At 41.6% G+C, this 135,314-nt stretch overlaps 6 protein-coding genes across 15 annotated transcripts; 3 read left to right on the forward strand and 3 right to left on the reverse strand.

Moving 5' to 3' along the window:
- Positions 1-8,069: 8,069 nt before the first annotated feature.
- LOC114450324 (putative methyltransferase NSUN7) lies at positions 8,070-17,705 on the forward strand. The gene is made up of 13 exons (XM_028428393.1): positions 8,070-8,082; positions 8,164-8,298; positions 8,629-8,811; positions 9,702-9,754; positions 10,744-10,880; positions 10,980-11,132; positions 11,518-11,701; positions 11,929-12,142; positions 12,332-12,475; positions 13,257-13,358; positions 13,458-13,575; positions 15,050-15,170; positions 16,830-17,705. Exons 1-13 carry the CDS (start codon positions 8,070-8,072, stop codon positions 17,703-17,705), a joined length of 2,433 nt encoding a protein of 810 aa, XP_028284194.1.
- Positions 17,706-18,227: 522 nt separating this feature from the next.
- LOC114442914 (amyloid-beta A4 precursor protein-binding family B member 2-like) lies at positions 18,228-57,385 on the reverse strand. 7 transcript variants are annotated; one of them, XM_028417091.1, is made up of 19 exons: positions 57,253-57,385; positions 43,189-43,295; positions 42,257-42,310; positions 41,046-42,107; positions 34,363-34,607; positions 33,988-34,119; positions 33,391-33,462; positions 32,275-32,319; positions 31,297-31,382; positions 31,073-31,133; positions 29,728-29,874; positions 29,093-29,220; positions 26,717-26,722; positions 25,765-25,879; positions 24,431-24,518; positions 23,172-23,255; positions 22,955-23,070; positions 22,571-22,750; positions 18,228-21,226 (listed from the first exon to the last, which is right to left on the reverse strand). In XM_028417091.1, the coding sequence occupies exons 3-19, from the start codon at positions 42,273-42,275 to the stop codon at positions 21,056-21,058; spliced, it is 2,757 nt and encodes a 918-aa protein (XP_028272892.1). In that variant the 5' UTR covers positions 42,276-42,310; positions 43,189-43,295; positions 57,253-57,385; the 3' UTR covers positions 18,228-21,055. The 7 variants fall into 7 exon arrangements, with proteins under 7 accessions (XP_028272892.1, XP_028272756.1, XP_028272615.1 ...); XM_028416955.1 differs by having other exon boundaries at positions 23,172-23,252; positions 32,275-32,325; XM_028416814.1 differs by having other exon boundaries at positions 32,275-32,325.
- Positions 57,386-59,517: 2,132 nt separating this feature from the next.
- On the forward strand, positions 59,518-67,336 carry haspin (histone H3 associated protein kinase). Its single transcript, XM_028406899.1, has 16 exons — positions 59,518-59,949; positions 60,142-60,264; positions 60,397-60,540; positions 60,743-60,877; positions 61,309-63,178; positions 63,362-63,488; positions 63,581-63,720; positions 63,800-63,988; positions 64,157-64,242; positions 64,348-64,410; positions 64,496-64,587; positions 64,688-64,767; positions 65,438-65,526; positions 65,812-65,954; positions 66,040-66,142; positions 67,003-67,336. Exons 1-16 carry the CDS (start codon positions 59,792-59,794, stop codon positions 67,193-67,195), a joined length of 3,735 nt encoding a protein of 1,244 aa, XP_028262700.1. The 5' UTR covers positions 59,518-59,791; the 3' UTR covers positions 67,196-67,336.
- A 632-nt stretch (positions 67,337-67,968) lies between these two features.
- fam184b (family with sequence similarity 184 member B) lies at positions 67,969-86,099 on the reverse strand. Of its 2 annotated transcripts, none has more exons than XM_028416082.1 (18): positions 85,464-86,099; positions 80,908-81,096; positions 78,952-79,623; positions 78,236-78,371; positions 77,761-77,912; positions 77,137-77,682; positions 75,822-75,929; positions 75,451-75,749; positions 74,358-74,508; positions 73,538-73,657; positions 73,199-73,331; positions 72,769-72,899; positions 72,438-72,553; positions 71,596-71,952; positions 71,364-71,490; positions 70,075-70,182; positions 68,847-69,247; positions 67,969-68,586 (listed from the first exon to the last, which is right to left on the reverse strand). In XM_028416082.1, exons 1-18 carry the CDS (start codon positions 85,611-85,613, stop codon positions 68,514-68,516), a joined length of 3,969 nt encoding a protein of 1,322 aa, XP_028271883.1. In that variant the 5' UTR covers positions 85,614-86,099; the 3' UTR covers positions 67,969-68,513. The 2 variants fall into 2 exon arrangements, with proteins under 2 accessions (XP_028271883.1, XP_028271892.1); XM_028416091.1 differs by having other exon boundaries at positions 71,364-71,478; positions 85,464-85,613.
- Positions 86,100-87,453: 1,354 nt separating this feature from the next.
- ncapg (non-SMC condensin I complex, subunit G) lies at positions 87,454-95,828 on the forward strand. Its single transcript, XM_028405213.1, has 22 exons — positions 87,454-87,524; positions 87,820-87,931; positions 88,167-88,400; positions 88,736-88,964; positions 89,158-89,303; positions 89,375-89,459; positions 89,678-89,870; positions 89,947-90,096; positions 90,949-91,089; positions 91,193-91,316; positions 91,518-91,607; positions 92,347-92,535; positions 92,641-92,751; positions 93,080-93,199; positions 93,389-93,628; positions 93,709-93,890; positions 94,000-94,165; positions 94,448-94,615; positions 94,884-95,007; positions 95,220-95,267; positions 95,394-95,463; positions 95,568-95,828. The coding sequence occupies exons 2-22, from the start codon at positions 87,824-87,826 to the stop codon at positions 95,680-95,682; spliced, it is 3,033 nt and encodes a 1,010-aa protein (XP_028261014.1). The 5' UTR covers positions 87,454-87,524; positions 87,820-87,823; the 3' UTR covers positions 95,683-95,828.
- A 313-nt stretch (positions 95,829-96,141) lies between these two features.
- On the reverse strand, positions 96,142-113,139 carry lcorl (ligand dependent nuclear receptor corepressor-like). Of its 3 annotated transcripts, XM_028400218.1 has the most exons (8): positions 113,011-113,139; positions 112,070-112,135; positions 110,727-110,815; positions 110,475-110,610; positions 109,355-109,576; positions 109,168-109,243; positions 98,095-103,595; positions 96,142-98,000 (listed from the first exon to the last, which is right to left on the reverse strand). In XM_028400218.1, the coding sequence occupies exons 1-8, from the start codon at positions 113,102-113,104 to the stop codon at positions 97,993-97,995; spliced, it is 6,192 nt and encodes a 2,063-aa protein (XP_028256019.1). In that variant the 5' UTR covers positions 113,105-113,139; the 3' UTR covers positions 96,142-97,992. The 3 variants fall into 3 exon arrangements, with proteins under 3 accessions (XP_028256019.1, XP_028256034.1, XP_028256028.1); XM_028400233.1 differs by lacking the exons at positions 96,142-98,000; positions 98,095-103,595 and adding an exon at positions 104,336-108,358 and having other exon boundaries at positions 110,484-110,610; XM_028400227.1 differs by lacking the exons at positions 96,142-98,000; positions 98,095-103,595 and adding an exon at positions 104,336-108,358.
- Between the last annotated feature and the right edge of the window lie 22,175 nt (positions 113,140-135,314).

Here is a 135,314-nt window from a genome sequence, read left to right on the forward strand (position 1 = left end):
GGAATGTTGTACTTTTTCCTGTGATGCTTTTTCAAGAGATTATGATTTATTTGATCACAGTGCAAAACAAAAATGTCTGTCTGCCTTAAAATGTGGGCTGTATACCTACAGAACAACATTTACAGTTCCTCATTTTGGATTGACTGTTTTGCTCCATAAGTCCTGTTTTTTTTTTCTTTTAAAGCATCCACATGCAGGGACTCGCATTAGTTCAGAATTATATTAGTGCTGATACAGTGCAGCTTTTGAAGGGCTGTACTATCTACTAAATCATCACAGACAATATGATCGGTCTGACATTAGACTAATAGTAAGAGAAGAGTCATCATTGAAAGACAGATGCCAGTCGAGTAAAATATGCGGTTTGTAAACATTGTGCTTGATTGAATACAAAGCGCTGCATGTCACGTTTGTTCAATATGGGTATTTAGTTATATTTAGTCCCAAAAATAGATCAAATTGCACCAACATATGTTACAAAAGGAGAGGTTAGGAGAGCTCTTCAGCTTCTTTACTGATGTTCCAATGGACCAATGACACATCCAAAACACACCTACTGACTGTCATACAACTGATATACACCTGGATATGAGTATGTGGACACCCAGCCCAATAGGGGTTTACTGGCCTCCATTTATTTGATTCCCTGACCAGCCCATTAAGCGTTTTTGAAATCAGATGATCAGAAACTTGGAATATAATGTCTTTTTAGTTTTTTTTTTTTTGTGCCATGTTGAAGCAGGGAGCCGACAAATGCATCTTAAATGCTCAAAATGAATGAAAGTTTTGACCTTTTAGTCTGAAAACATTTTCAGGACATTCATAGCATTTACAAGTAAAAACATTTCTAATTACATTGGAAGTGTAGAAAAAAGAAGTTGTGGTTTAACAAGTAGCTATGTGTAAGATTATTTCTTGGTCTGCTGCTCTAACTTGCATCATTTTTCATTCACTGCAAGTGACAAAAGGACGAAAGTGCTACTGAACAGTTTCCCAACATGTTCAACTACTTCTTAAATAGTTTCATCATACATAGTTTAGCCTCTTTTGTCTTGTCAGATCAAGTGATGCACAACTGAAATGTCAAAGAGGAGCAGCACAGTCATAGTCTTCCGTATAGACCTGCTCCCTCTGACCGGCCCATCTGCAACCCTTTACCAGATGTGCCTGAATATGAATAAACGTGAGTCTCATTTTAAGATGAGGAACATCAGCATATTAAGTAGGCATGGGCTTATTTTAAGGTTGTGTTTACGAAGGTGAATGAATTTGGACTGTAATGATTATTTTGGTGACATTTTGATGTTTAATTAATTTAGAGAGATTTAATTTTGTATTACAAGTTGAAGAACAAGTTTAACAGTTTGTGGACTAGTGGAGATATATTTAAACTGGTTATATTTTTTTATAGTTTGTATTTCCTTTTGTTCTCATGCTTTGTCGCACATGGATAATCCTTTCAATTAAACTGGTTAACCTTAACAACTAGTGTCACGTCCTTACCACCCATCTAACCGTGGCTGCCTGCTCACTGCTACTGTCCATGTGAACCAGTGCCAAGGTTGGCCAAAACATTTAGCCATTGGTATATTGTTGCTTGCAATCTCCTGTGTTGGGGTGGTTATGGCCAACAGTAACTGTTTAAGTTCCAACAACAAAGAGACCGTCTTTTCACCATCCTCTTACTATGTCTGGCTTAACATACAATAAAACATAAAATTCAATCAAATTAACTGGACCTTCAAAGGGTCCAATATAACCAATATAATGGTAGGGGAAGCACCAAAATGTTTCAACTCATGACCAGTGACGAATTGAGCCATGCCTATTATTAGATTACCTAGCTGGTACATAGCAAGTCATATTTTAAGCTCTTTGAGTGATTGTGTGCGAGTGTGTGTGTGTGCTCGTTGTTGTTTATTCGCAACAGGAATTAAATGTACAGTACATAGTAAGGACACTCTATTTAAATGTTTAGTTTAGATGAATAATTCTCTTAGCTCCTCATGTCCTTCCCACGACGATGACAGGTTGTTGTTTGCTATACAGTTGCTGGATAATTAGCGTCTTCCTGAAAAATGTTGGCATGGCAACAGGTGATAGATGGCAAAGTAATATATTTAGCCAATGTATAATCAAATATAGTGTTTATGCATGTGTGGATCTGGCACCATTTTTTGTTAAGGGGGACGTAGTCAAGGTGCAGGGCGTTTGTTGTCAAGGCGGCCACCCTAACTATAAAGCGCTGCAGGACACCCTGGTATAGTATCGTGGCACATGTATCGATGTACATATTGTATGTATGTGTCCTTCACAATACCCACTCCTACCCAAAACCACTAACAACAACCAGTATTAAGATCCTTTTGACTTTTGGTTTACACACAAACACACACAGACACACTTGTGCATGCTTTTTTTCACACAAGGTGTGAACAAAGGCAAACATTCACCACAATAAGCAGCTCGGACCCTGCCCTCGTTAGCTGCACAATAGAAAGAGAGACCTGAGACACACAGAGCAGAGATTCCCAGGAAAAACACTGCACTGATAGGCTTATGACACCCAACAATGGCGCACAAAGAGATGAGGTAGTGTAGCTATTCAGCTGCAACAAGTGGTCTCAATCAAGGCATCACACACGCAGCACAGAAAACTGAGAAAGCAGGATAACTTGTATCGTATTACTATTGTGGTTGTTGTCAGAATCAAGTAATCAAGTCTGCGCTGAATAAAATGTTTACAGGCACAGAGCAACTGTGGCTGAAGTGTTTCCAGGAATTTAATGCAAGTGTGTGCGCTGATTTGTAATCAGTGTTTGTGGCCTTCATTGGGATGTTTTTGTCTTTAATATTCTCTCTCTCTCTGTGTGTTAAGTAAATAAAATCCCTTAGAAATTTGGCTGTGGTGTAGCAGCAGAGTTTCTTGTCAAGTTCTAACCTTGTACTTTACACAAGAGCATCATTCTCCTCCTTGCAAAGTTACAGCTCAGTCTGTGTGAGAGAAATAAGGGTCTATTACTCTAATTGGGTCTTGATGAGTGACAGAGATCAAACCTAGTCTGATGAGCTAAACCAAATCTCTCTCCCTCTCTCTCTCTTACACACTCTCACACACGCACACACCACCATAGTAGCCTATAGAAAAAGACTGACTTAAACAATCACACTTTTAATGCCCACTGTGTCAAACACATTTTGAAGCTCTTGTCTAGCAGCTGACTGGCTTTAGCAAAGCAGAGACTGGGCCAAAAGGCAAGTTCATTTCCAAAGACCTCAATGTTAATGTCATAAATGGGTTAGTTTTGATACGCAAGGTTAATGATTATGATACTAAATTATTTATAATTCCAGGCAGTATAATTATAGGTATAATTGGCAGGTGGGTGCCATCACACATTGATAGCTGTCTGCCTATAGGCTCACCTCAGCTCTCCACACTCAGTTTTGAAATAACTAAACTAAACTAAACCTATTGATGGTGTCATGGAAAGTTCATCCATGTTTACGTACAGTGTTTGGGTGCTCACTCAGTGTCAGACTATGTCCTGGCTAGAATCTGTGCTCGCCTGTAACATAGTGAAGGTTTATGTCAGATTTTCTGATCTGAGCTCTTTTTTGCTAAGCTAACATAGTCTCCCTGCATAATATAGCTAATGCAGACACAAAACAGCACCCTTCTTCTAATCTAAAGCAACATCCCAATGCATTCAAAATACAGCTATAATATAGACACCTGCTTGTGACACAACATTGTTGCAAATACAATTTGCACATGTCAATGCCCTTGAATACAAAGCCTAGCTCAGCCACTACCTCACAGATGAACTGTGGACTCTGTCAGGCCTTATCAGCTCATAAATTATTTTATATGGTGTTGAAAGTCTTTCCAGAGAGGTGGAGGTTGTTATAGAAGCCTATTAAGGCCCACTGTTCTGAATAACGTGTGGCTACAATGTTCAGATTGCTTCAGAGACGCATACAGTGTTTGTTTTTTGTCATATAACCACTACAAGGTCATTCAGTTTCACTTATACACAAAAAAGTGAGTGTGACTGAATAATGTTGAGAGTGAGAGAGGTTGAATGAGGTGAACATGAGGGTAAATTGATTAAGAAGGAATAAACAGAAAGAAACTCCTTCCAGCACTGTACAGCTTCCCGTAAAGATTAGACCTTTATTGAGAAAATTCCAGGTCGGCTTATGGCCGCACAACCCGCCGTCTCCAACCGGGCCGATTATTGAATTGAATACGCACACAAACACACACACACACACACACACACACACACACACACACACTATCAAACAGAAAACATACAGAGCAACTGGAGCCCTAGTGTGAGGCGACATTGATGACGCGTGTGGGATGGGATAATCTCTCCAGCTGTACTCTCACCCGCAGAGAAGTGAGGCTCATTTGGCCCCAAAAACCTCCCTCTAGTTTTTCCACACTTAAAAACCCCCTCCTGCTTTTTTTCTGGCAAGTTCTGCTGCTTACTATAAGCAGCAGTAAATGATATAAATCTGTTAAATGTTCATCTAAATCAATCCATTCCTCCTAGTTCAGACAGTGAGTGTATCTGCTTTTTTTAACTGCAGCAAGTCCACTTCATACATTCGTAATGACCAGATACCATAAAGTGGTTTTGAAATAGGTCATTTATACCTCTAACAAGTCTGCTGCACAATACGGTTTAACCTTTGAAATGTCTCCCTCTGTTGGCCTGATATAAACATTGCAGTCATGGAGCTGTTTTCCAAAAGCTAGAAAATGACTTGTCCTCTAACTGGGTTTAACAACATGTGTCTATGTGTGTATGTCTATACTGAATCCCTGACACCACTAAAAACGTATTGAGAAACAACAAAAGTTCTACTAATGTTTAAAGGGCATGAGTACATTAAAACGTCTGAAAAGAAGTTAAAACAAATTTACTTACCAAATAAAACTTCCAAACCGGATCTGTAGAACACAGCATAAAACCAGTGAACCATTTACATAAAGACTGGCCTTTACACTTAACAATGGTAAAAAATAACATTAATTATAACTACTTAACCAAAACAACAAGAATGTAGCTCAAGGTAGCGACTCACACCTTAATGACCGGTGAAGGATCCCCATGGAGGTAAGACGAAAACCTACTGTACAAACCGCAGCTAGCTAGTTAGCATTCTAACTTCAGTAGTTGACGGTGGCTGTATTAATACAGAGGAGAGAGGCACAATGTCATTGTTACTTCTTTATGTGCTGTGTGGAGTAATGTTACCACACATACAGTTAGCCTTTTTTTAAATTTAATTTTGTGTTGTCTTTTTTTTTTTTGTCAAACCTGCTTTTATTCTCTTTTTCGATGTCCTAAATTAGCATGTTAGTGTTGGTCTGTTTAACAGTTAGTGTAATTAACTATAACTATGTTTCATAAACGCAACTATGTGTGTATGTATATCTATCTATCTGCTCCAAAAAAGGGAACACAGTGTAACTCCAGGTCAGTCACTCTTCTGTGAAATCAGCCTGTCCAGTTAGGAAGCAACACCGATTCAGAATCAGTTTCAGCTGCTGTTGTGTAAATGAAACAGACAACAGGTGGAAATTAGAGGAAATTATCAAGACAGCCCCTATAAAGGAGAGGTTCTGCAGGTGCTGACCACAGACCATTTCTCTGTTCTCATCCTTTCTGCCTGATGTTTTGCTCACTTTTGCATTTTGTCAGTGCTCTCACCCCTAGGGGTAGCATGAGGTGGGGTCTACAACCCACACAAGGTGCTCAGGTAGTGCAGCTCATCCAGGATGGCACATCAATCAGAGCTGTGGCAAGAAGGTTTGCTGTGTCTGTCAGCACAGTATCCAGAGCATGGAGGAGATACCAGGAGACAGGCCAGTACACCAGGAGACGTGGAGGGGGCCGTAGGAGGGCAACAACCCAGCAGCAGGACTGCTACCTCCTGTGATCAGATGGATACCACCTGTGCAAGGAGGAGCAGGAGGAGCACTGCCAGAGCCCTGCAACATGACCTGCAGCAGGCCACTAATATGCTCAAACTGCCAGAAACAGACTCCATGAGGGTGGTATGAGGGCCCGACATCCACAAGTGGGGCTTGTGCTTACAGCCCAACACCATGCAGGGCGATTGGCAGATTCACTATTGGCGCCCTGTGGTCTTCACAGATGAGAGAAGGTTCACACTGAGCACTGAGTCTGGGGCCCCTGACTGCCATTGGGTACCGGGATGAGACCCTCAGACTCATTGTGAGACCATATGCTGGTGCAGTGAACCCTGGGTTCCTTCTGACGCATGACAATGGTAGGCCTCATATGGCTGAAGTGTGTCAGCATTTCCTGCATGATGAAGGCATTGATGCTATGGACTGGCCTGCCCGTTCCCCAGACCAATCTGACCTGAATCCAATCCAGCACATCTGGGACTTCATGTCTCGTTCCATCCACCAATGCCACGTTGCACCACAGACTGTCCAGGAATAGACTGATGCATTAAGTTGGATCAGCCTGTAATGTGATTTTCCACTTTTATTTTGAGTATGGTTCCAAATTCAGACCTTCATGGGTTATTAATTTAGATTTACATTGATCATTGTTATTTTAGTATTCCCTTTACTTTTTCCAGCAGTGTATATTTATGGTAGTAAAATGTATCTATAGTGTGTCTGTGGTGTGACCTGTACTACCTTACAGTTGTCAGTAGGGGGCAGTGTCCATCAGACACTGACAGCCTCCCTGCTGACACTGTGGAGGAGATGGTGTTTGCTGGCATGTATCCCATGTTATTTCTTTTCGTGTAAACACACACACACTGTGGACAGCCGTCTTTCTGTATGTGTTTCTCTTAAGTGACACATGATCAGCTGCTGAACCAGTCACAAGATGAAAATATGTTGTCTCACTCAGAGTATTGTTACTCTATGTCTGTCACACAGGGGTCATTATCATATTGTTGCCATGACATTTCAAACTCAGGACAACCTCCAGATCGAAGCCATGCCTGACAAAGAGGTGATGAGAGCTATGAAGCGTTCCTGTTGCCGGGGACGGCGTGCGACAGCTGAGGAGCAGAGGACCGCAGTTTATTGACAGGTTGCACCAGCTGCATTTCTTTGACACCGTTCTTCCTGTGAGGAAGGTTCTGAATGAAAATGGTAAGACCTGCTATGCAATTTTAAACAGCCCATCATCTTTTATGCAGATTACACTAAGCTGCTGTAGCCTTTTCTTCCAGGCCTGCTCTTCTTAAGTGGACTTTGAGTTTCCTTTTGCGGGCTAAAGGAAACTGCTTGACAGTCATTAAATCACTGCTGTTTGATATTCATTAATGTATTCCATTTGCTCTGACATGGCCTTTATTGGACACGCTGCACATTTCTGCTCAATTCCAACTTTGTGCTTAAACATTGATGAGTAGAGTAAAAGCCGATTACACGCTGTCTGTGTTTCTCTTTATTAATCCACTTTAATTAGAGGCTGGTAGTCCTTCCACTTTTGGGTCTTAAGCCTCAAGTCAAGTGATGTCATCGGACACACACATCAGTGATTAGTTTGTCCTGCAAACTTGTGTACTTCTTTCACTCTAGAGTATTGCCATCCTTAATGAAATCACTATGCTTTAAGATGAAGACTTGGTTTAGGGTTAGATACTTTAATGTTCCTTAGACTGATGGAAACCTTGTGGGTGTGTGTTTGAGCAAATGAGCTGCACAGGGATGAGTTAAGCAGGTCAGTTGGAGGTGGACCTTTGTCCAGGGTCGGACACTGCTCCATCATTTATTCATGCTGATGTATCTGAACAGCCATCTAATTGCACCAGGAGGAGCCCAATTACAGTATGCAGAGCACAGCGGCCTGCGGCAGCATTGTCTGGCATTCACAGAAAGTGGAAAGTGGATCACATGTCAGCCAAGACTGATGCTGTGCGTCTTATTTACATTTGCAGAGCTCGGGTTCAACCCTGTAAACACACGGTGTTAGTGCGTCATCGGATGAGCAGGTGAAGAAGAAGAAGAAGACTTACAGGCTGTAAGAAGAAGAAGAAGTTATTTTGCTCTGATGATGGCAGACAAAGGTAAGGGCTTTATGTTGCTTTTTTTTTTTTTTTTTACATATGTAACATGAACCCACACACTCCGTACCCCCTCTCCTACAGTGGGCTCCAGTAACCATGTGAACATGAGCGCCACCACAGAGCAGGTGATCATCTCTCAAGATCATCAGACCATCAAGGACCCAGCCTCCTCTCTACCTCCTCTTCCTCATTTTCAGGCACCTTCTTTATTCCAAGGTGAGATCCAGACTTCAGATATTCAGTCAGTGAAACATATTCTGGACTTTTACTGTGAAAAGAAACCCAAGGATCTCAAATGCACACGTGTTTGTGTGGCCTCAGGTGTCAGTGAGCAGAGCTATATGCAACAGAAACTTTATCCTGACCTTTGGACTTTTAAACCTCTGTGTTTAAGTATGCATCGTATTGTCATCTAAAGCAGTGAAACACTTCTATGGTCCTGGCAATATAGACAGACCAGCAACATCTAAACAGGTTTATCAAATGCAGCACAGCTCTTTCTTTCCAGGTTCCTTCAATGATTCACTTTTCATCTTCCTCCCTCAGTCTGCCCTCCATCTGATCAGGTCTTTCAGCAGGCGGCAGCTATTTTCCAGCAGCTACATGCAGAGAAGCCAGTCATACATCAGCTCTTGAATTATGGAAAAAAGACGGACATACCACCATCCAAGATGGGAGACAGAGCCACCCAGACGCAGGCCTACCAACTAGCCTTCAACACACTCAAATGTAAGACCACCCATGTGTGTGTGTGTGAAGAATTTAGGATGTTATTAGGCACCTTAAACCAGGTTTTTGTCACATATTGTAACTGGAGGGGAGCAGGGCTCATGGCTGAACATAAAGTCAGGGAGAAATTAATTTGATCCCGCCACCTCTGCAGACCTCGCCGCGCTGCCTTATCTCTATAATGAATAGCCGCGGAGCTGCAACACATGTCCCATCCAGCAGTCATGTTTTGAATAGTAGCTTCAACTGCAGTCTGCAGATTAAATATTATGAAGTCGTACTTTTACTTATCTCTATATGACCGCAAATTAGTTGAGCTGGTGGTGCAGCTGGTGTCTGCTCAGGAGGTGATAAGAGGGTGCATGCCATAAACACATTACATACATACCTACACACAGGGTTACATACGGTGTTTAATGTCATACGTAGGGGGCAGTGTTGTGTTGACCTTACATGCCTAAAGAAGGTATTGAAGTGAAGGTATTATTCTTTAATGTCCAAAACAACAAGAACAAGATGAACGAGAGAACAAGTGGTTTGATGATGCAACACCTGTCAGCTCAACAGAGCATTTTAGTGTCTTTCAGCTCACTGTTTCGGCTTCCTGGCCAGGTCTGGGTGACATCTTAACCCACTAACACACACACAAAATTCTGCCTTATGAACTAATCAAATAACACTATTCATGCAGGTTAGTGCAGTTAAAAAGGGCAGAGGACAGCAAGAATATTATTGATTATAATGAAAAAATATGGATAATGGCAACACCCAAAAGTGGTAACAACCATTTTTCTCAAAAACAACCTGTTCAATTTGCTTTTTGTGCAGAATTCAGCTGATGTTTTGTTCTTTTTTTATGTCACGAATTAAGTTGTGATTCTTCTTCCTAGATCAAGATTTACTGGAGAACGTCATCGCTGACAGCTGCTTCCACACTTATATTGTGAGTCCCTGCGGATTTAACATTAGTGTTCACAAACCCAAGTCTGAATTAACATACACACACACACTGGCCAACTTCAAATGAACTATTGGTGTTTACTCTCCGTATGACTGCATCAGAATATGGTGGAATGCTTGTTGAGGGGCACGGGGATGCGGTTAAAGGCCATTTGTATTCAGATCTGCATGTAGTCTGGCTGGTTATAGGTGGCGAGTGATGCATGCAGCACACACACACACTCCTACTTGGAGGCTGTAAATTACTCTATAAAACAGTGTGCAATGACACATACATAGAATAAAGGCACACTGAAGTTGTGTGCATGTATCAGTGTGTGTGTGTGTGTTTAAATGATGGCTTTATTGATTGATGGATGAAACAGAGAACAGACTGAGAGATCGTTAGTCTGCAAGTGTGACAATAAAAAACTGCCACAAGGCTCTTTATAATTCAAAACACACCTTTATTGCTACATACATTCTCTACCCGCTGCACACATACACACACACACAAAGAGAAGGACTGTGTGAACATGAAAAAAATCAGACAAACTTGATGTGTTTACATGTGATGCTCATTATCATGGTCACACGGTGCTGTTCAACACGTTCCCCTGTGTTGTTGTTGTAGCTGCGTCCTCAGCTCTGCTGAAGAAGAGCAGACCAGCATCTTTCATATGACCTGCTGCTGTTATCATTGTTCAGTTTCAGTAGTGCTCTCTTTCTATCTTGCTGTAATTACTGTACAATATGTAACTGTGATATTCTTTCCAATTTCCAACTCTGTGATTTTATGACCAGACGCTACACCTGTTGACCTGTTGACCTGCGCCACCAGTCTTCACCTGCCAGAGGACAGCATGTCATAATAATTTCTTATGTAATCACTGGCTTCAGGTTTAGCTCCAGGAGGAGGCATGTGTGTGTTTTTACTGGATTTTTTTAAGATCTCCTACCCTTCCTTTAATTATGATGAAACCTGTTTTGCAGTCCTGCGACTTGTTGCCATTGGCGATGGTGATGCTGTTTGACTTCCAGGACAGAAAGTTTCTGTTGTCTGAACGTCCAACAAAGGAAGATCAGGAAGTGATCCAGGAAGTCAGGGACCTGGAGAGTAGTATGAAGAGGTCTGTGTGAAGTGATAACATCAACTAAATGTAAAATCTATGTTAATGAAGTTTTGTAATGAAGTTGTCAGTGATGCGCGGTGTATGTGTTTATTACAGGTGTAAGACCAAACTGGCAGCGGCTCTGGCTCGCTTCAGAGTAAAACACTATCTGCGGAGTGTCTCCTGTTTTCTGTGTGACCCTGTCAGGGCTAAACAGCATAGAGCCAAATCTCTGCCACATTACACATGGATCAATACTCTGGGGACCAGGTGGGTTTAGCTTTAATTAAAACTCTCTTTGCTTTACCAAGTTTCAGCGACATAAATCAGGAGATAAAAAGAGAGGTGTAGAGAGGAGAATGGTGCCCAGAGAAGTAAGAGAGCACATTATGCCTTCACTGTGAGATGTTAAAGTTTAACAGAGTGGATGTTTGTAACCTGAGTGGCACCGCTGTGATGGGTCCTTCTTGGCTGGAGTTGCAGTTTAATGGTCAGTGAAGTTCACTGAGGTGTTAAAGAAACTGAAAGTTGCAGCTTGAGGGTAAAAAGTGTTTTTTTTTACATCGCACATTCTGAAACTCTGAGAACCATGATGTGTCTGTATCACACTGTTTATAATAAAAATGTGACTCAGTATCTTCTCCTTTCCTCGTAGTCTTGAGGAAGTGTGTGAAGCGTTACAAAGCGCTGGGCTGCGTGAAGCAAACAACATGGTTGACCTCCAGGAGTCGGTGTTCTGCAGAGACCCGCTCTGTCCAGATACGCTCATCTTCTCCCAAAATCTTTACGCTCAGCTCCAAGACAGCATCCTCTGCACCCAACACATACTAAACATACAGGTAGAAACGTGTAAGAACATGCTGCACCGCCATGTACCTGTTTTTATATTGATGTGGCGACCTTCATAGATTCCCCAAGTCTACGTTCAGACCACCAGGTTGTGGTTGTGTTGAATCAAATTGTATTCAATTGTATTCAGTTAGCAGCAAACTGTAATATCACCAATAGGTGGTGCTGATCCTCCCACACTAATTACTTTAAAATATATTTTCATCTCTGTTTGTAGGACAGGAGTGTGTGTGTGGCAGTCAGTGCAATACGCCCCCTGCTGTTTGAGAAAGGAGATGTCCTGGTGGTCGGCTCCTTCTCAGCTGTGACCGTGGCACATGTGGCCGTTGCCGCTGCCGAGCGCTCAGCCCGAGTGTTGGTGTGCGGCGCCGATCACACAGCCTCACAAATTGAAGAGATCCAGAAGTTACTCACACAAATGCACATCAAAAGTGAGTCACTGAAGTCCTGAGCTACTGAAGCCCCTTTGACACAGATGGTGCTGTAAAGCTGCTATTAGGACCCCTCTGCTGCCTCTTATTCATGCCTGATTATAACAGCTCTCTGTTTAAAGAGGAAGCAACATAGTGTGAATCACAGCAGCTGATTTTACCTCAGTGTGTGTTTATTACACGTCGTAGATGTTCGAGTCCTGTCTGAGCCATTCTACAGTCTGAACGAGTGGAATGCTGCCGTACAGAGGTTAAAGGTCATCGCGGTGCTTCCTCAGTGTTCATCCTCTGCCCTCAATGACCCCGTACCCACCATCCACAGCGAGCATGGAGGTAGGGAAGTGTCTTCTCTCAAAGTCCACCCTAAGTCAAATATCTGTCTGTGCTGAATTAAAGATGATGCAGTGTGGAAGCTACACATGCAGTCCTTCAGCAAGCCAGCAGCATGATGATGCCGTGCAAAGTTCAAATGCTAACAACAACAGCTGCATTGATGAGGAGGAAGACGTACAATAAAAAGAGAAACAGATGCACAAATAATGGCTATATATCATTATATAACACTTTGGTTGAGAGAAGCCCCTGTATTCAGTAGTTTTGCTAATTTGTGACAGATTGGACACAGATTTGTGTCTGCAAACCTCTGAGAAACACCAACGCAGTTCCACACCAGTGGATGCTAATAATGTTCAGAGAAACACAGAATCTAAATGAAAGCTGTGAGAAGAAGAAAGAATATGAGGACAATCAAGTCAAAACTGGTTATCAGATTTGTAGACAAGATAAAGTGGTACATTGACATCAGAGTTGTGAGTTAGTCCCTGTGGAACGTGCAGATTTCAGAGTGCTAAGATGGCAAAAGGCCACATGAGAAGCCTCAAGCCAATTTCACAGAGCCACAGCCCTGAGACCTCGCAGACTTAATGTGTGCTAAAAATCTGTGAGTTATTGAGGGCTGACACTGGAACTGAACGATTATAAAGGGGGTGGACGGAAGGAGGAGAAATGGGAGAGAAGAATAATTACAGCAAAATAAGAACTATAAATATCTGTGACAGATAATGACAAAGAGACTTTCTTTAAGAGAAATTTAAGACGTTCCACTCTGTCACAGATTGGGATCTTCTGCCGGAGCTGTCTCATGGTTCAGTTTCTAAGAGCAAAATACAGTCACTGAGCAGCCAGCAGGCACGACTGCTAGCCCACGCTCTCACCTGTGAGTAAACACTGAAACAGAGCATTTAATAAGCTGCTATAACATGTTGTAAGATACCTGCGCTGTACAAAATATTCTCTTCTTTCCGTCATGTGTCAGTCCCAAAGGTTCAGACTGTGGTTTACTGCACACGCTCAGAGTATCCCGAGGAAAACGAACAGCTGGTGAAAAGAGTGCTGGAAAAAACACACACTAACCCCAAACTGCTGCCCTTCAGGTACCGTAAACACACACCTGCTCTGTCGTTCTATAGGTCTATTAATATTTAATTACTCATCAGGCTTTATACTGCTTCTCCACGGTCATATAAATTAGTGGAATCACTACACACTTTATTTTAAATTGTATCAGAGTGGACAAAGAAAATAGACTGAACACAAAGTCCCATAAACAAACAGTACTTTGTTGTCTGTACTGTGTGTTGAAGAGTGTGTGTGTGTGTGTGTGTGTGCGTGTGTGTGTGTGTGTGTGTGTGTGTGTGTGTGTGTGTGTGCGTGTGTGTGTGTGTGTGTGTGTGTGTGTGTGTGTGTGTGTGTGTGTGTGTGTGTGTGTGTGTGTGTGTGCGTGTGCGCGCGCGTTAGAGAGTGACAGTGAACCTGCGTGTGTGTCAGAGTGATGACAGTATAAAGGATCAGCTGCGGTTGCTGTGGGGACTGGAGTTAATCCTACAGTCGGGGTGAACGGGGTGGAGAGGATTTCAGAGTCTGTTTCATGCCTGCTGCCTCACAAAAGTCATTTTCTACCATCTATCCTCTTAAAGAAAACCAAATGTTATTCTATTTGAGCCATGAGATGAAGACCAGCTGTTCTGCCTCTGTGTTTACAGTGTTTGTTCAGAAGAATCAGAGGTGACTGTTGTTTTTTTATGACGTTTTTTTATCACGTGTTTGTACTTTAGAGAGTGAAAGTAGTGGTGCAGCCACTTGTTCACTGGGATAATAGGTTTAACTCATTTGTTACTATCAACTCAATCTCAATCTGCTGCTCAATCTCAAGCAGCAGCAAGTGTTAACCATTGCAGTTCACCCTGCATCCTCTAGGGGCTGGCTCCAATCATTTTAGCCCTCTGTCTACCACATCACCTGTTATGTGCTCCTCTTAGTTAATACAGTAGCAAACATCATAATAAACTGGGAGCTTCTTCGGATGCTGCACGTTTCCAACTACAGTTCATCACCTTAAAATGCAACACAGAGTCAATAGAGAGCGATGGCTTTCCTCTCTAGTGTGGGCGGGGCTTACAGCAGTTGCACTCTGTCTCCGTGTGGACCCAGCAGTGACAGCTGGCAGCGCAGAGGCTCATAAACAAGGTTGCCCTGACACTCCGAACAGCACAATCTGTCTAGAAATTCTCTGAGATGTTCCTGGTGGAGCAGCATCCACCCACATCCACAGTGAACATTTGATTTTTTTGCATGTAAACTACAGCACTGAACTGTTACTGTTAATCTAGAAAACACCAACCACAAGAGGCAGATTCAAAAATACATTTACTGTAATTGGTTGTCAAAATAATTTATGAGACCTTGAATTTCTTGATTGTTGTGCAGCACTTCCACTCATACACAGTAATATTTCTCTGAATTAATGTGGCAGTGACGAATCGCTGTGGCAACGCAGTGCGTTTCAATGACTTCACTTTTGGTGGTTTTACTCACATGCTGCTGTGTCTGCTGCTGCTGCTCTCTCAGGGTCAACGGTCCCATCTTCCCTGAAGAGTCCCCATCAGAAGACACCTCAGACTCCAGGTTCTTCAGGCTCAAGCCCTCGCAGCTCACCAACGGCTGCTTCATCGCCAGACTGTCCCGACAGGTGAGAGTCGAGGGAGAAAGTGTGGAACTGGAAAAGTGAGAAAATGCAGAGGTGTGTGTGTGTGTGTGTGTGTGTGTGTGTGTGTGTGTGCGTGTGCGTGCGTGTGCGTGCGTGCGCGTGCGTTTGTGATTGCTTTGCAACAAGACCTTCAGTAGTGCTGAGGCTGCACTCTTTGACTGTCTGCTGGGAGGTCAGTCAGCTCAGCCTGTCTGCACAACACACACACACTGAAAACACTGCAGCATTATTCCAATATTCAATGAAAAAAACAGACATTTGAGAGATGAAATACGCTGAAACATTTCAGCACTTCAGTGCAAAGATGAATAGGTAATTCTGAGTCTGACCCTTCCTGTTGTTGCGTCACCTCGTTTCTTCTTCTTGCCCATTCCTCTTTCTTCGCTCTAAAAGAAAAAGACAACAGAAGGAAATGAGACGCTGCTCCTTTGATCCTCTGCTGCTCAAAAGAATGGTGGATCAAATCAAAAATGTTCAACTCTGCTTTACAGGGTTTCCCCCCCCATTTTTACTGGAGACATTTATATGATTTGAGTGACATAACTAATGAGTCTGCTGGTTATTTTAGTGTAAGCCGACCAAACCGGTAGAAAAACGACACTAAGCTTCCAGAAGCAACCATGAATTTCTTACAGATGTCAAATATAAGTTCCACCTTTAGTATGTAGATGCTGAAACATTTTCAAAGAGACGAGACGGTTTCATCACATCAAACAGCCGGCAGTTTTAGATGTGAAGAGATTGAGCTGGCAGCATCATATGTAGCTTTAAAAGCCAGACTAAACAAATAGAAAAAACTGAAGCTGCAAAAAGGTCCTCTCAAAGCTGACGTCATGAATCAAAATCCCTCTTGTAGTAATCTATTTGTCCTTAAGCTGCATTTTTGTTGCTGTTTATCATCTTGCTTCTGAACCATGAGACATCACAGTTTAGTAATTTATCTGACTTAAAAGTAAGGGAAAAGAGAAGGAGAGAAATGTTGACATGCTCGGATTCATCCAGTGTGTAGCCAGTCGGCCCAAACACACATAAAACACACTCATTACAGTCTTTGGCGTAGAATAAGAAGAGGAATGAAACGTATCTGCCCTGAAGAAACAGAGAAAATCCCATTAAATCTCCTGAGCCCTCCCTGTCTGCGTCCCTCTGCTCTGTCTGCCTGCATTTTCATATACTTCCTCTTCTCTTATGAAAGTTGAATGATGTTCTGTTCCCCTGCTTAAAATGCTGAAAATGCATTTTTTTTATTCTCTCTTGAGAGTTTAATCTGTCTTTACATTTTTTTGCAGCATTATGTGCTTTGAGTCGCTCAAAACCCTCAAAACTTTAATCATCACGCAGCCAAAAAGAGAGTTTAGCAGAAGACACAGAGACACAAATAATGACTCCAGCGACAGAAGCACCACTCATACAGTTATTTGCTATATGTCATGGCTTCAGTTTTTTGATGATTTTTTTTCTTACAGCGCCACCATGAGGGTGATGGTGTTTCTTTCCTCTTATATTTAAAGGCCGACCTGGAGTTTAGCATCCTTAAGATGATTTTTTTTTCTCTGCGTTTGGATTATTGGGACAAACAAAAAGTTTGACCTCAGTTTTTTAAAGTGTTTTTTAAATCTTAATCTGTTCTGGGTTTTTCAGGCAGACCCCACTAAGGTAGAAACGGTGCAGGATGTGCTGGCAAGAGCTGCAGCGAAGGGCCTCCTGGGTGGAATCATGCCCAGTCAAACAAAACCTGGTAAAAAGGGGAAGAGCAAGAAGAACCGGGCGGCTTCGGCTTCCAGCAAACATTCAACCTCCTCCAGCCCGGAAAGGCAGACAGAAAGGGAGCAAGATCCAGAGGCGCCCGAAGAGGAAGGAGGTGAGGAAGACTGCAAAGAGGGTGATGAAGAAGAGGAAAAGGTGCAAGTAGAAGGGCAAAAGGGAGGAAAGAAGAAGAGAGGGCACAAAGGCCGTAAGCGACATTCAAAAAAGAAGACTGCTGCAGACTCCAAACATAAACCTAAGAACAACAGGAAGAAGTCAACCAAGAGAAAAGTCAGCCAGTCACAGCACAAGAAGAACGTGACAAGAAGTAAACCGAGGCGAATACCCCGTCTCACGCTGACATTAATGTCCTCCGCTACATCCAGCCACTTGTCCCCGATCGCAGCTCTCGCACACAAGCTCAGCGGCAATCCACGGCACGCTGTCCTAGGCTCTGAACATCCGTCAGCTGCTCCACCACCTCCACCTGCTCCACACACACCCTCCAAGAGACCAACTGCTCAGCCCGAGAGAGCGCTGACAGACACAGCTAAACCAGCAAGAAAGGGCGTCAGAGCAGAACAAGAGGTGGCCCCACAGAAAGGGATGAAGGCTGCAGAGTTCGTCCTGCCACCAATCTCCGCTCCGTCCTCCAGCTGTGTGCGCAGCAAAAGTGGCAGTTCAGTCTCCCCGCGTCTGTCCAGCTCAGAGCTGGAAGCCGGGGACAACGTGTCTGCCTCTTCGTCCCCAGTGTCTCTGCCTGAATTATAATAACAGAGATTAGGATAAATTCTTACAGCATATGTAATTTAAAAAAATTTAAATTACCTTCAGAGGAACATATATTTTTATTTTTTAGTTATATTTATGTTTATTTGGGCTGAATGTGATCAAGAAGTGTAGGCCCATTTTTATTTATGTGTGTAAAATATTATAAGACTATTAAATAGTAGCACCCAATAGTTTATTGGGTGCAGGGTAATGCTGGGGAGCACTTTGAATTCTGTCCATTATTACCAAAGCAAGGCAGCTAACGAGTTTCACAAAATATTCACATAAACACAAGGTTTTATAATTTATGAATCAATAATAAATCAATAAATCTTTGGTCACATTGTGCCTGCAGTTGTGAGTCATTGGTTCATTTTAGGAGAAAGGCCCTCCAACATCAGTCTGCAAACATCATTGCTCTGGGGATTTTTTGGGTCACAGAGGCATAAAAAGTTGAATTGGTAATAACAATAATCAGTAATGCAGCACTACCACACACACACAAACACAGAGGCCAGGTGGTGTATTTTATAATGCTGTTTATTCTCACAACTGGTTACATTGATAAAGTGTACAAATCAGTGAGCAGCAAACGGAAGCTAACACATCCCTCTGTGGGGAATGGAGTGTGTGTGTGTGTGTGTGTTTATGTGTGAGTTTGACAGGGATGATGGGAGTCCACTGCCATTACCGTCCTCCTAACAAAACAGCAGTGGACTCCCAGCTCACAGGACACTGTACACGGTGAATATATATTCCTTTATCTGCTTGTTTCTGCGAAGCGGAGCGTGTTGGAGGGTTTTGAGTTAACCGGGGACTGAAACAATGACAAAGAGAGTTGAGAGACTCCAACTCATAAAATCAGTATATACCTTTATAAAATAGAATAAATAAAATAAAAAATATTTCTGTTCAATACATACAGTCTTTCTTTCAGCCATCCAAGGGCATGCAATGCTAGTCATGACGTTCCATTTCTCCAGATCAACAGAATGCATAGATAATTGCTCAGTTAAATTCATTATCATCAACTTAACAACTTGTGAAGACTTCCAATCTCGCCTCAACTGTTTTCATTATTTGCTCTCATATTTTTCTTATCTACAACAATGTATATCAGTATTTTACACTTTGGCCATATGGTGAGTTTTTTTAAAAAAAAAGGCATTTCATTACAAGAAAAAACAAAAACAAAACTAAAGACATTCAAAATGAAATGGTAGCTTATAACAATGATTAATGCCAATGTTACATTAAATGGGTATTTATACATGAAAATGCTTCTCATTCATATTTCAACATCCTGGTGACAATGGGTGAATTTTCTTAACAGAATCTGTTATAAAAACTAGTTCCTTTAATGATAAAGTGTATGTCAGTGTGAAGTTTAAACAAGGTGCCAGAAATAAAGAAGCACACTCACTGTAGACCTGTAACAACGTGACCGTTTGTTAAGACCCGACCTTATAAGTTACTGTTACTGCCGCCTAAAAGTCTACCTAACACCCAGCTAATCCAAAACAGGCAAAGATTCTTATGAAGCTGAATATCAACTTACTCAGTACATCCACAATATTATGCAAAGCTAAACTGAGCTGACATGTACTAGCAAAAGAAAGCCTAAGCTATACACTAGAAGCAACTTGTAGAAACAGGACAGACCTGCTAATGTGTGCAGATGATATGTTGTTTTTTTATGTCTACTACAAACAAACACATAGTGAGCATCAGTAAACTGTTCCACCTGTTCCAACATATTGAACAGTCACAGTCTGGTGAAGGGATTTAGCAAACGGTCAAGTTACAAAGGTTCAGACAGTATTTCATGGAGGGAAATGTGTTCGTACATTTAGGTGAAATGTAGGACTAACTTAGTTATTCCCATACATCCAGCTTTGCCAGATATTTGATAATAAGCAGCTAGCGTTGTGGAATTGAGATTTGAAAAAGCAAGTGATTTCATGGCACTGAAGAAAACAGACAAAATCGTAGGTAAAAAAACAGAAAAGGCGCATTCAAGTGAACAGAACCCTGGAGACAGAGAGATAGCAGCCCAGGATAGTCCTGTTAGTTCGAGTCCACACATCTCTCTGTTGGCTTTCCTCTTGACAACAGACGCAGCCAAGGATACATTTGCGTTCTCTGTTTCTTGCCTTATCACTAGAATCTCAACCACACCATGTATAAAAACACATTCCTCAAGTAATCTTCTCTTCCTCCGGGTTCCTTTTTTTTCTTAGTGGACATGAAGTCTCTTATGACTGATACTGAGGTGGGATTTAAAGGAATAATCAAAGTCAAACTTCCTCCAGCATGTGTGTCAAAGAGCAGCAGCAGTCTAGTACTGGTTCCCAGTGAGCAGGGAAGCAGAGGAGAGAGATTCAACACTGTCCAACCCCGAGTCTCCTCCATGTCTTTTCCTCCCTTATGGCTATCGTTTCTCATTTTCCGAGGGGATAACATAAGAATAAACAAGACGTAAACAGAAGTATATGAATGTCTCGGGTGAAAGGTCACCACTCGTTCTGACCCTCCACGGCTGATTCTTTTGCACAGGAAACAAAGACAGAATAAACAATCAATGTGGCTTCTTCTCGCCCCTTCAAAGCAGCAGCAGTGTATTGATATTGTATAGAATGGTTCACATTTAGATAAAAAGTTCATGCAGGATCAGTGGAACAGGTCAGAGGGTGCAGACTGACAAACATCTCTCCGGAGCAGCGTCCTTCTCAGACATGATGGCTTTCATGACTCTTTACTTTCATTTGTTTAATGTTACAGTCTGCTAATGAGAGGGTCAGAGGATTGGGGGGGGGGGGGTTGCACTACAGACTAACAGGACAACCAAGTGAGCAACAGTGTGTGGCCAGGTGTGGAAGGTCATGCTGGCAGCACAGGCACAGACACAAAATACACTAAGAGGATGGAGAGGTAAGCAGCAGTGAGCCTGCCCATCACACGTGCTGTGCTCGAAGAAGCACTTCCTACTTCTTTCATGTTTTGCTCTCTTCTCCTCACTACTTTGAGCTGACGGAGGATGAGAGTTACTTCTATGTACACTATCACCTTTACAACCATCACGTTTTTGTTTCTCATGGCTCTTCCTTCTTGATATGGGAGCAGAGTCTTGATTCATCTCAGTTACTTTGAGCAGATGAACTTGGATCGCTCATAAACCCAGAAAAAAATATGAAGGAAACGTGACAGGTTTCCCAAACCTTGTTTTTTTTTTTTTGCTGTGTTTCCATGGTTACTTGGGTCTGTGGTGGCGACAGGGGTTTTGGCAGCGATGTGACAAGTTACCATAGTGACTGGGGTCTGTGTAGGGAGCTGGTGGTACTTTGCCGTGGTTACTGTGGCAACTCCGTGACAGGTCGTTTCTGTTTGAGGGTGTCAATGAGAGACAGGACACCTCGCTTCACGCTGGTTGACACCCGGCGGGACACAGAGTCACCAGGTGGTGAAGAGCCACAGGCCTTCTGAGCTGGGGGTCGGGCCACCAAACACTTCTGATACCGCAGCTGAGACACAGAGAGGGAGGGAAATATACTGTGAATAACACAGAATTACAACTGCAGAGAGAGAGTGTGTGTGTGAGAAGGAAGCTGGAGTAGGCTGCTAGCTGTGATCAATAGTATATGACTGATGATTCTTGTCTCTATGAATCAGTTTTAGTGTGTGTGTGTGTGTGTGTGTGTGTGTGTGTGTGTGTGTGTGTCAATATATCCAAACTTCTGGTGTGTGATCAATAGCCCAGACAGCAGACAACTAATCCTGTGACTCACGCAACACAGAGAGGTGGAGGAAGTAACCTCCATGATGGGCTGCACAATAGCCAAAACACCTCACACCACAGCATGCAGGCATTTCAATGACTGTAAAGCTAGTAATTACACTGAAGCTGTAACACTGTGGTTATTTCAGTACACTTACACTTGTCTTTGAACGGCTTTCTGCAGAGCAGCAAACAACTGCATGCAGTCAAAACTGGCTTGAAACTGCAAATCTATCTGCAAGGACGTCCTCTTTCAGAAATAACTGAAGCTCAACACGAACTGTATTTCAATTTTAGGTGGATTCTTTTCAAAAGTGCTTTAAAAATGGCTCCTATTATAACCTGAGCAGTAAAATCCCCCATCTGTCAGGATGGAACAATCAAACCAAATCAAAACACAGGCTCTAAATATGCATGTGCGTGTGTGTGTGTGCATTTTGAAATTTACTATGATAAAGGTTCTAAACACTCAATATGTGTGCAGGCAAAGGCCTTGCCTGTCCATTTGATTCATTCTACAGTGTTCTATTGGCCTGCAGTTTTGCATGTTATATATGGTGTCATTACTAACTCCAACATTAGCTGATAATGGTGATTTGCAAATAGCAAGCCAGCCGATTTAGTGGCCAGAGCAGCCCCTAGTGACTGTATGAATTAGACACTCTTATCCATTTGCTAAATTAAATAGTGAGCAGTTTGTCTAGTGTGTTTGTGTCAGCAGACAAGCTAGCATCACAGAGGAAGCCCAAACAGGCATGAGCAAATACTTCAGATCAGAACAACTCCTTTCAACAAAAATCTATTCTAAAAGTTCTAGAAGCAACGTTTTAGTTGCCAAATACATTTCATAAAACTAATGTTAAGCATATAAAGTAATCTGAATGTTCTGCAGACCTAAGCAAGTGCTCAATTAAACATTTTTCAGCTGAAGTTTGTCTGGTGGCAAAGGCCCTTATCAAAGAATATATATGAGTAAAGTTTACCGTTTTATAGTGTCTTTTAATCATCCTAAATTAAACTACCCAGCTGGCTCAGCACCTTTGAGCAGTGTTGTGTTGCAGCAGTGTGCACCATGCTGCTGTGTACTTACCATACACGCTGCCTGTACTGCCTCGGACACATGTCCAGCATTGGGGTCACACCAGAAAACATGGCAGTCGAAACGATGGCCGCCAACATCCATGATGAAGGCAAACGTGTGCACGTCACGTCCGACGCCCATGAAAGACAGGAAACGAACACGACACTCCACCAGCACTTCCTCCTCGTCCTGCTCAGAAACAGAGTACAGTATTCAGAACAGAGGGAGAGTAGACTGATTTATGCCTGCATAGAGTTACATACATTTAAACTGCAGCTTCTCATTAAACTTTCAGTGCCATTTATGGTGTGGTAAAGAAACTGAAACCAACAGTTAGGTGTAAGTACTGGACAAAGGGGTCAACAGTTCAGCCAGGGCAGATGTGTGCCTGACCTTGTCTTTGCTGATAGTGACTGTAGCATCTGCTACATTGAGGGCCACTGGGGTCCAGTCTTCTCTGGTGGAAGAGCCAATTAGACTGTCTATAGCTCCGTTCAATATATCCATGCCTGGAGGAGAGCATGTTAAAAAAAACAAAACAAATTTAAATCAAAATGTAGATCAACTTTAACAATAAGCATGTATAAGTTGTGTGTGTGTCATAACCAACCTATTGGTCGGGCCACAGGCATCATCCCAAGGTAGAGCACCTGGAATTTCTGAACCAGCTCTGTCTTTGGTGTGGGGAACTCTGCTGAGGAGAATTTAATACACACTTAATAGAACACATGTATGACATGAAGAGAAAGTAAAGATGTTAAGATTCAGATTTCTGTCTTGGATTACATAAAACATTTTCATAAAATGTAATTGTTTTTCACAAGGTGCTGCTGTAGACTATACTTGTGTTTCCTATGTATTATTTTAGGCAGAAACAGTCACTGCTGATTGATTTGATGAGCTGTCAGTAGCAGGCTGGTGTGATGGCTGCTGGTGCATCTGGCGCACACACACACACACACACACACATTAATACGATATAGCGATGAAATAGTTTAGCACCTGCAGTGATTTTTCTCTCTGACAACCAGCAGCAGTGATGACAGTAGTGAGTGATGATAGGACTGGCTGGTTGTTATTACATTTATGACTAAATGAGACGAAAGAATGCATCATATTCTTTTTTTACAAAACAGTCATTTGTTTGAATCTATTCTACTTCAATGTTGCTGTCTTGAATTGTCTTCTAAAAGCACAAAAACTGTCATGCTGCAATCAACAGCTCTTGGCTGACTTCCCATCTGTTTAAATTAAAAAACTCCCTCAACAACATCGCTATAAATCTCACACCCTAAGAGGCGAGGCATTGATGCAGCAACACGAATGACAAAGGTACAGTGTTGAGTTTTTGACCATGAGTATCATGGAAAACCCAACAAGGAAGGGGCCTATGTTTTCCAAGCTTTTGTACAGTATTAGGTCTTTGATTGTGTCCTCCAGAGGTATCTCTGCATGTCACTGTCTGTAGATCTTTTACTGGAATCTGCTCACAACAAAGCATCCAGGTCTCATACATACGCAGAGGTCACATGGTCCCTTGTGGACATGGAAAGTAACTGACCTTAACAGCAAACATAAACATAGCTTTAGTTACTCCATGGGGGGCTTTTTAAAAGACACAAAATAATTTTAATTGCATTTACAAACTTACTAAACCCATTCATGCACCTGTTCCAGAATCATAATTCAGTAGCATTTGCACAGAATATCATGACAACGCAGCTATTTCTGTTTCTTTCCTCTCTTACAAAATGACTGCTTTGGATGCTTCCAGAGGAGAACAGGGGTGATAAGTGCCCTGCATTTACTGATGCGTTTCAATTGCCTCAGACACTAAGTGGGATAATATAGTAGAAGTATGAAGCCTACCTTGTAAGGGGAGATCTAGTCCTGCTTGCATCCTGTCCTGGAGAGACCCTCCTGCCATCGCTTTGGCATTCTTTCGCTCTGTCATTATCTGGATGAGAGGAGAGAAAAGAGAAAAGACAGAGAGAGAGAGACAGAGGGAGAAGGAGAGAGCAAAAGGAGATAAAAAAAGTATGAGGAAATGGGGTGTAAAAACAAATCAGAATTGCTACACTGCTGGCAGAGACGCAGGGGAGGAGAATAAAAAGACAAAAATACGTGAAAGTGTAAAAGGATGAGGAGGGGGTGGGGGTGAGGGGGAAGATAAAAGTGTCAACAGGAAAGAACTCAGGAAAACCTAGAGCAGCTTCACCCTTGATACTGTCAGGCTGTTTCATTTCACCTGGGGAGAACACACACACACACACACACAAATTAAGCAGGTCACACTCCTCCTTTCAAAGCAGGATAAAAGCTTTTCCTGCAGCGCAACTTGCAGGGAGGAACATACATGGAAACAGAACCAGGCTAAAAAACTATAAAAACTGTCAAACAGTCACTCATACATGCACAGGCATGCACATGTGAAAAACAATACAGGAATTAGAAATGTATTTAATCAGTCAAAACAAATAGATTCATCTCAGCATCCATTTTCCACCTTTCCGTATTTTTATCCTTTTTTTGTAAGACATGTCTGCAATAAACAGACGGTGTGTTTTATAATGTAGGTTGGCAGTTAGTGTTAGCGTGAAGGATGCAGACAAGGACACATGGCTTTCTTTTTTTGCTCTAAGAACATTCCAGGGGCAAACATTAGTCAGTTAAACCTCTGAAAACTCTTTTACTTCTTCTCAGGAAAGAAAAAATTGAATTCAACACCAACCATCCTTTCTAACACTATTAAAGCTCTAAAGCTGTAAATGTGCTTTATTGACCATTAATTCAGTGTTCAGAGCCGAGACAATAAAAGTCTGATTTGTTCTTCCAGTCTTGTTTTAAATCCACCGGCATACATCCATGACTGTTGAAAAAGCTCTCTGGTGACTGTATTTGGACAAAAACACTTTTTTACTGAGGCTATTTTGTGAAAATATTCAAAATATTCAATAAAGGCACCCTTCAGGCTGATTTGAAGTGTGTGTGTCTCAGACACCATGACTACAAAAGGAGAATATCTGAGTAAAATGTGTTGTTTTGATTTAAAAGTCCATCAGCACTTTATTTTCTTGTCTGCTTGAGCCAGTTGAGTGGGAGGAAAAACATTTGTCTCACAAGTTGTTGTTTCATCTGAATCTATTTGCCAAATCTTTCACTCGGCCTTGTGTCTGGAACGTCCTCAGGCCTCAACAACTCACCCGGGAGCAGATCTCATGCAGGCTGGTGGCGATGGCTTTGGCAGGCGTGTCACAGCGGAACACATGACATTTCAGGATCCTGGTGTTTTTGTCCCTCGCCACATATGCAAAATCCCTGAGAAGAGGAGAACACTTAGTCACAGTGAAGACAAACAGGAGGAGGGAAGAGTTTTTTTTAAGTATTAAAGATAACTAGTGAAGCTGTGATGTGTATTTGTGATTTGCATGTGCGCCCTGTTCTCACTCTGACAGGTCTTGAAAACAGATGAGAGATAAACTGACCTTTATCAGTGTGATGAATACAGGACACACAAACACACACAGACACACACACAGCAGTCGATGGACCCCAGAGATCAATAGAGCAGCGTGATGCAAGAGGGAGTTGAATAGAGTGACAGCAGGCAAGAACTTTCCCCTGGGCCCACTGGAGCTGAAAACAATTTAACTCCGCTGTATAGAAGGAATGACGAATGGAAAAAAGATGGAAAGGAGATGGATGGAGAAAGAAGTGAAGACATATATACACCTGTATCAAATTAAATCAGTGCGGCATACACACTTGTGATTTATGTCAGAAATGCATATAAACGAATCATAATAACTTCAAGCTGTGGACCTCATATTTCATGCAATAAAACACAGTCCTGAGGGGTTAACAAGATTTCTGAAGCCTAGATCCTCAGGGAAAGTCACCATAAAACACTCCTATCTGTATGTGTGTGTATACTTAAAAAATGCTTGTAGACAGACAAGGACAGGGGAGGTCACCTTCATTTCCTACAACTCTGAGTGTGTGTATGTGTGTGTGTGTACAGAGGTACAGTACATGAAAAGCTACTTTGAAGAGAACAGAAATGAGACGCAGAGGAAATTAAACAATAAGATGATGGGAAAAATGATAGAAAGATACTTGAGGAGGGTTGGAAATGAAAGTAAGGAATGTGTTTACCTCTCTCTGTGTCCAAGGAAGCAAGGGAGGAGAGGAAGACAGTTAGGAGAAGGAAATAAAACAGGCCAGTCCACTGCTGTGGGATGAGCTGCATTCAAACACCTACAACCTGAGCGACATATTCACTTCTCAGTCTGTCTCTTTTGCTCCAACGGAACTATTTTTCATGGAAAAGCAGACTTTCAGTAGAGTATTCTAAAATGTATGTGTGCTGGGATTAAATGTGTGGCACTGATCTGAGCAACACGACCAAGCATTTTTTTATGAATACTTAACCTTGAAATAAAAAACAAACATTTGGCAGAAATTGAATAAGTTATGGGGGAGGAGAGAGTAGGGACAGACACGCAGAGAATTCTAGTTGGATGAAATTAGCTTTAACAGGCTTGATGGTTTTTACTGCTTAAAAGACTTAAAGCAAACAGGCCAGGAGTTCCACATAAATGTAGCCACACAGACAAGAAGTTACAGACGGAGGCATAAGAAACATAAAAACACAAAGTAAAATACTGGGAAGGTAATTGGAAATGAACTGCAACAAAGATAAAGCTGAAAGCCTAAAGACGAGGGCTAAAATAACACCCTTAGACAAGGGAAAGAGATAAGAGTCGAGGAGAAACAGAGAAATAGAGTCATATCTCATTTATATATATTCTTCTCATGAAAATGTCAAGGTTGCTGTGGGAATCTGTAATCTCTGTGGCGATAATGAGTTTCGTGGCACATGAAGAGAGGCGGGGAGGCACTGAGGTACCATTCCTCTGCTGACACAACCACTCCATTCTTTCACCAGGGTATAAGTGTGTGTGACAAGGAGAAAGCACCCTGGTTACTCTATAAGCTATGAACAGTCCTACAACCGACTGAGCCAATTTTGCAGTAAACTGTCTAAACTGCAGAGCTGCACATAGAGCAACACAGTGAAGAGCTCATGAGCCCTGCAAACATTTTTTTTTCCAAATCATGAAAGATTTTTTCACTACAAAGCTACATAAAAACCAACAACCACCAACATCTGAGCATCAGTTAAACTGTGACAAGCATACCTATAAACAGCAGTAGGATCAAATTCATACCTCACTAGCCCCTTACAAACTTAGGCCTCTTATCTGTGCTTTCTCTTTTTTGCTACTTTATTTAAAAAAAAACAAATGAGCAGGAGTGATAGCTCCAAAAGTAAAAAAAGGTATATAAAAATAAATAAATACTCACAGAGCCTTGTTATCCTATCTTAGCAGGCAATCCTGCACTCATACCATCCATTCTTGGTGATACTGTTGGCATGCACGTTCTCCTCAACCTGTCCGCTCCACACCCAGTGTGCACTAACCATACCTCCCCCTCTGGCAGCTTCATTCCCCTCTCCCTCCCTCCTGCAAACACCCCACTCTCCTCCTCCTCCTCCTCCTCCTTCCTTTGCTGCAGCTAAGGTATTCCCACTGCTCAGACTCTCCTACTGTATGTAGATGTGAATGACAGAAATAAAGGTTAAGTACTCACATTCAGTTTCATCTGGCAAGGTGATGAGTTATTAATATACTGTAACATATATGATGATGTGTGTGTGTGTGAATGAGGAGACCCCTGAGGCATTTGCAGGAATATGCAGTTCTGCATATTCAAAAAGCTTTTAACCCAAATGCACCCATGTGTATGTGCATACATGTACAGCCACATGCCAGCTTGATTTATACAGCAGCTACCAACCATTAACAGTTCACAGCAATCAGCTGTGTCTGATAACCTACATTGTGTCACTCCTTCAGATGCAGCAACAGTGCACAGCAACCTCTACTGGCCACCCAGCCACACCACCACACTGTGTTTAGGATGTGTCTGAAAAACTGAAAGCAAATGACTGAAGCTCATTTGCTTTCAGTTTTTCAGACACATCCTTGTATCCAGAATTACCCAGAAGATGCTGAGCAAAGTGACAGTCTGCTTCCACTGTTGAATAAGTGAACGCTGCCCTGATGAGAGGTGAAAGCATGTGACAGATAGTCAGGTGGGGATGGGTGGCAAGGGAGAACAGAGGCCAGTCTCTCTCTCATCCTCTTGTACTGATGAATTAATCTTATATATGCATTCTTTCATCATCAATCATTAACTCCTCTGTTCTCCCTGTCACTATGCCACCTGCCTGCATGCCCTCATTTGTTACCATGACCTTTTACTGAGTATGTGCGTACATGCATGAGATTCACCATTGACTTTTTATCAATTTAATTAAAAAACATTTAAAGGAGGTAAAGGAGGTTAACCTCAATGAATCATAACCCAGATGGATTATTACCAGAACAGCAGCATAACATATTATACACAAGCAAAGTGGAGTAAAGTTTAGGAGAAATAAATGTGGTTGCCATGGCAACTAACCTGCCATTGTCCCGGCCAACGCCCCAGACCCGGATACTTGCAATTGGCTGAGAGTGAAGCACACTGCGGTCCATGGGGTCAACCAGGTTGAGCATATTATTCTCCAGCACCAGGTACATGTCTTTCCCCTAGGCGTGCACACACACAGACACACACAACAATCCTTCAGATCTCATCACAAAAACATGCAATACTTGGGGATATAGCAAAAAAGTAGTCCTTTAAAAGGTCAGCTGCTTCTTTAGTTACCTATGAAGTATCTTTGCTTAAGTGCATATGGTGTACGTGTGTGTGTTCTCTGGCTTTAAAGGGCTCTAAATAAATGATCAAATCCTAAAAAGAGTGGGTGGGAGTAGATGGAAGGTTGCTGAAAGAAGGATAAGGCTCCCTGCCTCTCTTCTGTCGCTTCACATTTAATGCAACTACAGCAGAGGGAGGGAAAGACTTCATAACATTGGCCCACTTTCTCTCTCTTACCACCCTTCCTCATCTCTTGACATACATTTTAGAAGGATTTTGCCCCTGTTAACTCATGTGACTGCACACATATCTTTTATTTCATATTGCCGCCCTTCACTTGAAACAAACCTGAAATATACACACATATAGCCATAATTCTAACATAACTTGCTCACCTCGCCCCAGATGCCGACTGTGTCCCGAATGTCATTCTTGCAGTAGGACAGCTGTCGGATGCAGTTGTTAACAGCAACACTGCTTTTCCCAGGAGCCAAGTCCTCTTCAGCCATCTCCACCCAACCCAGAGAACGCACTGCAAAACACTGGACACCCAGACAGCCATATGATTTTATATGCACCACTTATAGACATTTAGTATGATAACTGCACACCAGATCAATTTGTTTTAGGCTCTAACAGAAGTCAGTAATAGTGTTTTTTTTTAACATCACGAAAGAGAAAAGACATGAAGACAAATAAATGAATGGAGACCATCAACATGCCCTCGTCAAGCATTCATTCATATTCAGCTGTCCATTCAGAAAGTATAAATTGGTCACAGAGGAAGAGACAGACAGTAAAAATGATTCACTATCAAAATGACTAGTCACATATAATAGGCTAACTTGATATGGGCACATGGTTTGCTGTTGATTGTAATCATATTCATAGTCTGCCTGTTTCAATCTTGACACTGTACCTTTTATATGTGTCACAGAGTGTTACCACACAAGAAGCCATGACTGTAGGGCTGTGTTGCTGGTATTCATCACTGTCACTTTAGGTAAGGATCGTGAACGTACACACACCAGCCAAATCAGCACCGCATCATGAAGCCCAGTCTTGGGTTTTAAACTCTAGCCTGCACTGCTTTAGATCGATTCATGCATGCATTGCAAGGGGCCAGAATAATGCCAAAAATGTAACCTTCACCTTGAGCTGACATTTTGGAGATGAATGGTCATGGCATTTTACTGGATAACATTTTTACTCAGCCTGAGTCTTTGAGAGGTTAAATGTCTCATTTGAATCTAAGATCTGGATGTTTAAAATACCTGAGTAATTATTACTCCCATGTGCAACATGGATCTCTATTTCCCTGTTTAACCACTGGGGGGCAATGTTGTTTAGCTATCTCTCCCTTCAAGAGGAAAGACCAGAACGCCAGAGCAATCATAAACACCACCTGTAAGCATACCTCTTCTGGACAAGTCTAAATGAACCACATCATTTTAAGGCTGAAAGCCATGAATGCTGGGAATGCTGATTATATTCTACAGTGTTTAAAGGCAGGGTTGGACAGGACAAGTCTGTAAGCAAAGATAATTGAAGAGTCTGCAAAAGATAATAACATTCCATAAGTGTTAGGATTCCACACTAACCCACTGAATTTGAACTGTGTCCTTTACAGTTGACATAGAGAAATACAAATAAAGCTATGAATACATAAAGACACAAAGAATTCTGCTTTGTTCTGTAGAGGGTCATGGGTTTTTAAGTGAAAGCAAATTTTGCTCTTACTTTTGCTTCAGGATCACTGTTGACACTGCTTGACTCCTCTTCTTCCATGGCTGGACGGTGTCTGAACAAGTACACACAAAAAAAATGCGGCAATTTCTGAATTGTAGCTATTTTCTGAGCTCACTAAAACAACTCTAATTAAACAGATCAGACAACAATACCAGCAGAGACACAATTTCATTGGCTTCCAAAGGCTTCATGCAGAGAGGAAGCAGGTATTTTACCTTAGCTTGAGTGATGCGTAGCGAAGTGTAGCACCCTCAAACTCCTTCAGACTGGGGTCAGGATTCACTGTGGCTGCCTGCAGGTCCTGGAGCACACAGGTGAGGTTGACAGGGTGAAACATGACAACAAAACAAACCTCACATCTTTTGCCAGAGAGGGTCCACCTTAAAGCCCTTTTCACACATGTAACCTGTTTATTGTCCATAAAGACTGTCCTGTATTCAAGACAGATTCAGTTGGACCTTTGATTACTTCAGAAGGAAGAGCATTTGACATTTGAATCTCATGTCAATATTCATATAAAGCTTTTTAAGTTTTAATTTTGCAAAGGTTCCATTTCCAGATGTTGGAACATCCTGCTATTACATAAATTCTCCATCATCTCCACAGAACACATAAAATCCAGATTTTTTATGGAATGTGGTGGTTCTTTTCCATTCCGTAGCTGAGCCCAGAATGAACATTATCATAAACAAGAACCCCATTTTTCCCTTTTATACAATTCATTCAGGTTACAGGCCATGCGGAAGAAGGGCTGAAAGTAAATATTTTGATCATACATTTGTATTTATGCCAGCATGCATCCAAGTGCCCTTGCTGGATGAAGAAAAAGCATTGGTGTGTTATAATGGAACATGCTACTTTACTGAAAAACGGTTAACATGTAGTATGACAGTTGTGTTTGCAAACACATTCATACCTATGTCAGGAGGACAGAAAGATGATATTATTTTATCCATGAAGAGAAAAATGACCTGTGAAAAGTGTTGCTGCAGCCAAATAACAGACATGTTCTCACATATCAGGCACTGTAAAATGCTGTGGTTGGTGCAGTTGTCTTTATGTTGAAGCATCAGTCACACATGCTTTTTGCCCAGGCAGTGATTTTCAGCACAAAATGCATAAATACACACTGATATATTGAGCGAGGTTATACCAGTAACAAGACTTGCTGACACGGAGTGCATTATACTTGCCTTCCACACTTCACTATCAATTTTGCCGCCAAATTCACTCCACACCTGTTTCTATACACAATGTTAAAACACAACACATACAAAGTGATGGGTCAAGGATCGGGGTTCAAAGGTGGGACAGGAGCAGGGGAAGAAAGACAGAACAGAGATTGTTAGCTACCTAGCTTCCTCCACACTCAGTGCTTGTTGCAATAAGGAGCAAACCAGCAAAACATTTAGAAAATGAAAACTCAAAAGCCCAAGTACAGCCAATAATAACTTGAAATGTTTTCTGTGATTGTATTGCTCCTATTGAACAGTCACCTTGCTATTAAGAATCAACTGATTCCTTATTAGTAAAAAAATAATCAATACAGACAAAAAGTATTGAAGTATTAGTGGCTTTTCAGACAGTGATACTTTTTCTTTTGTTTCAAATTTTTACTACTGCATGTTTGAATCTGAAGTACAATTAAATTTGAGCTTTAGTAGCTAACAATGCTAAGTGAATTTGGGGTGAAATGTCCATGTGACTTTTTAGATGTGGGTGCATAACAAAACAGAGACAAGTGCTCAAGTTTGCATGACCAACAATGCTAGTTGCATCAATCAGAAAGGCTTTCTGGCAGAAAACCTTCAGAAATATGGTGTGAGAAAGGTCTCATCCTAACACTCTTCTTGTTAGTTAAACCTAAAAGTAATTCCAAATGCTCTTTGTCACTCAGTATACTACTTCACCTGACATACAAAAGACTTTCTGCTGGAAGAAGTAAGGGATGAGGGGGCCAGTCTATGTCTCTGTAAATAGCCAACAAACTCATAAGTAACTATTGTCACCTGCGTGCAAACACAAAATATCTGATATGTGGCTATCTTTATTATGAAGTCTTTTATGGTACTAAATTCCTGTGTGTAAAACAGTCACTCTCATTTTGAAACTAAGCCAAATCAACATCACTGTCTGAATACTAGCTCGTTGCACTGTATATGATAAAAGTACCGTAGGTATATACAGCAGTGCTCATAAACATACAGTTGTTGTGTCTATTTTCTTGCGCAAGGACACACACTCACACATTTATTCCAAAATAAAAATCAGCAGAAAGAATTGCGTGTATTCAAGTTTAATGACATTACCTTGTCCTCATCATCCTGATGTTGAGAGCGGGACTCTTGATCCGACATCCCCTGTAGAGATGTGGAACGTGGCTACAGAGAGACATAAAGGCATTCAAATGACTTTAATCTTTGTGGTGTGAATTCAGGCGACATGTTAGAGGGCCATGTTGGTTTGTTTGTGTCAGTGGTTTATTCTCAAGTAGTCTGGAGGTCAGTTACTGCAGAAAGACATGCTGGAATGAGATTCTGGCACATCCATCTGTCAACATCAGTCCATTCTTACTGGATCAATATTTTATCTGCACCATGCTGCTATCTATCAATCTCCTGTCCTCCCTCAATTTCCATCCATCATTCTACATGATTGACTGATTGATTGGCTCAGTGTTCTTGTATCCCTGTGTTCTGCTGCTGGACTGGAGTATTGACAGTTCTCTGTCTCTCTCTCTACATCTCTGCTGTCTTGATGTATACTTCTGCCAATCCTCCACTAATCTTAGTCAGAACTACACGAAAAAAGTCAAACAGAGATGTGCTGACTAAAATGAAGCAGTTTACAGTATTACGGATGGAGTTTGAAATACACAAGAGTTTGAATTTTTTTTAAATACTTACAAAGTAACAGCTGTTGACAAATCCACATGTGGGGAGGATGGGCTCGTGAAGTGAGAGAGGCTCAACTGAACTGTCAGAGGTGGTGCTGCCTGAACGAGTTGATGCCCTAAAGAAGACCTCCGCCTGGCATGACTACATACACAACAAGACCATTACTAAAACACTGTATTCAATACATTTTACTGATGTGCACTGTAATAAACACTATTTGTGATTTCAATGTTTTAAATTTATAAGCTCCAGACTAATAATTTTGTTTTTAAATATATTGTACTGTAGTCCAACTTCAATCTAAGACAATGACATTTAATTACATGTGTGAAAAACTTTTACTCAAGAGCTAAAAATGTCTCAGTTTGTAGTTCTGTCTCTCACCTCATGGTCAGGAGTGGGTGAGGGGCTGAGTGAACCAAGGGATTGTTTACGTGGTGCTGAGACTGTGTCGTCACCCAGGGCTGGGGACTCTGTCTGTCCAGAAGGAGCTGGGTGGGTGGCAGGCCTCTCCCACTGGGTGGTGCCTGTGGGAATGTGCCAATAGTAGATACCAGCCATATCGGTAATCTTCTTCCATCCTGGAGGCAGGTCAGGGTCAGTCTGGAATGACTGCTCACTCCAGATATCTGGTTAAAAAAACAGGTTTATAGTTTATGTACAGTGCAAATTCCTTAAAAGTACAGAGCTCAGTAGACCTTTGCTACTGCTTTTTTTCTCCACATTGCATGTTTGTCTCTTCTGTACTTATTCAAGAAAGACTACAATAAATACATGTACAAACACAGCCATGCAGCAACTCAAAATATTTACTTTTCTTTCATGAAATCAAAATGGCTTCTGCTAAATTAAAGTAAGCTCACACTGAAGAATATCAACAGCTGACCAGGATTACCAGCATCTGCTGCAGCTGTCCTTTTAACAAGCCATGTCTCCGTGCCCACAGACAACAACTGAGCAAAACCTGTTAAACTGTTGTTGCATATGTGCTACACACCCACATCGATTTTCAAATGAAAGACATTACACAGAAAAAACACAAAAGACACACACACACAAACACAAGCATCATTATTCTCAGATTTAGAACAGTTCTCCGATGCAGCCCCAATAAGCAAGCTCATAAAAAACTGGGATTTATTCAACATGACACAAATGAGAACTGATTATTCTTTTCTGGCCTTTGTAATTATATTAGGATTCATAGAAATCTGATTCAGACAAATCTGGTGTCCTATCACCCATAATCCATATATCCTGTATGCTAAATGCCAACCAATGTAGATAGTGATGTTAGATGTTCATTCACCGGAAAAGTTTTAAGCTAAATAACTGACAATCAACACAATTCTGCAATTATATACAAAGACCTCTGCACGGCCATGCTGCTGAATTATCAACATCAAGCTGTCATCCTCGCCCAAAAACAAACACATGAATAGTTTATACAGTGGGGAAAAAAAGTATTTAGTCAGCCACCAATTGTGCAAGTTCTCCCACTTAAAAAGATGAGAGGCCTGTAATTTTCATCATATGTATACCTGAACTATGAGAGACAAAATAAGAAAAGAAAATGTAGAAAATCACATTGTAGGATTTTTAATGAATTAATTGGTAAATTCCTCAGTAAAAGAAGTATTTGGTCACCTACAAACAAGCAAGATTTCTGGCTCTCACAGACCTGTAACTTTTTCTTTAAGAGGCTCCTCTGTCCTCCACTCGTTACCTGTATTAATGGCATCTGTTTGGAGTCGTTATCAGTATAAAAGACACCTGTCCACAACCTCAAACAGTCACACTCCAAACTCCACTATGGCCAAGACCAAAGAGCTGTCAAAGGACACCAGAAACAAAATTGTAGACCTGCACCAGGCTGGGAAGACTGAATCTGCAATAGGTAAGCAGCTTGGTGTGAAGAAATCAACTGTGGGAGCAATTATTAGAAAATGGAAGACATACAAGACCACTGATAATCTCCCTCGATCTGGGGCTCCACGCAAGATCTCACCCCGTGGGGTCAAAATGATCACCAGAACTGTGAGCAAAAATCCCAGAACCACACGGGGGGACCTAGTGAATGACCTCCGGAGAGCTGGGACCAAAGTAACAAAAGCTACCATCAGTAACACACTGCGCCGCCAGGGACTCAAATCCTGCAGTGCCAGACGTGTCCCCCTGCTTAAACCAGTACATATCCAGGCCCGTTTGAAGTTTGCTAGAGAGCATTTGGATGATCCAGAAGAGGATTGGGAGAATGTCATATGGTCAGATGAAACCAAAATAGAACTTTTTGGTAAAAACTTAACTTGTCGTGTTTGGAGGAGAAAGAATGCTGAGTTGCATCCGAAGAACACCATACCTACTGTGAAGCATGGGGGTGGAAACATCATGCTTTGGGGCTGTTTTTCTGCAAAGGGACCTGGACGACTGATCCGTGTAAATGAAAGAATGAATGGGGCCATGTATCGTGAGATTTTGAGTGAAAACCTCCTTCCATCAGCAAGGGCATTGAAGATGAAACGTGGCTGGGTCTTTCAACATGACAATGATCCCAAACACACCGCCCGGGCAACAAAGGAGTGGCTTCGTAAGAAGCATTTCAAGGTCCTGGAGTGGCCTAGCCAGTCTCCAGATCTCAACCCCATAGAAAATCTTTGGAGGGAGTTGAAAGTCCGTGTTACCCAGCGTCAGCCCCAAAACATTACTGCTCTAGAGGAGATCTGCATGGAGGAATGGGCCAAAATACCAGCAAAAGTGTGTGAAAACCTTGTGAAGACTTACAGAAAACGTTTGACCTCTGTCATTGCCAACAAAGGGTATATAACAAAGTATTGAGATGACATTTTGTTATTGACCAAATACTTATTTTCCACCATAATTTGCAAATAAATTCTTTAAAAATCCTACAATGTGATTTTCTGGATTTTTGTTTCTCATTTTGTCTCTCATAGTTGAGGTATACCTGTGATGAAAATTACAGGGCTCTCTCATCTTTTTAAATAGGAGAACTTGCACAATTGGTGGCTGACTAAATACTTTTTTTCCCCACTGTAGATTCATTTAGATGCACTGGTCCTGTATGTGTAATTTTCTGTAAAATGCAAACTTCCCTGCTGTAACACAACACAGCATCAGCGTATAGTGCAGATGGCTGTTACTGTAATTTATTTGACAGCAATACATTTAAAGGAACTGCAGCTGTTGCCTTGAACACAAACACAGAGCACTTGTATTAATAATCTTTCACTCAGTTGTATTGCAGCTTCCTGGCAGTCAAGCCACCTGAAGTACACAGTGTAATATTGATGGGATCTATGTGCATTGAACTGATTTCCTGGTAGTAAAGATGATCCCAAACTGCATCAGGGGTTGTAGCAACTCATAAAGGTGATATAAGCACTGTGTGTGACAGAGACGGGTCATCTGGTGCTGTGTGCTGACCAGGCTGATGAAACACAGCTCATGGGTCTGTTGCCACGACAGTCGGCCATATGTCATCATGACAACTGGGTAGAGGCAGACATGCACACACACACAGCGTGAGTTATTAAGTCTTCAGCTTGTGTGATAGAAAGGAAAGCAAAGAAAACAGTAAAATATGTGCATACATTCTTGGCACAAGCAGACACCTCTTTGGGCTTAAGCCTGTGCTTTAGAGCATGAAGCTGTGAAGCAATGCCTTCTGGGATTTGAAGTCTTTTCTGGGCAAAAAAATAGGTCATAGCAAAAACTACAACTAAGAGAAGAGTGTCTGTCTGCTGTGAGCAAGAGAAAAGATGGTGAGTCAGAATGAGTGCCAGAATGAAATGACAACTGGATTTGGATTAAAGCATGTACCTACACAATAAGAGAGACAGAGGGACACTGACAACGAAAGTGCAGAAAAAAGGTTTGGCTGGCATGGCATGAAGTTACCAGTGTCACTCTCCGCAAGCATGCTCGCACTGATACTGATGTCAAAGTGCACCCATAAAATGAATGAAAATATGCCACACTGGAGCTACGTAGCAGTTAGCAAGTGGTAGCCTCTGTTAGCATGCAGCTCAATGCCAGAGTATAGTTGAGCGAAGGGGGAGGGGAGTGCCGCTAAAGCAAAACACACACGCACATGTTGTGGTAAATAACACTACACACACACCAGCATGGTTACACCAATGCACACTCACACTCACAGCAAACATGCAAATATAGCATGCAAAGACCACAGATTCCTTCAGCAGAAAACATCACTGCATAAACTTCATTCCCATTATAAGAAACACACAGACACACTCAAACTCAGATCCCATAGTTTAGCTTCCATCCGACGTACGACAAATGCACCTACCCTCGTAATTGACAATTACAATGGCCAGCATGTAGTCTTTCCCCAGCATCATAGTTAGCTAGCTGCCTCTTATACAGCAAAACCCAGTGCTGTAACCAAAGAGAGAATCCCAGACAGAGATAGAAAGCGAGAGAGCTAGAGAGGAGGGGGCGACACTGCAAGAGAGGGGGTGAGGAGAAGCAGAAAGAGTGGAGGGGGGGCACGGACACACAGCGAGGCAGAGAAAACATAACGTGGAAAGAGAGGCAAAGGCAGGAGAAAGAGTGATTGAGAGGAGGCGTGCAAGCAAGAAGCCACATGGAAAGACAGACAAGGAGGAAAGGAGAGAGGTTATGTGTACCCTGCAGCTGAGCTATGTTTGCTGTTGCTGTTTCTCCTTTCTCTATCTGAAGCATCAACAGCATTAACAGCTCGAATGAGCCTGCCCTCCCTTTCCTAAACTAAAACAAACATACACCCGGGCACATGGAAAGAAACTGAAAGTCTGGCACAGTCATCGTTATCAGATGTGTATGTTTGTCACATTCTTCTGCTTTTCCACATACACTTGGTTGTCTTGGCAACCCCAAGATAATCTTTCATTCAGTATCATAGAAGAGGTGCAAGGAGGAGGAGCAGAGATGGAGATGTATGGCGGGGCTGACAGGAGAAGAAAAATGGCAAAGAGGAGGACAGCAATATACTAGGGGTGGAAAGATTTTTGAGTGAGTAACAAAAAATGAGAGAAAAAAAAGGCATTGGAGTGACCAAAAGATAGCACACATTGCTGCCCTGCACTTATCCACATTCAGTACATGTTACAGTGTAAGAATGCAACGTACTTCTTTAAATGGGCCTTAAATGAGCTTCTTCAGCTTTGTATGTGTGTTTGTGTGCTCATGTGTGTTTTGGCTTCCTTGTGTGAAAGCAGTGTCGTACTGGACCTCTAACCCGCAACATCAACAGAGGAATTTAACACACATTTGGGAAAACAACACAGCTTTGTGAGTGTGAAACAGGGAGGCAGAAAGAAGGGGCACTAAAGTATGGAAGACCGTGTGTTAAATATCCATAATTTCAACACAAACAATGTCAAACAATCATTGACTCCTCAGCAAACCCTGAGGAAAATATGACTTAACTCGAGGAGTCTCTCACGTCTTTTATGTCCCCTTCCTCAGCATACTCATACTGAACTACTCAAAACATAAGGCCATTAGATGTGAGAGGATTACTACTATTAAATGACACTATATACAAGTAAAAATAAGATTAGCAGAAAAATCAAAAACATCATCCAAACCTTCAGGAAAGCAAGCTGCTTGTAATCATACTTGTAGAGAAATTGCATACACAGATGTTCTGAAGCAGTGAGTCATTGGAGAGCTTGAATAGAAGAATTCTGGGAGGAAAAAAAACAGCACTGGGACCTTAACAACTCTCACAGGCTGAGAGAAACAGGATGGTTGACAGCTAAGATTATGTCAGAGGTCATGGCTGCTCTGCAGGAGCTGGATGCATTTCATATGTCCTACACCAAAGCACAATGCGGAGAGTTTAAACAGCTCCAATTAAACTCTAGACCCAGAATTTTACATAATGCTGACAAAGAAAGACAATGATCTGAATAGACGTTCTGCAGAGGTAGGCAACAAGCAAGTATAAGAAAACATGCAGGCCTGCAGAGAGGTGGTGACTCATAGGAATTCAACTTCACATCCAAAGATTCACCCCAGAAATGGCTTTCTGCTCTGTCTCTGTGTACTGGAACATCGCAACTACAGTAGGATCAGAACTATTCACACATGTTTACCCAGTGTTGTAATGAAAAACTGGAAATCCAGATGTTAAGATAAAGCAACAGATAATTAATTAATTACAGGCTCTAACGTAGAATCAATTCGCTTGTTGAAGGATTTCCTTTAAACAGAGCAACAACCGCCATCTTTTAGAAGAATGTTCTAATATTATCTAAAAGGTTCTTCATTCTTTAGCTATTTGGAGTTGGCTTCAATGAGTACACAGTTAAGTCTGATCTCAAACAGTGTCAAACAGTGAGAAGAAATATGGGAGGACACAAATCAGACCCCTTCTTCTTGAAACAACATGCCAGAAATTAATTTAAGCACTTGAATCAGAGCTACTGGACTGGTAGGGTCTACAAGTCTCGAATAAAAATGACCTGGCAGGTCAGAAATTTAATGGCTCAGATTGACATCCCTAACTGCATAATATGTGATAGCAAACCGTCTTTGTGCACTCAATACCTGCAGCCCTATTTTATCTTTACATTGTTTCTGTCTCAATTCCTCCTTTCTCCGGTAGCAGCTTAAGATGAAAAATTGAAATTAGTGAGACAGACACAGAGAGAGAATGTCAGCAACTGATTTTAAATTATTGAAAAAAAATTACCCTATGTATGTAAGGCTTGTTCACATCACACAGCTGATCTGGATTTCTAACCACCAATGAGGTTAAAAGGGCACTTCCTGTCCCAGAGGGATTGTGGGAGCTTTACTGGTGTTTGGAGCATTTGTTATTTTGTACCAGCAAGGCTTCAGTTCTGTATGCACACACGCACACACTTAGGTCACCCTAAATGGAAACATGTCATCAGCAGAGGATGGTGAAGCCACTGCAAAGCACGTAGGAGTAAAAAAGAACACACACTACACTCACATGAAATTATACCCAACAGAAGTAACTAACTGTTATAATAAAACTCATTCATGGTATGTATTTTAAGTGGGTTTGTGTGTACCTGTCTCTTCTGGGGAGTTGCTCTCCTGGGACAGAGTAGTCCAGCTCAACTCTTCGTCACTTGGATTCAGATTCTGGATGCGGTTCAAAGCACAGTCTGTCTTTGCGCCAGTTCTTCTGTCCTTCTTCGTCTCAGGAGAGGAGGAGGAAGAGGAGGGGCAGGACGCCACAGAAAGCAAAGGAGTATCCTCTGGGCTTGCTTGCCGTGGTGGGGAAGGAGGCGGAGGCACGGGAGTGTTCGTGCCTGATTTGAGAAGCTTAAGGTTAGAATGGAGGTCAGAGATGAGTTCCAGGCCTGGGGAAACTTTGTGGTTCTTCACAGGAGACTCGCTTTCTATCACCAGCAGAGGCTTCTTTTCCTCATCCTCATGCTCCTCCACCACTTCATCTTCCTCAATCTTCATCTTTGACATGATTTCCTTTTCAGACAGTATGCTGATGTCATCATTCTCCTCTGTCTCAATGTTCAAGTCAAAGTCCAGATCTGCTGTGTTGCTGTTCAGTTTGAGTTCCACAGGCGTGCCAACATTACAGTCTGTGTCAGATTCTTTTTTCTGATCAGCCTCTGCATCACTGTTAGTGCCTGGATGCAATTCAACATTGATCTTAAAGTCATCTTCCTCTCGGTCATTATTGGTGAGAGTGTGACTGTCATCCTCCTCTGCTGTGTTGACATTTAGATCATCTGCTAAAGTTTCTGAGCAACACTCCAGGTCCACTGGGTCAGGACCGGTTGTGTTTTTGTTATGGTCCTTACCAGCCTTACGTAGCTGGTTCACCCCATTCTTGGCTAGTTTGGGATTGTTGGGGGTTGAAGACTGTGATGGGGATGATGGTGATGATGAAGGTGGCATTGCTTCCCCGAGACCCATGGCGGCCTGAATACTGGTAAGCGCATACTTTTTACGACACTTGGGAGGCGTTGCGGAGCCCTGTTTGATGACGTCACTGCTGAGAAGCTGGTTATGAGAGGTGCGAAGGCTGAGGGAGGTGGGAGGCGTGGCAGCAGGGCCATTACGATTGGTCACATCTACTGACATCATTGTGGCAAAAGAGAGATCACCTGAAACAGAAAAATTACAGGTGAATGAATTTCAATTGAATTTTAAGGTGATAAATTAAAGTCCTAACATATATTATATTTTAGGGAGAGTGTACAAACAATAAGTGTACAGTGATGGTGGTTAAGTTTTGTGTTTGTGTAGTTTGTACCTGGCAGGAGGTCAGTCATGGAGTGGTCACGGGTTAGTAGACTCAGCTGAAGATCTGAAGGAGTAAAAAAAGAGCAACAACCAATCAGAAGAAGAATGCAAAACATTCTAAGCACTTCTCGGACTTTCCTCAGAGACCACATTCGCCCATGTGGAACCCAACAGCTGGTTTCTTGGAGACTGCAAAACATGGCTAGGAGCGTAATCCAAACACCATACAAATCAGAGTTATAAATCTGACATGAAACATGGTGGAAGAATCACTGGTCAATCATTTGGTGGGGGCCTAAAATAATTTAGTGCAAAATATTATGTAAATTGTCTTGTTGATGCACACTGGCTTCTAACTTACTACACACACAAAGCCAGCCAGCAAGCTGCCGGAGAACACAAGGAGCACTAGAGTCTCCAGTTTTAGTGATGCTTATCTGCTGTTATTGTAAACACGAATGCTGATGTAATTAGATGTAACACTTCACTGTAGTATCTGACAGGTGGCTCACAGTGAGGTGTTGTTTACCTGAAGTTTAAATTAATCCAAACCACACATACCTAAGCCTCAAATTTGGCAGAACTTGCCCATATTAGATTTGCAGGGAAAAAAGCTAATCACAACAAAGTGAAAAACATTTATAAAGGCTTTCACTGTGAAGCATACCAGATATAACAAAGTATTAGTCGATAACAGATTGACTAATACTCACATCCGAGCATACACAAAGTAAAAAGATGCACTACATACCACTGCTATCCTGTGTTTAAATAGCATCTCTGCTCATGAATACCACTAACAGAAAAGGCTTGTAAATATTGAAAGCACAACCAGTGCATTATTTTCAACAACTTCTAAAAGTTTAGAGGGTTTATAAGAATCAACTTTTATGTAAAAAAGCACACTCACTTGAAAGAAGCCTTTTTACTGTTGATACTTACCAGGCAACTAAGGATTGTGGAAAACTCCAGGATGGAGCAGGTCCATGCTGGTAGTCAGTGGTTCCTTCCTCATCCAGTCACATGGGCTTCACTAAAGTAGCAGCGTCCTGAGGGGGAGACAAACATGAAACAGGATTAATGAGAGAGAGGAGGGGTGGTTCACAGGGATAGAAAGAGGTCTGCAGGACACCAGAGGGACAAATAATAAAGCCATCAATTATTCACAACCTCAATCAAACATTAATACACAAGGTGAGTGTGTTTATATGCATGCATATGTGTGTGTGTGTGTGTGCGTGAACATAAGGCTTTTTTTCGATAGAGCTCATATTTCTTTCTTTGGTGCAGTCTCTCCAACCCTTCCCGGACTGAAACCATCATAAAGTTAATGCCACAGGAGACTTGTAAACTCCCCCTACTCTGCTTTTCAACAACAGACATACACACATTACTGCATAGTGCAGTCAAGGCTTGAGGACCGTTCTCACCAACACACTAGCTTATAAACCCTATTAGACTGGATCACAAAATCAAACTTATCCCTAGAATTGTTTTGAGGAATAATCTGTAAGAACTGTAAGAAACATTGTCATTACAAAAACATGCTGATCATCATTCTGACAAAGAGACATTCCAAAAAGGAAATTAATCCACCAAACTGAAGGTTTTGATCAATCACATTCTACACATAAGACTCTAAAATAAGCCCTAATCCTACCATTCATTAGAAAAAGCTTTAGGTGTATAAACATTCTGACATTTAAAGGATAATCAGTAGCAAACACTATCAGGGATTTAGCCTTTAAACCAAGCAAATCCTTAAATGACAGTAACAGCCCTAAGGGACTGTTGTTTTAAATGCAGCCAGTTATACATTTTCTTGTCAAAGTCACCCATTCTACTAATTTGTATGAATATTGACAGTAATCAAAAATTGCCTTGTGTTTATCTTTAGCTTCAGACAAATTATCTTCTTTTTCTTTTAGAGTAATAAACAGAAAAATTAATACAGACATAACATCTGCCATAGCAGATTTCCAGGTCCATCATGTTCTGAGACATCCTGGAAGACTAATTGTTCAGGCACATACCACATAACCTCAGCTCCCACAGTTTCACTCCTATCTGGGGGAACTTGGTGGTTGTATATCTTGTATATCTCTTTCTCCAATCACCCTTCCTGTCTGCAAGCATTTCTACTGCAGCTATCATAAAAGGCGACAACTGCAAAAAATCTCAAAGAACCATCTTTCTACCGGTGCACACATGTAGCAGCTGCCTTTCACAAGTGCATGTTTTTTCAAAGCATTGTGATAACATACATAAAAGCAATAGAGCTTGCAGCTGTTGACGATTTGGTTACGAAAGAAGAAGAAATATATTTTAGTGTTTCTTTCTGATTTCTTGAATGAGCTATTAATTTGTTGGTTTTCATTGGGAAGCAATGATGCTGCTATGTATTTATAGTAGCCCTCTAATTTTGAAATGGAAGGAAGACAACACATTCAACCCTCGACATAAATGGTTATATCAAGTTTCACATGTGACATTCAAAAAAAAAGCCAAGATATATTATCTTTCTACCTTGCTAAAATGTACATTACAGAATCAACAAATCCCCAGGTCTTATCTTCTTTACAAATATTAGACAAATCCATGAGTGCTGAATCACGACTGTTAAGGATACTAAACCTAAGGAGCATACTGAAGAACGCCAAAGCCGTTTTGAGCCAATAGTGCTTGCTGACATAAAAACAGACAAACATCTGGTTTGTCTGGCAACACAAGGTGCTACACCTACAGTGGTAAAAGGGTGAAACATCTGAAGAGCCGCTGTATAATTTTGACCAGCTGCACATACTGTAATGCTTTCTTTCTAATAGTTAGGGTTGGAAGGGTAAGATTAAGCTGGATCAGTGGCTGCATGAGCTATAACGTATCAGTTGTAATACTTAAAGACCATGGATTGCGGATGTGAAAAGGAACAGATGTCTTTACCTTGACCACATACTAATTTTTGATACACTTTGTTATAAATATATATTATAAAGTTCAATTATAAAAGACGGATTTATAAAACTGCATCTTAATATAGCTATAAAAATGCTGCATTCTTAAAATTACAAGGAACACATGGTTCCTACAATCCTGCTACAACAAGCCTGCATTCCAGAGAAATGTGTGTGTGAATGTATTTGTATGAAAAAACCTATCAATCATCCCTGATGAAATCTTGCTGTTGACTAGGGTTACAGGTCGGATGTGGTATCGCTATGTCGACCACCCAAAAACTGTGTCAAACCAATCCAGCATTAGCACAAGAGTCACTGTGATTTTATTAAAAAGAAAAAAAAAACTATTTAACACAAGTGGTGCAATGGAAGTTTGAAGAGGGGCCTCAAGTAGAGATTAAAAGCTACTTTCAGAGGTCATGTAGGAGTCTTTAACCCCAATCACCACATCTTTTGACATCATTAGTTATCAGGCTTCATTCATCTCCCTCTGGACCCACATGATATAAACTTTTATTTTTTTTCACATATGCAGCAGTACTTCCAAGGTCTGTAAACAAACTTTGATGTGTAAAATTGGTGGAGTTCCCCTTTTAGGTCACCACTTTAACCTCATGGTTATTTTGCAACGCAAGCCCAATGTGCTATAGCAACCAAGTGAACAAAAAACATGTCACTCTACTAACTACAGACTCCATTGAAGATGCCATATTATTATATGTCTTATGGACAGGCATAAAATAAAAAAGTTATGTTTCCACTTTTGGGTGGAGCTTCACAGTAAATGTATACAAAAACTGTAACTTTTAATACCAAGTGTCAGGACATGGCTTTAAATTGGATGTAATGAGAATGATTGTGCTGCCTCTTTTGGGCCTCACCACTCTTGAAGGGCTCCCTGCCGTCCTCTGCTGAGGATGAGGGGGTCTAGGCATAATTACAGGGCCCCTCTGTGGGCAGGGCAGCATTGGCACTGACACACAGACACACAGACACTCTTTCACAAACACACAGAATAGTAAACATGGGGGGTGAGGCTTCCACATGGACTGGCTCGTAAACTGTTAAATGCACTGGGAAAAACTGAGACAAACAGGCAGTTGGAAGACACACACTTTGAGTAACACATGTACAGACAGACACAAACCCACACACCAGGAGGGTTGGTAATAAGATCTAAGATGTGTCACAGTATGACAGTGACCTTTGACTTCTGACCCACTGGCCAGCCCACTGAGTGTCTGCTGTGTGTGTGTGTTTGTGCAATAAGTACGTTGGGGGTCTGACTGCAACAAGAATGAAGGAAGCAGCTGCATACACTCGACATCTCTTCTGTCTCTTTTTACGTGTGTGATGTGTAACCACCGTAATTTACCAGACTGAGTAAAGCAGAGACAGGTTGCTTTTAAATTCATATGCCAAGAGGATGTCTGCCAACAGTTTGATAGACCTCTCATCCCTCCCTCCTGCACTTCCCTCCCAAGGTTTCTAGTTCCTCTGCTAATCCTACTTGACTTGTACCTTTTTCCTCTACCCTGTTTTCTTGCCCCATTTCCTCTTGTCTCCCAGTCACCACTGCATCCATCATCTACACCGTATTCTCCCTTTCTCCTTCCTTTGTCTAGTAGAGAATTGCTGTCTTTTCTCATTAAAAGTGAAGAAGGTCTGTAAACTCTCATAAAACCAGCCGCTTGCCTCTACAACCCTGATTTACAACCTCTCTTCCCTTCCTTTTCTTTTTCCCCCTCGGCTTGTGAGAAACCCCATCTGTTACCAAAAAGACTGACAACAAAGCAAAACTGTCACAGTTAGAGGCCAGGCCAACAAAAAACAAAATGGATGGATTCAAGTCAACATGGCAAGCGACGCAGAATAAAAAAAAAAAGGGTGTTTTTCTAACTTCTGGATTCGGACGTGAAAGTGTAAGCCAGCTGCACAATAGCAGGCAATCTTCCCAGATCTTTCTTGGCTTTGTTTTCATTGGTTGCAGGGTAGCCTGCCCCTCTACATCTAGCTGCAAACTTCCTCTTGTGCAAGTTAGCAACTCAGCTAAACCAAAAGGCATACTGTGACACCCCAATACAAACAAACTCTGCTACTAGACTCCTGACCAAAGCTAAAACTGGAGAGCATATTCAGCTGAACTACACTAGCTTCTTGTATTAATGAGAATTGATTTCAAGCCCCTTTGATTGTACATAAAGCCCTAAATGGCTTGGGACCAGCCTGCACTGCAGAGTCCTTATTGTTTTATGAGCCTTTATATTCTTTCAGACCTACAGCTGCAAGTTTGTTAAGTGATCAGCGCCAAGATTAGAAAAAAATCCAATGCAGCATTTTAATGATGCTTCCAGATGGTGGAATAAAACCGTTTGAAAATGAGCAGGAGACAGGAGAAAAAAAATAAATCTCAGGGACTATTATACCTTTTTACAAACATGCATTTTTAACATATATCAAGTTGACTGAATGATTTTTAAATTTTTAATCTGTTCTCCTCTGTATCTACGGTACTCAAGAATCACTTTCCTATTATTTTCTTAGCAATCTATTGCAAAGAGTGTGCAGTCATCAATAAGAAAGTTTAATGAATAATCATTCAGCCCAACACAAGCTATTTGACAGCTGTCCCGTCTGGTGTCTGGTGCACTATCCAGACTCCACAGTGTGTGTGTTTGCGTGCGTGTGTGTGTGTGTGTGCGTGTGTCCACAAAAACAAGGAAGAAGCAGAGAGGAAAACAATAGCCATCAACAAAATCCGGTTCAAGAATAACAACGGAAGCTATGAGGCCCTGTGAATGAGTATGTGTGTATGTGTGTATCCTTGCATTGTCAAAAGCAGGAAATAACAGAGACAAAGTAACACCCTGAATGAGACTGCAGCCTAAACAAGCAATCTTGTGTACAGACAAACAAACATGCACATACACTTGCAAAGATGGCACTATGGTTTGAGTGTGTTCCCATGGCTGTACATTGTCCTTACTGTGTGTGAAGGACAGACTGAAATAGCTCCACTATTATTTGACTGTATGGTCAGGGCTTAAAGTATACTTCAAGGCTTTCAGCATCTGTCAGTTTGTGTGTGTGAATTTCTGAGTGTGTCAATGTACTGTATACATGCGGCTGAAGATATCATTTTCTGCTGGTGTGGTTTTCATGGGCGGGACAGTGAGAGGAAAGAAATGACCACAAAAGAAAGGAAAAGAGTGAGGAATTTTCAGGGTGTGCCAAAGAATCTCTGGCATGTCTGGGTGGGTGGGTCAGAGCCACTGGGGGCCAAGACCTCTAATTGGTTAACAAAAGAAACAGATAAAACCCACAAACACACACCTTAAGAATTAAGGTAAGTGGTTCCATTTATGGCTGCATGTGTGTACATGTTCCATTCACTGACCCTAGGCAAACCAATATCTGCAACAATCAGAGGGTAAACAAAATACAAAGGGAGGTGAGAGTGTGAATTTATGAAGGCATAAGTAAAAATGTGTCAGCTGTGACAGGAAACACATGCAGAGTTACATATTTACCTACAATACACACACAGAGTACAAGCAGGAGCTGTTATGGCACAGTGTATCAGTGCTGTATCACCAAACAAAGCTAAAATGCTGCAGGGGGAAAAGCGTTTTGTAACACACTTACTAAATACAACCCCCAACCACATTCATATGACTTTGTGTGACGTGGAAAAAAAAATTCACAAACAAAGCCAAGAGACGATTTCCTGGATTTCGGAAACTTGGGACCAAGTGTGCTGTAACCCCTCCCCCATTCCCTGATCCCCCATCCCCTGCCTTACGCAGCCTCCCTTTCCTGTGCGTGAGGAGAGGTTGAGGGAGGGGAAAGAAAGACTACACCACGACCACAGTGACACCAAGAGAACACGCTGAAATAAGGGGAGGTCAGTACCAGCCCCTTAAGCATGATTCCCTCTGTGAAACACATGAGCCAGTCATGCAGCCAGAACAGCTGAGGTAATGGGACCGCAGCTCTTTCCTGGACCCAATACTAAAGGCAACAAGTAAAGCTACACTTATATATCAGTTTGACATGTACTTGGGGTTCTTGCTTTTGTACATACTGTTCATTTACTCTTCGGTATTCCTACACCTGTTGAATCTTCCTGTCCAATTACAATATAGTCAACCTAAATCCCAAATTTTTCTTGCAAGATTCACAACTTGATTTCTTTTACCATAATGCTAAAACATTTAGGATATAACAAATAGGGGTTAATCAAATTAATTACGATTCAGGGGCCAACTATTCGATTATTAATTGATTATGGATGCATCATAACTAATGAGCCAGTGCGCTGACATCATGACATGATGAAAACACTACGTGTAGCAAGATACCTTTAATCTTCTGTGTGTGTCCTGATAAAAGTACAGTTATAAAACCCTAGCTCACCACAGTCTGCTGTTTACAGTGCTGTAAGCCAGGGGATTTGATCAAAATTAGCTGCAGCAATGGAGGTATAACAAGTGTCTCTTCACAGTAGTAGTTGCGGTTGACATAATACTGAACAAAGTAGTGTTGTGCAGCTCTGCCATATGCTGCCCTCTTTTTCCATCACCACTGTATATTTCCATTAAGAACTCGCTGCAAGGAAAATAAAAAACTTGCTAGCCACACAGTGTGGGACTACTCCTGAGCTAAAAGAGTAGATGGGTGAAACATTCTACAGTCTACATAGTCACTCTGCCGATATGGGAGTTTTCTGGATTCCTTACAAAAGATAGCAAGTTGGTCATAGATACTCCAGTCTAAAGGAAATGCTACTTGTAAAAAAGGTTCGTATTAAGTGTGACCCTGCAGATTTCACCATAGTAGAGAGGGTTAACTACAGTTAATTTCCTATCCTTTACATTTTACATTAAGGCTTTAGTTGTTGTTTAATTCTGGACTTTTCTCTCTACTGGATATTTAGTTGTATCCAAGAGGAGAAGGATAGATAGAGAGAGAGATTTGGACCAGATAACACTGTTTAAGTCAGACACACAAAAACAAAGATAAAATATGGCTGATAGCAGTTCACTCCAAATTCTTTATGCATAATTATGAACTGTTAGAGTAAACATCTGATATTAAGAGAGCCCTACTTGAAGGTTGAAGCAGCTGTTCAACATGCAGCAGATGTCAGTTGTTTGTTATAGGCCACTAACAAGTTACTTGTCTGTAAATTATGCTCCACATAAACATCAAAATCATTCACTGTGACATTTCTCAATTTAGCAGATTCATCAGAGTTGCATTTATAGTTCAAGTAACTCACTGAACACATGTCAGGTGAATAAATGTGTTGCCAATATTTGTCACCAAATAAACCATGCTCTTTGAAACACACACATGCCTCTTTCATCCTATTTTAGTGCACTGAATATCAAAAATACCTCTTCACGGTTCCACAGGGAATGTAGATTGTTGCCTGTATTTTTAATCTGCTTTGCTTTGGCTATATTTTTACAAACACAAAGTCTGATTGTGTCATTTGTTTCATCAATATCATTCTACAAATACAGTGATCAGTAAACAGGATCCTTCTGTTTCTCCTTGCTTCGATGCAAGCATCTCTGACCCTTTTTCTTTCTCTTTTCCAGTTAATATGGAGGCAAGCCATGTATATTCGAAAGCCCTCTACCCCTCTCACAGAGAAAATGCACAGGCAGTTGGACAGACATGCACAAAAGGCCTGTCAGACCCAAGGCGAGGGGAGAAGCAGTAGAGAGACTGTGTATCCTATATATAGCTGAGATGTGACAGGACATCCGAGAGGACAGGGAAGTCTAGACACAAACGCCACAGCACTTACTCAGAGTGACTGTGTGTGTGTGTCTGTAGATTCAGTATGGTCTTGTTATCTCAGATTTCATTAGAAAGCCTGTACCACACTGTCCAATAATAATTTCACAAGATTGCATTAGCATCACAGCCTCATCTGATCTGATTGGCTTGGGGTTCATAGTTATTTGCCAAAACTGAAAAAGGAACAATGAACAGAGGAGACACTCAGCAAATGAGAGAGAAGAGAAAAAGGGTACTAAGATGAACAAGAGATGTGAGTAGAGCTACTGGATCAGAAAGAGAGAGTGACTCATCAGAAAAGGAATGTCCCATCGGTGCCAAAGGAACCATAGACACCGCTGCAATGATTGCTTCATCTCCAACCCTTTAAATCTGTCCTTTCTCGCTCATGTCGTCCCTTCCTCCTACACAATGGCTGCCTCTGTCACTCTCCTGTCCTATCAATAGAAGTTACCCTTGTTGTTTCCTGACATTAGTGTAGCTTTCTTCTCTGACAGGAAACTTATTTTGGATGGTGATGATACAGCCAGCTGACCATAGCTGGTGGATCAGCACAGCACCACCACTGTTTGGAAGAACACACACTCTCTTTTGCCAAGTCAGTTCACAAAGCCAAGAGGCAAATTCCAGTAGTTTATGGTTTATCACAGTTACACTGTTCAATTAATTTTAATTCTAGTCTACAAAGTTGTAATAAAACACTGTTTTATGAATCACTGTAAAACTATTAAGACAAACCTGGCGCTGCAAGTCTTTACCACAGATGCTTCGTTTTTCCTCCACCACAGGAAATGATGCAAACGTAAGGAATGAATCTGGTCAAGACGCCAAATCACCACTGCAATGACTGCAATAGTGATTCAGCATTCCTATCACCTGTCATCCTATGCATTCACCAGCCAGGAATGTATTTTAGAAAATTCACAGACTCTGGTCTTCTGTGCAAAAGTTGGAATGTAAGGAACACCAAATTGTAAGCCTATAAAGGCTATACTGAACAAGGCTTGTGTCAGTCCGTGTTTTGTAGAGGTCAGCAGCTGGGAAAAAAGATGATCTGTCATCATCATAGAAAGATTTCTTGAACACGGCACAAAATACGTTCAGTTAACGAAGATGTAAGAGAGAGAAAAGCAGCAGATTGAGATAAATGCAAGAAAAGAGAATGTTATTTAATTAATGTTTAATGTTTAATGTTATTTATTCTGTTGAGTAGTAATTGGTCAGCTGTGAACATAATAACAGAAGCCATAGGGTTACTAACTCTATCTGTATAATCATGCTACCATTTGGATTTAGAAGGACATGGTGCCAACATCTAGGTGAAAAGTACATAAATTACATGTATCAAAGTCAACACAAAAATTTGGCAACATGTATACATGTGATGAATTTAAAAGTCATAAAGAGGTAGAAATGTAGACCAGTAGATAATGGTTCCTGGAATGTTTACATGAAGCAAGCCACAAACTGGATCACTGCCAGAATACTGAAGTGTTCTGACAGTGATCTACTATCAGGTAACACTAATATTTGCTTTTTATGTCTCACTCTTTTGATGTGTCAGGGTCTTAAATGCAGTCAAATTAATTTGATTAATGTATTTTTACATATATACTGATAATAAAATCTCAATCGTTTTCTCATTAGTTTAAAGTGCTGCATTGTATGTTGGTGAAAGTGGCACTGTTGTTGCTTTTCATGAACTGTCCAATCTGATTGACTGATTAAGCTGTGACAAAAGAAGGCAAATAAAAAATAACACAAACATTAAAAGTTAAAAAGCCACGGCCATTTTTAGACCACAAGGAACACTAGAGACAGAGATAAATTTAAAGGAAACACAATATTTTAATACTCAAATTCACTCATTACTTAGGCAGAAAATGATTCAGATTTTATTTAGCGTACCCATCTAAGCACATTATAGTTACCAGTTTATACATGAACACCTGTCCATCCACTTAAGTGGTCCTTGCTACAAGAATAGGGAATAAGAGAAGTTTCGTACAGAACTAAGTCGATCCTTGTTTTGAGACAGCACAGCAGAAATCCTTGAAGTTGCTGCAGTAGGCCAAATTATATAGGCACCTGGGGCTCTGGCCGTTCTAGCGTCTTTCATCACATTCTGGCTTTCATAGCATTTGACTATGTGTTTGAAAGCATGAGTAAGAGAGGGAGAAAATGAAAGGGAAGAGAGGGGTCAGAGAAAGAGGCAGAAAACCCTTATGCAGCTGACCTGGGAGTGATGGGAGCGTACATGTGAAAGTGCAGTGATGTGGAAAAGACAACATCAGAAAGAGAAACATATAAACAAAAGTCAGTCAGAAGGTGTGTGTATGTGGGCACAGAGTGGGAGTGCAAATCCATGTATTTAAAGAATGCTTCTACAGAAGGAAATCTTCCCATCCACACCTTCCCTCACAGATAATTTGCAAGCAGAATAACATGCACACTGACAAACAAAAAAAATCACATGGAGGACTTGACAGTGAGAAAGGAGTGGAGCAGTAAGGCCTGCCAGGAGCTGACACATTACATGGCTGTGTTCACTCAGACACAAACACCGACGTAAACAAAAAAACTAAACAAAGACACACATTTGAAAAGCAAAATGAAGGCAATAAGCATGTGGGCGAAATGCTGTCAAGAAATGGCGAGGCAGAGGGAAACAGACAGACAGAGGGAGAGATGGAAAGAGAGAAAGGGGGCCCTATCACTGTTTCACACCCTACAGGATGAACAGGGCCTCTGTGCTCCTTCCCTGTTCAAACACACCTCACGGCTGTCTGCTCTCTGCAACAACAATGCATACGCACACACACATACACTGCTCCCTGCCTGACAGTGGGCACAATAACCCTATTGAGAGGCATCGATAGGGGGCTGAAAGAGAAAGTGAAGAGAACGAGATCCAGAAAAAGATTGACAGCACACACACACACGCACAACTGAACTACCATACATAAATCCGCACAAACTAATTGTAGTGTGTTTATCTTGCCAAATTGACAGCCTGGGTGAATCCACTCTCTGCTGTCCTTAATTCATCATTCATCTGTCCAATCTGGTCAGGCAAAAACAACATCCCAACACACACACACACACAGTGGTGTTGTTTAACACACATTGTTTAATGGGGAAGAAGAGTGCTGATAACAGATCTGTATGCTGTTTATTACTCACACACACGCACACACACACACCGTGTCATGGTGGCAGCATATCTATATACAGAACACATGCACACTTTCACCATGCTTTCTTGTCAGCTGTTGTGTATGACCTCGACCACACACAGACTTACAGGTTGGTGCTGCAAGGCAAGAAAGTCCCAAAAACACACACTCGCACATTTATAGTGCCAACATAACCATATTCAATCTGCTGTACCTGTGTGTTTCACATAACTACAGGTTTCTGACTGACTATAATTTGAACATATACATTATGTGTGAATGCATGTGTGCATCTTTTGTTTTACCATGCCATCTGGAAACTGAAGCAATCTTCTAATGACAAAACTAAACAAACAAGCACTCAGAAACACTCTGCAGGGCTTTGTCCAAAACTGGGCCGGCCCATAAATGTCCAAGACATTTTTTCCATACTCAGCAAGTACTGAGGTTGTATAGAAATGCTACCGAGTGAAGGAATGAAGTGTAAATGACGACAGAGAGGAGTGAAATGAAGAGAGAGGGGCAGGAAATAGGGAGAGAGGCAGAATATAAACTAACTTAACAGCCCAAAAGCCCTGAGCAATTAGTAATGACATCATGTTCTTACACAGACACACACACACACACACACTGCAGACCAGGGCCAGGTCTAGATGAGGAGCAGGACACAAAGTAAGGAAGGAGGCAGCAAGAACAGAAAGGAAGGTGAGGAGGAGAGGCAAGCGGAGGATGACAGTGCACCATTTCTACTATGGTGGTACAGCCAGTGACACATTCAACTCTGTGGTTTACAATAATTAAATCACCAAACCAATGCTGCAGTACAAACCTAAAACCAACCACACCACAACCACAGGCTAAAATAGAGAGTACTATCTGCTTACCATCACAGTAGTGATAATGTAACACAATGTTTTCAAAACACAACATTATCCCAGGTTTAATTCATTATGTTCTTTTTACAAGCACACTTTATGAATACCTCCAAACAGCAGTTACAAAAAGGCAAGTGTGATGCAAAACATAGAGTGTAACCAGGAGAGACAGACAGTGAGACAGAAAGAAACCTCAGAGGTGGTACAAAGCAGAATGCAAGTCCTCTGGTGATTCATGTTATTGTCAGCAACTCTCCTGCAGATAAACACACATCATATTTTCTTTCTTACTACACAATAACAAATCTGTATTCACCTCTGTGCAACACTAACCTATTTGAATCATATGTCCTCTCCTCACCAAAAAAATGAACACAGGAAAGTTATTCACATCATTCCCCAAATGTTTCAAATCACAACATAAACAAGCAATTAAATGGCTACATGTTTGTCCTGAACAAACAGGCGTATTATCATCTCAATGGCATGGCAGAAAGAGAGAAGGCCTGGAAATAATTAGCTAGCTGTATCCAACCAGCACCAAGCACCAACACAAGCCTTTTTCACCTCACATCCACAACGGGCTTACTTACCCTATAGCCCCAGACTACTCTAAGCAACATACACAAGTCAAGAGAATACCCTCCTTTATGCATGTTTAATTCACAATGAGCCTTTTTTATTACCTAACTGTATCCAAACAATGGGACCTACATGGAACAAGATACGGTCGTGTGGTGAGCTGGAGCATGTCTGAATGGGAACCAACCAAACGACAGCAAAGTGTGCTGATTAGTCAACCAATCAGTTGACTAAGAAAAAAAATAACAAGCGACAAACATGTAAAACATATATGTCTTTTTGCTATAGAAAAAAATAAGCAAACAATGTTGTGTTGCTCTCATCTACATGCAACAGCACATCCAAAATCGTTCGGTTGGTTGGACAACACAAAGTTCACTGTGTCCAGACGAAGCAGCATTTGCTGATCAGTTTCAAACCTTTATCATCAATCATCCTGTTTTTTTCATTTCAAATAACTCAATTTGTTTTCTCTACCAGTGTCATCATCACAGTGATGTCCATCAGAGACATGCTCTGCTTCCACTGCGAATGCTCACTGTATATAACTTAGTGTGTCACAGGTCAAAAGGTGCAACACTCCCAAATGACACTTCTGTACATGTCCACAGAATGCAACTAAAAGCTGATCATTACCATCACATCCCAAAGAAGATGCTGAATACCAACAGAGAGAGATTGTTGCAGCTACGTTCAAACATACTGAGAGATGAAGAGCCTTCAAAATGTGATGACTAGATGCTTTACAGCGTCTTGTTATACACTTAATTATTCATGTGTAAAAACATCACTTAATGGACAATTACAGAGTGCTGAGGGCTAACGATGCTAACTATAAGCAGACTTTATGGATTCCATACGATCAGCAACAACTTGACTAAAACTAACCAGTAGAGTTACAATGACATGCTAATAGACACATTGATATAACGTCATAGCAGCTATAACATAGCTATAACTGTCCAACTCATGAAATGCTGCATTATGAAGGTATAGAGTGTGTTTGATGCTGTGTTGTTGTTGTTGTTGTTGTCCGGTGGTTGGTTAAGTTTGGGGTTACTAGTCGTTCTGGTCAACTGTTTACTAACACTTACCTGCGCACAGGCCCGCTGCACGAAGACAGCACACGCACAAGAGTCGTGCGGGTTCACAAATGTTATTTTATACATCTGCCGTGTCCTTCTTCACTCCTTTATGCCTTTTAAATCGCTGCCGTGAGTCATTTTCATGGCGGTCGAGTTAAAAGTAGCTAACCTTCCAGCGCTTGCGAGCACGTTCTATTATGGTTCCACGGTACGTTCATCGTGACAGGGCTCGTTTAACGGTTAACACACACACACACACACACACACACTGCTAAGTCCCTGAAAACACACTCGCAGCAGCGCACACTGAGTCTTATAAATGCCCCATCCACTGTCGCCGCAGCCTCCACGGACCTCTTCCCCTCTCCCGACTTGTTTGCAACACCCCTCACACAGCAAAGCAATGCGTCGCCGCGGAGAATATGGAAAGTTACTCACGGCTCTTAATGTTAGGAGCAAACCTCAATAATCACGGTGCTTAATATGTTCAAGCGAAAAATTCTCTGCATACCACATCACTCACCTCCTCTCTCCGCAGCGGCTTCGCGTCCTGCTCTCCTCACGGCGCTCCGGACTGTTTTCTCCACCTCTCCGTTGTCCCTCGGCTTTCTGTGTTTTTCCTCCTCCTCCCAGATGCCGCTGCTGTCCGACAGGGGGGACCGGGAGACGCTGCTCCGGAAGCAAACGCTCCTCTGTGGTTGTTCTGCTTTTTCTATCATTAACCCGCGGTGGTTAAAATATAAAATAGAAATAGTTACATTACACATAAAAAATACTGTTAAATATTTTTATACCAATACTGATATATGATGAATAAGGTACGCTTACATGACATGTCTTTAATTTATTACATTTAAGTGTTTCTGGTATGATGACAAAATAATAATTACGGTACGTCTGAAGTAGACCAGATATGTCGAATTAGAACCACCGGTGAATAGAACAAGGCAAAGAGGACACAAAATTAAATAACCACACAGCCTTCTTTTTCTAAGGTGGAGTATCCTACAGTATCGTAGATAGATAGATAGATAGATAGATAGATAGATAGATAGATAATTTCATAGCGTTTTATTTACATTTTAGTTTAAAATGATCAAAACAATTGGAAATGTTACAATGTTAGTGCAATAAAACAGTGACACCTGGTGGTTTCGCTTGCATACTACATCTTGTCTGTAAATTATATGTATGTACTGTAGTTCCCACAGGTTTTCTTTTTGCTGTTGATGTAGCAACATCGGAATCACTCGGAATATAAAATTTGGTTTGATTGACCATGTTTTTAACATTTGTTCTTTTGGAAACATTTGTTCATTTGGAAACTACATTTTTATAGTAATCATAAATCTATTCTGATTTGGAGATGTTCTGTGAGGGCCAACAGTCAGCAGCACCGGGGCCCCACAAGGGACAGTCCTCTCTCCCTTCCTCTTCACGCTCTACACCTCTGACTTCAGCTACCAGACAGAGTCATGTCACCTTCAGAAGTTTTCTGATGACTCTGCCATAGTGGGTTGTATCAGCAAAGGTGGAGGGTCTGAGTACAGGACTGTGGTTGACAGCTTTGTTACATGGTGCGAGCAGAATCACCTGCTGCTCAATGTGGCAAAGACAAGGGAGCTGGTCGTGGACCTGAGGAGGACCAAGACACTCGCGGCTCCAGTTTCCATTAGTGGGCAGAGTGTGGAGATTGTGGAGGATTACAAATACCTGGGAGTGGTGTTGGACAATAAACTGGACCGGACTAAAATACTGAAGCCCTCTACAAGAAGGGCCAGAGCCGCCTCTATTTTCTGAGGAGGCTCCGGTCCTTTAACATCTGTCGGACTATGCTGAGGATTTTTTACGAGTCTGTGGTTGCCAGTGCCATTTTGTTTGCTGTTGTGTGCTGGGGCAGCAGACTGAAAGCAGCGGACACAAACAGACTCAATAAACTGATCAAAAGGGCCGGTGATGTGGTGGGGATCGAGCTGGATTCCCTGACAGCAGTGTCAGATGGAAGGATGCTGTCTAAGCTGCAGGGGATACTGGAGAACAGCTTCCATCCTCTACACCACGTGCTGCTGAAGTGCAGGAGTACGTTCAGTGCCAGACTGATCCCTCCTAAATGCACCACTGAGCGCCACAGGAGGTCCTTCCTGACTGTGGCCATCAAACTGTACAACTCCTCCCTCTGAGATCAGATCTTACACACTGTCTTGTAATCATATCCATATTGGATTTATTTAGACAAGATTTTACTGCACACGGTACAAGTTGTATTATATATGACTTCAGTCTTCACTTGCCTGGATTTTACTTGAATGTTTATTAATGTTTAGAATTTATTAGGTTTTATTTTTATTTTACGCTTACTACTTTACCTTATTTATATTTCTAACCTGTCTTTTTTGAGTATACATGGAGCACCTGGAATGAAAGCAATTTCCCCCTGGGATCAATAAAGTATTTCTGATTCTGATTCTGAAAAGCCTATTGACAACTTTTATCAGCATATTAGTAAGTGTCTTAAAATCATATTTTTTTGTCTTAATTCTATCTTTAAATTTACGCACAGTGTGTTTTTTTCAAAGCATTAGTGGGCTTCTATAATAATGATTATTGCTAGCAGGGCGTATTGAACTCTATTTATGAAATTTAGCTCTGTGGGACTTATTGCACTATTTCCGGCAGCCTGGGTCTTCCTCTCCTCCATCTCCACGCTGCAATTACTCCGATCCGCCAGGCGGCGCTGTGTTGACATCATCCCGGTTTTTTGACCAATCACCGCCGTGGAGCAGTTTGAACAAGAAGCGGTTTATGGAGTCTGTCCACAGCGAACGATTTATGGAAATATATTGAACAAGTTGAAATGACAGTGTCTAGTGACAGGAAAAGCATAACTTTATATTGGATTGAAAAGCGTCTTTGCGGGTACTGTAGGTAAACGTTAGTCGAGTTAAGGACCTTGTTGTAGTTTCGTATGTACTATTACAAGTTAGCGAAGTTCGGGCTGCATTTTGACAGCAGACGTTTTTAATTTTGAAATTATTAATCTGGTTTTAACTACAGCTTTGAACATGAAGAAATCAAAACCTGTATTCGTAAAGACATACGGTAAACAGAAGCGAAGAGTTGACGGCTGGATTTTACCTGAAAACCACAAACAGGCCTTCGACACCAGCCAGTCAACAGAAGACGGCTCCGTGTTTGAACCCCCAAAGCCCAAGAAGACAAAGTACGTATGAGTAGAGTGTCTTTATTCTTCTCTTACATTGTTTTTACATTAATAAGTGTTATATACTAGCAGAACGAGGTATGGCACTTTTTATGGCATCAGCCAGTCATTTTAGTTTTAAATGTTCATTTTAAACAACATATGACCCGTCTGCCCGGTATCATTTTTGACTGCTTGTGCTTTTCATTTCAGAATGAAGAAGGCTAATGTTAGCAGTCGACCGTCATTGCATCCTACCAGGAAAAAAGCTGCGCTACGCCCAACAGAGAGTTATGATGAAGGCAATACAAGCAACGAGGAGAACATCATGCCCAGGTCTGTAAAATGATAGTTACGTAAGGGAATTATTTGCATTATACTAGATTTAGTGATCATTTATTAGACCTTTGTTAGCACCAGGGTGAGAAACAATGTCTTTTTGACCTGTTTGCTCATGCTTTTCCTTAGAAAGAAGACGTTTAGTGTAGCCAGTGGTAGAGCTGTCCGTCCTACCAGGAGAAAGGCCATCCTGTACCTGAAGGAGACCAGCAGCGATCAACAGCATGTGGAGAGTCCTGCATTCACTCCACCTAAGCAGTCCAAGACAACCAGGTCTGTGCAGGAAGCAGAATTGTAAACAAAAGTGAATTGTTAGCATGTATATGTGCCTTTAAAACCTGACTGATTGCCAGATATATTTGTATTTTTCACAGTGACTGCACTTTTTAGTTGTTACTATGCAGTTGTATGGAATTGCTTATTTGCAGAAGTAAGTTTTGTTCCTGAAATGATTTTTGCCTCTGGACACCAACAGGAGAGCCCAACGTGTATCTGCAACAGGAGTCTCAATAAGGCAAAGAGGCCAGCAGGTTTCTGTCACCGGTCAGGGTGAGGAAAGCATGTCTGCACCAAAACCTACAAATTCATTTAAAAGGAAGACAAACTCTGGGTAAGTATATGCAGTAAGTCTCTTTGACCTGTAGATACTCATGTTACAGAGCAGAAAATGATAGGCGGCAAAACGAAGAACAACATATTAAACCTGAAAGATTATACAAGTGTCCACAGGACTAGAAGAAAATATTTTATTCTGCCACACTTATAGAAAGCACATGTGGTAATAAAACATGAGGAATTGTATACATGTATGTATGTTATATATTTTATATAAAGTAATCCATGCAGCTTTTTTATTTAAATTTCATAAATGGCCAGCAGTTCTATAAAAACCCAGTACCTACTCTTGTGATACAGATATAGCACATTTCTATTAATGTCTTGTAAGATATAAGATATTGTACAGATCACATAAAAAGCAAGGATGCTAATAATGTGACCAAAACTGCAGATGTCCTTACTAGCTTCTCTTTTGTTCTTCAGTGTTTATCCTCCTTCTGCGGGCCGTTTTGTAACCCGCCGCAAACGTTCGGTGGCCACCAAGCCCCCAAAGCCCCCTAAAGCTGTGGTCATAAGCTCTTCAGATGACTTTTCTTCTGGAGAAATTTCTTCCAGCAGGATTGTTCGGCCTCATAGGAGAAAGAAGATGCTTTCAGCAATTTTGCTGACAAGCGCAGAGAAGTCTCTGAATCCTGAAGGCACATCCAGCTTTACCACCAACCCCTTTCGTGAGATTTCTCTCAATGTGTCTGTGGATCAGAGCCCCATACATTGCCCTAGGAAACCCATCTTCTGCTCTACACCCTCAGCAGGCTTCTACACCAAACCTGAATGCCTGAAACCATTTCCAATCAACGATCAATCCTCCATTCCTCCATCCAGAACTTCAGTAAACTGTCCGACTGTCAGTACATTCCAAGAAAACCCAGATTCACCAGAGCAGTCTGCTCCCCTACGACATTCAGCCTCAGTCAGAGGCCTCCACTCTGAGGGGAATTTGCAACCAGGCCTGGAAGAACTTCAGAAAGAAGCAGAGCCGCATCACCATGATGCAAGTCTCTCTGCAGTTTTATATACCGAAACCAAGAGTAGTAGCTGCAGCGAAGAAGCCAAAAGCCATATTGAGAAGTCAAAGACTAAGGATAGTGGAGAATTACCAAGTATAAATCTAATATCTACAGACAGTGAAAGTGATTTTGTGTCAGCATCTGCAGGGTTAGAGTGGCTGATAGAGGCTCTGAAGGAGAACTGTTTAACAAAGCTATGCACAGTGCAGCTGGAGCAGTTAGACTACCTCACTGTGGCTCAACTTTGCGGTCAAACAACTTACTCATCCTGTTTGGAACATTCACGCTCAGTCCACAGCCATCGAATGAATGAACAGTCTGTGGACAACAGTCAAACGTCACTTAATCTTCACTTATCTGTGACAAACAATGAAGCTGGTAATCATATACAGTCTCTAAATAATTCCGAAAAGGCAGCACTAGTGTCTGACGTTGCATCATTAGCAGACTGTAGTGAGTCAGCTGAATGCTCAAGCACAAAAGCATCCATAGAGTTGTCAGAATCTACCCACCACACGGTTACCAGCTTTGAGAGGGTCACTGACACACAGTTATCAGCAAATAACTCAGTAGGGGAGTCTATAGCAGTAAAAAGATGCTCCGTGCAGATAAAAAAATTGGATTTATCACTACTGGAACACAATGGTTCTGCAAAGAAGAGAACGGCAGGTTTGTCTTATGAGAAGTCTGGTAATCAAGACGAACACACAGACAATGCAGACAGCCCAGAAGATGCCAAATGTTCAGAAGAAATCACAGAGAGAAATAGGCGGTCAAAAGAAGAAAAAGCAGCATTGCTGAAGGATAAATGTCGAACGCACAAACTTGCTGTCAAGCTAAAGAGAGTTACTCTGTCACAATTGAAGGAAAATCTGCAGGTCAAAGGTGCCATGCTGAAATCACACACTTACACATCAGGCTCATCCAGTGATGATCAGACAAAGGCCGACTACCTGTCTGAGGCTGACTGTTATGAAGACACTTCTTCCCTAAAAGTGTTAAGAGTGGATTCAACTAGCTGTGAGGATAGCTCAGACAAAGAAGTTGGAAAGAACACTTGCAGCATCATCCCCAAAAGAAAAAACGCAGATAAAGAAAAGAAAAAATGCAATGTGTCTACAGACCGACCTGGCACAACAAGGAAGGCGTGTGTGAGCGGCATGAGTGTGACTCGCTGGAAAAACAAAAGCACCACCAGCACACATCTGTTCAAGAGCAGGGCTGGGATTAGTGCTGTGGACTGCAGCATCAATGACCTGATATCCACACAGCACGTACAGCCACGGGTAAGAATGAAACAGAAACACAACAAATTATTACTGAAAGGTCTATTTAGTTAATACCTGTTGTCATATGTTTTTATGAACCACTTTTAAGAACATCAAATGTCCAAATTAAGGAGAACAAGCAAAAAATAAACTACCGGTAATCATGTCCTAAACATTTTGAAAATTGTCCTGTTTGTGTAGGATTTGTTGGGAGGCACCATGAATTTGTTCACTCCAGTGAAAGCAAGTCAGCTCAACCTCTCTTCTCTGCTGGGACACACACACACTTGGAGCCGGCTCAAAGCAGCAGTCTCCGTTCACCGCAAGAGTAAGAATGCACACTACACACACACACTGTTTATATACAACATTTTCTCTGTTCAACCTTGTAGACTCAACATATCTCTTCCCTCTTATTAGTGGTCCTCTCTCCAAGGAGTCAGTTCGGCACTCCGAGTAGGATGGAGGTAGCAGATGTCAGCCAGGATCTCTTCGCTACGCCCTCACGAACACCATTCCCCAAACGCCTCCTGTCACAAATGATAAGCCACCACTCCTTGGTACTACACACATGCATGCTTGAATGTGAATATTTTTTACAGTCTGTGGACGTGGGTAACCTTGCATACTGTCTTGCAGGTTGCATGTGAAGACGATGATCTGACGGATGCAGAAAAGGTGTATGCTGAATGTGGCCAGCAGCACCCTCTGCCATGGGAGGAGTGTATTGTCCCTCATCGTATGAAGCAGTGTGTGAAGATCGGGGAGGGGACATTTGGTGAAGTCTTTTCCACCACCAATGCCTCAGGAGACACTGTTGCACTCAAAGTATGTATGCTTGTGTGTCTTTGTTAGTTGTAGAGGTATATAACTACCTGAGATCTGAAAGTTGAATTATTTACAAAATAAGCCTACATTGGCGAGCTAAAATTTGTGATCTTGCTTTTCTCTCTTACATCCTTACCTTCCAACACAGTTTTGTGTATATTTACTCAGGTCATTCCAATAGAGGGCAGCAAGAAGGTGAACGGAGAGGACCAGAAGACCTTTGGAGAGATTCTGCATGAGATCATTATTTCAAAGTACATTTGAAGATCAGATAATATTTTTACTTCAGTGATAACTAAGGATTAAATTAGTCCAGCTAGGGCAGAGCTATCTAAACAGCATTTGTGTTTTTGTGTCAGAGAGCTGAGCAGCCTGAAGGAGAAGCAACATAACCAGACCCATGGCTTCATTGGACTCATTGAGTAAGTATTCCGTGTGGTTGAGTTTTGTCTCTGGGCATCTGAGGATTTCTGAGTGTTTAAGATGTGACCTTTTGTTTCCTCACAGTCTTCACTGCGTTAAAGGCTGTTACCCTCCAGATTTCCTGAATACATGGGACACATTTGACAAACGCAAAGGCTCTGAGAATGACCGGCCAGGTATCAAGAGAACTTACTTTCTGAATATTAATGGGGAAAAACGTTTATTTGTCAGGACCAGGTTATCAGATTATCTGTTTATTTTTTTGACTTTGCTTAGATTTCTTTGAAGAGGATCAGTTATTTATTATACTGGAGTTTGAGTTTGGAGGTGCCGACTTGGAGAACAGCAATGGAAAGGTAGGCACATCTGTTCAACTCATGCAAAAGTATAAGCCTGTACTTCAAATGTATAATGACCTGCTAAAAACTCTTTAAATACAACTGCATTTTTACTGTGGTAGATGTTCTTTCAAATTCTTCGAATTAATGTTGTCAAAACATACGGTAGGTCTTTTCTTACTCTGTACAACACAGTCTTCCATTCCATTCAGACTGAGCATGTCTGTTTGGAGACAGCAATATGAACTTATCTGGGTAAATGGAAATCATATTGCACTGACAGACCCCTCAGGATCTATGGTGTTTATTTGTGCAGTCATCTCTGTTCTCCTGTATTGATAAATTAGTCAGCCAAAGAACAACAATTTGTAATTTTCCGTCACTGTAAGGCTGGAGGTTTTCCAGCTCTCTGTCTGCATCACATGCTGCTCTCTGCAGCGCATTACATTTGTGCACTAGACATAAAATTGTGCTTAAACATTTATGAAGACCATGCATTAAAAAAAATTACTGTCTTGAACTGAGGCATTATAACTTGATGTCAGCTAGACCACAAGCTTCTGCAAATTCCATGTATTGGTGGGTAAATTGGAGTGACTATATTGTCTAATTATTAGATTTTAAATGTTAGACATGTTCTAAAAAACACATGCAGCCTTCTAAATCATGTTTTTACTGTGTTGTTTAGTTGTCGTCTTTAATGGTGGCAAAGAGTATCCTTCATCAGGTGACAGCTGCCTTGGCTGTTGCTGAGCAGGAGCTACACTTTGAACACAGGTACATTACACAAACACACATGTAATGCATGGCATGAGTAAACTTGTTGTCCCATGTAACAAGGAAAGGTGAACTTGAATTTTAACTGAAGCAGCTTTTGTGATGTTAATACACAACAGCATGTTTAGATATTCAACTTAAACCTGAGCTTTAGGCCGGATGTGGGTGGCTGTGACATTCAGTATCAGATCTGGTGGTGCATATGTGGTGTCAGTGTGATGGACGATTCGTTGGAGTCTTGTAACACTTTGGAACTCTATCCGTCCCCTGTGCTGTTCACTGCAGGGACCTCCACTGGGGCAATGTGCTGGTCAAGTCAACCAGGCAGAAGAAGGGGAGCTTCCTTCTTAATGGACAACCCCACTCTCTGGAAACCAAAGGGGTCCTGGTCCGCATCATTGACTATTCTCTGTCCAGACTAGAAATTGGTCGGATATTTATCTGCCTCTTACCTTATTTTAGTGATTAAAATCACGAACAGTATTGTGAGTGGACATATTCTTTTCTCTGCAGATGATCTGACAGTGTCCTGTGATATCTCAAATGATGAGGAGCTCTTCATGGGCCAGGGAGACTACCAGTTTGACATCTACAGAATGATGAGAAAGGAGAACAGGTCAGTCCTTTTATGTACCACACATTGTCCCACAGTGCTTTTTGGAGCCATAAGTGTGTTTTGTTTGCTTGTGTTTTGGGTTGTCAGTATGTCACACCACAAGGGGGCAGTAACATGATTTGGTAAAGGGTCACATTACTGTCAAGCAAAAAACAAAGAATGAATAAAGCAAACAAAGAAAGTGGAAGGAAAGGAATATGAGAGAGATACTCATTACAGTCCACATTTGAGAGGGCTGTCTCTGTATCGGTTCAACAAAGAAACAGAAGAAGAAAGGTCTATGGTGCTCTTATAGACTTTGAAGGCACAGGTGTGTAATCTAGTGTTTGGACCACAAAGGGTGTTATGGTTTGTACCAGATCGTGTTGCTTAAAGATATAGAGATATTTTTTTTAATTAATCACTACAAGTTATTTAACTCACAACCAAATCAAGGCAGATGAAACCATTGAGACAGACAAAGGTATCCATATGTCAAGAAGCATTTCAGTAGTTTATTCATTTTGCTACTGGGCCATTTGATCACAACAGTGTATGGCCATGTAGAAGAACTTAATCTGGTGTAATCCTTCACAAGCCCCCACAGCTTTGTGTCGGGCAGTTCAATTAAATGTATGTACAGTGAAAAAGCAGTGCGTCATGCTGAAGATTTCTATGTCATGTCACAGACAGCAACTGAAGTTGCCATGCTACCCAGCTAGCTTGCATATTACTACTTTGTTATTAAATAGATTTAGTGAATCAGAAGGGAAAAAACTGAAAGGTTTTACAAATTACCCTTTTTAAACAGACATGCACTGTTATTACATTATATAACCAAAGTGTCAGTACATTTCTTACTCTGTCTTTCTCTTTTTCAGAAACAACTGGAGTAACTACCATCCCTACACCAACGTGCTGTGGCTGCACTACCTGTGCACCAAGCTGCTTTCTATGAAGTACCGGGCAGGGAGGGGTGCCAAGGACACACGAGAGCAGCTCACTCGTTTCCATGGCAACGTCCTCCAGTACAGCTCTGCCACAGAGGTGTTGCAGAACTGCCCCATGTTTTAGTGTATGTAGTTCATTTTTAGTTGTTCTCCTACAGCAGGTTGTCTGACTTCCTCATTAACCATCTGACATGTAAAGACAGTTATTGATCACTGTATACAGAACTGTCATAATAAAGGTTATTAAAATGACCTAAGAAAATTACATATTCCTAGTTAATTTAATTTATTTTGTTCAGGTGCCAGTTTTATTACCAGTTAAAATAATAACTGGTAATAGCAAAAATAAATTGTGAATAAATTTGGTTTCTGCAGAGTTCTACAGGAGCACACAAAATTCTGTACTGGGCGAGGAGTTTAGCACCCAGATTCTTTTACTCTGGAGCCATGTTGTAGGTTTTCATTACAAGATGAATTGCTAGTTTGGCTTCATAAAATAAACAATGCTGTCCCTCTAAACAGTGTTGCCTGGATGGGAGCATGTTGCTCTAAAACCTCCTCTAATTAACGGCAATCTTATTCTGTTCCATAGATAATGAAATCCATAAATTCTTTTTTCTTTATTTTGTGAATATTCTTAGATGATTAAACATTTATGCAATGTTGGAATGGAGAGATTTAAATTGCTTTGTATCAAGAAAGGATTGGAGGAATTCTTGTATACTAAGGTGCAAAATTTATTGCAATTACCTCTGACAGACTCGCGTTGGTGAGGAGCTAAAAGAGAAGCAGCGTACCCAGATTCACCATTTGTTGTCTACTTCCGACTACATTCTGACCCACAAAAAGACTCGGAGAAAGCTTGTCTTAGGTTTCAGTTACACCAGGACACGCAGATGAAGTGCTTACAAAAACAAAATATTTTATTCAATTTGTTCAGTAAGATTATCATACATTTTTGCATTGAAACAAGCTTCATTTTGGTATGGTGAGTCATGTGTGTCCATTTTGAAGTGGATCTTGGTTGAATATGTTGAATGCCTTCGTACACTTGGAGAGACATTTTGATGTCAGTTTTAATAAATGTACATTTGCCTAGAATAATTGATGCGATTGAATTACAAAAGGAAGACTGCCTTTCAAAAAACAAACCAAAAAAAAAAATTATGGAGACATTCCAAAACTATACAAACAAGATCCGGCAGGCCTATGTTCTGAGAAGAGGTCAGGCATGTGTTTGAGAAGCACTTTTTGGTAGAGCTTTGAGGCAATGTCTGAGATGGCCTTGCTGGTGATGAGCCCATATGTTGTAAATGTTGTGTGTATGTGTGTTTTTGTGTGTGTGTGGGAAGCAAACCAATGTGTATAAGAAGCAATGAACTGTATATGAGATGTACTTGCAGCTGCTGTGTGTGTGTGTGTGTTTGTTCATGTTTTTGTGCTTAGAAGGAGAAGTATTTGGTGAACCACTCCTGCTTCAGCCCTTCTGTGCCCCTCTGCTCCAGGTATGGGCCCCTACAACACACAAGAAACACATTGACTTGTGTAGTAACAACTGATAAATAATGCAGAGGTTGAAGCACATCTATTAGACCAACATTGGCTCAAAGGAAAAACATTTCCATTTATAAAACTGCAGTCTATTTTTAATCTTGTCCTAGATTTGTCTGGTTTGTGCTTCTTTGTAATTTGTTGACATATTTTTGGCTTCAGGTGACTTTGGTTTGGTGAAACATCACCTTTGTAGCATCTTAAAATCCAAAATGTATTCATACCTGATTGACTGGGCCTGCAGGTATACATGTGGCTCCTGGCAGGAAGGGGAAACATACCGGATGCCTGTCTGAGGTGAGGGGCAGACAGGGAGAGGAGCTGTGGGCGCTGGGGTAGGAGGGATGCAGGAAGTCCGGGATCTAGTGGAGCGAGGGAGGGACGGGGAGGAATGTTGGCTGAGGGAGAGCAAGGTGTGCTTGTGTGGAAGAGAGGAGGTGGAGTAGTGGGGTGAGATCTGAGGGTGAGAGGTGGACTGGTGGGGAAGGGTTGAGGAGGAGTGGTGCTGGATGGAGGAGGAGGAGGAAGACGACGAAGAGGAGTGGGGAAGGAAGATGCTCTTGTCAAAGGTACCGCCGGCACTTGGGATGCTGGTGACACGAGGAGGTGACTCCGCGCGCTTCCTCTGTCAGGAGAACACACACAGGTAGCTGAGTTTTTATGTGGGCACACAGGCTCCCTTTAATATAATGAGCACAGGCAGGACAGCCACATAATACCCTAGTGCTGTTAACACTTACAGTGAGTGATGGCCTAAAGTAGGGCGGACATCATCACCACTGACAAAATGGCAACCACTGAACACTGACACTGTGGACCAATGATCTGGGGCATTGTTCTAGTTTTTCCTGTATGCTGTCCTAAAAAAATCCACAGTGGACCCTGTTACCTGTGACCTTTGTTTCCAGAGAGTCCATCCCTTCTTTTGCATCACAAGAAAACAGAAGTCGTCGCCTTGCCTGCTGACCTCACTGACTTGTCTTTTGTTAGAAGCAGTATGCCCAAAACTCTTGAGATCCACTCTAAAAATGGCCAGTACTATCAAACAAAACATATAAATCTGCAGCTGAATATAGTCCCTATTTATTCTGCTTCTGCTTCGTCTTGTATTGCCAGATGTGTTGAATGCAAAGACATTACAGTCTGTGCATTGGACCAAAAGTTTTACATGGGCCAACACAAAAAACTATTTTGAATTACGTCTATGCTACACATCTCATTCTTAAAAAAATCTTCTGTCTTTAAATGTAAATAAAAACAATGTGAAGTAGTCATTACACAAACGGAGGCCCACAACTGACTGTCGGATCTGTTGAGTGGGCGAGCTTGTACATTTTACCGCCTCGTGCCACAGAAACAAAAAGTTGGCTTTGGCCCAGTGAGCCCTTCTGGCTGGAAGCGGGCTCTTTTTGATAAACACGCTGTGTGCATGAGGCAAACAGACAAACTCACCCTCATGGTTGGCGTGACGCTCCCAGGGCGGGACTTGCTGTCACGGAGCCTGAGGCTGCTGTTGTCCCCGGCAACAGGAGGGTGGAGCTGCAGCTGATGCCTCTCTTCCTAGAGGGAAGGAGGATGAGGAAGGACTTTCATTGGCCTTATTCACAGTTGATGCTTTCGTTGTGGTTGCTGTTGTGTGTCTGGAGGGTGTACTTGTTTGCTATGCTGCCTCATGCAACACAGATGGTCGACACAGCACTCTTGTCAGAGGTCACTTTAAAAAGAAAATGCAATTTTCTCCTGAGCTTATGTGACTACAAATGATTTAATGAAGTCCAATGAGACTTGTCTGGGTGTCATGTGAGGGAGTCTTCAGAGTAATATAATTTGTATAGTGTACAAGTGACACAGCTGACTAGCAAGTGACATGATGACGAACATGATGTGTGTTACTGCTGTGATTGTTTGTACAGCCTGATCGGAGGAATACAGTACATTGAACAAACAAGGTCACAACCTTTATTGGATCAGGGATGGTCAGAGCTGCTCTACAGGACACCTACAAGTGCAATCATCCATCTTACTATAGAGCCAATGACTGGCACCACAGTGAGTTGGACTCTTATTATTTTTCAGTCATTCTTTGATTGGTTATTTCTGAAGTCTGTTACTATGTATACATTTCATTGCATTTTAAATAAATATTTTGAGCAAATGCCCTGTGATGGACTGGTGATCTGTCCAGGGTGTTACCCCACCTCTCACCCATATATAGCTGGGATAGGCTCCAGCCCCCCGTGACCCTGCACTGCAGGACAAAGAGGGTTCAGATGATGGATAGATTTTCATGCCGGTTTCCTCTGCATATAGCCATGTACAAAGCAGGATAAAGTGCAATTGGTAATTATAGCCAAATGTCATCACCCTCCATCATCACATACATAACCACAGCATTAAGGATATGACCAGGGTTTTATCTCAAGTCTAACCTTTGCTTAAGGATTGGATAATTTCCAAAGTAATAGTTTAGAAATAACCACCTTTAGCTAAAACTTTACATCACAACTAATTCTTTTTTTCATAAATGATGCTTCAGTTTTGTATAGGCTGCTTTTGCACATGTGTCAGGGACAGTCCGAGAATTTAACAAAACCATCAAACAACCCCAGGCTGCTCTATTCCTTGCTGATTTTATGGGATCTGTGACACAAATACAAAACATTTCCAGCTGTGATGTTAGTCGTGAGTCAGTATAGAGGTGTCAGAGGTGTGTGTGTGTGTGTGTGTGTGTATTTTCTCACCACCAGTCGTTTAATGAGCTGGTCTCTCTCTGTCAGTCGCTCCTGAAGCCTCCCCAGCTGCAGGTCGTCACATCGAGGCTCCCTCCTCCGGCACCGCTCCTCCCGCTCACGCAATCTGCAGTTAAATCATATCCCAAAAACACACACCTTTTCTCACATACCTATCCTGATGTTCGCACACAGTTTTTTTTGTTTCAGTTTTAATTATTTATTTCCACATGTCTCTACTCACTCATTCTCCAAAGCCACTATCCGAGCCTGCAGGTGACTCTGGGCACTGCTGTATTCAGAGACCAGACTCTGCATCTCTTTCTTGTGCTCCTTCTTGATCTCCTCCAGTTCTTCCCTCCTCTTTTCCTCCTCCCGCTCCTTCCTCTTCTCATCATCCAGCTCCTCTTCTTTTACGTCCTCGTCTTTCCTTTCCTCCCAGTGTTTCTGTGACTCCTCGAGTTTCTCCATTTCCACCCTCAGCTTCTCCACCTCCTCCTTCAGACGTTGTGCTTCTTCTTCCAGTTGTGCGTCTCTCTTATTCTTTATTTCTGTACTTTCCTCTTCCTTCTCTTCGGCTTCAGATTTCTTTTGCACTGACCTGGGAAACACAAAGACAATCAGTACGACACAGTATTGTCTACTGATGATTCATTTAAAAGCAACAACTTCTATTACCAGCTTTTCTTGTCCCTCTTTATTCCAAAATTAGCAGAAATATGGGTTATACAACACAGCCGAAAAAAAAGCCTCCAATGTCTTATACTCCAGTCCCTTTAAACTCAAGCTGACCGAATGATGTTGGAGTGCTGCCTATTAGAGCTGGAAGGATGAACGCACGTAACCTTTGTAATGAGAGAGAGCAAGTGTGTTATGGGCTTCGTTGTCCTCCATGTTGGGACCAGATAAAATATTAAATATGAATTTCAATACTTTCCCTTGAGCTCTAGAAAACTGTTTTTTAATTACTTTCTGATATTTATCAACCAAAACTGTAGGCAGGTAAATCAATCCTGAAAATAATTGACACTTGCAGCCATTCATCATGTTGTTAATGTAAAAATAAGGCAGGTTTATTGGCCATACCTTTCCTTTAATTGCTTCTTCAGTTGTGTGTTTTCTCTCTGCAGCTCCATCATGGCACAGCGACTCTCATCCAGCTGTCGCTCAAACACCTGATATTGGTTCTGCTGCTTTAGGTCCTTCATACACACAAAAGCAGATACAGTGGTGTAACATGGATACACTGTGTGTGCTTCAAGGTCAAGATTCAAAAGGATTATTAGTCCAGCTACATAAGGTACAGTGAGGGAATAATCCCACAGCCATGGATGATTTTATTATTCAGGATATCAATTAAAAAATGTGTGGGTCAGGTCATAACAGGCAGATAAAAGAGAAAGTGTGTTTATGTTACTTGTTGCAGAGCCATCATTTGTGTGTGTGCCTGCAGTTGAGCCTGCAGGTCTTCGATCTGCTGCATGTGCCTCTGGGTCATCTGTCTGCTCCACTCTGTGTGCTGCTGGGTCAACTCTGCCCGCTGCTTATCTGATATCACACACAAAACCACATACAGAAAACAAAATCAATTTGCACCCCCTGTTACAGGTACCCTTCTGCTGTTGCCATGGTGAAGTGTATCCATGGCAATAGCAACTTCACTGTTGAATTTATAATCTCAATGTGTATATCGCTGAGTGTGTGAGCGTGTTTGTGTGTGCATTTGCTAATTTTTTTTTTTTGCTCTCATACTCTGTGCATGTGTCACACAGACAGCGGTACCACTCGTGTGTGCTTATGCTAATGCTCATGTTTATTATGTGTGCGTTTGTATGTGTGTGTCTTACCCAGATCCAGGTGGTGCATTGTCTGGAGTCTGTTCCTCTCAGACAGCAGATCTTCTTTTGCCTTTCTCTCTAATGCCTGCAGCGCCGTGGCGTGACTGTGTCTCTCCTCAGCTAAAGACTGGGTTTGGGGCTCCTCCAACACATTAGCACACATTTCATTATATTTATTTCTATCTTAGTTGTATTCTTTAAGCTCACAAAATCCTGCTTTTTGAGAACAGAGCATACATTAATGTTGCCTCTTCACTGCAATGCTTTCATCAAAGCTGCTAAATTATTCATCACAGAGAAAATCTATGAAAGTGGGCAAATATGATTTTTAAAACTGTGTGTGTGTACCTGCAGCAGATCCCTGAGCTTCTTGTTTATCTCCTTGGTGTCTTGGACCTCCTTTCTCAGCTTGTCAATTTCAGGGTTACCATGGCAATCATCTGCTTGTTCCGCCGTCTTTTTGTCTAACTGTGATAATTGAGAAATGGAGATCAACAGATTTTAAGATCAGCATAATCCTGAGAAGATGAGTTTGCAGCATATTGCTTAAATAATAAAACAATACAAGCTAATTAAAAGACCAGTCAGTCAGATACAGCTTAATAGTGTTTTTTATTAGGCTCTTTCTGCTTCATAAACACACACATATCTTTCAAACTCCCAGTTTGGAATGCAGCCTTTCTGTAACACAGTAAAACTCTAGGCAAAAACCCAGCACTCTCTGGAGGCATCACAGGGATGGTTTTCTCTGACCTGACAGAGGTCCTCCAGAGATAGTTTTTAGGGGCTGAGATGTACTTATCACAGCTAAGAAAGTGATCTCAATGTCTTACAGTGTGTTTGTTTGGAAAGCAATTGAGGATAAAGATTCATCTCTGATGACAGCCTTAATGATGGATTTTTTTAACTGTGTAGCAGGGTGACTGGGAGTAACACGCCATTTTTTTGTACAATGTTAAAAAAAATGAACCCTTAAGGCTGTGATTATACTTTCTACTCTTCTATGTGTCATAAATTACCCAGTCTTTGCTAAAAGAAGAAAGTGTGTCAGCAGCAATGATGCTGTTACTGTGCAGAAATAGATACCCTCTTTCAAGCATATTAAAAAGTCGCTTAATAACAAGGAGACTCTATGTTGTCTATAATTCAGTTTGTGAAGTGTGCTCACCTGTGACTGCAGCTCCGTCAGTTGACCCTGCAGCTCGGATATGTGGGTCTGCATCTCCTGTTCTCGGCATTGCCACCTCTGTTCACTCTCAGCAACAGCAGCGTTCATCTCTATCCTGAACTCCGCTCTGAGACGATCCTCACACTCTGCCCTGAAGGCATGCATCAGAATGAGGAGTGAGACAGAGTTAACCTACATGCACAACTTCTATTTATTTCTATTCTCTGTGCTCTGCTGTGTAATCATTATATACTGTCCTGCTTCCTTGTGCTTTTATCTCATTTTATGAGAACTATTTTTTAAACTTGGGCACGTATAGCAATGACGTTATTATTTCTCACAATTCTTAACCATAGCATACTATTACTAGGCAGGAAACTCCATATAAACTAAAATTTTACATTAGTTAACCCATTCATTCAAATTTTTACCAAAATCAAAGGATTCACAGCCAAAAACTAAAAAATACTGTTAGACTTTCATCTTCTGAAAAGTCCAGGCTTTCTACAGTTAATGTGCAGAGGAGACTTTGTAGCAGTTGTAAAAATACAAATGGTTAAAAATCGGATTTGTTTTTTACTAGTAATGTGGGTACATAAAAATATATATTTGTTTTTATAGTTCAACGCTTTATAGATGCATTTGTACATAACTATACTGTTTCCACAGCTCACAGTGACTTCAAGTGAGACAGGACTGACAGACAGGGTCCATAGGGTTAAAATAAAAGGGTCTGTTTTAAATGTTTGATTAAAGGTATCCTGCTAAATACTGTATGGCTGTGAGACAAGGCTGACTCAATTTCCAGTGCTCATTTGAATTATATTTTAGCTTCATTAGTGTACTGACACTTACATAGCTCACATATCAGTTGTATTGCCTAATTTCTTACTAAAACACATTTCACTTCAATAAAGCTCATTCATTCAAAGAGGAATGAGATGGCCGAGCCAAATTTTAAATGATTTCCTTCCTAACTTTGATCTTCCCCAGTGATCAGTTAAAAATTTGGGCAGTGGGAGATTACAAGAGGAGTCAAGATTTTGTAATGTAAGCCTAAGCAGGTTTGGCAGGTCCGTGTTTATGCCACTACCTGATCCGGTCCTCTGTGTGCCGCTGGCTCTGCTCTAGAAGATTCCTCTCTGTGTTCAGTCGGCTCTGTTCCAAGACTTTCTCCTCCAGCCGATGCTTGTCAGCTCTCAGGGACGCTATCTCTCTCTGTTGTCTGTCTCGCTGCCTCTCAGCCTCCTCTTGAACCCGAGCCAGTCGAGTCCGAGCCTGCTGAAGGTCTTCCTCCAGACGGGAGCACTGCAGTCCACATGAGGGTGCAGCTTCAGAGGTCACCTTTTCTTTCTTGTCCCTCTGTTGGATCACTGACTCCAGCCTGCACATCTGAGAACAAGAATTACAGGTGTCACAACTAACCTGTCTTCAGCTTTAATATATACATGTTCTGCTTCCAACCTCGCTAGTGGCGTCTGTCAGTTTTGTCCTCAGCTCGTCTCGTTCCATCTCCAGCCCGCTGCGGAGCTCCTCGGCAGCTCTCCTCTCCTCATCCAACCGCATGCACACCTTCCAAGAAGATTCATCCAATTAGTAAATTTTATTCTTTCTACCACTTAATACAACCATGCTGCCATCTTCTGATTACTAAGCCTAATTGATAATCAGTCATAATAAAGGGCACATTATAAGGAGACTTTGGCGATTATGTGATAAAATCGCTTTTTATGCCCTCATTTACACTGCGGGCAAAAGTATCCATTAATCACATTCTTAGAGCCCAATCTGCAGGCGACATCCCACCTATACCCACCAAAATATTGATGCTGATTTGTCTTAATTAGACATTTCCTTAATATTTAAATATTCTAACAGTTATATATCTTGTTATTGAAGATTATCAGTCATCCAGGTCTTCTCTTAAATTGAAGGGAAAACTTTGGTTAACTTCTTGCCACTGCTGACTTGCTGACACGGAGCCGGCGTTGGCTTCCAGCCTCATGGCTGTCTTTTGTTGGTAGATGTGATTTTAGGTCCAGCACCAGCTAATACAGTTTATTACGCAGAATCATCTGGAAAGTCGATTTGAAAAGGACGGGACATCTGCCATTGTCTATTAATAGTTAACTTTAACCTGTTATTGTTACATCTGGCTGCTGGTTGCTTCTGACAGGATGCTGGAGTTAAGTCTGGTACAATCTGTAGTTAAGGATTTGAGTTTGAAATCTTGCAATAATCTGGCTTGTTTGCAATAAAGTACATGTTGGCTTTGACCCCTGCTGAGACATGGACATATATGTCCAACACCCTGAAGAAACATCACCGTTAACCTTTATGTTTTTTTGATTTCTTAATTTTTACATTAAAAATCTTTATCAGGATTCAGTAGACATCGTTTAGGCTAATTAACTGGTGTCTGGAAGAACACACACCAAGAAAGCTCTGCTGCTGCAGCTGTGTGTGAGGATGAAAGGGAAAGTTATTACTCGTAGCAGTTTGTCCCCATATCCAAAATAGCTGCATCCACAAGTCAGACTGAAGCTGGGACTAAAATAATTAGGCCCATATTTTCATCTTCCACAGCAGGCTATTTTTAAAGTTCTGATAAAACTGCACATAATGGAGAAGCTGTGTCCTCTTTTACTACCGAGCCTGTCCTCTTACATCATCTGTCCACCCTCAACAATTACAATGCTAAAACTAGACAACTGCTACAAATGTGCGCCTTGTATGTTTATGCTAGTAGAAGGTCTACAGGTTAGATGGAAATGCTGACCTCCTGGTTGGTCTTCTTCTCTGAGCTCAGAGCTTCTTGGACGCTGTTTAACTCAGCTGCGTGTCTCCTCATCACCTCCTCTATCGCCTTCCGCACCTGCTCCTTCAGCCGCTTCCTGTCCTCCTCGGCCTTTTCCACCAGCCTTTTTTTCTCCTCTTCCAGCTTCTGCTGCACGTTGGCTCTCTCTGCCTCAACCTGTTCGATGCTCTTGTCCAAGTGGGCACGAGCACGAACCCGCTCGACTTCCAGCTCTTTGCGCAGCCGGTCCACCTCTTCCTCTTTTTCTCTCCTCAGAGACTCTTTAACCTCCTCCACCTCTTTAAGCATCGCTTCCTTCTCCTCATCTCTTTCTCTGCGCACTCTGTTTCTGTCCTTCTCACACTGATCCTTCTCTTGCTCCCTCTCTCTCTGCAGGCTTTCTCTTTCTTTTTCGATTTCTTGCTGCAGTTTGTCCCTTTCATCATCTGCGTGCTTTTGGATGCGGCGAAGCTCCTCCGTCTGGGCTCTCACCATCTCTGAACGCAGACTGGACAGGGCTTCAGCATGCTGTCAACACACATACAAAATGGATTTGTTTTTTAAATGCATGGCATCCATATCATTATCTCTGCGTGTGTGTGTTACCTGTCGTATTTGCCGGGCGTGGTCACTGTTCCGTCCGCTGCTCTGGAGCTCCAGCTCTCTGTTTTTGCTATGCAGTCGGCTCACTTGGCTTTTCAGCTCCTCCACTTCAGTACACACACACACATCACAGCCTCTACGATTCAGCAGCTCTTCTAAAAACACACACACACAGAACATATGATCATTGATCAATTATGTATAATTAGAAGCAGAATGGACTGTCATTAGACCAATACAGATGGCGTAAGGGCCAGAAACTAAATTTATTCTTGTGCTTTTTTGCTGACTGTGTATGATGACACTTTGATGGAACTGCTTGCCTTCATTGAGGATAAATAATGTGCCTTTGTTGCATTTTCTGTATATATTATAATTGCATCAGACAAAAACACAACTAATGCTTAGCCTGGGTGAATAAGGAAATGCACTGAGATCAGCAAACAAGGAGACAGGTGGACAGACATGCACAGACTACCTGCTCTGCTCTGCAGCTCATCTTCCTGCAGTAGCAACCTCTCTTTAGCAACCGCCAGCTCCTCCTCTGCTCGCTTGGCCATACCCTCAGCCTCTGACACACACCTTCGATCCAGCTCCAACTCCTCCTCCAGGTCCTGGAGTTGGAGGTATGAGGGGTAGGAGGGAGTTTTGCATGAGGAGTATTGTAGGCACAGGGGAATAGAGGGAAAAAAAGATGAGGAAGAGAGAGAGGCCGACAGCAAATTTGACACAGATGAGGAGGAGGAGAGGGAGAAAGAACACAAGAGAGAAAAACAGGGGAGGAAAAAAAACTGAGGGATGAAATGTGCTATCTGGCCCAGCTGTGAGCCTTTATTGGTCTGCTGTACAGGCTTATGTCAGCTCTGTGCCAGCTCTTGTAGGGTTTCTTAATGCTCATGCGTGAGGTGGTAATGGCGGTGGTGCAGCGAATCTATCCTGCTCAAACTACTCATTAGCAGATAGTTGGCAGTGGGAATAGCACTCAGGGAGGGCAGCCTGTGGTTAGACAAGCAAGACACCCCCCTTGTCCTCCTCCCGCTCCTGTTTCTAACTCACTCTCTTCTTTCCCATCAGCACAATCATTAACTGGGTGCATCAGAGACAGGAAGCAGCAACATTTCAATTTCCCTTCACCTCCTATTTCACAGCACTGGACTCTAGTTTTAGGATGAGTACATGTATATATGTGTGTACCTGTATTCGCTCTTGCAGTTTGACAGTGTTCCTCTTGCTCTCTGCCATCCTCTCCAGGTGACTTTCCACCTCAGCTTCAGCCCTCTTCACTCGTTCTCGCAGAGCACTGTGCATTCCTTTCTTCTCCTCTTCCTCCCTTTCCTCCCACTTCTGGCGCTCCTCTCTCCACTCTGCCTCTATCTTCTTCCTCATCTCCTCTTTCTCCTCATTCAGATCATTCACCTTCTGCTCCCACTGTTCTCGTTCTTCTTTCACAGCTCGCCTCTTCTCCTCCTCTGCCTGATCTCTCTCCTCCTTCACAGTCTTTAGCTCCTCTAACAAGGCCTCTACTCTTTCCTGGACCTCACGCTGCTCTATCTGCCTGTCTTCCTGCTCTTTCTTTTTATCTTCACTTTCTTTTTGTCTGTCTTCCTCATTCTTCTTCTCGTCCTCAACTGCTTTCTGGAGCTCCTCACATTTAACATCCAGCTCCTGGATCTGCTCCTTGGCCTTCTCCAGTTCTTTGCTCAGTCTTAGGCTCTCTTCCTGGCCAGCACTGATCTGGTCTTTGGTCTCCTGGAGCTCCTCCTCTGCAGCCTTAAGCTTTTCCTCAAACTCTTTTCTCAGCTCTGCTTCGGTTTCGCGCTCCCTCTCCTCCACGTGGATGCGGAAGCATTCAAAGTCTGCCTGCACCTAAAAGCACAAGGGAGAAGTTACACTGTTAGTACTAACACACACTGCAGTTCAATTTACTCAAAAACTTTCAGACATGTTGTTCACATATTCCTGTGATTCCACCTCATTGCAACACCTATACTGTACCATTTGTTTATGTCTACTAGAAACAGTGCAGACCACTGGAGGGATCAGTGCGGACAGTGTGTACACTGTACATCTGAAAAAGGCAATAAATGTGACTATTTAGCTACAATGTTGTGACATTCAGACAAAGCTCAGCATGTGGCAAAACACACCATTACCAGCCTGCCCTGCTGAGATCAGACAGCTTTCTTTTTCTGGCTGATTCTTCAAAACTAACCCGGATTTATTAGCCAGCTGGATGTGCAGTGAGTTGCACTGACAGTACAGTTTTCATTTCCTTTTTTTGTTTACTCAAATATGTGTGTAGTTAAAAAGAAAATATGACGTTTCTAAAAGACATAAAAGGCTGATGCCTCTGTGTGTTTTTCAAACATGCGCCATTGCATCAGGTTCTTGTCCATTTTTCTAGTCCGCTCTGTCACACTGTTGTCAATCTCTGCTGTGACTGAACTCCGCTGATAGCCCAGAGGTGCAATGAAATGCCTTGTGCACAAAGCAGTGATGTTCACAGCCTGTGTTATAGAGGCTGAAGTTTAACTTGCAAGTATTGTATTTCAATAATGGATAATAATAACCACAAATTGTGCTATAGCTGGCTAATTGCTGCAACCGTTTTTCCTTTATCCTTTTACAGCAGGTGGCAACCAGCAATGAGATGCAATAGGAATGTAAATAAATGTAAATGTTTTATTAGGCACTAAATTATCTCACTATTATTATGAAACACACATGAAAGCCCAGTCAGACAATCCTGTTTTTCTGTTATTAAAAAGTAGTTGTCATCTCTGCTGTGTTTCTATGGCAAATGAAGACAATCTAAACAGACAAACATAGTCTGGAAGCTGGTGCCAGACAGTCCCATGAGCAAAGCCAAACATTTCATGATAAAACTTTAAGCTACATTTTTTTATGTCTGTTGTTGCTGAGATGCATTTTTTCCTCATGAGAAGGTCATGTGGGCACTTATGATTCATACAGATGTTTAATTGTAATGCACAGTATATAAATTACTAAGTTTTAGCCTAAAGTAACAGAATATGGGGTAAAAAGGTTGATCATTGTAGGATGTAGCATTAGAGGCAGGTTTAATTTGTTTAGTAAATATTAAATTACAACAATATGACATCAGAAGGGTGAAAGTGCATCTACACACACCTGGGCTCCAACTCTCTGTTGCTCATCAAGGGACTCTTGCATTTCGAGGAGGCGTGTCCTTAAAGCCGAGCCCTCCCCTTCGTGGCATGTCTCCATCAGGATGCGGTGCAGCTCGTCATGGTGGGCATGGCTCAAGGCCTGCAGGGCCGCCTCCTGCTCCTCATTCTTCATGTTCAGGGAATAAATCACCTGGAGAGCCAGTGACAGACAGGGAAAGATTTAACAACTGTGCTGCCTCTTCTAGAAATACAGTTTTATTTTTATTTTTGTACATTTGCATAAATGCGTACATATGTATGGTGCCAATCACAGCATAGGTTTTAGTTACATGTGTTTTAGAGGAGCTTGGGTGATTTTATATGGCATTCTCGCCAAATCAGAATCAGAATCAGAATCAGAATCATGTTTATTGCCATGTAAGTGAAGGGGGTTCACATTACTAGGAATTTGCCTTAGTGATTGGTGCATACAAAGAACATATAATAATTAACATGCAATAAGATAAAAACTAAGATAAAATTAAGTAAATAAACTACAGTAAATGTTTGCAGACCACTACTACTGACAATGTTTTATGTCTACAAGGTCAAAGCTCAACTTTAGCTGTGCTATAATAATGTAATGAAAAATAATCAACTTTATATCCACTTTATATCCTTCAAATTCCTCACATGTTCTGAGTCCAGACAGACACACACTGTAAACAGAATCAGAGTAATTCACAGCTGGATATTGATGAGTTTAGCATGACATTTAGAGATCTCAGGCGATCCTTCTTTAATTAGAAAGACATAAAACTGCAAATACGGGTCTTTATTTAAAATGTAAAGATGATTTAATTTAATTTTACTTAATTCACAGTTTTATGATGACTATTGTTGAGTTTAATGTGGCTTGGCTGAGTTCGCCTTGTTAAAAATTGATTTGAGAAGACCTGGTTACATCCTGCTGGATTCAGATGACTCACAACAGCAGCCAACACTGACAATGATCCACAAACAGACATATTTTTGAGCTGGCAGCTTTACGATTACAAATATTAAAGAGATCCTGATGCGGAAACACAATAACAAACACAGCACTAACATTACATGGAGAACCGTGTGTGCCTACAGAACACTGAATCCTGCTGTCTGCCGTCAGCCTTCCACCTCCACATATAGAATATGACTAACATATGAAATATGGTCTGTTTTACTCCACTATTCACCCTCTACACCATGTCATCATCTTCTTCTGGTGACCCTGACATCTCACTTACCCACTAGCAGAGGTGTGTGTGTGTTTGTGTGTGTGCACCCACATGGGTGTATGCAAGAGACACATGGGCTCATATTTTACACAGACGCCTCGCTGTCTGCAGCACACAGCTGGTACAGCACTGCCGGACATTCCCTGTGTGTGTGTGTGCGTGTGTGTGTGTGTGTTGGGACCACACACTGCACATACATTTAACATGGCTGCAACATTATCAAAGTCCAATTATCTAATAGTTCTGATATCATCACACACAGGCTTTAATCATGTCATGGTCCCCGAACTTTGGCTCACAAACTGTGACTCGTGACTCAGAGGAATGAAGGGGACTCTGAAACGAGGGCAGGCTCTGGTGTGTGTGTGGGTGCAGTTCTTGGCTGTCCTCTTTGGCTGCTTTGAAACTGAGAGCAACAACGGGTATACAGCAGAAGAATAGAAAGGAAAGGAAAATTCAACAAAAGGTTCCTTTAAAACCTGTTAACCACAAAGTATAGACCCGAACATTACACTTTGTACTGAGGTCAATAATGCGCTGCAGAAACGGCCTGAGATTTTCACACATTCAGCTACAGACACATTAGTGAGGTGAGGTCAGCCTATGATGTTGGGTGATGCAACCTGGCTTGCATTCTACAATGCATTTCCTTCCAAAGCCAGTGAAGTTCTAACACTCCAAATTCAGAAGATCATTTCTTTAGCAAGAATTATAATAGTCTGTCCCCAACTGACACTAAAAAAACGCCCCAGACCAAAAACACAGCCTGTGCCATATGGCCAGAAATATGTCCACATGGTATAAATCTTAAGGGTTGTAAATCTGTCCCACTCCAATTTAGGTTTTCAAATCTGATCTCCCCTTTATTTTTCCTGTCTGTGGTAATATTTAATGTTTTTTTTTGCGTCTCTGTTCCACTGAAAATGGATAAAGATGCTTAGAGGAGCAGAGAAACTTCTTTCAAGAAACATTCCGGCTTCTTAGAAGCAGGTTTATAGATACCTTCTAATAACCTGAATCCATTCACTGTCTCTTCTGTTTGTGTGCTGGGCTAACCTTCAGCATTTACCGTTTAAATCTTCACTTACAAGGATCTATAACAGCCACTTCTCAAATGATAATGTCAGTGTAAAAGTAGTAACACTGTTTGTAATGTGTGTAATGCTTTACTAAAAATTTCAGTGTGATGACAGGCAGTTTTTAAACTTGGATTTAGCTTTCTGGATGTAAATCAGAAGTCACTTGGCAGCTTGGTCTGAGAGTGGCCCCTTGCTGTAAATCCTGACTCTAGATCCTCTTATTGATCCTGCCAGTCGATAGTGTAATTCATGTATCCGTGCGAGCCACTGCCTGTGCTTATTGATGATAACTTCATAGTCAGCAAAGCATGAAATTAATATTCTGTCTACAGTGTAAAGGAGAGTTGAGACAAGGCCGTTGAAGCCGAAGCGAGATGTAGACTGACTGGTTGCACAAAGGAGAGGTTAAGCAAAGAGACAAGCAAGCATGCTTTTCTTACATCGACCCCCCCTTCTCCCACACACACACACACACACATACCTCCACACATATCACAGAGGGTATGGGGTGAGCTGGATTACAAAGGAGGGAACGCAGTGACAGTGTACGCTATAGAATCAGAGCTAGCAGTCAATATTGTGGGTGTATGTGTGCACATAAGGACACACTTTGATATGCTACTGTTGATCCCTGTGAGTCATGTAAAGAGACTTACTCTCCTCTCTGTATGCATGATGTGGGGGTGTGTGTCCGTTCACGCACAAGCTTATATGAACACTCACAACAGCTGGCCTGACATGGTCAGCACTCTTCTTCCCATTGGCTTGTTCTGCCATGTAAACACACTCCGACGTGCGACTGGTTTATCTTTAGCAGCACCCATTCAGCCAGGGCAGACCACTCTCAGATTCAGAGAGGGAGGTGGATGAAGAGGGATGGGGGGGTGGGGGTGAGGGTGTTGCGTAAGTCAAGCATAAAAGAGGATGGGTGAGTGGAAGACATAAGGAGGTGTGTTGAGTGCAATGGCATGTGTGTGTGTGCCTCCATGTTCATGCACAGAGAATATGGGTTAATAAATATATAAGGTTACTACAGCTGACCCATTTCCCACTTCCTCTCCTCACTCCACCCCCAAAACACTCAAATAAACCATGTGTCACATGCCCAGCATCCCAAAGCTCTGAGGAAACGCTTACACCAAATATCGGATTTGATGATTCTTATATTTCAGCGGTGCTCTGGGTTTAGGATTTATTTTCCGCGGTCATCAAAGAGCTAAAGAAGGCTGGCATGGCGTGCATAAAGTTTCAAGACAGAGAGGAAACAAGTCCAGGATTCTGAGGGGCATGAGAGATAGAAGGCCAGGGCTGGCTATTTACCCTAACAAGCACAGACACAAGTGCTGACCGCTCATCTGTGTCATCCTTCTGTGTGTCTGTTAGTTAGATATGGGGTGCATTTTTCCACACACAAATGTATTGCACTATATGTATTCTTGAACACACACCCATAAGCTACACAGAACTGTACCCATAGGGAAAGATGGGAAGAGCATAGTCATCAGTAATTGTCATTGCTCAACAAGCCATGGGTCATACCCTGCCTCTGTAAGCATTATTGTAGAAGCCCAGAGTGGGAGAATCCCCCACATAGCAGAGCTCACTGTACAAGAAGCCCAGCAGACACAGCTGCTGCTGCTGCAGCCCTGCCTGCACACTGTGCATGAACACGGCATGATCAAAACATCCTATAGAGTCAGACTGACTACCTGATTTCTCATTTACCTGACTGTTTGTGTTTCATGTCAATGTTATTTGATATTTCTGGATACATTTTCTCTCTTTGATCAGACAAAGAAGAATCATGTTTGATCTGTAGCACAATACGTTCTGTTATTTTCTACACATTATAGATCAATGCTTTATCAAGATAATCCATACATCAAGTGATCATTACATCAGTCTTAATTGCTGCTTGGCTGCTGCTGAGCATGAAGCTTTGAGTGATTTATTGTCAGATTACTGTCAGTCACGAAGACTGAAGAATGAACGTGATCCAAGTTTTTTAGTCATTATCACAGCAGATGATGAGTGTATTCATCGATAAGCATTTTTTGAAACTTACATTAGATTCCAGATTGATTTTCATGATCATTTGCATCTTGGCTGTAGAACAGTGCCTATCACTGTATCACAGGATGATCTGGTGTGATGGCAGCCATCAGATCATCCAGTCAGCCTGACAGCGCCTCTCTCTCTCTCTCGGTGTCACCGGCAGGTCTTACCTTGGTGAGCTGGGCGATCTTCTTGCACATCTTGCTGTGCATCTGGTAGTCGTACAGCTCCTGCTCGATGTTGGGAAACTCTGCCGCAGTCCCGTTAACGGCGGAGCCCGGCCCGGGGGGCTGAGCAGCCTTACCGGCGCCTGAAGCCATAATGAAACCTCCCCCTCCTCCAGAGGCAACTTCCCAGACCGGAGGATAGTCAGAAATGCTCCTGCCGCCTCTCAGATGAAAAATCCCACCAAAATCGTGTCAACTTTTTTTTACCCGTGCATCTCATTCCTCTGTCGGTAGCAGCTCTCCCGTGAACGACATCTCGAGGAAATCGCTGCAAAACATTCGGTAGTAGATCGGCGGGGCTCTCCTCGTGCGTTCCGGTTGTTGCCCCCCTGTCCTGCTGTCCGCCCGGTGATCGCGGAGGTCACACGCTGGAAGTCCATCGGGGACGCGCTCGCGCCAACCGACCCCTTCCTGCTGTCAACAGATTTTTTTCTTCTTCTCTTATTCTAATGGGGAGCGCTCGAGGATGAAGGCATACCGTCCAACCACCTGTCTCGCGGCAGGGGCGGAGAGGGGCGTGTGTATCCTTTGGAACATTACCGGAGACAGCTCGAGAGAGGCGCACTGCTGCAGTGCTGCCCCGCCCCTACCGGCGCTGCTGTATCAATGCCGATCACCGTGCGGTGGGTGGGAGGAAGGGGGGGGGGGGGGTCTCTGGGGTCCAGTCGTGTGATTTTACTCTATAGACAGATACCGTAAATGGAACAACGAGGGGGGCACTTTCCGCAGGTAGCTGAGGATAGATAGATAGATAGATAGATAGATAGATAGATAGATAGATAGATAGATAGATAGATAGATAGATAGATAGATAGATAGATAGATAGATAGATAGATGAACTGTCATAATGATATGTATTTTCCCCCTCCAAATAAGCAAATGGGTGCATTTACATTCTAAAGAGGCTGCATCTCTTTAAGAGCAAGTACAGCATCGGCTATCTTCTGGGTTTTTGACACAGAATCAATGCTTTGATGGAAGGACTTTTTGTCCCTCTGCAGGATTAATATTTTATAAAACAATACACCTCTGTTATAATCCCTTTGTTTACCTGCACATAGTTCTAAACCAAACAGCCTGACTGACTGGCTACCTTCTATATTAAATTGATTTCCAGAAATAAATACCTCAAAAAGAGGAACACAGTGAAGCAGGTGGTTTTCTCTTCATCCAAGCTGTGACCCTGGACATAAGATAAGATAAGATAAGATAAAACTTTATTAATCCCGAAGGAAATTCTTGTGCCAGAGGTATCAAGTTACAAAAACAACTTAATACACCCGCGGTGTGCGGAGCTTCTCTGGCTGGCTGCTACCGCGAGGCCGCGCCGGAGCAATACAACACCATCACATCCCCCATCCCCCATCACAACACCAACACTGTGGCACAAACAAAAGATAAACTTTTTTCAAATATTTTTCAGATATTTTAATTGATAATTCACAAAGCATTTATCTAATTAAAGAATATCGAACATTATTTAAACTAGACAGAAACCACCGCTGCTCTGTTAAAAATCCCTATTACATCGTACTTTGCCCTGAATTTCTCCGCACAGGCAATTAACTTAATGTTTGGTATGATACGAGACCGTATTATTAGCTATGTTAGTATTGTTATGATAAATAAATAATTAAATATCATAATATTAATGAACATTGGATTAAAGAAGGTAGGCTAAAAGAACTTTTTAAAGTTCTTTTTTTCTATTTTTCATTGCTACAACTAATATCAGAAATAAAAAAATTGTTTATTTTTAAAAAGGTAAAATAATCTAATGTAAAACATATATTGTTTAATCCTCCATTTCTTGAGTAATTTAATGAGTTGTGGTTTCAGCTTTACAACCTTCGATTTTTATTGACTCGCCAAAACACAGTGACCTGTTCCCCTTTGTACGTAATGACGTAGAACCAAGATTACGCATTGCACATCTCGCGAGAATGCGCGGCATAGAATTTAAAAACAGGCGGTATTTTTGCAAAAAGAAAACTGACAACAAGGTAGGCTACGTTTTTAAAACTATCGTTTATATCCAAAAACGAGACTTTTCTTTTTACAAATAAATAAAATGGTATGCAAAGTGTTGTTATAGAGCTTTGTCTGTACGACTACGTCGCATTGTTTTCCTGCTCTTGTTTCATTGGGAGTTGGCTCGAGGTGGGATTTGGTTAGCTAATGACACACAGGAGACAAACAGGCTGCTGCCGTTAGTGTTAGCTTGTAAAGATACGGCTAGCACGCTGCTGAAGCTTTTTGAATTGTTTTGTGCTTGTTTGTTTTTTCCCCTCCGTGAAGGAAAATGACAGCAGACAACGAAATGGACATAAAGGAGGCGTTTCAACGCAGTCAGAAGGGCCACAATAACAAAGCAAAGCTGGTGGCGAGCCTGAAGAGCCGATACGACAAGGTACGGTCTGAGAGTATTGATAACGTGACGCAGTTACTTACCATACTAAGAATGTATCTCAGTATGTTTTCGGTCTTTTGTAGATGCTTTCAATCTAAAAACGGAATGTTAATATTTATGTATTTATTAAGACCCGTGTTTGTGTTTTACAAATTGAAAAAAGAATCTTCGTCTGTCTTTTTCTCCTGAGCTCATCCTCTACCTCCTTTCCTTATCCTCTACCTCCTTCTCTCAGCTTGAGGATAAGACACTGTTCCATGAGGAGTTCGTCCACTACCTGAAGTATGCTATGATTGTATACAAACGGGAACCTGCAGTTGAAAACGTCATTGAGTTTGTGGCAAGGTTTGCTGCAAGTTTCCAGTCTGCATCTAAACCTGAAGAGGAGGAACCACAGCAGGAGATGGAGGAGGAGGAAGAACCTGAAGATCATCCATTTCTGAGTTTTATCTTCAACTTCCTGTTGGAGGTATTGATGTTATGATATTATTATACATTATTAAGATTAAGATAGGAATACCTTTAGTAGGCTAACAATGGGGAAATTGCATTACATAAATGTATGCATAAAAAAAACTCTGAAGTGGTTAAAGAGACACACTATAACAACTGATCAGTGATGTTAATGTGCAGCAAGGTTAGGAGAAAACTATCACAGAGATGCTGATTGAAGTGTAACCTCTTAATCTGTCCCAGTTGTGTTTCGTTTTTGTATTCATATCTTTTTTTGCCTTGACTGATAGAATTTCACTTGGCATTAATCCCGCCTTTGCCTGTCTTCTTTTCTCTTCCCCAACATCTTAGTCTCATAAAGCCAATAGCCATGCGGTACGTTTCCGAGTGTGCCAACTGATCAACAAGTTGCTGGGTAGCATGGCAGAGAATGCCCAGATTGATGATGACCTCTTTGATCGTATCCATCAAGCTATGCTTATCCGTGTTACTGACAAGTTTCCTAATGTGAGGATTCAGGCTGCTTTGGCCATGACTCGCCTTCAACAACCAAGTGATCCAGACTGCCCCACTATCAATGGTTTGTTTCCATAAAGTACTGACAACCCAAAATGAGTGTGTTTAAACCCAAATATTTTCTAATGTTTGTGCTAAGACATCATTTGGCTTAAGGGCATAGTTTTACTCCTGGTTTTGTTTTGTATAATTCTCATTGTCATGGTTCCTCTCCTTTTCTCTGACTGTCTAATACTCAGTGTCTCTCCTCTTTTCAGCCTATATGTTGATTCTGGAAAATGATACAAATGCTGAGGTGCGACGTGCTGTTCTGTCCTGCATCGCAATGTCCCCTCGGACTCTCCCCAAAGTACTGAAACGTAGTCAGGACATTAAAGAGAATGTCCGCAAGTTAGTGTACCAGGTATTCAAATCACACACACATGCACAAAAATAAAGTGAGGTTTGCTCTAATACCTCTGTTTTCTGTTAAAGGTTCTGGCTGATAAGGTTCACATTAAAGCTCTCACTATTGCACAGAGAGTTAACCTACTTCAACAGGGTCTCCATGACACCTCAGGTAAAAGTGATTCCTTAAGTATTGCTCTAAATTTTGTTGTGCTTGGCTGGGTCCTGCTCAAGTTTTCTTCTTATTGAAAGAGTTTTTCCTTGCCACTGTCTGCTTGGGAGTTCAGGCTCTGGGTTTCTGTGAAGCACCTAGAGACAATGTTGATTGTAAAAGGTGCTAAATCAAATCGATTTGGATCAATATGTCAATATTGTGGGGTTTTTTTGTAGAAGCGGTAAAGGAGGTGGTTTACAGCCATCTGTTACCAGCCTGGCTGCTTCGTTTGGATGGTAACGTCATTGAGCTGCTCCATCGGCTGGATGTAGAGAATTGCGCAGAAACAGCTTTGAATACTCTGAAAGCCATTTTCAGATGCAAACCTACTGAAGAACTGCTGCAGAACAGAATAGAGCTTGACAATAGGTAAACTCTTGCACTTTTCTCTAAAAATTTGTTACTGAATTATCTGAAGTCACACCTTGACTGTGTGTTCTAATAGGAAACTGATCCCAGTGGACTCTCTGACCTGTGAAAATGTGCTTTACTGGAGAGCTATGTGTGAGTTCATCAAGGGTAAAGGTGATGATGGTGATGAAATGCTGGACCAAGTATTACCAGATGCTTCCACTTATGCCAACTACCTCTGCGGGTAAGAAAAAAAGACTGGATTACACTCAGTAGAATTCTAGCTGTTATCTGTATATTTTATCACTGTTGGATCATTTCTCGACCAGCCAACAATATTGACTGTGAATAAATTGTACAAGGCTTATTTTTTAAATGAATGTATATGTTGTAACTGTAGGTATCTGAAGACATGTCCATTGACAGAGGACTTCTTTCTGTATGTAACTGAGTGGCTAAACCGCAGCCTATAAAACTGCTTTAAAAGTGTGGCTAACTAATTACTTACAGTATGTTAAATTATGTTTGTTTAATTTATGTTTCTCAGAGTTGTTTTGATATCTTCTATTAGCAAAGTTATTTCAAAATGTTGGTGTTATAATTAGTTATTGTCATTAATATTTTCTTTTACCAGATTACCCTCAATTACCGTAGTTAGTTATAATTTTACTCTGACTTCTTGCATATAGATCAGATTGCTTTCCACAACCATATACTTCTCATGACTCATCTACACTCTTGTTTATTACCTGCCTAATGTGTCTAACATGTGTGATGCTGTTATAGTGTGAAATGTTCTGTAAATATATTTGATGGAATGAACAGAACACTTTTTGCTAAGATCGCTGCAGTATAAATCATTGTGTGGACCGCTGTTGGCTTACATTGCTGTGGGTGGCATCAGCTTGCTGACACTGATGGTGCATAGCTACACCATCTTGAGTGTTGCACATGGAAGTGTTGTATATTCTCTCCTGTATGACGTGGGTGCCTGAGAGGAGCTTGTAATTTGATTCTACTGGCATTCAGCAAGTAGCTTCATTTTTTTTTTTTAAATCTTGAGTATGCTCTGAAAGCTGTTGTTTGACTTTTGTAGATATCTGAAGGCAGTACCTGTATTGTCAGAGGAGCAGAGGGCTGACTATAACCAGCTGGAGCTGGTGATGACAAGAGAGTTCATCTCGCAACAGCTCATACATCTCATTGCTTGTTTGGACACCAATGAGGAGGGTGGCAGGTAAGAAGATTATTATCAGATTATTATGCAATTCATGCATTCATGTTGGAGCTGTTGATGCTAATGTTTTGGTATGTAAAATTATACATTTGTGTGTTTGTAGGAAGTGTGTTGTGGCTGTTCTGCAGGACTTATTGGCTCTTCCAGAGACACCTTCCTCCCTCATCTTCTTGCTTACTGAAAAGCTCCTCACCCTCATCCCTGATGACAATCGCCGCATCCAAACTGTAAGTTGCATTTTATCCAGTTTTCCTACCTATAAGAAGTTTTTCTACTCATAATTTTAACTAATAGACTAATCAGGCAGGATGTAATTATATCTGTATTTCCAGATGTCAGAACATTTTCCTTTCCTCGCAAACCCGTTGAGTGGTGGTATCATTACCACTGAGACTGATGTTTAAATGAGCGTACTTTGTGTTACACAGGTGGCAGAAATCATCTCAGATGTGAGGGAGCCCATCATGGAGGCTAATCAGCCAGTGGATGAGAATGAGAGCCGCCGGCAGCAGGTCCAGGTGGGCGAACAATCTGCCAGTAACAAGCATCGAGCAGTAGTCATCGTTTGGCTACTATTGACTCTTCTAGGTTATGGATAAACAAAAACACCATTTATTGTGAAGTTTAAATGACAAGAAAATGGATGAGAACGTATTCAGTTTAATATACTGTAGCTTAACATTTTACTGAGATCAAAATGTATAGTATTCTTTTCCAATCTGTGATCTCTTTTGTGCACTATTCACATTCCCTGTTGTCTCTTCCTGTTTTTCTATTCATCCTGCCCTGCCTCCAGCTGGCAGATGGGTTATATTTGGAGAGATATTAACTAGTGGGGTGGAAGGTACAGATCATGCACAGCAAACTCATCTTTGCTTGGTGTATCCTGGTTCATTATCCCCCCTTTTTTCTTATTTGGTAGACCTGTAAGAAAATGCACCACAGTGTTGTCCCAGTCATGATCGTTAACCATTTCTTGCACCTTTCAGTGTGGCATATAAAGCTGCAGTATACTGGATGCAAAATATCTAATATAAGAAAGCCAGGTGTTTAGCTTTCTTCCCCTGTGTGCATCTGGTCTCACCCATCTTTTCATTTTAAGTAAGCAGCCTCCAGTGGGCTGTAACCTGGCCCAGAGCCTCAGCTGTTGTTGTTTTTCCCTCCTACTGTCTCAACAGTCAGCAATCCTCTGGAGTGTGCTTCAGCTAAGGATTGACTCTTTTGTTTATATCTCTTTTCTTCCCTCCTCCCATCCAGCTTGCAGAAGTGAAGGTACGTATCATGGAAGCTAAACAAACTCTGGAGGACTGCATTGCTGCCCAGGAGTTCAACCGTGCAGCAGAACTGAAGGACTCCATCACAGAGCTAGAGAACCACAGGAATCAGATCATTCAGGAAATTGCAGAGAGCAACCAAGCAGCTGACAAGGAGGTCCGCACTGAGAAGGTACTCAAAGACACAGGAAGCACCACCTCTGTAGATGTGTTTAGTTTATTTTTGTAAAAAGAAATGTCACTCTCAAATTAAATGGAGGTGGTTTTTGTTTTTTAGAATGACCCAGAGACTCTTCTGAGGTGTCTGACAATGTGTGCTGAACTGCTGAAACAGATGAACATCAAGACTCGTATTGGTCCAACCACAAGTGCATTAATGTCCTCACTGGTAAAAACACACTTCAATGACACTTTGACTAATTTTACCACACATGCATAAATTAACAGATTCTGCTGACTTTGTAGTGTAACAATCAAGAACCACTGTGGATTAAATAATTAGAGTGGGTTTAATTTCAGGCTATCTTAGTATCCATAAAATACCCCATTTTCACATCAAAAATCAACAATATACTATAGATAATTTTCTCATGAGTGTCTGCATGCAGGAAATGGGCTTTACAGTCCAACTTATTAGTTACATTTAATATTTTTATTGGTAAAGATAAATAGAGCCAATAATAACAGTAATATAACTACTTCTCTCCATCCTTTAGATCCTGCCCAGCATAGCCAATGCCCATCCTGCTGTTCGTAACATGGCTGTGGTGTGTCTGGGAACATGTACTCTGCATAGCAAGGATCTGGCCAAGACCCACTTGGTCCTGCTGTTACAGGTAAGTAACAGATGTGTTTTGTATACCTAAAAATTATGTTGATGTATACTTGTAGAAGTGTGTACATTTTACCCAAGAAAGAACATTAATTTGTATTTGCTGGAATTTTGTTTATAGTTTTCGTCCACTGAGATAAAAGCACACGACTTATGAATGTAAGTATTTAAATTGCTCTGTGTGTGTTTCCAGATTGCCCAGCTGGATGAGGTAAAGATCCGTATCAGTGCTCTGCGGGCCATCATTGACCTGCTGCTGCTGTTCGGCTTCCAGCTGCTGTCTGAATCAGCTGGCACTCTGCCGGCCCTGCCTTCCCAGTCTCCAGATAAGCTGGAAGACGAAGCAACAGCTCCGACAGAGGAGAAGGCAGATGTACCAGAAGACACTGCACAGAGTATACTTGTAATGCTCTCTGAGTTTCTGGACAGTGAGGTAAGGTCCAAATATTTTCTTCTCTCGGATAGAGTATATGTTTCGGTTTTTAAGAAATTCTGACTGTCTGACTTTCTTAGGTGTCTGACCTGCGGACAGAGACAGCGGAGGGTCTGGCTAAACTTATGTACTCTGGGCGAATCTCCAGTGCTAAGATGCTCTCACGTCTGGTGCTGCTGTGGTACAATCCTGTCACAGAGGATGACACCCGACTGCGGCACTGCCTTGGCATCTTTTTCCAGCTCTACGCCCGTGAAAGCAGGTCACTCATGCACAGGCTGAGTCTTTGGTCAAATTGATTGCGTATGTTTAAGTATGAGTAGCAGAATAGGTGATAAATCTAATACAAAGTTTGTCCTGCTGTGTTTTAGAGTTCACCAAGAGGTTGTAGAGGAGAGTTTCCTGCCTACTATTCGGACTCTGATGAATGCCCCTGCCACCTCTCCACTAGCTGAGGTGGATATTAATAATGTCGTGGAACTGCTTGTTGAGCTGACTCGCACAAGTATACTTATTAAACCTTCAGCAAACACAGAGGTAAGAAAATCCACTGTGAATAATGTGAGCTGTAACATCTTTAAGCCAGGAAATTGAGATGATCTCCTTAGAGAATTTTGTTTATTAGTTGTGTTTTAATTTGCGCACTGAGCTTTTCTTATTACCTTCTTCTCAGATATGCATATGTCATTACATGTGTTCAATTGAGTACTGCACCTTAAGTAAAAGAAGTTATTTGGGAATAATCCAAAAGGTATAATTTGTTGAGTGAGACTAAAACTGAATTATTCTGATCACTTGTGTGTGCTTATTTATTTTCAGGAGGTGTGTGTTCATGACTACTTGGCAGTGCGTATATGTGGTGAGATGCTAAAAGACCCCACAGCCCCTGAGGTGCGCCTCTATGCAAAGACTCTTAGCAACCTTGAGCTCAGCAGAGATGAGACGGTCAGAAAGGACCTGCAGACTCTGCTGCAACAGCTTGCAGAGGTAAATACACACAGAGAATACAGTCATGAAGCAGAGCTGTAAAGTAGGGATATTTTCCTTTGCATGCACAGATCGTGGACAGCTGCAGGTGTTGTTTGGCTAGTCCATGCTTCAAATACGCAGAGTGCACAATGATATATAGAACTTTTAGCCTGGACTGCAGTGGTGACTCAGCCAAATAGCAGCCACTGCTATACCTACAGCCACACAAATTAGTGGTGTATATCCGTTTCAAAAAAATCCAGTAATTTCCCTCCCCTTTCTTCAGGTGGTGAAGGATCGTGTCTGTCTCCGTGCTCTGGAGAAGATGATACATCAGCTAGTGGATGCGAAAGAACAGGCTGAGCTCATGAGTGCCAGTGCTCTACAACCCCTGGATGTCAATGCAGATGGTATGAATACAAACAGCTTTAAATAGACACAAATAGCCATATGATATCACAGTGAGCATCTGCAGCAAATGTTGCATTCTGCTTGTGTAACCAGATGTACACTTTTATTAATCATACACAAGTCCTATTGCCAGTATGTAGCTCAGAGTGTTGCTCAGTCCTATTTTGTGTTTGTCAAGAATGCAGAAACAAATTATCTTTGCATTTGACAGAGGCTGCAACAGACGATCCATCAAAGTCTGCAAAGCGACCTAAAAGAGGTAAAAAATGCTTTGTGTACTCATGTAAAACTGCAGGATTTCATAGCACTATTTTTAGAGCTTGTGTTACCTGAGTGAAGAAGTCGACTCAGCACTGGGAGGTAACCCGAGCATTTGTCTGCACAGGTCAAAGGAAAGTCTGCACAGCCAAAGGGGGCCGAAAGCCAAGCAGGAGGGCAGAGTCGTCAGAGGAGAGGTGAGTTATTTATTTGGACTAAAAACACATTGGCTTTTTTACATTTTTACCAACACTATATATCTTGTCTGATATGGTTGCTGTATGTCTGGTCTTTGCTGCAGTGACGGAGAAAATGTACCTGTGGTGCGTCCATCACGGAGAGCAAAGACTGCAGCTCTTGATAAGACAAAGATGGACCTCAATGCCCTCATCAACCAGGAAGCCAATGTGTCTTAAGTCTTGTTACAAACAGAAACTAATACTTTGTTGCTTTTTGTGTTCAGATAGTCTACTTTAAGTGTTTTCCTAACCTTGCATTTCTTTTTTTACGTCTATTTCAAGCTACATATTTCAGTCATTAAAGCAAAATATATCGAACCATACCAAAGCCTGTGCTGTCATTACAAAATTTCAGTGGTATACAGTTAAGGTTTGCCAACAGTTTTTTCTCAGATTGTTTCATTTGATATTCAACATTTCCTTTAGATATTTTTAATTCCAATATTGGAAAAAAAATTCAAGGTGTACATTGCCAAATTTACAAAGCTTGTTTGGCTTATTAAATCTGTGGGTTTTTTTTATTGATTGATTATTTATTGAATGCTTAACTTAAAGCTAAAATTTGATTGTGGTTTTGTAAACAACTGTGTAAAGTGACAGTGTAAAAACAACCAATGATATAATGATACACACTGGTTATTTCAAAAGACTCTTTATTGTTCCATATACAGACACCTCTTTGTAGCATCTGTAATGGAGAGTATAAAAACATGATAAAGAAAATATACAACAGATATTTAGCACCAGGTTCTTCAACAAAGGGCTGATGGTTGTTTATCACGAGACTGAGCCTCCCCACCTCCCTTGTGTTGAAATGGCAACCATAGTGACATACAGACAAGGGTAGTCAGGCACAATACACACTACAGGGTTAAGTTTTGACCTACAGCCAGATATCTTGGATCTACACTGTCCTCGAGACAGATGGCATAAAAACACAACACTGATCCAAGATCGGTGCTAATCAACTCTCTGGCATCATCTATCACACAGTTGATAAGCAAAAGAGCAGTAGGCCTAGCTGAGCCCCAGTGGAGGTAGGCATCTCTTGCTGCAAAGTGAGGGGGGAAAAAAGACTCCTGGAAAACAGCAATGTATCTCCCACCTGCATTTAAACAGTAAATAATGCTTGTACGTTTATGGTAGGAACAAATGTAACTTTCTGCTTCATTGACAACAAAGCAGGTGGGAAAACGAGAGTTTGTATAGCAATATACTTTAAAATCACATTACATGGCTATGGAAACAATGAAGCAACATCCCAGGCCATTGGAACTTGTGTACATCCATTCGTCAGCAATAAAATAATTACTACATACTGATAAATCCTCTGGTTTTGTATTGCACCAAACAGATTCTATAGTTTTACAGTAGGGATCGGTAGTGGGACATGGGATGTGCAAAATATGGGAGGAGGAATCTGTAGTGGGATTGTTAATCTCAAATGGAATAGTGCAAGAAGTAGATCTGACACTGACATACAGTATGCTTTGGGTAAAAATGAGACACAAAAATATAACGAAACACGACAGATCCCACAAACCAACAGACTAATCAGAACCTACATTCTACAACTGCATAATGCTATTTTCTTCATCACTTTACACAACGCCTCGCTTATTTGTTGGATGTTGGGACCGAATATGTAGCCACCCTTAGTTGCTGCGGTTTAATGCTGCGAGTTGCAAATGTTAAAAATAGGCAAAATACTATTATTTTTGTGGTTCCAATACAAATAGCTGGCCTTTAACAAGGCTGTGTTTAATGCCTGTTCCTCAACGGCAGGTCACTATGTCAAATGGATAGTGGCACGTCATCCCTTATGTAATGTAGGAGTTATAAGGATGTGGCTTAGTTAAAGATTCCTTCATTAAAAGCTTTATGGCTACTTGCTTGCAACACAACAGTGACTCAAACAAAAAAAAAACATTACAAAGAAGGCTTGGATTCAGACAATATTTGAAACTCCAATATATGTTTACCAAACCTAAAATAAAAACAAATTTGGGCAGTGCCAAAGTGGGTCACTATAAATAATAACAAACAAAATACCGTAAGTTTGGGGAAAGGGGGGATTAGAGCTGATGTCTCTTACTTAGAAGCATTAGAAACTGTTACTGCTTTAAGGTGAACAGCTCAGCTCATTTTTTGAAGGTTTGGCATCTATGAGATATGTTTGCCTTTCCTTCAGATACAGCTTTTCTGCCCAGACTCAGTGTGTGAGAATTAATTCCATTAAAACTATTGGATGTAATGAATTGTTCTACTGTACACACTCAAAAAGACATAGGCTAGTTGACTGAAAAAAAGTACATACATGTCGATGAATAAAAATAGTGCAACATCAAGCTTTTAAGTTAGACTGCTACATAATTGCTGAGTGTAAGACTGAACCTTAGTGGGATGGTCAGTCCATGTGGTCAGCTCAATGTCCAAAGGCACCACGTTAAACCACAGTCCCAAGCAGAGGAGGCTTCAATGCTTCATTTAGTTTTCTGTCAGAAAAAGAACAAGATCACAGGTTTATTTTTTTGTTGATTAAGATACATTTTCTGTAAGTAAAAGTCAATAAAAGAAGAAGGTAGTTACCAAACACAAAGTCACACCATCGTGGCCCACTTAGGCCTCTCATACGCGATTGTCTCATTATTTTCGCTGGTGGGGGTTGTGGTGATTCAGTAGACACAACCCTGGGACTTCTTCGTTTGTTGCTTTTCCTCCCCGCTGGCACTGCATCCTGCTCCTGGGCTGATTTTGGTGCAGAAGCTGCATGTTCTCTTGAGGCAGTCCTTTTATTAGGACTCCTTTTTCTTTCAGTTTTCACAGCTTTAACAACTCCTACCAGTTCCCTTTCCCTTTCTGCAAACAGGTATGACCCGTCATCCAGTGTCACAGTACAGGAGTCCCACTCCTCCTCAGCTGATTCATTGTCTGGAGAATTGATCTTCCTCAGAAACACCCTGCATTCCTTCAGCCTCTCAGGACTAAAGGCTTTAGAGCAGATGTTACCCTCTTTGTGTACATCCATAGGCTCCTGAGTTTGATCAGCCGAACTTGTGGTAGAAGTGTTATCCAAACAGTCAGACATCTTATCGTTTGCTGATCTGTATAATGCTTGGCATTTTGGTTGTACTCCAGTTTTTACATGTCCATTTAAAGGACATCTTGCCATTTGTATGTTTTTCTTCTGCCGCTGCTTTTTTTGCCATCTTGTCCTTTCTTTCTGCGTTAGGAACCGTATCCTTGCTCTCAGCAGAGTGGCCTGGTATTTGCCAAACTCACAATTCTTCCACCCCCGGTCAGCTTGAACGAACTTGTCCCTCACAAAGCTGTCAGTGAAAAGCTGCCGCCTGCTATGTGCTGGTACAGGTACCTTTTTCCTCTTCAACTGTCTTTGAGCCTGCTGATGTTGCAAAGGACTTTTTGGAACAGTTTTGGCAAACTTTTTGATGTGTTTGCGGAGTCGCTCTGCCTGGGGACTGTGGCAAATGCTTTTTTTATTGGCAGAACGAGGGAAGTGCATAAGTTCATAAGGATTACGGGAGCTTGCCTTTTTGACAATAGCCAGAGACTGTGTCTCTGTGGTCTGCATAAACCAGGAGCAGATTTGCTGCATGCTACAGGACCTTGGTTTGTTGGGTGGACAGTCAAACAGCGTTCTAACCACAGATGAATGTTTTGACTTCCTGGTAAATAAAGCATTTTCTTTAGTGCCAATTGTAGAATTGTAGTTAGGTCCTTTTTCTTGATTCTCAACAGTGTCTGAGACCCAGGTGTTTGAAATGACCCTTATCCGCCTGGCAAGCTCCTGCTTCATCATCTTTTCCTCAGTTGATGCCGCCCACCACCTTATTGTCTCTTTTTGGGCAAAGATTGAATCCACAGATACCCCTGCCACTCTGCTCAGGTCCTGGGAAGTGTTTACTCTCCCCTGTCCACGAAGCTGCCTTTCCTTCCCTGCAGTTTCCATGCTACTCAGTTGCTCCTCCTGTTTTCTTTCATTGCTGGCCTTGGTTAACAGAAGTTGTTTAGAGCGCCGTAGCAGAGCATTACTGCGGCTATATGATCTAACAGTGGAGGTAGCAACAGCGTGCAGAAAGTGGATTGAGGGTTTCCTCACTCTCATTGAGTGTCTCACTGCAACATGGTTTTCGTCTTTACCTTCATGGTTGGTTTCTGTTCCTTCCTTGGTTTCATTCTGTCCACTTGTTAACTGATTACTGATTGTCCTGGCCCCTTTGGCAGATTTGAATTCTGGTAGAAGTACTTTCTTAGGAACTTGTATTTCAGAGGACTGCCGAGGATCTTTATCTATCTGAATTTTGCGTTGCCGAGGTGACAATGTAGTTACTGTGACAGAGATCCCAGAGATCTTAACTTTTGCAGGTCTACCTGGTTTCCTTGATGGTGCAGAATCATCCCGCTTTTGACACTTGATGGTACCGGTGGATTGAGGGACAGGTTCTTTTAGTGGGCTGGCAAAACTTAATTCCTCTGAGACGGCTTTGATACTACCTGAGCTGGTCTTCGAGTTGTGCAATAAAACGCCCAAGTCCCTTTTAAGACCCACAGCTTGACAAGCATCACTGAATTCTGTTTGCAGCTGGTCAAATCCTTCAGAGACCAGTCGTTTGTTTCTCCTTGAACGACCGAACACCACTGTTATTTTGAGGTTCTTGTTTATATTCTCCTCAACTTCACATGTTATAAGTGATTTTCCATTTTCAGTTTTTGTCCCAGGTACCAAATCCACAGACTTCTGCTTACGTGGTCGACCAATGGGCCTTTTGATTTTTTTCTCCAGCTGTGGTCCTAGCTTTTTTGGTCGCCCTGGACGCCTTTTTTGAGGGGTCGTTTCATGAAAAGATGGCAAGTCATCTAATGATCCCTGGCTCTCGGTTCCAGCTACACGCTTAGATGGTGTACCTTCACCACATCTTCTGGAGCTATTTTTAGGTGATGAGGAACCTGACCTAGGTGAACAGGGAGACTTGGCAGGTGAAGAAGTAGACTTAGGTGATAAAGAAATGGACTTGGCTGGTGAACAAGCAGACTTGAGTGATAAGGAAGCCATCTTGGCAGGTGAAGAAGCAGATTTGGTACTTAAGGAAGCAGATCTGGGAGTTGAGGAAGCAGACTTGCCTGGTGAAGAAGCAGATTTGGGAGGTGAGGAACTAGACTTGGCAGGTGAAGAGGCAGACTTGGGAGGTGAGGAAGCAGACTTGGCAGGTGAAGAGGCAGACTTGGGAGATGAGGAAGCAGACTTGGCAGGTGAAGAGGCAGACTTGACAGGTGAAGGAGAAGACTTAGGCATCGAGGAACTAGATTTGACAGGTGAAGAAGCAGACTTGGCCAGTGAATTAGCAGTCATGGAGGTCAATGTGGCTGGTGAAGAAGAAGATCTTGTGCGTGAGGTAGCCGATCTTAGTGGCGACAGAGGAAAGCTTGCTTGTGATGTCATAGAGTCACTGCTCTGGTTTTTGTGCTTCTGAGGTGTCCCTGACCATGAGGACTCTTCACAGGGGTCAAAATGTTCTACTGCTTGTGTACCAGAACCACAGCCAGCTGATTTTAGACTATATTTGACTCCTTCCTTGTCAGTAACTGGTGATACAAACATGAGCTTAATTGGACTAGTGTATCCCACTCTGGAGACTAGGAGACTCTCAACACAGGTGTTGTTGACATCCCTATTTGACTGGTTTTTGAGCATCTTTGACAGCTGCAGTCTTTTTGGAGATGACCGTAGCCTTTCATAAGATGTGGCAACGCTGTTGCTGCCATCTGTTATACTGTCCGAGTCTGAGCTGTGTTTTTTAGGATTTCTCTTCTCTTTGGTGGTCACAGATGCTGCAGTGATCTGACACTGATCTTTCGACTTTCTAGGAGATAGGCCATGTTCTTTTTGAGTTGATTCATAGTTCAAACTCTCTGTACGTTCATGTGAGGTCAGACTGGATTCCTTCCTTGATTCAATCTGGGTGTCCTTAGAATCTGAGTCTTTGGAAGAAGCATGCAAGGTGCTAGGTGCCAAACCTTCCATGCAAACCTCCCTATCCTTTTGTGCTCCATGATTAAAGATGTTTTCAGAGAAGCATGCAACAAAGAACATCTTCCTCGGCTCTGTAACATAGGATGAGAACCGCTGAGGAGGGACTATAGTCCTCCTAGATCTTCTGGACTCTTTAGAAGAGTCTGATTGACATTTCTGTTTCTCGCGTGGAGGACTATGGCACTCTTTACCTGTTCCATTGACATCCGTCTCACAGTTTTGATCTAAGGGGGTTTCTCCATGGTTCTTATTACTTCTAACACTGCTACCTGTACTATCTCCTTCACAGGAACTTCCACCCTGTGACGGTGGCGTTGCACTCGTCAGTGTTTCAACCTGTGTTTGAACATGATCACTTTCTAAGTCCTGTTTGTCATACTTGTCCTCTGAGAGACTTACATTTTTTTCTTCACTGGATATTTCGCTTTCCTGCTCCTCTGCCTTAATGATCTGAACTTCTTCTGTTACTATAACTTTTTTAATTTCTTCTTTTAATTCTTTGTCATTTTCTACAGCAAGCAACAGGTTCAGTGGTTCATCCCAAACTTTAGGTTCAACACCTACTTCAGTTTCTCTTTTAGACACATCTTTAACTAGGTTAGGGTTTGATGGTGTAGTGACCACATTTTCATCTTTCAGCCTTGCCTTTTTTGCTAGCGGCACCTTTCGCCTATTGCAGGACTGATCAAGCATGGCAAGCTCCCGTTTAATTTGCAAAGTGTGCCTTCTGGTTGAAGCATCATCAGTAGGTGTCGCTAAAGCAGTGAGTACTTCTTGACGACGACGGAAGCGGGTGTTAGGTGACTTGGGCTCTCTATTTTCTTGGCGATTAAACAGCTCACTGAGGTTGTAGTCACTACCACTGCCTGTATGAAGCACTGTCGTAATGATTTCAGTCAGATGGGCATCAGCAGGAAACTGCAAGTTTTGACTTGTTGAGGGAGACTGCACCTGCTCCTTCTCAGAAACACAGATGGATGTGGAAATCATGGTTGAGTCTTTGTCTACAGGTTTGATTGTCTCCAGTTTCTCACTGAAGCGATTCACAACATCTTGCAGTGAAGTTGCACTTGGGTTGTGTTTAGCTTCACTACTTGCTGGTATCTTATACTGTAGTCCGTCTTCACACTGTAGTCCATCATCTGTGGCTGCATCCACATCTGCTTTCTGGCAGCTTGTATTCAGATTAATATTGTTGACCACTAGGTCAGTTTTCTCTTCCTGTTGGTGGTGAAGGAGGGAGGGTGGTTTTTCATCAGTTTTACTGATATCTGAGGGAATAGGGGAAAGTGGGGGAGGAGATGGGCTTTGTTCTCTTTTTAGGACAGGACAGGGAGGATCCCCATCTCCAATCCCTTCCTCTACCGTTTTCTTAACTTGCGTTGCACAGACATGGTGTGGATAATGGGGACAAGAGTGGGGGTTGTGTTGTTTACAACATATCGATGAGGAATGGCATAAACTTGAGGAGGTGCACAGTGAAGAGGACTGAGATAATGAAGGGGAGGATGCACATGAACACACGTTAATGTGACCTGCAGTAAGGCTTTGGCAGCAAATGTTGGGTAGACTTTTGGAACACAGAACACTGTATGTTTCCATCCTGCACCTCTGCACACAGCCATAGTTTGAGTCCGGCTGACCTTCACCGTTACAGTCTTTGATAGAGTAGTGATGGATGGTACAATCTGAGTCTCCTGGATAGTAAACTGTGCTGCCAAGACTTTGATGACCACAGTCACTTAAAGGATAGCACAGGCTGTGATTACAGGCTTTACATTCACAAAATGGGACTGAATGACAGGTAATGTTATCCTGTGGATTTACACCAGAGTGACAGCTGTGGGATTCAGTCTGACCTACTGGTCTGAACATCAGCAACTTTTCCTGGTGTGCCAGCTTCAGGATCTGGTGGAGTAAGGATTGGTGTGCTTGGCAGAGAGAACTGAGAACAGCAGCCAATGCAGAGCTCTGAAGAAACTTAGACGCTCGCTGTCCCAAATCATGCAGTTCTTCCGTGAATGATGGCAGCAGGGTACTAGAACAAAAAAATGCAAATACTGAAATTAGGAGGTGTGTTCTACTAATAGCTGGAGCACACTTCAAATGAGAAATAATCATTAAGCCACCTAAAAATGACAATTCAGTTTGATCAGCAACAATTCCATGGACTTGTTAGTCATTCCACCCTGTAATCCTGCATTTCATGTATTATAGACATATGCCACCCATAGAATTTGTTCCACTGTCTAAATTTAACAGCATCATTTAAGAAGCAGTGTTCACTACAGAACAATATTTCATAGTCATCTACAATAACTGGAAGGTTTCCTCTGTTGACAGTTGAACCCCTTTTGCAGCAGAGAAAAAGGTATATATATATATATATATACACACACACACACACACACACAAACTTTATACAACAATTCACAGGTATATACATTTATTGCCGACTGTATAGAGCACCTTTGTCTAATAAAATTAAAGTCAGCGGGTAGACTTGCAAAGGTTTTGCAGTGCAGCCTACGCTTTTAACATTTGATCTTGAATAGAAGTGGCTGCTGGTTAGGTTGTACACTTGTGTACGTGTTTTTTGTTTCATATAGTCTGACAGCACATACAAAACTGTAAATGTGACCAGCTTTATCTGGAATTCAGTTAAAGTGAAACAGAATTGGAGAAAAATAGTTGAGGTAAAATGCTAAAACAAGCAACTCCTGCCTCACACAACCACAAACTCTTACATACTTTAACAAAATTATGATAGCCAAGTGATTAGATTAGAGAACTGTTTTATTGATAAGCTGCTGAAGGCAAATGATAACATTCTGCTAAAAGCAGAAGGAACGATTGTAGAAACGCTCAAACTAAAATGTTTCTTTTTCAACAGCATGTTCACCAACAAATGTACAGTTCAAAAAAATCCTCAAATCAGCCAACAGGTCCCAGAGGTGATATATTTTGCTATAGAATCAAGTATTTGATTGAATAACATTGAAATGTTTTGTGTTTGATACTGAAAACCATTTCCTGACATTTAAGTACTGTGCGCATCCAGACCTTGTCAGTATTAGGCCAGACACAGGAGTGTTACATTCTGTAGTGTTATTGTTAAATTTGTGATAAACATTTTTTGAAATTAGTTAAATAATTTAATAATAACATAACCACTAAACAACCACAACAGTCAGAAGTGTAATTTCTGCACAAAATAAATTATATAAGCTAACATTTAAAAGCGTTCATGCAGCTGTAGCAATATATAGGTTTCACATTGCATCAAAGTGCCCCATTAAAAATCAAGATCTACTACAATCAAACTAGCAAAAATCACAGGTTTGAAGCACAATCAATAAAGGAGTATGCAGTAACACAAAATGGGATTCTACACTAAAAATGAGTCTTACAAATCATAGTGCAATAATTGATTTATGCATAAATAGCAGATTAAGTTGCTTAAAAACCCACAGTCCCAGAATATACTTAAATTAAGCGGTTACAATGACATAAACTATATGTCTAGAGGTGTTTGGGCTTTTTTTTACAAACTGTCCCTTTAGAATAAATGGCAGGTAAACCCCGGAGTAGAGATATCATGCTGCACTAAGATGTAGCCCCAGACACAGGCACTGTGCACCATTATGTGACATTCAGAAGCAGAGACATCAAGAGTTGTGTAGTTGCCAAAACTGCCACACAATGTGACAAAAAAGCTGTGAAAATAGCTTCACAATTACCCTTAAAATGCCAAATAGCACATACAAAGATAATCAAAAGGTACATAAGAACACGGTAGATCTTATGAGAATGCCACAGGGCAGGATTTCAACCATTTTTAAAAACTCTTTTACACTGCCTAAAGGCTGACTGTACCATATTATACTCGCAGAAGTTAAGTTTTGCTTACAGCAATAAATTTACACTTAGGTGTTGTTCCTTGAGAGACAAAGAGCTTTTATGTTTTCCTAAGCTAACAAGAGCTCTTACCCCCAGCAGATACAGTAACACAGGCCTTGATGTGAAACCTGTCGCTGGGCAATAGGCAGATAAAAGTTCAGAGGTATATATGACAACGAGGTTAGAGAGCGCGCGAAACAGTGAGAAACAGGCAAGCTGAAATCATAGCATAACAAAGTCGAAGCAGCTTTGTGTGGGTAACCCTGAAATGCTGCTTTGGTAGTAGCACTGGTAATGGAAAAAAAGCCCCTCCAAGGAGCAGACGTTTAGCAAAACAAAAAAATCTGTAAGCTTTGCATTAAATAATATAGTCACGCTGTAACCTCCGGTAGCCAAAACAATCGACAATAACAACGAACCCTATCCATACAACAAATCTGTCACAGAGGCTTTGCGCACTACACTGCACCTTTAAAATCTTAGTTTAAATGAGTTTCTCATCATAGCTACGCATCTTTGTGCCAGTAAAACAGTCCCATATGGTTAAGCAGCAATCATGTATGAGGTTTACAGTAATACAGCTACAGTAGCAGAATTAGTAAATATCTGTGATAACAATAAAAGAACATCTTAACAGTACACGTACACGATAACATACATTTCCCAAGCTTATCAGTGCACATTTTGAAACATGCTGCACATTTGCATTCCAACTACACTCAATACAATGTTCAGACTAGCTTGCACAAAAAAGAGAAGAAAACTATGGACACATAATGGCTTTCTTAAGCTAATCTCTTTCACAAAACTCAGAATTAAAATGTAGCCACCACAGCATTGATACTGTACAATCTCCCTGTTTGTAAAAGTGTCTAACAATAGTTATGAGTTTTTAATTTGTTATAATGGCTCTAAGTCACTTGAATAGAGTAGGTAAGATACCTAGAGAGACACAAAGCTGCAAATGACAATCATCAATGCTCCATTACTAAGGAGCTTTAGAATTGAGTCAAACCTGAATAACCTAATAATGGCTAGTAAACATGAAAGTCACACTTTATGTTTAAGCTCAAAGAGGTCCATACCTGCGTTTCCCAACTGATACCCAGCAATCTTTGCGACAACAAACAATGTCAGTTTTTCTATCTAAAGAGAAATTAAATCCTCTCTAATGTAAACATAGGAACAACCTTCAAACATGGTGCTTGTATTTATTTATCTGTCCTGTGATTTTCTACAAATTCCCCTAACAAGACCCAAACTTAATTTGTCTGTATGGGCAGTGATGCAGATCATTTGATTTAATATACTGGTGTACTATAAAAATCCTAGTAATAGTAAAAAGGAAATAAGTCAAAAACAAAAGCCAAATCCATTTGACATAAATAACTATGTATGTAGTTGATTCATTTTTTGCTCAAAGAGATGTTGAGTAATTGAGTGAAGGTACTAAAATAAATAGAACTGTGATCTAGAACACTGTGCCATGAGTTGCAGTTTTGGTTCTTCCATGGAATTTGTTGATAACAGGTGACAGATAAAACAAAGACAGCTATAAACCTTCATGTTTCAGTTTTCCTGTAAAGGACAGCTGCACTTAAGCACCACCATGTCTTGAAACGCTGCAGCTGCTTAAACAAAAAGCACAGGACTACACTCAAAATATAGCTTAAAGTGTGACTATCATATTAGACACATATTTAAAAGACCTGAATATTTAAAACCATTTTTTTGTCAAGGCATGTGTTGTGTTTTAATAAATGTCTCCAGAAAGCATGTATCTTATCTTGTAAGAGGTGATGTGTTCAAGTGTTGAGGAGTTTGAGGCATTCCATGGTCTAGAACCCCTTTGCGTCAGCAGCTGAGGCTAGACTCCCTGAGTTAGCGGAACTGGACACGGTACCAGAACCAGATGAGTTGGAGCCGGATGAACAAAAATTGGCCGATTTCTTCTTGGGAGGGTTCTTCAGTGTTCCCGTACGCTCCTTGACTTTGTATTCCAATGTGCTATGGGGTACTCCGTAAACCCCCTGGGCCTTGGAAACACTCATGCGACCAGCCATCACCATAGTGATGGCCTCCTCCATCAATTCATGGTCATACTGACGGTATCGCCCTCGTTTCTTTCTAGGTTGCTTGTCTTTATCCCGACAACCATCTTCTGACTCATCCAGTGAGGATCCACGTGGTCCCAGGCGATGTGGTGACTGACTGGCACTTCCGGGACAGCCTTGTGCCAAGAGTGGAGGTCTGAGTTTGAAAAGAGATGAAGGTCTGGCAGCTGCTGCTGATGAACTGGCAGTACCCTCCACTGATGAGGTACGCTGATGTAGATTTTCACCCATGCTGCAATTCTCAGCTGAGACCGACCTGTTATGGTCAGACATGGAACGGACCTGAGGAATACGCAGGGATGTGGGTGGCTCCAGACTAGGGGTAGGACTTGGTGAGGGCTGGAGAGCATCCCTGAGCTGGGGAAAACAGTGAGGGAGGGTCTTTCTTAAACCACTCGGCTGATATAAGGTAAGAGCAGATGAAGGGAAACTATGGTCCCCGTTCTCCTCTGTAGCTCCTCCGATTTCTGCACGCTCTGCCCACGCTGCCACTCTCTGCAGAACGAGACGAGCCTCGCCGCCTAACATTGTTGACATCGTGTTGTGCAATGTCACTTCATCCCTGAAATCTCTGCTTCCTGGTGTTGGTTGATGCAACGCTCCCAGCCTCCTCTCAGCCCAGCCATCCAGACCTTGCCTCAGGGTTTGAAGAGGTATTCCATAAAGTAAAGCAGCCCGCTGCTCCTGCAGCCTCCCTGAACGTATATCCTTCAAAGCCTTGGACAGCAACCCCTCAGACAGCTCCCAGCTCCTCTCAGTGTACTCCTCCTTCTGCCTGCGCTGCCTCCTAAGGATGGGAGGACCAAACAGCAGGGTCAGGATGGTGGTGATGGAGAGGATTTGATTTTGGCACAGGTTACAGGGGGGTGAAGAGCGAGGGGTCCACTCCTTTATGCCTTGTGTTGGTAACATCACTGCCACTGTTAGTTTCATGTCTGTATGTTCTCAGTCTGTTTCTGGGCACTTACACACACACACTGCTGCTGTGTGTTTCTCACACATTCTTTTGTGTGTGGCAAAGCCTCTTCACGTCCAGGTGGGACAGTCTGTGAATGGCTGGGGTTACTGTGGCGCTCACATACAGCCCCTGTAGTTTTGTGATATCCTTCAGTGAGTCTCCTACATGCTTGAAGGTTGAATAATCAAACTCAACATAACTGGATCAGTAAATAAAAAGGAGGTGAAATCATAGTGATGTAGTGCAGTGTTCTCCTCACTGTGCAATCCTGAGCTGTTGGCAAATGTTATATAATACGGCCATTGCTGTGACGTTACCGCTCAAGAGATAAAAGAGTCAACCCCGTACAACCAAAACATTAAACACAAGCTACCTTCTCAGAATGACTTACAATTAACTAAACGACCAATAAAAAAGAAACATGCATATTATTTGGAATGGAGAAGTGTAAATTTCCAGCAGCACTGGAAAAATCATGACACACTAACCTCCCTCTTCCATGCAACACATCTCAAAGAAACTACAGATGTCAACTGGACTTGTCATAACTGTAATGGTAGGTGTTCCTCAAACTTTCTGTGACAAGACTGAATACCGAAATGTATGAAACAGAAGCATTCCAATATCAGGACTCTTACCCTGATGCTTTGTGATTAGTTGATGATAAAGCAGCTGAACAGGCAGAGTTCCGGTTGGAGAGATCCAGCACACCATCTGCGTACAGGACAAATTTCAACTGTTTAATGGTGTCCATGTTTTACTCTTTGGCAGTAAGAGTAGAAATTGTAACCTTTGAATTCACAATGCTTCTAATGATTTCCCTACCTGGGTCTGGTTTGAACTCTTTCTCCTCCTGTGCTCGGCTCACCGTGAGGTCAAGAGGAACATCCAATGATCCCGACAAGGGCGATGAGGTCCTTGTAACACCATTTGTGTTGGTGTGGAGTAGGCACTTAGATGCATACTCCATAGCAAACTGCCGTATCATCTTCTTCATCAACTCCTGGGCAATCAGAGGGATGTTGGAGTCACAACTCCGGGACACATCTAAGAAAGACAGCCGATAAAAGTTACAATTTGCTTCAACATCTAACAGGATATTTACAAGGACAAAAACTTCTGCCATCAAGACAAAAATTCACTAAGTTTAAAAACAACAATAAATTTTAACTTGTTTTTTTCTTTTTACGATATATAACATGTAGCTTCCTGACTGTGTGATACTACACAAAAAGCTAGAGTTGTCTACACTGCTGGTCATTGTTATGTCATCTGCCCAGAGGAGCAGATATTTATTTTGCACTCAAACATAAGCAAACAGCTAAAAATATGACTGTGTGATAATGCCTAGAAATGAAATTGGGGTTTACAAAGTTATAAAGGTTTTGATCAGGCTCTCATTTATATAGTGAATCCACTGTGGAATAATTTTCTCTGGTCCTACCACAGCAAAAAAGTTAGCTTTGCTGTTCTGTGTGTAAAAATCAGAGGTGAAGCACACCCTTACCCCATCTAAACTGAGCCATCTAAGGATTAATGGGCTGACTTCAAAGGTGTACTAAGTGTGTTGGGGAGTCCAACACACTTCAGAATACTTTTTTGCTTAGATATGATTAGTAAAATGTGAGATAATGTCCCTTGATGAACTATTAACAACATCAGCATGGTCAAGAGGGACCAGGGCAGGGCATGTGAACAGATCAAATCTTTAAATGGGCCCAAATGAAATAAAATTCCCATCCACTGTACTGGTACAACAGTAGCAATGGCAGAGAAAGGCATCTCAAATGTCAGCACGAGAAATGTATCTGTACGGCAAACAGGAGAAAAAAGGGATAGGGCAGATTAAATTATTAACTAAATATCCTCAAAAGAAAGCTGACGGCTGTTTGTCTATGGCTGGTTTAACATATCACGACATATTTGCTCAATGCTTCCAACGTACCTGACTCACCTTTCTTGTGAAACACAGCATGGAGGAACCTGTGTGCTGACTGGCTGCTCTCAGAGATGACCGGGGCCTGGCAAGGAGAGTAATCAGAGGGGGAGGAGAGGGGCGGCGTCGCTGCAGTTACCTGATCCTACATTAAAAAAACAAAGATAGAAACATTTTCAGTTTTTATGGCTTTAACATAATAGTCCAAAAAAACCAAAACAATAACAAAACTATAAGCATTTATGCATTATGTTCACTTACGCCTATTTTGTCCAAGGGAAGCTTGCAGAATGAACATTGAGAGCAGCTTACTTCAGGGGACCAGTCATCTATATCTTCTGATTCACAGTCTGAAAGGTAAATCAAGGCATTAATAAAATAGGACCCATCACTATACAGAATCTGACAAGAGTACTGACTACAGTATACCCTTATCAAATATAATATCATATTGCCTGTAATGAATATGAAGAATACACATGTAAGATAAAATGTAAGAAATGTTTCACTTGCTACAAAACATCAAACACAAGCACATCATTTGACAAAACCTCACAGCATCTTTAAGTACACGAAAGGATTAGTAATAATACTGCAACACATGTTTAATTAATTTATGTTTGAATTACATTAATTAAACAGCAGGGGTGGTGCATCCAGTCTCAATGCTCCCCTCCACATATGAAGAGCTACCACTCAAGAGGAGCTTCAGCTGATCTTCATTAAAAATGACAAGATAAGAGGGAAATAAATACATGCCACTCAAGAGTTTTCACTCTGCATAGCTGCCAGGTCACACATTATCTGATCATGTTCCAGTCTAGCGTCACTCAGGCTCCAGATGGCACTGATGACTTCACTGAGATTCCAGCTAGTGCCTGCATGTTTGGGCTGCTGCTTCCTTGCAAGTGCTACAGGCATGAAATAGCATGCTACACGCTAATGACGTATAAAGATCATTTCAAGCTTATTTTCTAATTGCAGGTGCATGCTTATGTGTGCACAGCACTTTGTTCTGGTTCACACATTGTCATCATCTTGTTTAATGTTTTTAGAACCTCCTAGAAAATAAGATGCTACTAAATGATCTGCCAATAAGTTAAAATTTAAGTAGAAATATAAATAGAATTTGATGTCGCCACTGCGACAAACCGCAAGAAATTCATCATTCATTATCATATTTTAATTCAAAATGCTTTCTTTCTCTAAACTGAGTAACTATATAACACTTTTTATTTGGAAGTTGAACCTTAAAAATTAATGAGTAACATAATATTCCTCTCCAGCAGGAATGATGATTATGGCACACAACAGTGAATATGCATTTGTGTGGTGATTTGATGTTACTGTAGGCCATCTTCTGCTATAAATACTCCCTATGACCAAATTTTTAGATCCACAACAAAACAATCTACAACTGTTCTTTAATTTGTTGTTGTTGTTATTTTATTATTTAGGGAATGACGCTGTAGATATGAATCTGGTCTGTATATCAAAGCAGAAATGGATAGTGAAAAGTTCATAATTACTGTAAACACGTTAAGTTCTATTATGAATTAAATAAAAGGACCAAGCCGATTTACGGCACATAATCACAAACCCACCATAAAATAAATTGAGGTCTCTCAGCAGCAGCGGGCCATAGATTCCCTCCAGAATACTTTCAAACCCTGTAAGATAAAATAAACAGCTCATTAGTACTAATAAAAGCATTATATGCACTTGGCAAGTAGGTGGCGTTTGGGCACAGTTTGCTCTTTAGAGTTTTTGTTTGTATATAAATACTTTTAATAAGCGACAAATCGTTTTTTTCCGACAACGATGCTACAACGCTGACAGCTTCAGGTTAACACCCAAAACCTTCAGTGGTCTTCTTGGTAAATAAATAAAGGCTTTGTGTATAGTGGTTTCACTCAGGTATGTATTTTGAATTTGATGTCGCCACTGCGACAAACCGCAAGAAATTAAGCTAACACAGTGAGCTAACCTGACATTGCCGGCTTTGTAGCATAGAATATGTGTTCAAAACAGTTACCATTGTGAGACAAACCCGCTAGAAGAGGCCGCTGCAGCTGATGCTGTTTTTGTCTTTGCAGTGACATTAGCTTTCTTAACATAGCAACAATCCCCTACCCAAAATATCAATAACAACATTTATGTCATGTTAGCTTCGCATTACATTAGCAAAGCTAACATATATGACAATAAACAAATATGGCTAGGGCCATGACAACAATTGATATGATCGATATGATACTCCTTACAGCAACATATACATTATATGTGTCAACTAGCAAGATCTGAGAAAGCTAACAGCAGTGAGTGGCTAACTGGCTTAGAGGGACAAAGAAGCCAGTGGAGCAGCTAGCCAGCTGGTGGATATTAGCCAGAGAGCCTAAGCGGTACCCAGGTTAAAGCTAGCGACTAGTTAGCTAGCATTAGCTAGCAATTCAGCATAGCTCGTTGAAGCGATCTCTCTGCTGCCGGGCACGATCGCAATGCCCCGTTGATCTATAAAATATGAAAGAAAGCATATATATCGTACCAACACAGTGTATCAATTTGTGTCTCCAAGAATCAAGTTCCCGCCGAAATCCTTTCCTTTCTGAAGTGCATTTGGTGCACTGCAGGTTCGCCATCTCCGTCCCAGCCCCCTCTCTCTCTCCCTCTGTCTGCCGAGAAATCGGATGTGAACTGTTTAAGGCTGTTGTTTAAACAGCTCAACGACAGGGGGCGATAATATACCGCGTCTTCTTCTTCTTCGGCTTCTTCTTCTTCTTCTTCTATAAGAAACTGGTCACAGTTAAGGCATTGCTGCCTCCCGTTGTGAGAATGTACCGAATGTGTGCGAAACCTACAGTAAACGACAGGTAATTGACACATATGTGACTTATTTGTTGCAAGATGGGAAACGAGTAATATAGCACTCGTCCAAGTTCTCATGCAGAGTATGAAGTCGATGTGTTGTTTTTGCACTATTTTGACAATACATTACATTAGCCAGCCTTGTTTGACCAGTTGTCTTTGTGTAGTCACCTGCTACAGTTCAGTCAATGAAAATGCTCATAGTGCGTCTAAGGCTAAATGCTAGTCTGTAAAAGTTGTTTTGCAAATGTAAGATGGAGACAGGTCTGTATGCACACGCATTGGGCAGTACTGTATCTGCACCTGTTTCTATCTTGTTATGTAATTAGTGCAAATAAGATAAATAATATAAGGCTATTTAGTTTGTTTATTAAAAGAACAAAGTATTGACCTGTTTTATTGATAAGTTAACCTTAAATGGCTTCTGTTATCATGTGGCGCTATATAGAAAATAGAATGAAATAAAATTGACTTGACCTTCTAATTTAATGGTAGGGGAAACACTGAGCTGATACTTAAACATGGTGAATGTTAGATAATTATGATATTTTATGCTGATCTATGGTATTTGCAGAGTGTTAAAAGTAGAAAAAACATCAACAGTGTAAACTGAACCGAACTGAAAACCGTGACCTTAAACCGAACCGTGGTTTTAAGACCTGAGATTAATCTAAAAAAAACTCAATTTGAAATATTTTTCTTCTTCTTTTTTTTTTTTAAATTTGTTTTATTGTTTTAGAACAAGAAAAACTAGAAAATTTCACAAGAAAGTTTGAGTGGGCCAATCCGCCTGTCGTGATCCTGTGTTTTGTTTTCTAGTTTAATTCTTATTTCGTGGTTATTTTAGTAGGCTTGGGCTTTCATGGTGTGTTTTGATTGTTCCTTTGAGTTCCTGGTTATTTTCTTGTTTTACTCACACGGTTGTGATCCTGTCATCACCTTTACTAGTTTATGCTCACCCTACGTCATTGTTATGAGGATTCATGGAGGCTTTGTGTTTCTAATCTGTTTAATCTGATTTGTTAAAGCTTCTGATGCCCCTGAGGAACACACTAATTATTAATATTGTTGTAATATTCCAATGAACTGTGAAGGGAACTGTGTGTGTGTTAGAGTGGAGAGGACAGGCGCATGGCTGCCTCGGCCGTCAGTCATTAGTTAAATGTTGAAATGATGCTTCTGCTAAAGGATAGCAGACTATTCTGGCTATAACTCTCCCCTTTAGCAGCTGTCAGCACCCAGCATAATGACTTACACACACACAGTGTTAGCATGATGATGATGATAGCATAACACAGTTTTATTTTCCCTCAAAACAGCTCCAAGCGTCAGCAGCAGCAGCAGCAACAGCAGCAGCTCTTTGTCTTTACCAATGAAAGGTCTTTTCTGCAGATCCAGTGTCAGCTCTATAGCCTTCCCCTGCACCTTTTGCTTATTACACAATGAAGACTACAAAGCCACGTCAAAAGGTGATCCCATGCTGAGAGGAAGCAGCTATTTCTGTCTGCAGGGCCATGACAACTCTCATCTGCTAACTCACAGAACATACCGCACGCTGTTTTTACAGCAGTCAAATGAGCTTTGTCAACCTGGGAGAGAACAGCAGCTGTGGAAGAACTATAAAGGCCTCAGGCTGGTGGCAGCATTATCCATAACTATAGGTAATTAGAAGCTAGTCAGCTTCATGGTTCAACCATCATGGTGCTGTGGGCTGCTGACCCCATGTTTTTATCTCCACATTGACCATAACAAACATTAGTGGTGCAGATAGCAAGGCTCATACTTGACCTTCTTATTCATTTAATGCAGAAGCAGCCGACCCTTCATATGTACATTCAAGAACTGATGTCTTAAATTAGCCTTGGATAGCAGGGACATGTGATGGACCAGCTGACAGTTCTGTGTTGCTCTGTTGTGTGTAGCTGCTACATGGTTAAAGCCTCTTATGGAGGAATTTTTCTGGGTCTGGATTTAGGGGCCCATATCATTTTAGGTTTTGTGGAATTCACTTTTCACCACTGTTTTTTATTTTTATTGTTAAGCTCTTTTAGGTGTGTTATAGCTGAAAAATTGCCAAAGGATATTAATTTTTAACATATTTTTTAATTTTAGCCTGGGTTCCTTAAATTAGCCTGTAATGGCTGTGCTATGCAAAAACTAACACTTGTCCATCGGGACTTTTCAACCCCCATTTTTCCTAATATAAAATAATGCAGTCCTTTATGTTGAGATGTCATTTTGAAATACATTTCATTTTTATATATTTGGCCACCAGGTGGCACAGTTTCTTCCCATTCAAACCATGCAGCAGAAATGTACAATTTTTAGTATTTTCTGTCTTGCTCCTGAATTTGTTAATTGTAGGATAGTGATGTGTGCACAGAAAAAGTGTGTGTGTGTTTGTGTGTCCAACTTCAAGGGTCTTTGCTCTTTGAACTTAGTTCAGTAGAGCAGGAGTAGTCATTTTGGAGTAGTCATTTTGGAGTAGTGATTCGAGATGGAAAGACACTACAGCACACAGGAGGCTCTGGGGGGCTACTTATTTTGTCTGGCGCTTACAGGTCAAAACATGCCTCTGGAGTAAAAAATCAGGTCGGAGCATTTTACCCGGCTACAATGTCCTGCAGGAGGTTTATTCTGACACTGTAACAACAACAAGTGTTGCTGTCAATCATTGACCCATCTCAGGGTCTGATAATAATAATAATAGTTAATTAAAATATGTTTAATGGGAATTATTTTTGTTTTTTTTTTTATTAAAAAAAGGAGTTTTGGTAAACATACTGACCTTTAAAGGGTTAAAAATCCCCAAAATGTAATTAATATTTGATATGTATATTTCAGGGTGAAGCAGTTATACATTTATAATATTTTTAAAGTAGTTTTTAAGAAGCGTACAGAATTTGTCCCAAGGAACAAATACATACGTTTTTTGTAAAGGATCTCCTAGGGGGTTGAACCAATTAGCATAGAAGCAGAGCCATTCAGGCGTATGTCTGTGGATGCTCTCATTCATCATCATGTTGTGTCCAATAGTTAAAATCGAGGAAACTGGACTCACAGATTTTTTTTGAAGACGTGTCACCACTCGCCAAGCAAAACTGAAAAAAGCCACTCGAGAGAGAAAAAGAATAATAGTAATAATGCTGTTGAGATTTTAATTTGGAATAAAATCCCATTATATGCAGCTGTAGGCAGAAATCTCTGCAACCCGAAGAAAAAAATGTGATTATTTGACTATTATACAAGTTCAAACAAATCAAAGAAAAATGCACCAGGTTTGCTAAACCTGATATATCAAGACCTCCCAATGATAAAAGTTCACTCGGATAAGGACATGGTCTGAGGACTCTCCTCATTGCTCCACATGAGGGCAGCAGAGCACTTTTAGAATAAATCCTATGCGCATTCAGATCTGAGGATTAACACGGGATCATGCAAACTACTTTAACGATACTGTCTTCACCATCATTTAACTTATTTGATTAGTTTTCTGTTTACATCTGCTGATGGCTGCTCCTTGAACAGGGAGGATAAATCTCTGCTCTCCTGGTTGACCCACTGTGTGTCAGTCTGTAAAACTTGTAATTAAATATAAATGTGATGGAGTTACACACCAACAAAACACACCTTGCACTCAAGTCATAGTTGTAAAAGGTATCCGTACATTATCTAGGGAGAGTGAACAAAAAGAAGCAAGCAGCATGTCAGAATGGAGTTTTAACGCTGCCCCCAGTTCTGTCCCACGGCAGATTAATTTGTCTAAACATCCACTAATGTAGAAGAATGCAGGTTTATGGAGAGTGTGTAAGTGGCTGAGTAAGGGGAAGAGGTCAATCAGAGAACACATGAAACAGAGCTTCAAGGAGCTGCAGAGCGGTTAGGGGGTTGTGATTGTGCTCGCAGTGGGCAGCAAGTGTCACACGCCCAGGTGGAATTCGTTGTCACGGTGACTTAGGTCGTTGTTGCTGTGGAGATGGTGATGAAAGACGACAGTCTCGTAAAAGGCATTTCTGGGCTGGAGCGTGACCAACAGCATACAGGCCGACGTGTCCTGGGGGACAGAGATGATCATGTGCAGGGTCACTGCAGTGCTTTGCACTTTGCTGCTATGCATGCCTGTGTCTAAACAGTGCATATAAGTGAGTCTTTGAATGTACGTGTGTGTGTTATGTAGTGTAACAATGCAGTCTACCTCCAAATGTTTTGAGTGATCAGGAAATGAGCAGCAGCTTAGCACCAAGGTCCCTCTGCAGCAACCCAGAGGAACTTTTAACACCTCAGTTATCACTATATCTCATTACTACAACACACACACCCACATGTTGCTACACACACACACACAGTCCTAGCTGTGGTTTGGACTAATCAGAAGTGTGTGAGAATGACTGTAGAATATCACACCTGGACCTTGTTATATAGTTCAGACAAGGAGCGCAGTAGCTACACATTTTAATTCATCTCAGTTTAACTGCTTTAGCAAATCCAAACAAAACAGGCAGAAATAGACTGACAATCTACCACATAGTAACCACAGCCAGAGGATGAAGAAATCACCTAATTATACCAAGAATAAACCATGTTCTCAAAATAACCAAGGCAAGATGAAGACATTATTTCACTTAACTTATTTTTTTTACATTCTCATTTCTTCTCTGTCAGTTTCTCTCTGTTCCCTGAAGATGGCAGTGTGGCTGATGCTTGTTGAAAATGTTTAAAGTCAATTAAATGTACAGGTGCATTCCATGAGCCCGTAGGTTTGTTAATTAAAACCAGTTCTCCATATGCCATAAAAGAAACACCTCACATATTTAATATAAGAAGGATTTTGCTGGTATTGGTCGGGTTTTATTGTTCACACTAACAATTAAGTGGCTCGGCTCAGTATGAACTCACTCTCCTCGCCCTGTGTGCCCTAGAACTGACTGTGACGCATGTTTCTCAAGGTTTTGGGTTTGATTTTTTTTTCTTGTTTCACCCTGCCCTATATTTAAGGCATCTTGCTGAGTTTAATTTAATGGGTAGATGGGACAGAAAACTTATTTGTAGGTGATATTGTGTGATCTACATCTTTATGGCTAAATGCTCTGGCTTTAAATCAGTTGATAGACTGAGTATATAGTATTCATATATCTCAGAATAGGTCGAAACAAGCCAATTACTGGGGAGAAACCACATTACAGATGGGGTCCAGGGTCTCACTGTGTGTTTGGCAACAGCATTCTGTATAATCTCTGACATGGTGCAGATGCCCAGCGCACGTCCAACCTGCCTTTCAAATGGGATTTCCAAAAATCATTTATATAACCTACTTTGAAAGCCTTGGTATTTTTTTTAATGAACACATATGAAGGAAAGAGGAATATAAATGCAAAGAAAATAAGTATGGAAATGATTACCTGTGTGTGCACAGTGTGCTGTGTGCTTGTGTGTGTGAGGTAGAAACCTGGGGATTAGTGTTATGGTTGGAGCATGGCCATTGTGATTATTACCGTGATGCAGTATTCTGGTCCCAGCAGAATCCTGCCTGAACCCTCACTTCAGCTCCTCCATGTCCAAACATCCAGCTGTTGAGCAAGTGAATGCATAAAGACGTCTGTTTAGAATTCCTGGCTTTAAATGAGAGATGGGGGGTTAAGAGTGTGACCGTGTGATGGAGCCTTCCTCTATAGAAGGTAAAGCTCTGGATTAAAGTGATAAACTGCAAAAATTGTAGGTTTAAAAGGAAAAGGTAAATAGAAAAGGGGAAGGAAGGTCAAAGAGTGTGGAGAGAAGTGCTTCATTTGAGAAGGAGTGTGTGTAGACATGCATGCAGCGACCTGGAGAGCCGCACCGCTGTGCGGGGAGACACCAAGCCACTGCCGATTTGAAGAAGTCTTTCATAACTTCTGCTCAGGTCCAGCTGGTTTCAGCCGACCCCCATCACTCTCCCTCTCTGCCTGAGCTGTCTGTCTTCTGTGCATCTGTGCAGGTCTTTAGGTAAGGCGGGGCTCACTGAGACGTGTTCTGTTCTGGAGGTAAAAGGCAGCTCAAGGCAGCACAGGAGTCCTACCAAGGATTACCATTAATTCTGCACACAATGAGGCACTTGACTTTGAAGACAAATTCTCACACTCACACTCACGCGCACACAACCACACACATAAACACTAACCATAAGAGTGGAGAGGGCACTGTGGAGAGGGCTGGGAGGTGGAGGGTCATTTTAAGTGGAGGTGCACGGGGCCAGACCTCGCCCTGGGGATGGAGGAGGAGGGAGGGACAGGCGGAAATAGCCAAACTGAAAACATATGCAAGGTCAAGTGTCCTCCTTCTAGCATATAATAAAGGAAAAGCCAAAAAAGAAGCAGACTGCTGTCAGACTTATCAGTCTGGATTTTCCTGTTTTTTTAAAGAGCTGTTTATCTACCTGTCTTTCTTTTCCAGACCGCAGACTGGACAGCTTTGACTTAAACCACTGCAGGTCTTTTGTTTTTGCCGAGGCTTGACTTTTGTTTAGACACCACCTCCTCTTAGGCCCACTGTCTCTAAGTCAGAGATGTTGATGTACTGTCTTTGCTTGACTGGAATAACTTTGCCATTGCCTTAGCAAAGACATAAGGTTCTGTTTGAGCTGTACATTTTTAAATAATTAAATACATGTATGTAATGAATGTTAGGTTGATGTGATTCTAAATGAGCTATAGGTAGGAATGTGAGTGTGTTTTTGTTAACACTGGTTCCTGTTTGCAACACAACAGAACAAAGCAGAAGGTGATGAAGCTCCTGTAGAGCAATGTCATGTTGGTGAAGAGATGACAGACAAGAGCCAGACCCTCTGCCTGCTTCCAAAAAAGTTAGTTTATAACAGTGTGGGAGCTTTATGGATTCGGTAAAAAAAAAAAGGACGAAGCTACTAACCCATTTTACCCACCTTCACCTTCACCATCCTGCAAAGAGCATAGAGTTATATATATAAAACCCCAGGTCCTTGAATTCTTGTGTTTGAATGGCCTGAAAGCGCTCTGAGATCTCTGAGGTTTCACAGTGGAAACAGACAGAAAGACAAAAACATCTCCTTCTCCTTGGTAATTCCTGTGTTTTCACACAAGTGTGATATACGTATTGATAGTGAAATGAAATAGTTATTTGATATTTGAAGATGTCAGTGCTCAGACTACTCATAAATCCAGACAGCTGTATGTGTGTGTGTCTGTGTGTGTGATGCAGTTATAAATCTGTGGGGGGCTCGTGTTTTCTGATAAGAGCTGCGTCTTGTTGATAAGAGGAAAATACCAGACAGCAGTGGGGTTGTGTCTTGTATATTTATCAGCTCAGGCTCACTTGGCTTTAGCATAAGTTGGAAATTTATCAACACTAATCATCACCATTATTAATTGTATAAAGGATCATTAGTTTGCACCAGCTTCATATCTGACGCCTCTCTTTGTCTTCTTCTTTTGACAACAGATGCATGATGGTCTATTTTAATTGATGTTGTTGCTTGTTGGTATTTCATGTTCTGAGTGCCGTACACAGTGGAGGAAAGTTACAGTTTAGTATTAGGAACAGCATTAGAAAATGACTTGCTCATTATATGTTGGACTATACATTAACACAGCCCCAGACTCTTTTTATAGCAAAAATGGACGTCACTCACAATTTGTGTTGATATAAAGTGAATAGGCATCACCAGAGATATACAGCTGCACTGCAGAAGAGAGGAATGTAACAGTTGTCTTCACACCTCATCTCACCTTCCAATAACTCTTCTGTGGTCACACACAACAAGCGGTGAATATATAAGCTTTGTGCATATAGTTGTGTCCTGTCTTATATAACGCCTGTGTATCTGTACAGTATGTGCAGCTTGTTGTAATGCCGTGTCTCTGAGGTGTCATTCCTTTTCAGCAAAGACGCGCCTCCTTCCTGCTCTTTTTTTATTGATGTCTGTCTGTCTCTGGTGTCTGTGGTGGAAAACTTACCCATGCTCCAGTGTCTCAATTATATTCTGCTCTGTTAGATATCTTAGTAAAGACCCCTATATCCTCTCCACCGCACCCCTTAACTCTGTCTTTGTATCTCAGTAACAGAACAAGGTTTATAAGGCTCGGCAGGCCTGGCTAATCTAACCCACATGCCAATAGTGCAGTGCCCATTCTCTCTGTTGGACTAATGAAGCTAACGCTGGCTCTGAAATCTTTGCTGGTGAGTGTGTGTGTGCCTGTGTGTGTGTGTGGGAACTCCAGACCTGGCAAAAGAAACCACCTAAGTCTGGGCCAACAATGAGACACCACAGGGAGGGAAAGAATAAGTAGACTTTCTCACTTTATATCAGTTATGATTTACACTCACACACCCACTCACACACACACACGAACATAAGCTCATCCACACACAGATGTTTCAGCTAATTGATTACGAGTGTGTGCCGCGTAGACTCATTGCTCATGATTGGTTCTTAGTGTGTGGTGTGTTTCTGGCTGACAGTAACAGACCACACAGCAGTGCTTCCCTCTCTCCCCACCCACACAGATATAATTTGATAATTAAACCAACTATGGTGTATTGCTTGTTTGGTCTTTATGTGGAGTTCTGTCTAGGTCTTCACAAATATTCTGCTATACAGTGCTAAAAATGTGTGTGTGATTGTTGTGTGCACTGGAAAGCACATGATGTGGTACAGTGCTGGAAATGTCTATCAGTAAGTGTGTGTGAGAATGACTAATATTGGCCTTGTCATCTCACACATTTTGCTTGCCACCATAAGATCCAGGAAGAACTGCAGGAAACTAGGATGGGATGTCTTTGTGTCTCCCTCCCTCTTTCGCTTTCTCTCTCTCTCGGTGTGTGTGTGTTTTTTTTACAAGTTTGAATGAAGGAAGTGAGGGAAAGGGAGGGAATGTCTGTGGAGATTACTCTGGCACTTTATCCAACTATGTTGAATATGTGCGTGCTTTTCCTGAACGTATGCATGTACAGTATGTGTGTGAGTGTGAGTAACAACTGCTGCATATGGCTGTAGAGCAGTTGGTGAGACATCCTGTAGGGCTCAGCAACACAGTAGGAGGCAGTGTACCCTTTTGACACCGCTGCATTTGTGTGTGCATATATCTGTGAATGTGTGTGTTGACAGGATTTACTATTCGTCAGTCCGTCCTGTCACCACGCCATAACTCCTGGGCTGAACAGGATCCTGAAAACAGACAACTAACAATAAGTTTAATCTTATAAGCATTAGCTCGGATACTACAGTTGTAAATTCACTTTGTACACAGGTGTGACATTGTGAGTTATAGTCATTACCACATGCTTTAGAAACATCTGCTAGGTTTATATGGCTTAGTTGACATCAGATAACTTGGACACACAAAACGTTGTAATGCTTCTTATACAATGCCATCATCACCAGTAAAATGGAACATGTATGCATATTTCTGCATGTGTTTTTAGTGGGACAGGGACTGGTTGCCATGGTAGCCAAAAATGGTGAGAGCAGAAGTAATTGGTTTTACTTGTAAAATGTGTTTAACGTTTTCGAAATTTTTTATGTTATGACAAACCATATTTTTAACCACTTATCCCGTGGGCCAGAACCGGCCACCGTGTTCCCCCAAAGCGGCCCACAGACCGGTCATTCCCACAAATATGCAGGAACAGTCAGCTGTTCAGCACAGCATTACAAATGACATTACATTTTGTAATGCCTGACCTTAGTTAGTTTGTAATGCTTAATCGTAACCACTAGTGAAAATTTAACTTGACAATAAAAATAAAACAATACAGCTTGCAGTGTTTAGGGCATGTGAATCTTAGACTCTGGGTAAAAGTCTGCTGTGTTTGTGCCTCCAGCAAAGACTGTCTTCACAAGTCATGATCACTATGATCTCCAGAAGTAAAAAGCTAATGTTATGCTGTACTTTACATAGTTGGCAAGGGCTGAGAAATGAAGCCCATGCGGTGTCAAAAATTGCAAAATTGCAGTTCCACCTGTGGCGCCTGGGGAGTGGTTCAAGGAGCAAGTCAAATCCCCATAGTCTGAGTGGTTTTGTAGTATATAAGGACACGAGAAGGGCAGGAGGAGAAAGGGAATTTATATGCAGATAACAAAACTATAAATCCTTTACACATACAGCATGAATATGTTAAGCTGGTCTTGCTTGCTGTCTTCACACCTCCTCCCCAAGTGTAACCTACAAATGTCAGCCATGTAAAGAGAAGAGGAGAGATCTGTGTGTGTGTTTGTTTGCCTGTGTGTACGACTGTGGACCTGTGTGTATGCAGGTTTTAGTGATCAGAGTGACTTTTCTGTCTCCTTCCCTGTCTGCTCGTGCAGCCATGATGTGAATACAGCATCAGACGAATGGAGGCAGAGAGACAGACAGGAGCGTCTGGAGCCTGTCAGTCACGCAGACGGATGGACAGGCTGACAGTTTGGCTCAGAGGGCCATGATTGGTCGATGCCCCACATGGAGGTCATGTAGTATTCTGTGGTCATTTTAGGCTAAGATGTGTTTGATCCCCAGAATTTGTTCTCCTGAATACATAATACAAAGCAGCCATTTTGTTTTATTTCTAACTTTGTCAAGGGTTCTCAGCAACTTGTGCCTAAGAACAACATCATTCTACCAACAATGACATCTGATAGAGAAAAGAAGGAGAAATAGTTTTGTCGATCATCATTTATCAAACGTTTTGTCTATAATAGAAGCCAAAAAAAGGATTTCAGACAGCAGAGGAAGATTTAAAGCTATCAGGGAACCACATGATTATTCCCATTCTTCTTCATCCTCCTCTAAAAGCAGAGATCAAATGCCTTCCAGAGGTTTAGAGATGGAGGGCTTTCTTTGTCTTAGAGGGTGAGCGATAACTGGAGAACCTCAATATGTTCTGATGGTGGAATCGATAGAGCTTGGAGGGCTGATTCAACACATGGTTCTACTAATGTTCATCTGGAACTCATCTAAATATTATCTGCATACTTTGGACTTAAAATAGAAAGACAGACTCTGAGGACTGGAAAAGTAAAGGTAAAAGAATAATTCAAACTTTTTGTGTGCTGACATGTATGCATTGATACATGGTGTACTATGAACCTTGAGTATTTACATCTAAGCCTCCCTGTTGCAATCTTCCTCTGTTTGAATGTGCTTACGTGGGTGTCTATATGTGTGTGTGCGCGCCTTTGCGTATTTAAGAGTATGCTGGCAGTGGAGTTATTGATTTGCAAGGGTGAATGTGTGTTGAAATTCAAGGTGGGCTTTCCGTCTTGTCTGTTCCCCTTGGCTGACAGAGCTCCCTGTAGATCTGCATGCACTCTACACACCCTCTGTTCTCTAATTCATTAGTTTCACTCTCACACAACTATCAAACACCATCATCTGGCATGGAAGCAAGTCTGCAATTTTACCTTTGGGGAGGAAATGCACAATGCAGCATACTAAATGCCGTACAGATGTAGAAAATGTAGGACTCCCACTTTTTTTTTTCCCTTGATCACAAACTTGCTGCACTAATGCGGCGTCTGAGAGGACATGTCTGGAATACTGCTGCTATGATGTAAACAGATTCATGCATTTTACAACTTTTTATTTCAGTCATGTCATATTTGAACAGTATACGGGAGATAGAAGTGGATAGCAGGAGTTTAAAATGTTTTAAGATACGAAAACTCTGCAGAGAAGTTCCAAAAAGAAGTGCCCCACAGCTCGTTTGTGTTGCTCTAGGACTTTTTAGGCCAGCCTACATTCACTGTCACTGTCACTGGTCTGGTGCGGCTGCAACAGAGTGCAAACATCTTCATTGATTTTACCTGTAATTACTCCTCACAGGCTGTGTTTAATGCCAGGGTAAAACAGGCATAAACAGGCATGAAAACAGGTACGTGTTTGTGCTGCAAGCCCCCGCATGAGATTGGTTAGAAGAAGATCTGATGATTTTCCACAGTACAGCTGCTTCAATGACATGACCTCTAAAGGCACACGATATTACGCCAACATTGTGTGTTGCTTGTTAACAAGCGATGGTGGTGTCTTTCTTATTGTCCTTATAGTGTAATGTATGTGTGACATAGGCATAGAAAACATAGAAAAATGTAGAGAAAACACATATGCAGGTTGATGAATAGATGCTAACAACCTTTAAATCCGTTCAGCTGATTTAACAGTAAAAGGACGAATCAAAATGAGCATTCATTTTATGAGTAAAAACCTCAACACTATCTAATTAATGTGAATAATAAGCACCAAATGTATTCAACAGGTTGCCAAGTAATGGTTTGTTTTCCTTTTTCTGCCGACCGGTGTTGATTTTTATCATCACATTTACATTTAGTTTTGTGTAGTCAGGATATGCATTCCCAATTGTATGCATTCTAAGCTTTTTGATGCTACAGCTGTCGCCATCATTGATTATCTGCTGCAAGGTTGGCAGAAAGTCACCGTTTGCTTGTTTACATGCACACAAATCCACCTACACACTCTCTCTCTCTCTGGCTGCTTTCTTTTTCCTCTTCTTACATATTCTTCTCAGTGCAAGCTAATTATCTAACATATGTATTTATTTAACTCTTATTTGATGTCAGGGTTTAACATGACAGGCTAAAACTCTGGGTAACATGGTATTAACTTAACTTACCAAACTGTTTTGCTGATGGTTTTAATTTTCAGCAGTAAACAGGCGTGTATGTAGTATACAGGGCCGGCCCAAGCCTTTATGGGGCCCTGAGCAAAATTTCATACCACCACCTCAGCGTCAGATGCTTCATCATCCTATAGGCTGCACTGTGTGTAATACACTACTGAATGTGTAATATCATCTTGTTTGTATTAATCAATGTTATTTTTTAAAATATAAAATATATATTTGATTGTGGACTTTTGGTGCTCTTGGGGGCCCTAAGCGACTGCAAATTTTAAAAATAAAATTTTAAAAGTAAATAAATCTCCTAAACGATGCTTTACCTAAGTAAAAAGTGATTATATGACAGTCATTGTGTGACAGGTTATAGTTTTATCAGTTTTCCCTGTTTAGTTTTGCTCCACACGATCCCAGTTGGAGGACCACTTTTGATATTTTTCTCTCTTTACTCTGGAACAAGTAGCATCAACTCCCACTGAGCTGTGCTGAGTGACCTTTTGAATCCTGACCTCTGGCCAGGTTCAAGAATCACCACAGCGGCATACTAGCTGGCCTGGTTAACCACTGCCCCACCAGCAGGGTGTGTGTGTGTGTATGTGAGAGAGAGAGAGAGTGAGAGAGTGTCTGTGTGTACTTGCTCAAAGTGTAGGACAGTGTAACAGACAAGCTTCCTGGAGGTGACCCGCATAAAAAGGTCTCGGTGAGCCTCAGGGCGGGCAACGTTCATGCCTTACAAGCATGTACACTCAAACACTCAAACACTCACACACACACACACACACACACAGAAACGCACACACAATGGCACTCAGTTCCCATGGTGACTGTGTTTCAAAGTGGGATTTTCCAGGCGGCGTCCGGAACAGTGGACACTCCACAGTTTGTCCTGGAAGTTTGCTTTGATCTAACTGGATAGATCGGCCCATAAGGAGGACAGTTCCTGACCCTGTACTCACACACACACAGACCCACACACTTCTGTACTTGTGAATGTGACAGATTTCATAATGCATTTCCCAGCTAGCAGCAGAATATACTGCCAATTTGTACCACCAGATGGTATAGAGAGTCAGTGTAACGTCTGGTCTGCCCTTGCACATATGGGTAAGAAGACGTAGCACAACGGAGAGAGCTGTTTTCCTTAAAAATACATTGTACTGTATATTTCTAACCTCCCGCCAAAATGACAATGGTGACATCCTGAAGTGTCTTATTTCCAGAAAGGCATCAACCCTTAAAGTCTGGCACTTAAATTGGTCCTTATAAAGCTAAAGCACACTCACAACCATGCAGGTCATGTTTATGATCTCTTTAGAAAAATGTCTCTCAGGCTGACTTAAGACGTGAGATTTTATAGGACTGGAACTGGTTTTTGTTCGGTGCGTGTGTCTGAGGGAGTAAGTGTGTTCAATGAAAGTTAGTACATTTCCACCGCGTCCAACAGACACATTTATTATCCGTCTGAAATCTAAAAGCTGAAGTTCTCAGACTCAGACGAAGGAGGGGACAGCACAGCGCACTCACACCTGAACAAAATGCTAATCTGCCTGTGTAGTTCAGAATACAAAAACAACGCATTTTTGATTTCAACAAAACAATCTTAAAGATAGAACCTCGGTTCATTTGACAGTCTGGTATTGATATAGCATCTGTAAGTAGTGGGGATGGGTAAGCAGACAGATTTGCCATCTATAAACCCCACACCACTGAGGACGCAGTCAAAGAAAGATCAAGGACACCGTGCACATCCAGTGACAGAATAATCTATGATCAGAGTCAGAGACCTGTGACACCAAAGACCAAAGTAAAAGACTGCACCTTAACAGTCTCCATGACTACTGAATAAACGTCTGATGAAGTGTATGAGATGCTGCAAAAAGCCTGTGAAAATAGCAAATATACAAAATACATTATGTTAGTATTATCATCGACAGATGAATACTGGCTGATTAACTCATTGATACTGTATTTCAGTTACCCATGATTTTTAGAAATAATAAGCACCTGCTAAATTTTAAGTTATAACTCTCCAAGTAAAATAGTTGAAACTATAATTTATAGTTGTGGCGAGTCTGGCTTTTGTTAGTCTTACGTATTACAGTCTTCCACCAAATATATCACACACAATTTATCATTCATATTTTTGACCATATGGAAAAATGGCATTGCAGCATTTATTTGTGCAGGGCTACAGAAGGGGTGTGTTCAAATGACTGTATTGGACTGGCACCGATCTCTTGTGTGTCATAACCTCACTTTCTGTGTAAGGGGAAATTTCCTGTAACATTATCCTGAAATACATGCTTGTATGTCTGGGAAATGTTTTCAGAATGTCACAATTTGGGGTTTGTACAGACACAGATTCAGCATCTGAAAATATAAATGTCAAATGATCAAAAGCTGAAACTATGAATGAGAGGTCATGTCTATCTTTGTCTGTCTGTCTGCCTCGCCCTCTCTCTGTCTGTCTGTCTCTTTTCTTTGTCACAGCACACCGGTTTCTCAACAAACGGTAATTTCCTCTGCGCTGATTGACGTGTCCTGTTAATGTTACGTCAAAAGAAGCAGTTAACAGACATTCACCTGGGGTGAAAGGTCAGCGCAGAGGTCACGAAGACCTTCCAGCACAACTGTTTTAGTTCTTCTTTGTTTACAGCTGATATAATACAATACAATTATAAGTGTAACCCATATGAAGCAGAATTAACCAATGAGTAGACCAATGAGTATACACAGACATTCTCACAGATGATGAAATTAGGATCACACAGACAGTAATGTACTTAAAGATACACACAGTATATCACACTAGAAGATAGATAGTGTCAGTTGTAGAAAATTAAGCATGCTGCCCTCATTTTGCATTTACATTACATTTTGCAGGGAATCAATCAATCAAAACTTTATTTATATGCCACCTTTCATACAGAATACTGTACCACAAATTGCTTTACAGAAATAAAATAAGACCCCCAGACACACACACAACCAAAATGCGTACCATGCACACACGCACTCACACACTTTGACTTGTATAAATGAAATGAAAATAAAAACGGAATAAAGGATAAAAAGATATGGACCAAGGAAATGCCGTCATTACTTGTAATGTGAGGAGGTAATTTAACCTGCTGGTGCTGACATGACAAATGTTATTGGTGTCAAACTTTCTGCAAAATCACTGGAAGAGCTGAACTGTTCATACTGTAGTAAAACCTATGACTTTACATTAGGCATTCAGCTCTAGTACATACTCACCATTATGTTTTCATACAAACACTAGCATGCATTTCCATTTAAAAAGTCTACAGTTTGAAACTCTACTTCAGTATGCATTTAAAGCGAGAGCTGCTCTGCGAGCTGATCCTCTCAATGGAGAACTGGGCAAATGACCAAATGCTACTTTGATATTGTTATCTTCGCTGTCACTACTGTTGTATCTCAAACTCAAAAGACAATATTTGCTCTGTTAAATCATGGGAACACAGAAATGTTTCACAGACACTTCATCTGCATAAAATAATGTTTATTACAAGAAGATACATTGTCCAACAACCTGACATGAACATGTACTGATCTTCTGATCATGCTGCGGTTGTGTCCAACTTGTGCATAGTGCGGATGGAACCTGAGACAGAGCCCCCTTATCAGGCACATCAGCAGGTGGTCTTTTACTTTATAAGCAGACACACCATACCACACACACACATTCACACATATACATACCATGACTCGCACACAAATGGCCCCGAGTTAAATACCTGAGAGCCAAGAGCAGTTTCAGTCACCCCATCCCCCAACAGAGCTATACACACACACACACACACTCATTCTCACATACCTCGGAGTAAAGCGACCGTAGCTGAGCACTTGCAGCTCCCCCCCTTAGTAAGTTTAATCTGATTTTACATTCAGCAATACACTCCTATGCCAAACAAGCATGCATAACACTCCAGATACACAGTCAGAGGAGGAGGGAGGCGTGTAGAGTTTCTTCGCTGAAGTCTTGTGTAAACACCTGTCAGTAATCTACCAGCTGAGATGAATCCAGATGAAACAGAGGCTGTTCTTACTGTTCCTCTTACAGTCTGTTTCACTCTGCGTCACATCTCGGTGTGAACTCTGCCGTACCGCCCTGACTCGGGAGCTCGGTGATAGGACCCTGGCAGCTCGGTTGTGATTTTGCGCATGAATCTGGGCCTTCATCATCTGACTTGATTGTTACATGATTGCTTCCCTTCTTCTGTGCAGCAAACTTGAATCCTTGTGTGGAGGATTCAGCAGTGGTACCGCACAAGATGCAGGGTGGGGATTTTCGGCAGCGGCTACCACAAAAGACTGGAGGCTGTGATTAGGATAAAAGCCTATTTCATGCTCTCCATGGCCTGTTTCCAAACCTCCGGTTCACCAAAAGTATCTCAGAGATCACAGGGGCCACTTTAAGGCTGCCTCATGTGAACCATCTTTGGTTCCTCCACTATTTGTAGCCATGAGACAGAGATGACATAGCTGAACTGTCCATCACCTCAGAGACAAAAAAAATCTGTTCAGTAGATAGTCATAATACGTGGTACATCCATGCCTCTACCAAGATGATTTGTAATAGCTCTGACCCACGATGCATAGCTAGCGTAACCACTGGTGATTTGTTCATGTGGAAATCTGAAAAAGTGCTTCACCTTTTCTCTTGTTTACCCATTCAGACACTAATACAGGTGGAGCAGTCATGTAAGGTGCCGACTTGCTGAGCATAACTTTAGGTCTTGGCTCATGCTCAAGAATTTAGTCACAGCCAGAACTCACTGTGGTTGTGATGGACAGTTTGTTGTGCAGATTGTTATCTTGTGTAATCTCACTGTTTAACACGGTGTGTCCACAGTGACTGGACATCAGACTCAGCTAAAATCAAAGGCAGCTTTAGGAGACTTCATGTGTCTTGTGCCACTTTAGTAGGCCAGTGTCAAACTGCATATGTGCTGACAATTTAAAGTATTTCCACTCAGCCGAGGTTGTTGGTAGAATGCTTTAACTTCTCAGTGTGAGGTTCCTTCATCTGCTATAAGTGTGAGTGATATCAGCTTCCTGATCATACAGTCAAATATTTTGATCCAGTTCTAAATGCCTTACAGGCGTTTAGTCTTAATTAAGAGTAAACCGCAATTTTCTCCTGTAGTTTTATAGTTCTTTATTTAAGAGTCAATTTACCCCAGTCTACTAAACAATTAACTTAACTCAGATTACCAATTGAAAATGATGCCCTCTTTTTTTCTAAGCCTTAGTGGGCGTTCACACTGACAGAAGCACATGTCAATAAGAAGATGACAAACAAGCCAAGAGAATAAATGCATGACTTGTTAAGCTTGTCAAAAACCAAAATAGTGACCAGTGATTTATAATGCTGCCATTAAAAAAAAATACATGTACTTACAGTATATATAAGAGTGACTTTACTGTCTACAAAGTAATGTAAAAAGAGGTGAGTTTATATATTTTACAGCAGGATGAGCCTGTGATGCTATCTCAGATGTCAGTTATTTTCTATTTATTATATAATCAAAGACAAAAAGCAAAAGCTGCAAGAAATATATGGAATAAACTATGAAAATATTTTGTATGTACTATATTCACAGAATTATGCATGTGTAACCCTAATGAAAAGAAGTGAATGTAAACACATTTTCACACTTCTTTGTAGTGGTCCTGCTCTTCAAAGCCTGAACTCAATTTTCTCAGATTGTTTCTGACTTGTCTGATAAAGTTCTAATCAAAGATTTCAGAGTCAATGGGAGTCTAATGTTCCACTGATTCGCCACACTCTGACAGGATGACTTGTCATGATAGCCATGACCTCAGTCTGAGTATAAGGTACTGTCTTCCAGCTCCACACCCTGTGAGAAAACTCCTGTTTTTCCTTCCTCTTGTGAATGGAAAAGCCGTTTTACATTCTTTCCTCAGGGTGAGGATACAACATGAACCCACAAAGAGGAAAAGATACTCTAATCACAGTATCAGAGCACAATAATGATAGATGCAGGAATCAGGCCTAATCCACAGGGATGTATATACAGAGTGATCCCTCCCGTGCTGCCGCTGATGAGGCCGCTGATTGACAGCTGTGCATCAGGCCAGCCCGGTGAGGTCAGGGTCCTGGGATGAGATTCATTTGCCTCATTTGCATATCAATCTATTGAGTTTGAGAGCAGGATTAGGGAGGAATCGTGATTTCATTTCTATTCAGACCATCTGAATATCTCTTGGTTATATGTCCTCCACAAGAAGAACGCTAATTTCTGCAAGAGTCTGAGTGTGTGTGAGTGTGTGTGAATGAGTGTGAGACAGAATGGGAGAATATCTTTCTCCTAACTGATATGATGTTTGACATTTCATTTACTGCTCCTGACCGGTGAGGTTAATAATGCTACCAAAAGCAATCAGAGACAACTGAACACGCGCAGACACAATACATGCACACACACACACGCACACACACACATGCATTGACTGTAATGCCTCCCAATCATGTCAGCCTAGTTAAGTGTCCATAAATAAGATGTCATTTTAAACCAGGAATTTAAAACCGTCTCCAAAGCTCCTGTCCTCACCAGCAACAGCTCTTTCCCATCTTTGGACTGCAAATCGACCCAACACACACACACTTCCTCTACACTAAAGATATATATAGCCCATCTTCTGTGTGTGTGAGACCATTTCAATCCTTTCACTGCTGTTTGTATATATTTGATCGACACCTTCAGAGAACAATACCACATCCGACACACATTCACACACTTATGAGTTTGGTGTGTGGGGCAGCTGTGAACTCATGTGAGCAGAATGCTGGGCCAGTGTAGATGGGAGGATTTATTGTTGTTATAGTGTAATGTAAGTGTAATAAGAATGACGACTGACAGGTGGAGATAATCGAGCATGGTCTCTGAGCCAAGGTAATCACACACACACACACACACAGAGGAGTTTTCTTGACCTCTACTCATCAATAAATGACATCAGTTGTATAGATTACCATTACAAATCTTTCCACCATATCAAACACTGTTAATATCTACCGCTAGTGGATTACTGTGTTTTTATCAGCCTCCAAAAACATTCACTCAGCTCAAGTTTGTTCAAGTTTGAAAGAAAGTGAAGAGGACGCTAGTAGCTTGAGCTTGAAGAACAACAGGTTTTGGTAGTTGAGGGGATTGGGGACCCTTGCGGTTTGAGAGAGAAATGGGCAAACAGTGGGAGGTTTAGACTGAAGAGGTTGCAGGTGGGGTGTGCAGCCTGTGTTTGTGCATGCTGGTGAACTAGATTTAGGTTTAAATGGATATGTGCCAGAATGTGGTTGTGTGTGTGTGTGAGAGAGAGAGAGATTGAGAGCGAGGGAGAGAGGCCCACCATTTGGCCAGCAAGTGTACACTCTCCTGACAGGTATTACATTTCAACCACAGATAGAAAACTGGGTCTGGAATGGTTGGACCTGACAACGAGAGCGATACAGGGAGGCATATCAGGGGATGAAGAGAAAAACTAGTCGATTAAAACCATATTCATTATTTCAAAGGAAAAACATTGGAAACAAGAAGGGAGAGGGGAAAAGCGACAAACATATGTTTTCCATAAGTCCACTGAGTTTAAATGTTTTTTATTTACAAAGAAAGCAAAGAGAGACACGGGAGAGAACCTCTGCAGGGTCTGAACCACCGACCAGAGCTGGAGCAACTCACCCAGCTGCTGTGCACACAATTCTGCTCTTATGCAGAATTGTGCAAAAAAACAGGTTTTTTGCTATAAAATTGTTTGTGGCATATTTGATTAAGATGAACCAGATCTTTAAGGAGCACAAATTACCACATGTTTTCATACACTCAACACAAATATAAACGCAACACTTTTGTTTTTGCTCCCATGTTTCATGAGATGGACTTGAAGATCTAAACTTCATTCCAGATACACAATATTACCATTCCTCTCAAACATTGTTCACAAATCTGTCTAAATGTGTGATAGTGAGCACTTCTGCTTTGCTGAGATAATCCATCCCACCTCACAGGTGTGCCACATCAAGATGCTGATCTGACATCATGATTAGTGCACAGGTGTACCTTAAACTGCCCACAATAAAAGGCCACCCTGAAATGTGCATTTTGTTTCTGCTTTATTGGCGGTCTGGGGACTCAGAACCAGTCAGTATCTGGTGTGACCACCATTTGCCTCATGCAGTGCAACACATCTTCTTCGCATAGAGTTTATCAGATTGTCTATTGTGGCCTGTGGAATGTTGGTCCAGTCCTCTTCAATGGCTGTGCGAAGTTGCTGGATATTAGTGGGAACTGGTGCACGCTGTCGTATACGCCGGTCAAGCACATCCCAAACATGTTCAATGGGTGACATGTCCGGTGAGTATGCTGGCCATGCAAGAACTGGGACATTTTCAGCTTCCAAGAATTGTGTACAGATCCTTGCAACATGGGGCCGTGCATTATCTTGCTGAAACATGAGGTGATGTTCATGGATGTATGGCGCAACAATGGGCCTCAGGATCTCATCACGGTATCTCTGTGCATTCAAAATGCCATCAATAAAATGCACCTGTGTTCTTCGTCCATAACAGATGCCTGCCCATACCATGACCCCACCACCACCATGGGCCACTCGATCCACAACATTGACATCAGCAAAGCGCTCACCCACACGACGCCACACACGCTGTCTGCCATCTGCCCTGAACAATGTAAACCGAGATTCATCCGTGAAGAGAACACCTCTCCAACGTGCTAGACGCCATCGAATGTGAGCATTTGCCCACTCAAGTCTGTTACGGCGACGATCTGGAGTCAGGTTAAGACCCCAATGAGGACGATGAGCATGCAGTTGAGCTTCCCTGAGACGGTTTCTGACAGTTTGTGCATAAATTGTTTGGTTATGCAAACCAATTGTTTCAGCAGCTGTCTGAGTGGCTGGTCTCAGACGATCTCAGAGGTGAACCTGCTGGATGTGGAGGTCCTGGGCTGGTGTGGTTACTCGTGGTCTGCGGTTGTGAGGCCGGTTGGATGTACTGCCATATTCTCTGAAACGCCTTTGGAGACGGCTTATGGTGGAGAAATGAACATTCAATGCACGAGCAACAGATCTGGTTGACATTCCTGCTGTCAGCATGCCAATTGCACACTCCCTCAATGCTTGTGGCATCTGTGGCATTTTGCTGTGAGACAAAACTGCACATTTCAGGGTGGCCTTTTATTGTGGGCAGTTTGAGGTACACCTGTGCACTAATCATGATGTCAGATCAGCATCTTGATGTGGCACACCTGTGAGGTGGGATGGATTATCTCAGCAAAGCAGAAGTGCTCACTATCACACATT

This window comes from Parambassis ranga, chromosome 1, assembly GCF_900634625.1.
Source record: "Parambassis ranga chromosome 1, fParRan2.1, whole genome shotgun sequence".
In the NCBI taxonomy this organism is placed as follows: domain Eukaryota; kingdom Metazoa; phylum Chordata; class Actinopteri; family Ambassidae; genus Parambassis; species Parambassis ranga.

Bases quoted from the DNA above. Each gene is read 5' to 3' on its own strand.
- LOC114450324 (XM_028428393.1), top strand. The intron at 9,755-10,743 runs GTGAGTCCCTGC...CCTGTTTTGCAG, and splicing joins GCTGCTTCCACACTTATATT to TCCTGCGACTTGTTGCCATT. The intron at 12,143-12,331 runs GTGAGTCACTGA...TACACGTCGTAG, and splicing joins CACACAAATGCACATCAAAA to ATGTTCGAGTCCTGTCTGAG.
- haspin (XM_028406899.1), top strand. From the start codon at position 59,792: ATGAAGAAATCAAAACCTGTATTCGTAAAGACATACGGTAAACAGAAG. The intron at 64,768-65,437 runs GTAGGCACATCT...TGTGTTGTTTAG, and splicing joins TGGAGAACAGCAATGGAAAG to TTGTCGTCTTTAATGGTGGC. The intron at 65,527-65,811 runs GTACATTACACA...TGTTCACTGCAG, and splicing joins GAGCTACACTTTGAACACAG to GGACCTCCACTGGGGCAATG.
- fam184b (XM_028416082.1), bottom strand. From the start codon at position 85,613: ATGGCTTCAGGCGCCGGTAAGGCTGCTCAGCCCCCCGGGCCGGGCTCC. The intron at 75,930-77,136 runs GTCAGCATTTCC...TCTTCTTGGAAG, and splicing joins AGAAGAAGACCAACCAGGAG to GTGTGCATGCGGTTGGATGA. The intron at 70,183-71,363 runs GTGAGAAAATAC...CCTTCCCTCTAG, and splicing joins AGCTCATTAAACGACTGGTG to GAAGAGAGGCATCAGCTGCA.
- LOC114442914 (XM_028416814.1), bottom strand. The intron at 33,463-33,987 runs GTAAGTATTTAA...GTCTCTCTGTAG, and splicing joins TTGTCAACAGCTGTTACTTT to CCACGTTCCACATCTCTACA. The intron at 21,227-22,570 runs GTAAGTACACAG...TCTGTGTCTCAG, and splicing joins CAGTACAGGCAGCGTGTATG to CTGCGGTATCAGAAGTGTTT.
- lcorl (XM_028400218.1), bottom strand. From the start codon at position 113,104: ATGGCGAACCTGCAGTGCACCAAATGCACTTCAGAAAGGAAAGGATTT. The intron at 109,577-110,474 runs GTACGTTGGAAG...TGTCTTTCTTAG, and splicing joins TCACAAGAAAGGTGAGTCAG to ATGTGTCCCGGAGTTGTGAC. The intron at 103,596-109,167 runs GTAAGAGTCCTG...TTTTTGTTCTAG, and splicing joins ACTAATCACAAAGCATCAGG to TACCCTGCTGCCATCATTCA.
- ncapg (XM_028405213.1), top strand. From the start codon at position 87,824: ATGACAGCAGACAACGAAATGGACATAAAGGAGGCGTTTCAACGCAGT. The intron at 89,460-89,677 runs GTAAAAGTGATT...GTTTTTTTGTAG, and splicing joins GGGTCTCCATGACACCTCAG to AAGCGGTAAAGGAGGTGGTT. The intron at 94,616-94,883 runs GTAAATACACAC...CCCTTTCTTCAG, and splicing joins TGCTGCAACAGCTTGCAGAG to GTGGTGAAGGATCGTGTCTG.